At 39.8% G+C, this 144,179-nt stretch overlaps 1 protein-coding gene across 1 annotated transcript; it reads right to left on the minus strand.

Moving 5' to 3' along the window:
• Positions 1 to 17,682: 17,682 nt before the first annotated feature.
• Positions 17,683 to 113,830, minus strand: LOC126213020 (zinc finger protein 83-like). Its single transcript, XM_049940579.1, has 7 exons — positions 113,818 to 113,830; positions 112,199 to 112,287; positions 95,345 to 95,407; positions 86,523 to 86,615; positions 85,517 to 85,597; positions 50,275 to 50,312; positions 17,683 to 20,061 (listed from the first exon to the last, which is right to left on the minus strand). The coding sequence occupies exons 2-7, from the start codon at positions 112,268 to 112,270 to the stop codon at positions 18,162 to 18,164; spliced, it is 2,247 nt and encodes a 748-aa protein (XP_049796536.1). The 5' UTR covers positions 112,271 to 112,287; positions 113,818 to 113,830; the 3' UTR covers positions 17,683 to 18,161.
• Between the last annotated feature and the right edge of the window lie 30,349 nt (positions 113,831 to 144,179).

Raw genomic sequence — 144,179 nt, forward strand, 5'->3', positions numbered from 1 at the left:
ATATACTAGCAGAGCTGCATTTTGCAGGTATTCTGTCAAGCCTCAGGGAAGGATTCCGACTAAGAGAAAACCTTCCCTTCAAAAGTATGTATGTGGTTTTATGAACAGCTGTAGTCAGTTTGTTGCTCTTGCACCAACGCTGCAACTGAGCAAGCCCATCGCTCGCTTTTGCCTTAAGTCTCGCCCTGGAGTCTGCAGACACACCTACTAGGATGTCACCTGCGTATGCGACAACACTTTCAGTAGCATCTGCCCCAGATGTAACAGGGTTCAATACTAAGATCCCAAACCAGTGGACCACTTACGTAATTTTGAGGACAGTCCTTGGTAATCTTTTTAATTACTTTTCTCTGAAGCCCTGGCATACGATTTAGCAGAGCACTATTCCGACAAATAAGAAGTCAGCTACTACAGAGACCATTTATCCACGTTAAGGCACAAGCTGAATGAAGATTTTGAAGATTTTGTTGATCAAATACGAGCTGTGTCAGGCGGCACATATATGTTAGGGTGGGATGTCACATGTAATGACATGTTAATTGAGCTAGCTAGAACCAGAAGAATTGACGTCTTCATATGTGGAATAGATCTGCAGATATGTAGTGAAGTAAAGGTGGCCTCACATACTTCATTGCATGAGGCAGTAAGACTGACACATTTTTGCAGCCGGCCGGAGTGGCCGAGCGGTTCTAGGCGCTACAGTCTGGGACCGCGCGACCGCTACGGTCGCAGGTTCGAATCCTGCCTCGGCCATGGATGTGTGTGATGTCCTTAGGTTAGTGAGGTTTAAGTAGTTCTAAGTTCTAGGAGACTGATGACCTCAGAAGTTAAGTCCCATAGTGCTCAGAGCCATTTGAACATTTTTGCAAGAAGGCTGCAAGGTTCATCTCTACTCTGTCGCAAAGCAATAAGCTGCGCCACGCTTTTGTAAACGACACGAATTCCAAACGCTGATACACACGTATGGGTATCAGGCCCCACCACCCATCCTCCACGTAATGTGGGTAATGTATCCAGACCAAGACAGAAGTGTAAATGAGGTGACTTACATAATTTTAAAGGACAATATGAGAGGAAGAGTTGCCAAAGTGTCAGTAGATACAGGGGCTCAAATTAGAGCATTATTTGTTTCTCTTAATGATAAGAGTGCACGTAAATCGTTTCGCTGTAACATTAGTGGATTAAGAGAAGAAGTAGTACTGCCCACAGGAAAATGTTTTGTAAACCTGCACATGGATGGTAAGAATTATGGTTTTTATAGGTAAGTTGGCAGAAGACGCAGAAGGGATTTCAGTGTCATTCTACAGAAGGATATCCTACATCAATACTGGGTGGTGGTAGATTATGGGACGCATATTGTTAGATTCAGTGAGGCAACTATTTCGGCGAAATTCGCGACCCTCAATCAGTAGGAATTTGTGGAATGAGGCCTCTCCCACAACCAACTGAACCACATACATGGGCATTTGAAACTTACACAACTGGTAACAACCAGCGGTGGCACATGACCGACTTCACAATCCAAATATTGCCTAGATCAGACTTTCTCGTTGATACACTCGGTCTAAACAACGTTCTCTACAGGTTCTTGATTCGTGTGAGAAGAAGTACAAATAAAATAGAGACACTGGTAAAGAAGTTTTGTGCTCCAGTATTTATTGATGATATTCGGTAAGAAGATATAGAGATTACACCTGGAACAATACTTGATAGTACTCAGGAAGTTGGAGAGGAAGAATTTCAGAGTGAAAATAAGTTAAAGTGTAAGAGCAAGAAGCAGCTGACAGAAGGAGAATTTGCACAGTACCGAACTTACTTAAAAATCAGGCCTATGAGAAGTTAGCACATTTGCCAGTGTAAGTGAATATGCTTGGTTGTTCGAGCAACAGCAGTATATGTCAGTCACTGACGTTGTACAACACGAAATTCAAACTTAAAACATTAGGCCAATTGCTTAGAAACTGGACAGGCTTGGAACTGGACAGATTCCTATTTTATCTACAATTTGTTCAGGATGTTACACAACAACAGCTGGCTGCAGGGATAGATCATTCCTCTGTGAACGAGTGCTTGGTCCCTATCTTTGTGTTACCAAAAAAAGGCAATCAGTAGAGAGAAAGCCTATCGCCTATGCATTAACGTACAAGCAGTAAACAAGGTAACTGCCACTGATACCTACCCTCTACCCCATATCGACGAAACATTGGAGAGATTGGGAAACTGTAGGTATTTTATTACATTTTACATGTATTCTAATTACCACCAAATTCTGATTGCACCAGAATACCTAAAAAAACCATTTGTGGTTCCATGGGGGTTGTGTTTACACATGCCTTTCAGCCTTAGAAGTGCGCCTGTCACTTTCCAAAGATTCCATAACTTGTTAATAAGATGATTGAAGCCTACAACATCTTTTGTGTATTTGAATGACATGATAGTTTCAAGGAGTACTGAGGAACATTTGGTGAGATTGAGGTACGTTTTATCAAGGTTACAGCATACACATTTGAATTTAAAAGTTTTTTTCCTGCACAATCAAAGGTTAAGTACCAGGGACATATTATCAGTTAAGATGAGGTTAAGACAGATCCACAGCTAACCAAAGCAGTTGAGACTCTTCCAGGCCCACTAACGCTAAGGAAATGCCACTTTTCTTGCCTCCATTAATTATTATCGTCTTTGGTAAAGGATTTTGCTAAGACAGCCAAACGATTAACTAAGTTGTTAAAGTAAGGTGCAGTGCTTCAGCGGACAGAAGGATATGAATAGGCTATGAGGAAACTTAAATATGATTTGACAGGTTCACATTATTAATATACTGATTCTGAAAAGCTTTTTAGCCTTTGATCAGACACCTCGAATATGCTATAAGTGCTGTTCTTTGTCAGGAATAATTGCTAGCACTTAAATTCGGAGTCAACTATTGCAGATGTTATTTCTGCAGAAGAAAATTCGCTGTGGTCTCTGATTATACTGCTCTTTTATAGAGGCACAGTTTAAAGGACCCCAGTAGTCATTTGACTCGTTGGGCATTAAAACTATCAAAATAGGATTATGACACATGCCACAAACCAGGCTGTTCATACCTGAATGTTGATGCACTGGGCCATAAGGTCAAAATGATTCATACTGACAATGTTTTAATAGAAGAATTGAGAGATGTACAATGTAACTGGTACAATTATCTTCAACATTTTGTCCCAGTTGATTATATGGCATGCCACATAAATTCCCCTGAGCAACAGAGTCATAATTGCAGAAAGAGTTGCAAGCATGTATAATAGCTCAGTATCATGACAGTTTGCAGGCATGTCATAATGGACAAAAAGCCATGAATGCCAGAATAGACACACAGTATTGATGAGAAGGTAGACAGACTGGTGTTCAGAAGTATATACAAAACTACTTGCCTTGTGGTCAGAGTTCAGTCCCACAATGGACTTAAATTGCCTTGCAAACACTTATAGACGCTAGAAACCCATTTCAGAATGTTGCCTTAGACAGTGTCAGACCGTTCCCACAGACCACACAGAATTATTAATATATCCTATCTACCACTGATCTAGATATCTAAGTTTGGTACAAGTTGCAGGCATGACTATAGGAACAGTAATGACTGCCTTTGTAAATACTTAATTTTTATCATTCGGAGGCCCTGATGATATTTTGACTGAACGGAGGACTAATTTAATGTACACCCTGTTTCTACAAGTGTACAAATTACTATGAACCCAAAAATAGAGAAACACTCCTTATCATCCAAAAGCTAATAGCCACCTCCAATGTGTTCATCAAACAGCAGTTAGGATTTTGTCTTACTACATAAACCAATCAATGACTGGGACAGGTAGGTCGCCTATGTAAATTCTGCATAAAATAGTCATATACATGAATCAACTAGGTATACATCCTATGAGGAAGTATATGGATGGCCTATGAGCTCCCCATTTGAACGTGATAAACACCCATCTGCCATGTATCTGGCAGAAGTTGTCACCTAAAGGCTATCTGGAAGCAGATAAAGCAAAATAAATATAAGCTACCCCAAAACAAGATGAACGAAGTAACAAAGGGACTGTGCTTTCTCAGTGTAAACTTGGGGACTTACTTTTGAGTTGTAACCCCATGATTAAGAAAGGGAAGACTAAGAAATTCATGTCTCAATACGAAATGCCTTATTCCATCACACTAGTGACTTCTGTTTATGCAGATATTCATTTTCTGACCATACAATGGTAGTATATTCTGACTGGTTACAGCTGTACCGTGGTCAAGCTCTGCCACCCTCTGCAGTGTCACTTACTTCAGTTCAAAATGATTTATGACAAGGCACAGGTACTATCATGCAGAAATGCAGGAAAAAAAGGACAAGTTGCTGTCAGCTCATCCTCTGTAAGCCTTGAGAAATAAGCACCCTTATGCCTTGAGGTCATGGGATTGAGGTATCGTTTCTTCGAACGAGTTTTATGTGGTATTTTATTCTGTGTAGGAGTGATTTCACTATGGGACGAAATTTATTTTATTGGTGCTGTTGTGAGTAATAATTCTGTCATTCAGTCAGTCATTTTGACCGGCTAGTGCAAACGAATTGTGCTAGACTATAGAACCAGTCTCCAGTTGAGGCTAGTTGGCCATCTTTCTTTTGGAGTTTTTTATGCAAGATGCTGCCAAAATTGCTTTCTAAAGTAAGAGTGTGCCTTGCTGTATTATAAGTTACTGTATATTTACAGTAAAGTAACGAGAGAAGTGATAACGTAAATGATTAAAGTGTGACCAGAAGTAATTGCTTATACAGTGGACACAAGTTTAGAGAGATCAGTAGTTTTATACTAATCAAGTACCAGTAAAAGAGAATGTGAGGGGCTACAATTCAACATCATCAAGAGATTACTATGTTACTCAGTAAAGCTGTAAACCTTCCTATATGTGAGAACCGTACTGTGGTGATACATGAAATAACTGTTAGTTTTACATTATGTCCACTAGAGACTTTACATAATGTGAAATGGACTTTTTACGAACGCATTTACACTATTGAAAACGAGGTTTACTCAGCACTACATTGTTATAAGATAAGAATTACAGTTTTGAGGTAGAACGATGTTTTACTTAACCAACTCATAAGCAGCACTGAAGTGAAATAGATAATTGGAGACGTTAAGTAACAAAGTCTCTTTCCAGTAGCTAATATTGATCGAATGGTTTCTTTACAGCAATACATATTTATCTTTTGCCAAGTTTCATACGAAAAACACATACAACAAATTTTCACTTATTATCAGATGTCATGCTATTTCCACTTTACTATCAAAATTTACTTTAGAATTCACAGTTATATTGTCCACAATAGGCAAGTAAACTTCTTAATTTAATACATGAAGAGACAAGAAATAAGTGCATTCATTTATATAACAGTTAAGAACCAAATCTGCAACAACCAGGCGACCTCTATATCAAGTGCTTTGAGTTAATACTAAAGACTAATTCATGCAATGAGTACCCTACAGAGATCATGTACTTACACTCGCCTAAAATCTGCAAACCACAGCTATGAAATTACCCAAGACTCTCATAGTATACACTAGTGGGAAGTTATAATGTATAAGACGGTATTATCTAAAAGTTGTGTTAGCGTTTTGTAAACAAAGAATAACTCACACTGCAAGATATTACTAGCAGTCAGGTCAACACATGCATATAGAGCAGCATAAGTTACTGTTTGGCGGGACTTTTGCACGTCAGATGATCTATATTCTTTGTATGTGAAGGATAACACAACAAAAATAAGTCCTGGCCTTCGTAATTTGTGGTAGAATATATAGTACCTCATGTGGATTGATCTGGTGAAACAAGCGATTTATGGTTACGAATTTTGCCATATGCCATTATAGGAAATGTATTACGCCTTTAAAAACTATACTTGCCTCGATCCTCCACCTAATTTACAATATACTTCAGACGTGAAATCCTGAACATCACAGTTATGTGCATTGTCAGAAGACACTGCTACATGTCGAGACCATAGATCCAGCATGACAAAAATATAGGGTATCAAGGGTAGGTCAGGAGAACGAAAACATAGATAAGTTGAATTATTTACTACTTCTGTATCACAAATGACTCAACTTCATTACCAAACAATGATACCTGAGAGGCACTAAAAACACAGAAGGTGTCAAATGTAGTTTCACAGCAATGGTTTGTGAAAGGTAATGTGTAATTATGTCCCATTCTATATGAAGTTAAAGAGACAAACAATTTTCAAACAACAGTAGCATCTTCACTGTCATATGGAGGAATAAGAATTACATACGGTTCTGCAAAGAAGGGTAATTGCAGTGATTGTTGTAATTACACAGTGATGGACTAACTGCTCTTGTCACTGTGACAATTACCCTAAAAACAGGCATGCCATTCAAAATGTTTCAAATGGCTCTGAGCACTATGGGAGCATCTGAGGTCATCAGTCCCCTCCCCTAGAAATGCTGTGGACATCAGTCCCCTAACTATCCTAAGGACATCACACACAGCCATGCCCGAGGCAAGATTCGAACCTGCGACCATAGTAGTCGCGCGGTTCCATACTGAAGCGTCTAGAACCGCTCGGTCACAGCGGCTCGCTGTTCTACATTACTCGTCGCCATTGCGCAAAAGCGGACCTCAGATATTATCTACATCCTCCATTGAATAAAATGTGGCTTCAGCAGTACAAAATCACATTTATCAAGCAGTTCCTGGTTGATGCACCTGGCACCACACCAATTTCAGCCTTGCTCACACCTTCAAGAAGAAATATGAATACTGAAGCCTTTTTCCATTGTGGCCGCCACCAATGTTATCAGTTACACTCATTAATTAAATACTCACCAACCCACAAATTTGTGCATCTGTCCCTCTAGTGATGTGTTTTACCTGCCAGTTAGGCTCTGCTATTTTGATGACGTGAATGCGAACGCATCTGATGCCCACTATTCCGTTTATGGGAAGATATAGAATGCGTCATGCAATCTGTTCAAATTCTCTGTGCTTCCCCATCTGTCACCAACTAAGAGAGCAGTGGATATGCATACATTACTGATACAGGTTACTTTTGCGACCCTTTCATATCCACTGATATGTTCCATATTATGCATTCACATGTAGTACACTATAAGTAACTATACAATTGGATACACCCCAGCGCCTTACACACCTAGAAAGTTAATGTACTACTTGTCAGTACTGCATCACTGAGAAAAACGTTAAATGCTTCGACTCTTTTAACTCATTTACTTACCTCGCGTATCTACAGGCGTTTCTGCTCATTTCACATTCCTTTACCATATTTGGTTTTGACATACTTTTATAGCAGCAGAATAAAATTCTATGGCTTCAAGACACAAATCTTGTATGGCAGCAGCACACACTTTTCGAATCCTACCACTCGTAAGTTCATTACACCTTGATAGGCTAATGAGATGACGAAAAACGTCTGATTCATCTAGAAACAAGCTCCTGCCATTCCTTTTGCTTCCCTTTATGATTAAGTTGCAGTAACTGTAGTGCATGATGTCACCTCTTTTCCTGTTAATGTATTTCTATTTTCCAGTTCATATTGTTATGTTCTGCGATCTGTTTTTATCACCTAATTTAATTAGGACTGGCATGAACCAGTTAGGTCCCTCAACAGTCACAAGACTACAGTCCTAGCCATCATGAGTTTGGACAGTTAATCATGGTTCCTTCCTAGTTCACCTCCCACTCTCATTGCACCACCCATTATGTTTTAATGCATTAGAATTATAAATGTAACCAATACTCTCAATTTTAATTTCGTTACAGATAACTGAAGCTGGTTTGGCCATTTTCCTAACAGCTAAGCCCTCTATTCTTTCTCATAGCTCACCAAGGAAGTTATCACTACTGGTTATGTCTACTGGCTCCCATTTTGACATCCTTGTCCTAAATCTAACATCTCCATATTCATGCCAGTTTACATAATGGACACTTCTAAAATGTGGTTTCATTCTCATTAATTTTCAGAAAAGTGGTGATAGAAACTCATTTATTTTCTGAACAAAGTATAGAATTAGCACACTACAGTAAATCATACACATTAGCCAACTGTTGACCTAATTCTGCAACATGCCAGGCTATAACGTCTTCTGTTCTTTCTAAAAGCATGCCAAAAACAACTGGCTGTGAATTCAGTCCCCTCAACATTCAGCCCTGCTCAACATAGATCATCAGTATTTTTTCAAAAGAATAATGATCTTTTAAACTTTTGCAAAGTTTCAAGACAACTAGCACCTGTGAACACTCTATAAATACTGCTGATCAATCATCTTGGTACCCTTGGTACCCTGTTGGTATTGTCTCTACATGAGTGCTATCTCTTGCAGCATGCAAGCAGAAACGACCAGACAATGTGTACTACCATCTCTGTCTTTTCACAGATTTAATTCTCCTTCACTGCATTACAAACACTGTTCATCCTGTGAACAAACAGTCACAGTACCACTCCACAATGCTATGCAAGTTTGGTTTAATAGAACTGCATCTGTGTTGAAAACAAATTTGGTACCCCTGATCAGACTGATGATGATCGCTGTGATAAAGCTCCCCAGCGAGCTTCATTCTTTGTTATGCAGTATCATGAAATCCTAGTATCCTGGCATGTGCAGCTCAATCACATTGAAGACAACTTTTGGTTACCAACTGACAAATCCATAATATAGCCGCTGTGCTGATACTGAAATACTAAGAACTTAAAAACGCGATCCAGCGTGACTTAATAACTGGACACAGGGAACTGTCCAAACTGACTGCTACTTTGGAAGGGACCAAAGCCTTACAGATCTTGTTGTATAACACCCATGCAACACTTGCATGTTAACACTGTGCACACTACCATTTAGCCAAGACTGCAACAGAGCCTCAGCCCTAACTTAGTGCAAGCTGAAACCTTCCAGCAAACCATAACTAATAATTCATTTCATGCATCAGTACACATGCAAATGATCTACTCCATCTAGGAATCAACCTTGCTGTATTATTGCACTGCTGCTATTGTACAACTGTCATGATCTACAGATATTTTAAATGTGCAGATATCCCTGCCAATAACTTGCACCAGTGGCAAATTTGAGTGTTATCACCTTCTCTTTCTCTGTCGCCTAACGGTGGACTTTTATTCAATGTTCTTATTATGATGTATCACACCCACCATTAGGTTATTTGCTCATTTAACTTACACACAGAATAGTTTTTAAATTTTTCTTCTAATTTTCCTGAAACACCTTTTGTGCTGGCACCCAATCGACAGCCTGCCTACACTATCAAAAAAATCAAAGACTCACCTTCTGCAAACTATTGATGAATACTAGCTTGGGCAATTGCAAGTTACCATTGACCACGGCATTGCACACATCACTGAGTGGAGTAAGCTGGAATTCCTACATAGAGTGGTTGCCCCAGTGTCATGTATCTTCCAGTCACTGTAGTTGTCCTCAGAATGGTTATATGGATCATATGTAATCCACGATATTGTGAACTATTCAGATCACCAAAACCAGTGGTGCACAAGCAGCAGCTGTTAGCTAATTTTATACTTAAGTGGATTTTGGATCCTGGCGCAATTCAGTCACGACTCTCGTTTATGACTAAGCATTAGGAGATGGGATGCTAATATGTATTAGATTGTTTCCATTGTATAAGTTTGTCATTTTGCGTATTTTGCAACATGGGAGAGCATTAAATTCAACTTAGTTAAGGACCAAACCAATGATATAGGATTTAATAACCAATATCAATTAAGTTAGTTAGTTACGTGTTCCATTGATCAATAGCACGGAAAAACCATTATGATGTGGAACGTGTCAAATGCACAAGAAATGTGCACAGGAAACAAGTTGTTTTTTTTATTTACATTATAGTGTTATACCTAAATATTTCTATTATCTATCCAATTCCCTTAAATGGCACAAAATGCATATATTATATCTCCAGATTTATTTACTCATATTGAAGAATTCACCTATGGTATGGAAGGAGTTGTTAAGGAGTTATGATTTCAATTTGTTTTGAAACTGTTACTGCTGTTTGTCAGACATTTTATTTCATCTGGTAATTTATCGAGAAGTTTTATAGCAGCATATTTTACCCCTTTCTGTGCCAAAAATAGGCTAAGTAAAGGATAGTGTAGGTCTTTCTTTTTCTGGTATTGTAATCATGAATGTCACTGTTGATTTTAAACTTGTCCATGTTGTAGAGAAAAAATTTCATTACTGAGTAAATGTACTGTGAAGCAGTTGTAAGAATTCCTAACCTTTTAAACAGATGCCTACAAGATGTGTGACTATGAACCCCGAACATTATTTTAACTACTTTCTTTTGAGCAATGAATACCTTTTGCCTAAGTGTTGAGTTGCCCCAGAATATTATTCTGTATGAGATCAGAGAGTGGAAGTATGCAACGTATGTTAGCTTACTAATTTCTACATCCTCAAAATTGGCAATTATTCTGATTGCAAAAGTTGCTGAACCTAGTCGCTTTAGGAGATCCAAAACATGAATTTTCCAATTATGATTATCATCTATATGTACACCCAAAAACTTAGTATGCTCTACCCTGGCTACAGACTTCTTTTGATGTGCTATGTTTATTGAAGGAATTATACTTTTTGCAGCAGAAAATTGGATGTACCGTATATTTTCATAGTTCAGAGGAAACCCATTCACAGAAAACCAATTAATAACTTTTCAAAGGACCTAATTTGTATGATTTTCTATTGGGCTTTCCTTTACTGGATTAATAATTATGCTTGTATCACCAGCAAACAGTGTCAGTTCAACATCTTGTTTCACATAAAAAAGGAGGTCATTCACATATATCAAGAACAGGAGGAGACCCATGATCAAACCTTGTGGAACACTTAATGTAATTTCACTCCAGTTAGATGAGGTGGCAAACTCCTTCTAATCACTAGAAGCATACAAAGAGGCTTTTTGCTTCCTGTTCTGTAGATATGACTTAAACCACTCATATGCTTTTCGATTTATACCATAGAATTGTGATTTCTCTAACAATGTCATGGTTCACACAATCAAATGCTTTGGATAAGTCACAGAATATTCCTACTGGTGACATTTCACTATTTAAACACTCTATTATGTAGACAGTGAAATTGCATATTGCTGTCTCAGTGGAACAGCATTTCTGAAATTTAAACTGTGATTTACTAATTATCCCATTACTGTTGAGATGGCTAACCACTCTTGAGTACATTACTTTCTCAAAGATTTTTGAAAATGCTGTAAGCTAGGATACTGGCCTGTAATTATTGACATCTGTGGTTTCCGCCTTTTTGTAAGAGAGGCCTGACAATGGATATATTTTAACCTGTCTGGAAAAATTCCCTGAGTCAGTGATGCATTACATATGTGACTCACAATATCAGCTGTAATTGCTCCAAATTGTTTTGGTGTCATCTACTCCAACAGAACATTTATTTTTCAAAGATTTAATAATTTTCCTTATTTCACAAGAGGTTGTTAGATGAAACCTAATCTGACTAAAATTTTTCAAAACTGACTCAACATGTGCTGCCTGGCTTTTTCTTTTGAACTATTCTCACCAATTTTTTCTCTTACACTTAAGAAGTGATTGTTAAATACATTGGCTACCTGTGTAATGTTGGTTAAGATGGTCTCATTCTCTTTAACAGTAATACTACCTACCCCAGTGGTTAGTTTTCCTGCCTCCCTTCTAACAACATTCCATATTGATTTGATTTTATTGCTGGAGTTGTTAATTTGTTCTCTAACATATATATTTCTTGATTTCCTTACAACTTTTCTCAGTGTGTTACAATAATTTTTATAGTGTAAAACTACTACTTGCTCTCACATACAGTTTTCTTTTTCTTTATGAAGACACATTAATACCTACAATAATCCAAGGTTTCTTTGAAAAGATTGTGGTGTTACATTTAGTAATTTTCTTTGGAAAACAATGTTCAAAAAGGGATATAAATTTATTAGGAAATATGTTGCATTTATCATTAGCATTTGGCTCATTATATATATCTTCCCAGTTTACATTTCCTAAACTTTCTCTGAAGTGATCTATAGATTCCGGGTTGAGCACTTTTACTTAATGGTTTCTGAAGTGTACACCCTGTTATGTTTTGTAAGTTAATCAGTTGTGCATCATGGTCAGATAATCCATTTATCACAGGGAAAGCATGTGTTTGTTCTACATCCTCTTGCTGTACAAACACATTATCTATTAGAGTATTACTGTCCTGAGCTATACGTGTAGGGACACTGATCACTGATTCTAAGTTATATGTTGTTAACAACACTTCTAGTTCACTTTTCCTATCAGAATTGCTTAGAAAGTTAACAATGAAATCACCCCAGATTAGTAACTTCTTTTTGTCTGACAGACAGCATAATAGGGAGTCAAACTTTTTTTATGAATAGCTCCCAATCTCCTAGTGGAAACCTGTACACTGTTGCTAATATCAACATTATCTAGCTGAAGTTCACATGCACAAACCTCAAAGTGCTGATCAACACAAAATTTGCTCACTTCAACAGTTCTGTATTTATACCCTTGTTTTATGAAAATGGCAACTTACTAGATCTAGAAGTGTAAGATGCTAAATGATACCCATTTATACTGATATTTTCCATCCCCACAGTTACATGGTGCTCAGACAGACAAAGTATATCAATCTCATTCTTATTTTCGAGATCATCTAAATACATTATCAGCTCATCTACTTTTTTTTATTCCTCTGATATTTTGGTGAAGTAAGTTGATATCGTCCTTAGCTTTATCCTGATTTGCTGTGCATGAAGTTTCTTTTCTTCTATTTTCCTTGGTTGTTGTCTGTCTGGAAATTGACTTTAACCTAAAAAAAAAACCTGTCTGCCTTGGCCCCAATAACCACAGGGATCACCCCTTGTGTGACTGTGGCCTCCCTTACAGTATCTGCTAATAGAGAAGCTAACTTATCTTCCCCCTTCCTAATAAGGTGCACGCCATATGTAGTGTGGACCCACCTACCAATAGCATCAACTGGACCAACACTCATGTGAGACTTTGCTGGTGTCTCGAGCATCCTGTTCAGTTCAGTGTTAACACGCTATACCCATGGCTGATCATGGCGCTGAAAGACCTCCAAAAACCCAACATCTGTGCGCCCAGTTTCTGCTCCTATTTTATCCAGGTCACTCCTAATACTATACCCTGGATTCATAGCCAGGCTGCTTATTGCTCCCCCAACTATAATTGCCTGATTTTCCTTCTCAAAGTCCTTGTGTAGCTGACATAAGTTTTCTGTCGCCTGGCTAAGGCTAGCACTTGGTTTCACAAAACTTGTGACCTGGTACTCTGTCCCTAATTTCTCCTGAAGCTGTTGGCCCACACCCCTCCCATGACTGCTACCTATAAGCAGAATTTTTCTTTTCCTATTCTGGTTTGATCCTGATCTGTCTTTTTCTTTAAGCTAATATTCTGCTTCAACCTACATTCAACTAAATCTGAATGAGGCCCTTCCTCCACTACTTCAGATAGCAAGCCAAACTGATTTCCTAACAGAATTTTATAAGTTTTATCAATTGCTTCCCTTTCTGCCCTTTGTTTGCTACCTTTTACCATCGCCCAGAGTCCTTTTCCTCCCTTAGCTTACATAATTCCAAATTCGCGATTTCTAATTCAGCCTTAAGGTCACAAATCTTTGCAGCCTGTTCCGCGATTTTTCTGTCCTTTCTATGTAACCTACACTGACATGGAAGAGCCTCATTATCTATCCTTGTTTCCTCTCCGCTACACTCTCCCCAATGAAACCACAACCTACAGTCTATACAGAACACCCCCTCTTTCAAATTTCTACAGCAACCACCACACTTGTCACACATGGTTTGATAGTAAAACGTAACACAAAAGCAGAAAATAACTTCAACAGCAGAATAGTTTAACCTGTCCTAGTATGTAACTAAACACTAATGTAAACAAACTTATAAACTTGGCTCAGAAACTTTTAATCAACCACACAAATTGTGGATGAGACACGAATTAATTTAACTTTGAAGAGCCAAGTCTAGTCAAAAACAAATATCTACACTCGTACGAAATTTACGTCAAAATATGTAAACAAAAACGCAACTGCCGGCCTTTACAAAATATTTCCTTTTCGATGTAATTACGTTTAGAAAAGCAAAACCTTCAATACATAGATTAGATAAGAAGTAAATGCATCAGTCTAAAATGAATTATTAACTAAACTAGCTCTTATTTCAATATTAATCGCTTAACTTAATGAGAGCTTCATACACGCACATATGCCTGGCTACAGGGCTGTCAACCTAAGTACATTAAATAAGATTTAATACAACAATGAAAGTGTTACAGTTGTCTTAATGAGATTAGTTTATTATGGATATATAATCAGTTTGTTATGTATCCTTCAATAACTTTGTAATTTTAACTTTTATACTACAAACTGCAGAGATTATAGGAAAAGTAATAAATCTAATTAATATTACTGAGCTAGACCTGCTTTTATATGGAAATAACCAGATAGCCTTCGATGATGCACCCATTTGATGCAGTGTTACAGCCTTTCATGATCTGCAAGGCTAGACCTTCACAACTGGTAACAACATTTGCTGGCCCCAATGTTGTCATTCTGAACCACAATACTCCATCATTGCCCACTGGCATCACCATTGCAAAAGCTTAGAGACTGCCCAGCTGATGCATCTTGGCAGCCCTCATGCTGTCCCTGCTGGCTCAGTACATGGTCAGCACACCTGTTGCCTCGGCACCACCACACCACTGTATCAGTGCATCATTTCAGTTGGCTGTGTATATTTCTACAATAGCCAAAATTATTTCTACACTAGCCAAAATTGGCCAATTCGAACTCTAAATTAATGTACTATTATTTGTCACTTCTTAAATACTTTGAGTTTTCTATTCCTGTCCACTTTTTTTACTACATTTTGAAAATTGTTTCCCCTATTAGAACGTTGCATCCCTTAGCAAGAGCCACCGGTCCAAAGGAGCATTTTCCAACATCAAACTACTACTTTTGTAATTTTGAAATAATTAGCCTGCTGCTATGGAGGGGGAGTGAAGTGTGTGTGGTAGATTGATAGACCGAGTGGGGAACACTTTATGAAATACGTTTCACTTCAGAGCTGTGGCTAGTCAGGGGCTAGTTCTGTATCTGTTACCGCTGTATATACCTTGTTCACATTCATACAATTCTGACAGTGAGAATACTGATGGGGAGACATTTCCGAGAAGCATTCTTAGTGAGGAAAAACCTAGAAAACAATACAGCAACCAATCAGACCGCTGTTAATGGTCACATGGGGCCATAGAGCATAGCCGGGATCAATTTGGCTCAGTATTGGCAGCCAGCTTTCAGTCTGATCAGAGGTGTGCTTCTATCCCACTCTCCAGCACTATGCCCCTTAGTCTGTTAGTGGCCTTAGAAGCAAAGTTCTGATGTAAATACTAGTCAGTTGTTTTAAAGTACTCCTCATTGTTGTTTTTTCTTAAACAATGTGCTTGACTACCCTTACTCTTGGATCAACAACCTATGACGGACTTGTCCTTGACAATTCTTATACGACAGTTTATTATGTAGTGATTAGCTTAGGTTATTATTTTAATAGGTGCAGTTACACTCTTTAATTTATGGGTATGTACCGTGTTTATGTAGACTCAGTTCTTTGGGTGGTTTTTCCACACAACCACTGAATATGTTTATTTTCTGCTTACATCTTGTGTACCAGAGAAACACCATATGACCCATCCTTAGCTGATGCCTATAGATATTCAGTCCATATTGTGTACCTTTTTTAACATGTTACTACAAATTTTACAGTTTCTTAGAGATTCATAATATGTATAGTCGCCACACTTTGTAGTACATTTTCAGATTCATCAGAATATAAGGCTATTGTCCAGAAACCCGGTTTTTCTTTCCTTTTATTGGAAAATAATATTTAATACAAATGTATGTGGATGTTGGCTATTATGAATAACCCATACAGCAGTTGTGGATGTCCTATCATGAGAAAGATGAAATACAATGTAATCATATCATTACAAAGTGTCACAGCTAAAGTGTAGCAACACAGAACAGTGCCAATCACTTAATTATAACTATCTCCCATTGTTACACATATGATGAAACATACTAAACCACTTTCAACAATAACAAATAGGTAGGAAATCAAAATTAAAAACAATTGTTCTGAAATTAAAACTGAAGCTTAAGTGCAATTTTCCAAAAACCTCATGTATATTTACACAAGTTCAGAAAAATTCCCACAATGGAAACATCTTTGAATATATCACAAGAAATATTTAGTGCTCACGTTCTGAGCTCTCCCAAGTGTTGTTCTTGTGTATACAAATAACTGGAATCAAATCATAACACCTAATGCTTGTTTACCTATTTCATTTTTTTGTAGAACTTACGCAGTATTAAATGCTGAAGAAATAATTAAGAGCTTTGGTGGATAACATTAACCTATATCATCTATGAATCATGTACAGAGCTTTGTGAAACAAAAATTTTTCACAAAAAATATAGCTATTGTGCACTAGTGCAAATGGCAACCAAGCATGATGAATTTCTTAGATTACACATTTCCGCATCTGACCCATTTACATGAAGATGCACTGATGGGCAAAAATGTCATGAACACTGTTCATGAGGAGAATGAACGCCACGTTGTATGCACATGATGCGGTAAACAGATTACAAGTGTATAAGCAGACCAGAAGTTTACAAAGAATTGTTCTATCAATAAGATGGGCTGCGAACACGTAAATTTAATGATGTAAGTGACTTTAGCAAAGGGCAAATTACAGTGGCATTGCAGTTGGGAACTAGCACCTCAAAAGTGGTGATGCTGGTACAATGGATCTATGCTACTGTTGTGAACATCTGTGGAAAGTGGCTGAAAGGTGATAAATCCATAACCTTATGAAAAGAAGTAATACATCTGTACTTCATCACAAATCTAGGAGGTAAGAAGCTTGCCTGCTCTGTAGAGCTGGACATGTGGCAATATATGCCATATCTAATTACATAAAACAATGCTGGAGCAGTCATACACGTGTTTGAACCCACAGTTCAATGTACATTGTTGAATGTGTGGCTCTGGAACATATGGTCACTGTATGTTTCCATACCGATAATTGTCCATGTCACATGTGCAGAACGACTTCACATTGGTCTGAGTAGCATGGTAACTAACACTGATGTCTTGACCATACCATTTAGCTGATCTGAACGTGTGGAATACAAGTGGTGCAACATACACCCAGAAACATGTAAATGATGTGTCGAGTCCATATCATGTAGAATTGTCAAAGTACTGTATTCCAAAGGTGGACAAGCATGCTATTAAGCAGGTTCCTGTATTTGTTGTTATGTTTACTATTCCAGGATTAGTACTAACAGAACATAAATGTACACACTATTAATGACACACCAAATTTCTTGAGAAAACATCTGAGTAAAATAATTTTTATAATCATGTTTCTCCAGTATTGAGTTTACTAGCCGGAATGAAGCAAGTGCCATGAATATATTTTTACTGTCACTGTTTCTAAAATACAGAGTTACAAGCACTACATGATGACTTTGTTTGAAATAATAAGCAGCAAGTCATGACATTTCCTTGGCTTTATACTGAATATTGCAAGATACTTATGATTACTGACAAATGTAAGGATTTATCACAAATCACAATCTTCTTGTCGCAAGATCGATAGGAAAAAGGAGCAGTGCTAATGACAAAAACACATTTGATTCATGTTTCTGGAGTATTTGGTAATACCATTTCTTGACATCTGAAGCTACAGATATGAATTTTTTTGTCACATTATCTGTTAGCACTCTATAGTACACATCATTGCAAGTTTTTTCACAATTCTACGAGATTTTAATGTTATTTCACAGAAAGTACAATTTATTGTCCCCTGGTACATACATTATTTTATAGGCCTTGAGGGTACCAACCACGAAAACCTACTTGTGTAAACTAACACATACTTACAGTTTCTTTCTGATGTGAAGTAATGCATGTGTCTTGAGAGTGTCCAAGTAAGTGAAACTTCTGTCACAGATACCACATTTGTGAGGTCAACTTCCAGTGTGTTCAAATGCATGTGTCTTGAGATCACCTGATGTAGCAAAAGATTTCCTACAGATCTCACATTTGTGAGGTTTCTTTCCAGTGTGAATTAACCTGTGTTTCTTAAGATTGCCTATGATAGTAAAAGATTTCCCACAAATCTCACATTTATGAGGTTTGATTCCAGTGTGAATTAGTGTGTGTATTTTGAGATACTTTGACATGGCAAAACATTTCCCACAAAACTGACATTTATGAGGTTTGATTCCAGTGTGAATGAATGTGTGTACCTTGAGATCTCTTGACATGGCAAAACATTTCCCACAAATCTCACATTTGTGAGGTTTCTTTCCAGTGTGAATTAACCTGTGTTTCTTAAGATTGCCTATGATAGTAAAAGATTTCCCACAAATCTCACATTTATGAGGTTTGATTCCAGTGTGAATTAGTGTGTGTATTTTGAGATAGCTTGACATGGCAAAACATTTCCCACAAAACTGACATTTATGAGGTTTGATTCCAGTGTGAATGAATGTGTGTATCTTGAGATCGCTTGACATGGCAAAACATTTCCCACAAATCTCACATTTGTGAGGTTTCTTTCCAGTGTGAAAGAATACATGTCTGTTGAGTTCGTCTTTCATAGCAAAAGATTTCCCACACATCTCACATTTGTGAGGTTTCTTTCCAGTGTGAATTAATACATGTCTGTTAAGATGGCTTAATGTAGTAAAATATTTCCTACAAATCTCACATTTGTGAGTTTTCTTTCTAGTGTGAAATAATGTATGTGTCTTGAGATGGTGTGCCCTAGCAAAAGATTTCCCACAAATCTCACATTTGTGCCGTTTCTTTCCAGTGTGAATTAATACGTGATTTCTGAGATGTCCTGACATAGTGAAAGATTTCCCACAAATCTCACATTTGTGTGGTTTCTTTCCAGTGTGAATTAAACTGTGATTCTTGAGAACGCCTGCCCCAGCAAAAGATTTCCCACAAATCTCACATTTGTGAAGTTTCTTTCCAGTGTGAAGCAATGTGTGTGTTTTGAGATGGTTTGCCCTAGCAAAAGATTCCCCACACATCACACATTTGTGAGGTTTCTGTCGAGTGTGAATTAATGTGTGAGCCTTTAGATAACGTGACTGGGCAAACCATTTGTCACAAATATCACATTTGTGAAGTCTTTTCCCAGTATGAATGTAAACATGTGTCTTGAGATCACATGACCTAGCAAACAATTTGCCACAAATACCACATCTGTGAGTTCTGTTTGCAGTAAGTAGATCAGCCTGGGCACTGACATTAACAGCTATAGACAAAGTTCCATAATTACTTGTTTTGTCTCTATCATTTGTCATATGTGTGTTACACATGTCATTAGAGGGCTTCTTTGAATCTTTCCAAGTTTCCTTACATGAAGACTGCTCATTGTGTTCTGTGACAGAAACTTCTCCCTCGCTATCCAACAAGTTAGTTGTTTCATGCTCATCACTATGTCCATATTTTTCATGACTGTCAGCAGTTAAAACTTGACAATTCTCACTCATTCTCATATGCTTTTTCAAGCCAACATTACTGTGAAATACCTCACCACACCACTTACAAACATACGAAGGTGGTTGCGTTCCATCAATGTGCATAAACACATGCATTATGAGTCTGTATTTTGAAGAAAAGCTCTGTTGGCAGAAATTACAGCTATATACATGTAATTCCTTTTCCCTCGTACTACAGTCATATTGGGTGGCAACTGTGCATTCCTTATCAATAGTCACATCTTCTGCATTGGTACTGAACCCATGTGTTGACTTCTCCATGTCTATCACCAACTCATCCTGGACCAGTCTATGGTGACAAGTTTCTTCACATGATATGCTACAACTTCCACCAGTAGTCTGAGTAAATCTGAAGAGTGAGGAGGATAATGTTAAATATTGAGATTTACAACAAAGAAACAATATTTGAGTGACCATAAATCTAGTACTATAGGCCAGAAGTCCTAAAAGTGCATAAGAATTTACATATTCAGTAACTGTTACTGATTTAAAATTATAATATTCCACCAGAAGCAAAGAACTGATGAGGTAAAAGTGGTTTAAAACGAAAATAACCAGAGGAAATTCAATAATGATTATTCTGAGTCACTGCCGATTTGATCTGAAATCTTTAGATGAGAACTAAAATACTTCACTTTCACATGTTACAATCTTTTTAAAATACAGTGCTACAAGTCAATAGTCTACAACAATCTATTAAATGTATCAAAAATGTATCAGTTACATGTTTTAATTCAAAATTTTTAAGTTCAAGGTATTACAGATTTATTTAAGAGAAATAATTTGTAAATGTTCTCTTCCATTATGTAAGCTCTGTAAGTGCATTCTCTTTGTTTCGCCAACATTTTCACCTCTAGAAATGGTATATTTATTTCACTTGGTAAACAATTTATTTTGTTTCATTCCAAATAAATCAATTAATAGTGCAAGCATCAATATTTTCATTAGTTATCTACAATGGATGAAGATCAGCTGGACAATGACTGTTCATGAACAAGAATCAATGTGACATCAATCAAGGGAATAAATTTGCATACTGATGAATAAATGTGAATGACACACTTGCAGATGGGTTTAAACTAAAACTGTTTTTGGCACTGAAACTTGTATGAAGCCTTTCACAAATGGAAATACTGTCTGAACAGATGGAAATGGTTGCAAAGTTTATAGTACACTTGGAGTGAGCCTTTTTGAAAATTTTTACATCTTCCCAACATCTGGACTCCTGGCATTGCAGAACACCGTTGACTGAAGGACACACACATAAATGGTCACATCATCACCCATTAAATACTGAAGGGTAACACTACATACTGAGTGGCAGTGATAACAGCTGATGCATGAGCTACACCTGTAGTATCTGGGTTTCATTATTATACCTGCAGTTAAACCCTTTCCCACAGAACAGAACTGTAATGCTTTTCAGGTCCCCAGTATGTACATCACTCGGATATGAAACATTACAAACTACTGAAGGTGTGCAGGCTCCAGAGTTTTCTTTTGTTCTGACTGTACCTTTTCACTTTTTTGCACTGTGATGAGTATATAGTTTTGTTTTGGCATGGTATCTGGTAAATTTCGAGTGTTTTTGAACAGTTAATTGGATCACACGATTTTTTAAATGTAACTGGTGTGTCACATTCTAGAAGTTGACAACTGAATCACTAAATATTGTAACTTTTATAACTCAATAATTTACAACTTGTATTTTCATACATATGTACTTAAGTAACTGAACACTAATAATGATAAAACAAATCAGAAAAATATGCAAATAAGGTTTCAAACAAATATCTTTCTGTTTCTCAAAGTACTAGAAATAAAATTTACAATTAAAATTTTACAACATGCCAGTCAACCGTAAACAAACCAGAATAAGAAACAGAATTTCTGGAAAGCTTTAGCAATAAATAAATTTTGATGTTAATTATTTATCAATTGTTTGAGAGACCACCATATGAGCATTGTGTAGATACTGGGTGCTTGTGTCATATCCCTAATCTTTACTGCACAACATTTCGTGTGGCAGGTACATTGATAAACTATTCATCTACATCTACACAATTACTCTGCTATTCACAGTGCCTCGCAGATGGTTCAATGAATCACTTTCGAACTCACTCTCTACAATTCCACTCTCGAACGGCGTGCAGGAAAAACGAGCACTTAAATTTTTCTGTACGAGCCCTGATTTCTCTTATTTTATCGTGATGATCATTTCTCCCTATGTAAGTGGGTGCCAACAGAATGTTTTCACAATCGGAGGAGAAAACTGGCGATTCAAATTTCATGAGATCCTGTCGCAACGAAAAACGCCTTTGTTTTCATGACTGCCACTCCAATTCATATACCATGTCTCTGACACTATGTCCCCTACTTCGCGATAATACAAAACGAGCTGCCCTTCTTTGTACTTTTGTCAGTGTCATCCGTCAGTCCCATCTGACACAGATCCCACACCACACAGCAATACTCCAGAAAAGTGTGGACAAGCGTGGTGTAAGCAGTCTCTTTAGTAGACCTGTTGCACCTTCTAAGTGTTCTGCCAATGAATTGGAGTCTTTGGTCTGCTCTGATGTTGTTGTTGTGGTCTGCAGTCCTGAGACTGGTTTGATGCAGCTCTCCATGCTACTCTATCCTGTGCAAGCTTCTTCATCTCCCAGTACCTACTGCAACCTACATCCTTCTGCATCTGTTTGGTGTATTCATCTCTTGGTCTTATTCTACGATTTTTACCCTCCACACTGCCCTCCAATGCTAAATTTGTGATCCCTTGATGCCTCAAAACATGTTCTACCAACCGATCCCTTCTTCTGGTCAAGTTGTGCCACTAACTCCTCTTCTCCCCAATCCTATTCAGTACCTCCTCATTAGTTATGTGATCTACCCATCTAATCTTCAGCATTGTTCTGTAGCACCACATTTCGAAAGCTTCTCTTCTCTTTTTGTCCAAACTATTTATTCTCCATACAAATACTTTCAGAAACGACCTCCTGACACTTAAATCTGTACTCGATGTTAACAAATTTCTCTTCTTCAGAAACGCATTCCTTGCCATTGCCAGTCTACATTTTATATCCTATCTACTTCGTCCATTGTCAGTTATTTTTCTCCCCAAATAGCAAAACTCATCTACTACTTTAAGTGTCTCATTTCCTAATCTAATTCCCTCAGCATCACCCGACTACATTCCATTATCCTCGTTTTGCTTTTGTTGATGTTCATCTTATATCCTCCTTTCAAAACACTGTACATTCTGTTCAGCTGCTCTTTCAAGTCCTTTGGTGTATCCAACATAATTACAATGTCATCACGAACCTCAAAGTTTTTATTTCTTCTCCATGGATTTTAATACCTACTCCGAATTTTTCCTTTTGTTTCCTTTACTGCTCGCTCAATATACAGATTAAATAACATCGAGGAGAGGCTACAACCCTGTCTCACTCCCTTCCCGACCACCGCTTACCTTTCATGCCCCTCTACTCTTAATTGCCATCTGTTATCTGTACAAAATGTAAATAGCCTTCAACTCCCTGTATTTTACCCCTGCCACCTTTAGAATTTGAAAGAGAGTATTCCAGTCAAAATTGTCAAAAGCTTTCTCTAAGTCTACAAATGCTAGAAACATAGGTTTGCCTTTCCTTAATGTTTCTTCTAAGATAAGTCGTAGAGTCAGTATTCCTCACATGTTCCAATATTTCTACGGAATCCAAACTGATCTTCCCAGAAGCCGGCCTGTAACAGTTTTTCCAGTCGTCTATAAAGAATTCACGTTAGTATTTTGCAGCTGTGACATATTAAACTGATACTTCGGTAATTTTCACTTCTGTCAACACCTACTTTCTTCAGGTTTGCAATTATCATATTCTTCTTGAAGTCGAGGGTATGTCGCCTGTCTCATAGATCTTGCGCACCAGATGGTAGAGTTTTGTCAGGACTGGCTCTTCCAAAGCCTTCAGTAGTTCTAATGGAATGTTGTCCACTCCCGGGGCCTTGTTTCGACTCAGGTCTTTCAGTGCTCTGTCAAACTCTTTATGCAGTATCATATCTCCCATTTCATCTTCATCTAAATCCTCTTCCATTTCCATAATATTTTCCTCAAGCAAATCGCACTAGTAGAGACCCTCTATACAGGGTGTTACAAAAAGGTACAGCCAAATTTTCAGGAAACATTCCTCACACACAAATAAAGAAAAGATGTTATGTGGGCATGTGTCCGGAAACGCTTAATTTCCTTGTTAGAGCTCATTTTAGTTTCGTCAGTATGTACTGTAATTCCTCGATCCACTGCCAGTTGGCCCAATTGAAGAAAGGTAATGTTGACTTCGGTGCTTGTGTTGACATGCGACTCATTGCTCTACAGTACTATCATCACGCACATCAGTACGTAGCATCAACAGGTTAGTGTTCATCACGAATGTAGTTTTGCAGTCAGTGCAATGTTTACAAATGCGGAGTTGGGAGATGCCCAATTGATGCATGGATTAGCACGGGGCAATAGCAGTGGTGCAGTGTGTTTGTATTGAGACAGATTTCCAGAACATAGGTGTCCCGACAGGAAGACGTTCGAAGCAATTGATCGGCGTCTTAGGGAGCATGGAACATTCCAGCCTATGACTTGCGACTGGGAAAGACCTAGAACGACGAGGACACCTGCAATGGACGAGGCAATTCTTCGTGCAGTTGACGATAACCCTAATGTCAGCACCAGAGAAGTTGCTGCTGTACAAGGTAACGATGACCACGTCACTGTACGGAGAGTGCTACGGGAGAACCAGTTGTTTCCGCACCGTGTACAGCGTGTGCAGGCACTGTCAGCAGCTGATTGGCCTCCACGGGTACACTTCTGTGAATGGTTCATCCAACAATGTGTCAATCCTCATTTCAGTGCAAATGTTCTCTTCATTTTTACGTGATCAAATTGTAAATTTTCACAATCAACATGTGTGGCCTGACGAAAATCCGCACGCAATTGTGCAATCACGTCATCAACACAGGTTTCCGTGAACGTTTGGGCAGGCATTGTTGGTGATGTCTTGATTGGGCCCCATGTTCTTCCACCTACGCTCAATGGAGCACGTTATCATGATTTCATACGAAATACTCTACCTGTGCTGCTAGAACATGTGCTTTTACAAGTACGACACAACATGTGGTTCATGCATGATGGAGCTCCTGCACATTTCAGTCGAAGTGTTCGTACGCTTCTCAACAACAGATTCGGTGACCGATGGATTGGTAGAGGCAGACCAATTCCATGGCCTCCACGCTCTCCTGACCTCAACCCTCTTGACTTTCATTTATGGGGGCATTTGAAAGCTCTTGTCTACGCAACCCCGGTACCAAATGTAGACTCTTCATGCTCGTATTGTGGACGGCTGTGATACAATACGCCATTCTCCAGGGCTGCATCAGTGCATCAGGGATTCCATGCGAGGGAGGGTGGATGCATGTATCCTCGCTAATGGAGGACATTTTGAAAATTTCCTGTAACAAAGTGTTTGAACTCACGCTAGTACGTTCTGTTGCTGTGTGTTTCCATTCCATGATTAATGTGATTTGAAGAGAAGTAATAAAATGACCTCTAACATAGAAAGTAAGCATTTCCGGACACATGCCCACATAACATATTTTCTTTCTTTGTTTGTCAGGAATGTTTCCTGAAACTTGGCCGTACCTTTTTGTAACACCCTGTATACTCCTTCCACCTTTCTGCTTTTCCTTCTTTGCTTAGGGCTGGGTTTCCATCTGAGCTCTTGATATTCATACAAGTGGCTCTCTTTCCTCCAAAGGTCTCTCTAATTTTCCTGTAGGCAGTATCTACCTTACCCCTAGTGAGATAAGCCTTTACAGCCTTACATTTGTCCTCTAGCCATCCCTGCTTGGCCATTTTGCACTTCCTGTCGATCTCATTTTTGAGACGTTTGTATTCCTTTTTGCCTGCTTCCTTTCCTGCATTTTAATATTTTCTCCTTTCATCAATTAAATTCAATATTTCTTCTGTTACCCAGGGATTTCTACTAGCCCTCGTCTTTTTACCTACTTGATCCTCAGCTGCCTTCACTATTTCATTCCTCAAAGCTACCTATTCTTCTTCTACTGTATTTCTTTCCCCCATTCGTGACAATTGTTCCATTATGCTCTCCCTGAAACTCTGTATGACCTCTCAGTTAGTCTGTTTATCCAGATCCCATCTCCTTAAATTCCCATTGCAGTTTCTTCAGTTTTAATATACAGTTCATAACCAATAGACTGTGGTTACAGTCCACATCTGCCCCTGGAAATGTCTTACAATTTAAAACCTGGTTCATAAGTCTCTGTCTTACCATTATATAATCTATCTGATTCATTTTAGTATCTCCAGGATTCTTCCATGTGTACAACCTACTTTTATGATTCTTTAACTAAGTGTTAGCTATGATTAAGTTATGCTCTGTGCAAAGTTCTACCAGATGGCTTCCTCTTTCATTTTTTACCCCCATCCATATTCACCTACTATGTTTCCTTCTGTCCCTTTTTCTCTACCCACAATATTATCTATGTGATCGTTAGAATTTAGGTTATTTGTAATCCCTAAGAATTTAGTTGAATTTACAGCCTTCAGTTTTGTGTGACTTATCGCGTAATTGTAATTTAGCACACTTCTTTTAAGACTCATCTGAATAACTTCATACTTTCCCTTATTCAGGGTCAGATGCCACTTTCTGAACCATACAGATATCTTATGTAAATCATTTTGCAAGTCGTTTCTATCATCTGATAACTTTAGAAGACGGTAAATGACAGCATCATCTGCAAACAATTTAAGACAGCTACCCAGATTGTCTCTGATGTTAATATAGATCAGGAACAATAGCAGGGCCTATAACACTTCCTTGGGGAACGCCGGATATTACTTGTTTTACTCGATGACTTTCCGTCTATTAGTACGAACTGTGACCTTTATGACATGAAATCACGAATCCAGTCGCACAACTGAGGCGATATTCTGAAGGCACACAGTTTGGTTAGAAGACGCCTGTGAGGAACAGTATCGAAAGCCTTCTGTAAATCTAAAAATATGGAATCAATTTGACATTCCTTGTCGATAACACTTATTACTTCACGAGTATAAAGAGTCAGTTGTGTCTCACAAGAACGATATTTTCTGAAACCATGCTGACTATATGTCGATAAATCGTTTTCTTCGAGGTACTTCATAATGTTTGAATACAGTATATGTTCCAAAACCCAACTGCAAATTGACGTTAGTGATATAGGTCTGTAATTTAGCGGGTTACTCCTACTTCCCTTTTTGGGTATTTGTGTGACTTGTGCAATTTTTCAGTCTTTAGGTACGGATCTTTCGGTGAGCGAGTTGTCGTATATAATTGCTAAATATGGAGCTATTTTATCAGCATACTCTGAGAGAAACCTGACTGGTATACAATCTGGACCGGAGGCTTTGCCATTATTAAGTGATTTAAGCTGCTTTGTTACTCCGAGGATATCTAATTCTATGTTTCTCATCTTGGCAGTTGTTCTTGATTGGAATTCAGGAATATTTACTTCATCTTCTTTGGTGAAGGTGTTTCGGAAAACCGTGTTTAATAAATCTGCTTTAGTGGCACTATCTTCAGTGACTTCACCGTTGTTATCTCGCAGTCAAGGTATTGCGTGTTGCCACTGGTGTGCCTTATGTATGACCAGAATGTCTTTCAGTTTTCTGCCAGATTTCGAGACAGAATTTCGTTGTGGACATTATCGAAAGCATCTCGCATTGAAGTATGCGCCATATTTCGAACTTCTGTACAACTTTGCCAATCTTGAGGATTTTGCGCTCTTTTAAATTTGGCATGCTTTTTTCGTTGCTTCTGCAACAACGATCTGACCCACCTAGTGTACCATGGGGGATGAGTGCCATCACTTATTAATTTATGTGGTATTTATCTCTCAATTGCTGTCGATACTATCTCTTTGAAAACATACCACAACTTTTCTACACTTACATGATCAGATCGGAAGGAGTGAAAACTGTCTCTTAAGAGGGCGTTAAGAGCATTTTTATCAGCTTTTTTAAATAGATATACTTTGCGTTTCTTTTTGATGGTTGCAGTGATGATGGAAGCGCACATGTATTTTATCAACACATATACTACAGCCTGGACAATAACACTGCTGATGGTTTACACCACATTTGTTAAAAAGTTTGGCATGATAGCTGTTACCTCTATTTTATTCCTTCCTTTGTTCTCTCAATTTTTCAACGAAAGGGCTGTCATTATGAACAAAAACAGTTTCTCACATTCGATTTATCTACGCCAGCACCCTTCTACCCAAGAACTAGTTGGGTTGGGGGATCAATGGGAATTTGCAACCTTTACTCAGTCTTTTGGCCGACGCTGGTTGCAAAGTGCCATTACATATACAGGCTAGTATCACGATGGGGTCACCATTCCCAAAGTCCCTCCCCCCCCCCCTGTTCTGGGACATAATTAGTGAATTAGTGTACCCCAACTGTTTGCATCCAGTGTAATCCATGGGAAAATGGGAATGTCTGCAAGCTGTGTAACTAAGGTGGAATGTGGGGACAAGCCTGCTATTCACCTAGCAGGCTGTAGAAAACCACCTAAAAACCACATCCAGGCTGGCCGGCACACTGGCCCTTCGTCGTTATCTGCCAGGTAGATTCGATCCGGGGTCAGCACGCCTACTGGAATCCAGGAAGCAGTGTGTTAGTGCTCTCGGCTACCCTGGTGGGTCGTTTCTTACATCACCGTGAAACTATTACATCTGGTTCCACCTACTAAGGAAAGATACTCGATGCACTTGATGCCAGGGTTGGAGACTGTTGTGAATACAAGCAAGACTATTAAATCTTATCTCAGAAACATTAATATCATGCAAAGAAGGTATGTTCTTTTGAACATTTTTATATTATCAAGATTTTGTTTCATCACTGTTGAATCTCATCTAAAATATCTTCAGGGAAAAGTACACCTGATTTCTAGCTCAATGTCTCGATTCCTGACCAACGCATTACCACTTAGTCACAGGACAGGAATCTGCAAAGCAATGTTATATTGTCTAGCATAAACATTGCTTGGATTGTGCATGCCTCCATTTGAGTTTCCCCTACAATAAAAGCAGGAGTCATGGTGATATGAGTATGTCTTCTGTTCTCATTTCCACCACGACCACTACTACTACCAAGCCATTTTCTGAATTTGTATCACCAATTTCCATCATGTAATCTTGATGAATATTAGTGTCATCACAACTTCATAAATCATTTACCCAAATATACGTTGAAGTACAGTTCTCTTACTCTCAGAAATCATGTGGGTCGCTCAACTGCACAGTCATCAGTCCCAATTTTTACACAGTGTTTTTTTTTACACAGTCCAATGTAGCCACTGTCACGAATGATGATGACGATGATGATCAAATGATGAGGACAATGCAAACACCCAGTCATTAGGCAGAGAAGGTCCCCAACCCAGCCAGGAATCGAACCCAGGACCCCATGATCCAGAAGCAGCAATGTTAGCTACTAGATCACGAGCTGTGAACAGAACTCATGGAGAATAAGAAGTCTGATCAGACTGGTTTGAATGGTTAGGGAGACATGGGGCACACTGCATATTGTAAAAGACACTGACAGAGGTCACTACAATTATTACACTGTAATAACAATAAACACAATCTGTTGACAAAAACCCCTGCTGAGTGGCAATCATAGAACGAGTGTGGTATCTGCTAGACGTCATAGCAACTTTATTATGAATTTACCGAGGGTAAAATCGTCTGAAAAGCACCCTGTTTTCATAACAAGAAATCTATCCGAGGGGTTTTAACTGATTTTAATTAAACTGAGAGTGTTCGGGGTGCTGCAGTGTGGGCTCTATACTTTGCAGGATGCTGTAACATTGTAGGATGTATATTAACTGGTGTCCTCACAGAGCATGCTGAAAAAGAATTTTTCACTTTCCGCCACCAGGTGAAAATATGGCGCTATAAGCAGTGAGAATGAGCTATCAGGCAGGAAAAAGAGAAGAACGATCAGACCAATGATAATGGTGGTTCTGGTACATTTGTTAGGATATGATCAGAAGTCACATATTCAAAATGGTCTACTGACTCTGCAACATGATGTATCCATGACATGACATAGTTAATAGTTGTCTATATCATATACAGTGTAATCAGATTGACTGTCATCATATGATAGCTTATTGATCAGGGGTATCTGGATACATCCCCAATAAATCTTTCACATATCCCAACATCCACATGTCACATGAATTTATATCAGAGGATCTCGAAGGCCACATATCTTGAAACTGCCTAGATATGATGCAGATGATACTGAAATTTACATGAAACCAATGGTTCACTCGACAAATGACATACCATCAAAATAATGGTACATGTATTTTCATGAAATGTTGGAATCACGTAGCATAACAAGGTCCTTATAAAGTTCAGATGTGACTGTACTCCTAAGAGGTGCATGACGTGTCATTATCTTCGAGGAACACTGGCTGAAAATGAAGGGGGCTTGTGAAATCACACCACACTATCACATAAACTGGGTGCATTGGATGTTCCTGCACAAGATTTAGGAGGAAATCCCCCATATGTGACAGTTCTGTGCATTCACAGCCCCGTGCAGAGTAAAATATGCCTTGTCCATCCAAAGAATATTCCCCAGCCAAAAGTCGCTCATTTCCATGCATGCCAAAAATGAAGGCAAAATGAAAGCATTGTAGCCTATCTTGGGGCTTCTTTAGCAGCACATTCAGAGCCTTATAGATATACTAGTGTAAAATGTGTCACCAAATCTTTTTAACTGTTGACTGGGGGGAGGCACAGTCAGAGGTAGTGTGTGTGTGGGGGGGGGGGGGGAGGGAGAGAGAGAGGGGAGAGAGAGTGAGAGAGGGGGGAGAGAGATCCTGTGAGAATGCTAGCACTTACTGCAGAATTTGAGGCATCTGCTGCATGATCAGCTGTAGCTAAAAGCAACTTCAACAACCGCTATGGCAATCTGCTGCACCACCCAATTCACTTATTTCTTCAAATTCCTTTATTGTATTCTTCAACACATTTATTTACATGGGGTCTCTTCACAGCCATTTATTTCAATGATATTCCTGCAATGCAGTGCTGCTGTTCTGATAAAACAGCTGTACCACTTGTGCACGGCGTTTCTTCTCAACAGGCACTTCATTTCATTTCATATGGAAGACATACCTTCTTAACTGGGTGTATATACAAACAAGACAAATTTTCCAGATTTCCCAGCCAGAAACGCGCTTCCTAAGGTGAAAAACTTTTTATTGGGTGGAAGTTCATTTTTCCATGTTAAAAGATGGTATCGTTTCCACAGGAGCTGTAAACCTTATCAATCCATTGAATGGTTATGGATTTATAAGCCTGTATAGAGCTTTCTGGCAGTTTAGGAATCTCAACCTACCTGGAGATACGGGCGGGGGAGATACATGGGAGACAGAGAGAGGAAGGGAGAGTTAGAGATAAAACAGGAAAGGAACTAGTGCCTGAGGTGCACAGGATGGAAAGGGTATATGGGAGGGGAGGGGGGGGGAGAGGGATGAGAGGACCCTTGTGCCTCCTCCCTGTGCTTCTGCTACTTTTACATGTATCAGCTCCTATTCCAAGTGCCCTCGGCTCAGCATGCACAGGACCAAGATTTCAGTACAGTTCAAATGCATGTCATATTCACTGTTATGTGCATAAGCATCCAGCCATGAACACCTCCACTCCCATGGCCAGAGCTCCATCAACTATCATGCAGCTTTGCCCTGTGCACCTCACATCTCTGAGCCCATTATGCCGTATGACGTCACTGCAATTAACATGTATGAAGTGTTGCATATGTTCGAATTGTTTAAAATGCCTGTCCATACAAGAAACGTTTAAAAACTGGTCTACCTGTAACTCTCATTATGTTTTGTTACTATTTTATCAGTAGGAGGTTCTACTTTCTTTTTGAAACATCTATGCACAGCACTCTCTCAGCATTTGCATCTTGACAATGACTGATTAAGACATCGAGTGTACATATTAAAAACAAACAAGAAATCTCACTGCTAAGCATTCGATTTTCTATACTCAGTTAATTTACTTTTTGTCCATGGCACACTGTAACGGGAGTGCTGATGATTTAGATATTGACGCAATTTGCTATTGTTGCTATGGTATTCCAGAAAATGTAATGAGAACAGTGTTGGTAAATATGTGAAGAGCAAGTGGCTCTGAGACAATTATCAGCCACACCACCTAAATGTCCTAAGCCCACGAGCATATATATATATATATATATATATATATATATATATATATATATATATATATATATATATATATATATGATGACGATGATGCCTGATGATCTATATCTACATGATAACTCTGCAATTCACGATTAGGGGCGTGGCAGATGGGCATAGAACCATAATTTTTAATTTACTTCTCTACCATTCCACTCTTATTGCGTGCAGGGTTACATCTTTTCATGTGAGCTCTAATTTCTCGTACTTTTCTATGATGATAATTTCTCCCTACATAGATGGACGCCAAAAAAATATTATCAAACTCTGACGACAAAATTCGTGTTTGAAATTTCACGAAAATCTCTGGCTCTAGGGAAAAACGCCTTTGTTCTAATTACCGCCATCCAGTTCATGTATCGTATCCATAGCACTCTCTCCCTGATTTCGTGATAATACAAAAGGAGCTGTTATCCTTTAAATTGCTTTGATGTCCCACACCACACTGCAATACTCCACAAGAGGACAGACAAGCACAGTGTAAGCAGTTTCTTTAGTAGACCTGTTACATTTTCCAAGTGGTCTGCCAAAAAATCAATCTTTGGTTTGCTTTCTCCAGAGCATTATCTATATGAATGTTATGATTTAATTTACTCATAAGTGTAATCCCTACTATTTAGTTGAGTTCACAGCTTTTAGGTTTGTATGATTTATCGTGGTAGCGAAATTTAGCACATTCCTTTCAATACTCATTTGGTTTACTTCATACTTTCCATTATTTACAGTCAGATGTCATTTTTCACATCATACAGATATCTTTATCACTTCACAATTCGTTTTGATCATCTGATGACTTCACAATAAGGTAAATGACAGCATAATCTGCAAACAATCAAAGAGAGCTGCTCAGATTGTCTCTTAAATCGTGTACATAGATCAGGTACAAGAGAGGGTCTATAACACTTACTTGGGAAACGTCAGATATTACTTCGATGACTTTCTGTCACATATTACGAACTGTTACCTTCCTGGTACAAAATCACGAATAAGTGCAAACAACTAGGATGATACTCCAGGGGCACACAACGTAATCGGAAATCACTTGTGAGGAACAGTGTCGAAAGCTTTCTGTTAAACAAAAAATATGGAATCAATGTAATATCCATCTGCCCAAATCAGTCATTACTTTGCGAGAATAAAGAGCTTGTTGTGTTTCACAAGAATTATGTTCTCCAAATATGTGTTATTTGTCCATAAATGATATCTTGAACGTAATTCACAATGTTCAAAAGATTATATTTTCCAAAATCCTACTGCAAAGTGGCGTTAGTGGTATGGGTGGGCATTTCATCGGATTACTCCCATTTCCTTTCTTGGGTTCCGGTCTAATTTGTGCTACTTTCCTGTCTTTGGGTACTGATCTTTCTGCAGTTGAAGAGTTGCATATGACTGCTAAGTATGGAGCTATTGTATCAGCATATTCTGAAAAGAACCTGGGTGGTGTACAGTCTGACCCAGAGGCATTGCCTTTCTTAAGTGTTAAGCTACTCCACCACGTTTAGGATACCCACTTCTAAGTTACTCAAGTAGGCAGTTATTCTTGATTAGAATTCTGGAATACTTCGCTTTTCCTGTGAAGGAATTGATAAAATTCGTCTTCAGTAACTCGCTTTAGTAGCACTGTCGTCAATAACTTTACCATTGTTATCACGCAGTGAAGGTATTAATGCACCTTGTCAATTGTATACTTAACATACAACCAGAATTTCTTTGGGTTTTCTGCTAGATTTCGACACAGAGTGTCGTTCTGGAAACTATTAAAAGCCTCTCTCATTGAAGTTTGCACTAAATTTCGAGCTTCTGTAAAACTTCGCCAATCCTGTGGATTTTGCATTCATTTAAATTTGGCATGTGTATTTCATTGCTTCTCCAACACTGGTCTGACCTGTTTTGTGTCAGTACCACTTATTAATTTATTTGATATGTATCTCTCAGTTATTACTTATTTTAGTTCAAACCACATCTGGACTATGTTTAGAAAGACTTATCTGAAGGAGTGGAAACTGTCTCTTTGGGATGTGTCAAGTGAATTTTTATCTGCTTTTTCTGGGGTATGTATTATGCGTTTATTTTGGTGAGTTTTGATGTTGCAGTATTCACTCTTGTGAACTTTTCATGGCTCAACAACATTGTTGTCACTAATCCCTGTACCTGATATGCTCCCTGTTTGGCCATGGTTATTAAGATGTCAAAGATGTTTTCTCAACCATTTACACTTTCAGTGCGTTTCTGAACTCACTGTGCAAAATAATTTTCAGACACACCATTCAGTTCGGTTTTGGACGACATTTTATGCCTTCCACTGACATTGTATTTTCGCCAATATATCGAGGGTAGACTAAAGTCCCCACCAACTATAATTCTACGAGTGGCATACCTATTTCAAATGACAAGTTTTCTTTTAACTTTTCAGCATGTTTCATCCAAATCAGAGCATTGGTGAAGGGAACTTATTAATTTATTTCAGTTAGTAGGTGTAAGCTCCACCCGTAATAATCATACTGTGTAGGCTTTCACAGTCAGCGTCCCCATTAGTTAAAACTTATGGCCTTAGAGGCCGTGGTCAATCTGTAAAACTACTACTTCCTGACGTTTCTTTGGCAACTGCGGGCAGCAGTGTGTCAATGCCTGGCAGCCAGGCTCTGGAGGTCCCAACATTGCCTGTCCATGATTTATTTGGCTCTGAGCACTACGGGACTTAACATCTCAGGTCATCAGTCCCCTAGAACTTAGAACTACGTAAACCTAACTAACCTAAGGACATCACACACATCCATGCCCTAGGCAGGATTCGAACCTGCGATCGTAGCGGTCGCGCGGTTCCAGACTGAAGCGCCTAGAACCGCTCGGCCACCAGCGGCCGGCCATGACTTATTTCCAGTATTACAATGAGTTTCACGAACAAACAGAAGGCGTGGCCACGGGCAGCCCTCTGAGTCCAGCTGTTGCTAATCTTTTCATGGAATTTTTTGAACAGTAAGCGCTGCAGTCGGGCTGAAAAAGTCCTTGAAAGTGGTGTCGGTACGTGGATGGGACTTTTGTGATATGGAATCACAGTAGAGAGGAACTGTACGGTTTCTTGGTGTATCTGAATAGTATTAATCCAAAGATACAATTTACTATGGAGAAACAGAGAAATGGCAACTAAATTTTTTGGACATATTAGCAATTAAACAGGCAATGGGATTCTAGGGCATAAGGTGTATAGAATAGAAACACATCGACTATTACCTCCATAAGCATTCGAACCATCATCCCAGGCAGAAGAGATGTGACATTAAAACATTGGTGGACAGAGCTAGTAAGTTTATTTTCAAGTTGATCTAAATAATTTACGAATGGCTGTTAAGAAAAATGGATACGCCGACAACGACATCGAGCGAGCACTTCATCCCAGAAGAAAAGTATGTGACAACATGCAGCAACAACTGTCAGCTGGAAAAGTTTTTCTTCTATTTATTCACAATATTACGGACTGTATTGGGAAAGGTTTGGCCAACCGAACACAAAAGGAACTGTCGACTGGGATATACCGACAAATCAGCTGTAGCAAAACATGTTTTTAAGGAAGGTGATCATGAAATAAAATTTAGTGAGACATGCGTGTTAGCCAGAACATCGATTATTATGCACGTATGTATAGGAAAGCTATAGAAATTATGGACCACCACAATGATTTCAACACAAAAGAGGACGGCTTAAAGTTAGACAGGATATTGTGGTCGACTTTGTTCCAACGATGTGACGATCGATTACATTCATTCAAGAATAATGATGTTTGTCAAAGACAGATTTATAGTCGGCCCCACGTGACATATGTTGGTGCCCTCTATGCACACTATATAAACGGGAAATCCATGGCCTGGCAGCCATTGTTTACTCACCTCCGAAGAGTAGGCAACGAAACGTCAGGAAGAGGTAGTTTTACAGATAGACCATGACATCTGAGGTCAGAACTTTTCATTGATCGCTACCCTTACTACCTCACAGGAGCTATCTACTTAAATTTCACTACAAGGTAAACTACTTCAAATGGTTCAAATGGCTCTGAGAACTATGGGACTCAACTGCTGTGGTCATTTGTCCCCTAGAACTTAGAACTACTTAAACCTAACTAACCTAAGGACGTCACACAAATCCATGCCCGAGGCAGGATTCGAACCTGCGACCGTAGCAGTCACACGGTTCCGGACTGCGCGCCTAGAACCGCGAGACCACCGCGGCCGGCTCGTAAACTACTTCGAACAGCAATGAACACTACATCACCAAATGTATTTCATCTATTCTTTGCGAGCATGCTTAGGTCGCTTCAAAAATTTCAGCTGAACTTATTTAAATACCTATAACGATTTGAGATTCGGTGCTTCCTATTAGAGCTTTCAGCCCTCGATCTTTTCTAATGCAACTACGACAATTTACAGCTACGATACTTACTGTGTTGTGTCTACCCTCTTTCTGTGTTCTACTTGCAGCTTTTGAAACTGAAGCACTTTCTGCACTTACCTGAGACCCTCTAATTAAAAAAAAAAAAAAGCCCAGTCCCCTCTACACATCCGCATACTCGTGGAACTGCTTCCTTTGTGTAGTTGACTCCTGAGCCATTTAGCTGAATCCGTAAATCCACCATCTTCTGACGCTAGTTGGGGAATCTGCAACCTACACAGCTGCAGAACTGTCTGGGACTCTGATTCAGACATTCACTCCACTCTGTATAAAAGAACCACCTTCAGTTCTGCCCATGATGCTTCAGATGGTGAGCTCTGCCTTCGTCTCGCATACAAGACTGGCAGTCTTTACTAGCCAGTCGCCTGAAACCTGAGAGAACCTCTTCCAATCCAATGTGGCACATATTGTCAGCACCAACGTGAGCCACCACCTACTGCTTGCTATTCCTGCCTTTTATGGCATTTGGAAGCATCCATTTCTCATCTGTAAAAACTCCTCCCAGTATGCACATTGAATTCCTTCCCCTCCTATACAGTCGTTTCCCTAAATGGTGCCATTACACACCTAACACCGGAGCATCCAATCACCAGTAATACTACCCTCTGTCCTGTCTTGCACACTGAGAGGCTTTCTCTGGAACATGGCAAGCGACTTCATCTGGCTCATGGATTTCATCAGCCATAGACAGAAATCAAATTGTTCATCAGACAAACTGAGCAGGCTCTCCGATCAGCAACATGGAAATTCTTTCACTGCCACCCACACGCTAGAATGACTTCCCACTCTACCAGAAGTGAGAGGTTCAAATGGCTCTGGTGTATGGTCATCAGTCCCCTAGAACTTAGAACTACTTAAACCTAACTAAACTAAGGGCAGCACACAACACCCAGTCAGCACGAGGCAGAGAAAATCACTGACCCCACTGGGAATCGAACCCGGGCGTGGGAAGCGAGAATGCTACCGCACGACCACGAGCTGCGGACCAAGTGAGAGGTCAATCTCAGTATGGGCAGTACTCAATGTGAGTGCAGCAGTGGACCAATAGGTGGACAACACTACCTGGAGCTGTGAGCGAAGAATCACCAACTTCATTCACATCTGAACATAGCAATTACTATACCTGTCCATACCAGAGTTGGCATGGTAAATAAACAGACATATACTAAGTATAAGAGTTGAAGGTAAGGAACACAGACAATATTTAAAATAAGTCGCTTCTTATTAAAACATGTCAGCTCATAGTACTCTGATGTACTACTGCTGCTACTATGAGAGCTACCACTGGATTGGGCGATCTAAGTGCTGCAAGTAACACAAAAAAAAGGAGTGATGCAATTCAGCCAGTGGTTCTATGGACCACACAGTTTATAAAGCTTATAGATGTGCCTGATAAATACACACAAAATACGGGATTTGAAGCTAAATAACAACAATAAAAATAATAATACCATTACTACTATAATAGTAGTAGATGTCGCGAAAATATACTTACAGCAACTGATAAATAATTCGCTCACTTGTGACAAACATCAAAGGATAAGGATGTCAAGTCGTGCATCAAAAGTCCCCATTGTGAGCCAATTTAAGTATTAATGCTGACGAACAGAGGAAATGAGCAAATAAGCTTCTAACGAACACTATCTGCTTTACTTGCAGGAAAGGTGAAGTCGTTGCAGCAGCAGGCATCTGGTGTCAACATAATGCTGTTCAATCAAACCTACTGTTTGAATACCAGTGGGTGTAAGCATGTTACTGTCAGTGTAATACCGAATAGGGAGTTCTAGTAAGTGGAATTTCTTGAAAACCATCGATTTAGTGATGACAAAGTAATATTCGCCTTGCAACAATGACAATGCAATGTCTCAAAGCAGATGTCAGCCTTGTTCCACATAAAAGTTTGTTCTCCCCTGATGTTACAGGTGATCATACCATCTCTGTAGGGGATAGAGCTGGTACAGTTAAAATATTTAACAACAGAGGGAGCACAGATCTACAGGAGTTGATTTTTAACATTTTAATGAAATGCGGTACAGGATGAGCTAGAGTGCTGGCAAACATGGCAGTCACATATTCTCCAAGTAATTTACTGTCGATAGCTTGCCAAAATCTCCACTCATTGGAAACTACCATAGCTCGACTCCATGATGCATTCTGTGCATTGATGGAAGTGGAAATGTATGATTCGTCATTACCGGATGTGGGCACTGGATTACGATCTTATTTAAGTTTGTTTATATACCAAGCTGTAAGTAGGAGTTTATAAAACCCCTCCATTTCAATGTAAATAAACAGTTACCACCATGACTAAGTGGACGAAACAGTCTCACCCCAAGGGTCTTTAAATGACTGGTCCTGCAATGATGAAGGTAGAAACCAGAAGAACGAGACGAATGGACCATTACTTCCTGATATTAGAGGTGCTTTGGTTATTGGGGTTTCATGCTGCGGAAAATAATTACTTTTTACACTGTTGACATATCCTGTGGGAGTCCGCTTAGAGCATGTATATATATTTTTCAAAAATTCTGTTTCAATCAAAATATTAGCTACTTCAGGAGATTTTGCATGGAGTTAAGGTACTAACATACTAAACTGCCAACAAAAGCAGCGATATTCCACCCCCTGAAAACGTAAAACCAAACAGCATATTCATTTGGGCAACATCTTCGTGGAAAATCAGGATATCCGCCGACATTTCTGCTTTGCTCGCCACATGGAAGTGAATATAATTTATTTGAGTGAGACATACTTAGGCATACCAAAGCTGTTGGTCTGGGATGCACCAACCTTATAACAATCGAACAGGACAATCTGAATTCAAAGTATATTTTCCAAGTACATGTAGTAACTGACATGGCACTCAATGAATTCGTTATGTGTGAGGATTGCTGTAGTAACTCTCAGTATAGCGTGCTGGTTACAGATGAAACTACTAAATTGAATGAGAGTCAAAATTTCAAAACGATTCTTCAAAACGCACCTGTGTCAGTATATTGTACACTATGTACAAATTTACACGTGTTGCACATTCATTCAGAGGATGCAAGGCACGTGCGTTTGACAAAAAAAATGGAGGTAATCAACACTAAATTAATGGAACTGAATGTCTTATCAAGGGAGGTGCTACGAATTGTGAGGTGTTGAATGCTCAAATTCAGCAACATGACCTGTGTGTCAACGAGAAAATTGAAGGAGTCAATGTAAAACTAACGCATATGTGGAACAAGAATGTGATAGCTAAGGCACTTCACGCCCATCACCACCGACTGTCTCAGAATATACGTAAGTTGTAAACTGTCTCAAAAATGGCTTAGTATGCGGCAGCATGTTGTCAAAGAAGTGTAATGTTAAAAACTGGGGTGTGGAAGACAATTTGACAGAAGTTACTTTCGTGAAAGTTAGGTCAACTGCAACGAGACCAGTGTCCCTCAGCAACATTTAAGCCAGTAACTGAGAGGCTGAAAGAGCTGTCATGGACTATGGATGAAACCAGAAACAGGAGGAGGAGGAGGAGGAGGAGGAGGAGGAGGAGTGCTGAGTTAAGAAAGAACATATGGGGTCATCAGGGCAAAAGCATATTTGTTAGGTAAGCACTCAAAATGTTTAACCAAGAAGGCAATAAGAATTGGGAACAAGGAATTTGAAAGATTGCATAGGCTGTTACAGTTAATAATTTTGAAAATGTCGACTGTTAAAAATATACCCTGAAACTATAGAAACATGTGGTCCAATATCACACATGACCAACGCATGTAAAACCCCAAAAGGATGAATGGAAGTCTCATAGAGTGACAAATACAGGATTTTAACTGAACCAGCAGTAGCAGCTCCACATAGTGCAGGTAAAAATAGTCTAAGTTCAGCCTGAAAGACTAAACAGTCTACTTTTAGAATATATAAATTATGGTAACTAAATGGAATCATAGATCGATTACGACTGTTTACAGCTTTAGCTGGTGAAGAGAATGCAGATCACTTGAACAAAATATTATCGATCTTACCTGGGTTACGAAAATTATGCATCGTCGAGTAAGTGTGGAGAGAGTTGTTCATGAGCTTTACAGACCTGCATGCAGAATATATCTGATAATACGAGGAATGGATTATGCATGGCAGGCTGATCTCTCGGATATGCAAAACTACTTACAATCAAATAATGACGTCAAGTACGTTCTCACAGTCACAGACACATTCCAATTTCGCTTGGGCCTTACCTTTGGATGTAAAGACAGGGAAGGAGGTTTGAGAGGTTTCTGAACAGTTGTTGCAGACAAGACTACATCGACTGTCCATCAACCTTGAAGACATACGATCGAAGTGAATTTTACGATAGACATTTCAAAGCAGAATTCGAATTAAGTGGGATAAATCACTACTCAACATTCTCATATTTGGAAAGTAGTATTGCCAAATGGTTGAACTGGACCATCAAAAATAGAATGTGGAAGCAATTTAATCTTCAACGTATGTGCAAGTGACTGAACATACAGCCAAAAATCATTGACGAGTATAATCGCATCATTCACCACAGAATTAAGAGCAAACCTATTGAAGTCACAAACGAATTACTGGAAAGCTTTGAACCCATTATGTTCCTCATAGAGCAGGTCATATGATGTCAAAGGAACAGGGCATTGATGAAATGGCTTAGTTTCTCATCAAAGCTCAATAGCTGAGTGAACACCCACAATTTGCTATGTAATTCGAAAAGCAAAGCTGAAACCATGCAGTAGTGTGACATGAGTGCTACGAAACGTATCAACAAAGTTGGAGGTGGTATTCTCGAGAATCTGCCATCAGAAGTGCATATCTCTGGATACAATTTCTGTGGAGCTGGAACAAAACTAAAATAGCACCTAGCTTATGGTGATAAGGGCTTCAGTGCATTGGACAATGTATACAAAGTGCACATCATCGCCTACACTACACGCAAAGATCACCGTATTGCAGAGCAAATATTAATTGATAAGGCTACACAGGCATGTCAAGGAACGGATATTCATGCAGGACAAACTATTTCTGAATATGTGGTTGATAAGGCAATGTTTGCTCGAACTTACATTGGGTACTGGACTAACCTTTAAGCATTACTGAATTCAGTTCACTGTATACTAAAGAAGAAGAAAAACCTATGGGATGTTTAAAAAATTGGTGACAGCTGCAAAAGGTGCCTTTAGGCAGAAAGAAGGAAGGAAATGATGTGTTAAAACGCCCAGGTTCCTACAAATACCAAAGACATCTGGTGGAATAATTCTGTTTCTGATACCTCCATTTGCTGGGCTGTCAGCTACCGGTTTCATTAGCTAGGACAGCTGATATAATTCAAGCAGTACAGAACGCCTGAAAAAGCGAAAAGTAATTACAAGCAACTAAAAGGCATAATACGACCATGGAGGCCATTGTTATAGGTAAAGGCACATATTTACAATACAGGAAATAGCTTTGGTTGTACATAAAAAAAGGCCCACCGCAATGATACTGGAAAAAAGAATTAATAACACAGGTCTGGTTAAACTCGTCAGCAAACTTAAAATCACGAGATTTTACAGCGTGTTTATAAATGATACATTGCCTGAGACAATGTGGAAATCCAAGAAACAAGGAACTGTCAATTTAGATGTTGTCTGGGGTATGGAGCTCTTGGTGATTTAAGGCCACCTGAAGAACTGTGTTGTCACTTCACCAATAGGAACCAGCTGATGTACAATGTTCGACGCTACCATGACTTCAATTCATACTTCTGAGAATATTCTGCATGATACTTTTCCTGAAAATTGCATAAAAACAAGCAGTATGCAAGTCTCCATGTCACTCTAATCCTAATTGGTTTAAATTGAAAGCAAACTACTTTCCTCCAATATATGAGCAGGGGGTAGCGATGTACAGCATTGACTGGCTGGAAACACACGAAAGCATAGCTAACGTCACTGAATTAATAATAAATTGCATCTAGAGAATTGGGAAGTTGTGTCAATACCTCTGGGCACTTGCAACATTGACAATTCGTATGTATACTTGAAACGTTTTGTTAAGGGATTTAAGGTATGAGGTGCAGGCAAACGTTAATATGTTTAAATCTAAGATAGAAACAAAACACATTGCGGACTTCAGTAACAAATATTTAACAGGATGGCTGCTACGTTTCTCAGAGGGACAAGTGATGGTGCATAATACTGATAAAATTTGAGTTATCAACTGGTGAACCAACTGCAAGTCAGTACAATTCGTGTAGAGTGTAATACTGCAACGAATTTTGTACCTTGACGACAGATTAGTGCATACTATTTATGCATTTTTTCCTACAGTGTGTCCTGCGTATAAAAGTGAAGAAAATGAAGTCCACAATGAACATGGGTTGCTACATGAAGCCAAGGTGGCGAAGGGTTCACACCCATCAGGAATGTGGCAGGTACTGTGAAGTTAAGCTGCAAAGCAGAAGCCAAAAGTGAACTCCAGGAGGTAACTGAGATGAATGGCATGACCCATACTAGAAGGCAAGGGAGTCATGGAATAAGAGGGAATAGGATGAGTGGTCAGGCGTCAAAGAGAAACGGCATGCCTATCCACTGAGGAGGACATCATGCCAGTATGACTAGTTCTTCAGCATCTTCTGCATAGACTCTCAACCAGGCTCGCGTAAAAGCCGCCAGTGGTGAAACATATTCCATGATGGTGGAGTGTGTTAAGACAGCAAATGATGAACAGAAGTGCATAGGAATGAAGTAAACACCAACAGTCTAGTTATGAATGGACATGGGATTTTTAAAAAATGGAGGAGGGTGGTCTGATCCGCTCCCCTGGAAGTACCACTTAGGAGATGTAGGACATTGAGGAACTGGGTCCCATGTACAGCCAGGTAAGAATACATGGGAGGACCAAGTAAGTTTCCTATCAGACATGAGCTACAGGAATTTTCTAGTTTCAATGAATGGAAGAACGAAAGGTGCAAGATGTAAAGATGGTGTAAGAAACTCATTACGCCGCCAAATATTCATACAAAAGGTTTTGGCAGTGGAAAAGTGAAAGCCACTGCCCATGCTTCACGAGAAAAGAAGATAGGAACGACGCTAAAGACGCCACACGAGGAGACACGTTTGTGTGGAACTGTAATAGATTGTAAAATCCTTGGCGGAAAGGGAGCTGAGACGCCTGTTGGCTGATATTCCATAATATGGTTATTGGGGATAGCAAAGACAATGATACCCTGGACGAGCATTCAGGCAACCCGTTTTCGTGGGTAAATGTGTGTGACAAGTCAAACCATATAAACCTGGAGAAAACTTTGACTTTCAAAACTTCCTCTAGTAAATGGGGCAGACAGCCTCTAAAGCCCCACATGTACGGACTACAAAGGATACCAGCCCTCTAGCAGATGTATCAGGACGACGGTTCAAAATGTGGAGAGCACATCTCTGCAAGCGAATCACATCACTGCATGCCTCAGTCCACCAGGGACCAGGACACACTACAGTGAACTTGAAGTGCACGGTATGGAACATTCTTCAGCGATAAGGATAACATTTGGAAGATACTTTACTTGGTCATCCCAGCTGTGTAAAGGTCGTGAGGGAAGGGTAAAGCCTCCAGTTGGCCTTAGGATGTCAAAGTTAGCGTAAGGAGGGCTATGTGTGAAGCGTTCAGTGAATTCGAAAGTAAAATTCTATGTACCGATTTGACATAAAACCCTAGGAAGTTCTGGTCTTACGTTAAATCAGTAAGTGGATCGAAAAAGCATATCCTGACACTCTGGGATGATGATGGCATTGAAACAGAGGATGACACACGTAAAGCTGAAATACTAAACACCTTTGTCCAAAGCTGTTTCACAGAGGAAGACCACACTGCAGTTCCTTCTCTAAATCCTCGCACGAACGAAAATATGGCTGACATCGAAATAAGTGTCCAAGGAATAGAAAAGCAACTGGAATCACTCAACAGAGGAAAGTCCACTGGACCTGACGGGATACCAATTCGATTCTACACAGAGTACGCGAAAGAACTTGCCCCCCTTCTAACAGCCGTGTACCGCAAGTCTCTAGAGGAACGGAGGGTTCCAAATGATTGGAAAAGAGCACAGGTAGTCCCAGTCTTCAAGAAGGGTCGTCGAGCAGATGCGCAAAACTATAGACCTATATCTCTGACGTCGATCTGTTGTAGAATTTTAGAACATGTTTTTTGCTCGCGTATCATGTCATTTCTGGAAACCCAGAATCTACTCTGTAGGAATCAACATGGATTCCGGAAACAGCGATCGTGTGAGACCCAACTCGCTTTATTTGTTCATGAGACCCAGAAAATATTAGATACAGGCTCCCAGGTAGATGCCATTTTCCTTGACTTCCGGAAGGCGTTTGATACAATTCCGCATTGTCGCCTGATAATCTAAGAGCCTGCGGAATATCAGACCAGCTGTGTGGCTGGATTGAAGACTTTTTAACAAACAGAACACAGCATGTTGTTCTCAATGGAGAGACGTCTACAGACAAAGTAGCATCTGACGTGCCACAGGGGAGTGTTATGGGACCATTGCCTTTCACAATATATATAAATGACCTAGTAGTGTCGAAAGTTCCATGCAGCTTTTTGCGGATGATGCTGTAGTATACAGAGAAGTTGCAGCATTAGAAAATTGCAGCGAAATGCAGGAAGATCTGCAGCAGATAGGCACATGGTGCAGAAAGTGGCAACTGACCCCTAACATAGACACATGTAATGTATTGCGAATACATAGAAAGAAGGCTCCTTTATTGTATGATTATATGATAGTGGAACAAACACTGGTAGCAGTCGCTTCTGTAAAATGTCTGAGAGTATGTGTACGGAACGATTTGAAGTGGAATGATCATATAAAATTAATTGTTGGTAAGGCGGGTGCCAGGTTGAGATTCATTGGGAGAGTCCTTAGAAAATGTAGTCGATCTACAAAGGAGGTGGCTTACAAAACACTCGTTCGACCTATACTCGAGTATTGCTCATCAGTGTGGGATCCGTACCAGGTCAGGTTGACAGAGGAGATAGAGAACATCCAAAGAAGAGTGGCGCGTTTCGTCACAGGGTTATATGGTAAGCGTGATAGCGTTACGGAGATGTTTAGCAAAATCAAGTGGCAGACTCTGCAAGAGAGGCGCTCTGCATCACGGTGTAGCTTGCTGTCCAGGTTTCGAGAGGGTGCGTTTCTGGATGAGCTATCGAATATATTATTGCTTCCCCCTACTTATATCTCCCGAGGAGATCACGAATGTAAAATTAGAGAGATTCGAGTGCGCACGGAGGCTTTCCGGCAGTACTTCCTGCAAACCATACACGACTGGAACAGGAAAGGGAGGTAATGACAGTGGCACGTAAAGTGCCCACCACCACACACTGTTGGGTAGCTTGCGGAGTATAATGTAGATGTACAAATTTGCCAATTGGATTTGCACTCAGGTGGGGTAGGAGTCGGCGCATGGATAGCACACAGGAAGTGATCACTTGAGTATGTGTCAGAGGGAATGGGTCATTCCAGGTTGATACGGCGCACGCCACTATCCTGTGATCTTGTTTAGAGCGCGCGCTATAATCGATTATAGTTCGCTGTTCTAGTGGGGGTGGCGCTCCGGTGGTGATTTGCTATTACGTCGCTGGCGTGTGTTCGTGGTGGCTGGCAGAAAGTGAGAGGGTAGTCGGTTTCTGGTTATTGCACGGAACGTGAAGTTCGCTCTGCCTGATCTGCTGGTGACTAGCGCTAAGGTGGTTGTACCTCGCAATATGAGCAGAGTGGTCTGGGGTGGATCAACTCGCCGCTGTGCTGGCCATGCGGTGGTGATTAATTGAGTCGGTGTACTTGTTCTGCCTGCCTGTCCGATGTGGAGATCTGGTGGGGTCCTGTGATATTCTGACCCGGAGACAACTAGTTGCTAAATTTTGGAGTCATCTGTCAGGTTAGGGTGTGAGCTCGGTAGGCTCGTCAGATTTTCCGCTGGAAGCTCCAGCTGCGGTTTCTGAACTTCATTCTGATGTGGGACGGCGTTATTGGAAGTTTATGCTGTGGGTGTGTGGCACATTACTATATTCATTGGTACTAATTTATTTGCTCAACTGGAGTATCTTTTGTTTATACCGCTGAGTGGGTCGTTACCCACCCGGTCTGCTCAGCGTAGCCTTTGGTGGTGCCTGTATGTTCCTTTTTGAAGGAATTCATGTAGGTGGATCCTGTTACCTGCCCGGAGTTGCGTTCATGTATTGACTATTCATGTGCGCTTGGCTTTTATTGTTTTGTTTATGAAGATTTGTGTGTGTTGGCTTCTGGCACCTGTTAAGAGCGCCTGAGTTAACGGCGCTGTGGTTATCATGTGCTGTCGGGATGTTATATTGTTATTTGATTTTTGAATTTTATCTTGTGTTGATGTTATCTATCGTGTGTTACAGAACATAACCAAGGTGCGTAAGTGATGGGCAGTTGTGGGAGGCATGTCGGGGAGCTCTCAGCATTTATTTCGGGGACCGTTTCTAGTGGGAAGGCTCTGAAGTGTGAGAGCTCGGCCATCTGTGATTGTGTTGGGAGTTGCCCTTGCCCTTTGGTTGTATCAAATTATTATTTTGTTATTATATTTATTGGTTGTGTGTTGCGCTTCTTTTATTTTATGGTGCCAAGTGCCATTATCTTTCTCAAAGTTCTTTTATACAAATGATTTTAAATTGTAATGCCAAGTTAACTTACTATTGGATCTTGGTCTGTGGTGTAAAATCTTTTAAAGCACCATTGTAATTTGTTCTTGCAGAATAAATTTCTCTTATTTTATGGTGCCAAGTTGCCATTATTATTAATGTATTTTAGTTTATTGCTGCTCTTAATGTTTTCCGATTTTATGGTGCCAACTGTCATCATTCTTAAAGGTTTTTGTAAATGATCTTAAGTTGTATTGCCAAGTTAACTTATTATTGGATTTTGTCTCTTGGCTAAACTCTAAAAGCTGTTTGGGGATTATTGGGTGGAAATCCTTGGATAGTTGTCCTATAAGAACACACATTCCAAAGATGACAGGCGAGCTGGACAGTGCAGAACGAGAAGTCCAAATGGTAAGAAATGTGCATGGAATCTGAAAGGAACGTGGGTGCTCTAGTGGTAAGAGATGATTCAGAAGGTCAGCTAAGAGGGAACCTCTTGGACAGGTTCTCTAAGAGCCCCAAAGCAGATGGTGGGCAATGAAGATGCCAAGCAGCAAAAAGGAGTGAGGGAGCTGACCAATGAGCTAGAGTAAGCCCGGCTTGGTAACAGCAAATGATGGAGAGGTGTAGATGTTGCAAAGAGAAAAGGTGAAATGAGGAAGGGCAAAGCTGACTGCAACAGCTAGCAGTCGCATGTTAAATGAGATGGATGGCCAGCATGGCTCCCACATGAGGTGGAATGCTGTCCTTGGAGGTAAAGGTCACAGAGGACCAGAAAGAAACATAAAAGGTCAAATGGGTTGTGAGGATAATTTTTTTCCTTGGAAGCAGAAAACAAGCGGACACTGCAATTCCAAGAGCAGCTTTAAGCCCTCCTGGGATCTAATGCCATGAATTTTCCATTGGAGAAGTCATAATGGGGATTGGGGAAGAGGGAACAAATGAAGATTAGTCACCTTGGTGGCTGCTGAGTGCCAGCCTTCAAAAATCCACTGTTACAGGGGGAAGAGGCTGGAGAATCCTGTTCCATGAGATCAACAAACATATTGGCACTCTCCCTGGGTCAGTCTGAATTCCACGGCAGAAAATCGGTAGGCAGTGGGCACCAGCAAAATGGAGGTCAGCCAGGTAAGGGTACATATGCCAACACCACTGAAGTGGATCTCCAAGTCAGGGAAGGAGAAGACCATTTGTTTTTGTTATAGTTCTTAGAACTTTCTAGTTGACAGATGAAGAGTATGTTTTCAGCTGTAGAAAGTCTTTGCAGGAGTATTGCTTTTGTCCTTTCAGCCTGACAGTTGTGTAGCACATGATTTCGCCACCAAATGTAAAGATCTGATTCCTTGTTGCGTAGCTGTAGTAGGAGACAGGCATGCTATTGTGACCTGTGTGATTTCACTACTGCAACACTGACTTGAAGTTGGAAGTCTTGGTGGGCATATCCTCCGTTACGGACGGCATAGCAAAAATGGTACTGTAAATGCCAGATGGTAAAATGCACGGATTTTGACTAACTAACAATTGCAAGTGACAGGGTGGGGTTTGGTGGCCTTCAATCAGATCTCCTGGATGCTTGCTCATTAAGACACTTGGGACATTCACGGGATTACAATTGATACAGCAGAGAGAAGGCGAACAGCTGCCCTCGTGAGCATCTCTGCCAAAAGTAACAAAGTTGGCCATGTTTTGACTGGATACACGTTTTATTATAATGTTGACACTTGTACGAACGCATCTGGTTTGGAATGTATGGTTGGACTGTGATTACTTCACAGCCTCCCTTAATCTTTGAGGCAAAAACTACTCGAGCAAATGATAGAAAATGAGTGCATGTGGGTTTGCAGCTCATGGTCGTGCAGTAGCGTTCTCGCTTCCCGCGCCCGGGTTCGATTCCCGGCGGGGTCAGGGATTTTCTCTGCCTCGTGATGACTGGGTGTTGTGTGCTGCCCTTAGGTTAGTTAGGTTTAAGTAGTTCTAAGTTCTAGGGGACTGATGACCATAGATGTTAAGTCCCATAGTGCTCAGAGACATTTGAACCATTTTTGAGTGCATGTGGGCATTAAGTTTGCATCCATCTTTTTCCTAAATGAGAAAAATTTCACAGTCTCCAACTGCAACACCTTCCAGAATAAGGCATGCATTAACTGTAGCAAAGAAATGACCCTCCTCAGTATGTGATACCATGAGGAACCAAGGTGCATTTGGGAGGGCCTTCAAATCTATAGCCTCATTCTGTTTATGTTTATGTTTAGTAGACACACGCTAAGATGGTGATTGATACATTGCAAAAGAATCCCCCATGATTGCCAACATCTCCAATGGCATGCTTTTTCCAACTGGGAACCCCCTCAGAGGGGGACTCACCCACCGTAAATGATTGTTCGCACCTCAGGTCACACCCCCCAAACTCCTGACAGAGGGACCAATTGGCATTTGGGAAGGTAACAGCTCAGGCACTCACCCTTCTGGGCCTGACCTGTATCAAAGGGTACATGAGAACCCTACCCGTTGACCTGGAGCTGCCAATTATGCATTACCTTGTCACCTGTAATGTGTCTAACGAATGGGACAGCCTTCAGGAACACACCAGGATGAAGGAGAAACAAAGAGAATGAGGATTCACCAGTTATGTCTTCACAGCCTTATCGAAAGTGGCACCAGCTACCTATATTTCTTCTTGATGGTGGCCTGTAAACCACTACAAGCTTGTGCGTTACCTGAGCACCGCTGTGGCACCGAATTGAGAGAGGTGTTCAACACTATATTCATTAATCTGAAAGGCTGGGAATCAGCTCCAATTTTTGGATATATAGCCATTCACCCTTTCTTCTAACTTGTTCCACTGCAGTATGATATTAGCTTGTGCCCATCAAGATAAATCTGTTGAATTTAAGTGATTTAATGTGACATTCTGCATTAAACAAAATACAGCTGCTGATATGCCACCTGAACTTTTATTTTCCTGTATGGATATCAGACATTTGCTCTATTTATCTAGGAATAGTCACATAATGGTTGTTGCAAAGAATAGTATTAATGAATCATTACAGTAGAGCATTTTATAACTTAAGTACTCTCACAATTAATAAACAAAAATTTATATTTCTGAAAAAGTTCTGCAGTGAATTATGAAAACTTACCTTGCACTATCAGATGCACATCTTGTTGAGGTTTCCACCTGAAATATTTGAAGAAATGGCCAGTGATTTACAACTGATGGGACAGTAAATACATAGAATTCTATTAACGTCCACCAACATGTGATTGGTCCACAAAATGCTGTAAGTTAGGCTTGAAAATATCATTAAAGAGGACATGATAAACTGTTGCAGTTAATGGAACAGAATGTTAGTAAGAATTCATTCTCCATTTTCTCACTGTCTTCAGTACTGTAAATAACTACGCAAGCCAGTAATTTGGTTGTAGCCATACTTCCTACTAGACACTTCACAAAGGAAAGTGACCAATAACATCTTTAATCTGTTATGCATTTACACTTTGTGTAAAATTTTCTTTCACTTTTTTTCCGTTATGAAAACTGCCATGCAATGACAGAAGAATCCATCATCGTAAGTGACACATTTGGACCTTTGTGCTCTGGGCAGCCCAGACCAACTTGCAGAGGTGAGGAGTGACTCCTAAACCCAACCTTAAGTTCACACCCAGAACTACATACAGGGTTGGACCATTAAATATACAAACATTAATAAATATTGGCAACCTCCAAATAGTTTCACACATTGTAAATGGACAAGTTAAAATTGGCATTACAAAATATCACATTCACAGATGAAGAAATACCACAATCAGAGAACTGTAGATTCTTCACAGAGAACACAGGGAAGAAATTCGCGAAACTACTACAGAACTAGGCTCTGCATTCATAAATGGCAATTATGTTGCAAACGGTACCAAATTTTTTGGGAGGACAACGGTTCAATCCCACACCCGACCATCCGGATTTAGGTTTTCCATTATTTCCCTAAATCACTCCAGGCAAATGCCGGGATGGTTCCTTTGAAAGGGCATGGCCGACTTCCTTCCCCATGCTTTCCTAATCCGATTAGACCAATGACCTCACTGTTTTGCCTCTTCCCCCAAACAATCCAAAATCCAAATTTTTCATTACCTCCAGAAGTCTCTCTCCCTGTAATAATTCAATATTTGGGTGAGAGGTACACAATAATTAATGCACATGCACCAATAGATCAGGATAACAATGCAGAAGATAAAACAGTCCTCAGAACAATGTTGAGAAGCATCTGATGAAGTTCCAGAGGAAAACATACAGATTTTATTAAACTTTTATCCTCAGACTGGCACAGAATGGAGATGAGAACATTATCTGCCCAAACTGCTATTAAATGAATTTATTCAAAACTGGAATTTTGACTGTTATGCCATTCTCAAGTGACAGCTTACTATGAACTAAGTCAGTATTATTAAATGTCATGCCTAGTGCTTGGGGAGTGGATATTAAGATGTGCAGTATGACATGACTTTGATAGAAATTAGTACATGAAGTACTACCAATTTCTAGGCATACAGATTACAAAGACTCCCATCTTGTAAAGAAAATGGAATTTGTAAACATGGTTAACACAAAAGTATTACCTCAAAAGTATTACCTCAAAAGGAATTATAAAGGATTCAGACATCACACTGAGCTACCACATGAGAATTGCACAACTGCCAAATTAATTTTGAATAAGTACATTCCATATCAGCCCTGGTAGAAAATGTTTTCATTTATGAATGTCTGCCTGACTAGATGTAAGAAAAAAGGAAAACTGCAAAGAAAAAGACATTTAGCATACACCACTAAAAAGATACGAGGACATCAATAATATGATTTGAGAATATCAGACAGCTTGTGTGCCAGTAACAAAGCACAATTCCAAAAAGATGATGAATTCTGGAGTCAGACATAGATATCTGTTGAAATTGACCATTACCACTGAATAATAAAAGTAAGATTCCTGGCCTAGAATAACTGATAACCATGTTCACATAAGATTCAATGAAATTCCATGAAAAGTTCAAGGAGACAACAGCAGAATTCTAAAATACAAGATATATCAGAGATGGCTTAGGACAGGATGGCCCTGTGAAGGCCAAATTGATAGAGGACTAAAGGAGCAAAATACTATTGGAATACATCTGTAACATTTTAGAAGGCTTATGACTATCAAGCAAGACTGCTTTATTTCAAAATTGTTAAAGAATCTGAAATACAGAAGACAACACGGGTCTTCTTAAAAGAACTACAGCCTCATTAGAGATAAGAACAGACTTTAGCAAAGGCAATGTACTAACTCCATTCTTCTTTCAGACTATACTAGAAAAGTGAATATTGAACAGATGGAGCAGTTGTCAGAATCTACTACCAGAAGTTGAATACTACTTGGTTAGAAAATTGATAATGTCAAAATTGTTTGTTCAACTTTTGTAGATAATTTAGCAATGCTGACAATGTAGAGAAACCACAGAACAGAAAGAAAGAAAAACAGTAGGAAAAGCATGACTACTCGTCTCCTCTGATAAGCTGCAGTGAAGCAAGACGGGTAGCATCTTCATACACTCCTCTTGGGAATCCCAGTGCGGAACAGAGGTGGTAAGCCATCCTGTAATATCATAAACATAAAATAGCCTCGCCAATACTTGCCACCTAAAATGCAAACAAAAGTCATATGGACATGTACACTGCCACCTTTCCTTATCTTCTTTTAACTTGTGTACAAGCCTGCTACATCCCTATCAAATACGAAGTGTGGGAGGGTCAGGGGAAGACAAATTTAAGGATCTATGAGAAGTCATGTAGCCAAATGGTGGGGAAAATGGAACCACAAGAGGAAGACTATAAAAGATGGACTCTGCATTTCAATTAACAGAAGATGTTTATAGTAAAAATTCATTCTCCAAAATTGCAGAACCTCCAACTTGCAAGGTAGTCATTTGGCCAAAATACACATCTGTATCACACAGAATACACATCTGTATCACAATTACTAATTTTAGAATCAACAGAAGATAGTGAAAATTACGAAAAAGAAAAGATATTAGGAAACAGAATACCACCACAAACATTTAAATTCAGAAACAATACAGAAGTATAGATAACTATGTAGGAAAATAACTAGAGACAAAATTTGGCACACAAGGTTAATGAGTCTTAGCATACTGAGAAGAAAAACTGTGTAGCAGTACTAAAACCATTAAAAAATCTCAATGCTTTACAAGAGTGCACAAAGACCTACAAGAAACTTGTATAAATTACCAAGATATTTAAAACCAAACCTAATACAGAAACAGGATTGAGTTGGTAAATTCTCCACAGCATAACAGTTCCAAAAAGACAAGATAGAAACCGAACGTCAGGTGCGTGGAAAGAAAAATGTGTACAGAAGAAGGAGTAGCATAAATAAATGTAAAACCTTAGCTGGCCTGTAATTGATCAGGAAAAAAAATTGTTCCATATTTGTAGTACCTTCTCAGTAAAGCATAGCGATCGTATATGTACTGCAAACAAGTTGCAGCAAGCAGCTCAAAGAGTCTCTGCAAATATGCAAATAACAGTATTTGGAGTGTTTTGCTAGGCTACAGCAGTGATCAGAAATATTTTGCAGTGGTGTTGTTATGCTGTCAGTACTGCTAGCATGCAGTCACAAAAGAGCAATGCATTCAAGTGTCACTCCATCAAGAGCTGCACACTGCTGTGGTTACATATCTAGTGAACAAATAAGATCATACAACAACAATATACGTATGTATTCCTTTAGCTCGAAAGTTTGTAGCTTGCCTGGATGGTATGGTATCCAGTAACTACTATGACTGAGGTATTCACTCAGTGATTGCTTACTTGCAGGGAACTAGAAGTATAGCAAAACAGAACACTCGCTTGATGTGAGACAAGCTGTTTTGCATGTCTTCAAGATTGGGAGTACTTCTAGGGACTATGGCATATCACAACCACAAACAAGTGTGCACAGTCAATAGCAAAAACATGAAACAACAGTAACCAATAAGCCAAGGTCGGGTCATCCCTGAAGAGAGAGGAGGAAGGACAGAATGATTTGTACGCAATCAGCTGGTGTTCCAAGAGAAACATCTCAACAAAGCTTGTGAATCTCTGTAACATGTTCGTTGCGATGGTGCATTTCTTCTGCCAATTGAATCCAATGTTACTAGATAGCAATAGATTTCCTGCAGCATTGAATATATGGCCATTTTTAAGGCAACTGGGAATTTTGACTGGAACACTGGACTCGTTATATTAAATTTGAGTGTAACACACCTCAATTTTGGAGGCAACTTTTTGAAGAAACAAATGAATTTTATAAACTACAATATATGGTATCAAGTCTTTGTAAGCACCACTGGAAATTAATTTGAACAAATAATGAAGGTAACTGAAAATCTGTCATGCATTCAAACTTTCAAATATTATACGTGAGATAGTAATGTGAATCTACCATCAAATGCACAGGAATGATCGACACTGAACATTTCCCATTTAACATTGAAAAATGAAAATCTATACATTTAATATTTTGCTCTGGTGAACTATGTTCCTTCTAAGTCAAGAGAAATGCCCATAACCTACTATCCATTGGGGTTAGTTTCCTGTGAGAAAAGGTCGACAACTGTGAGGCAGTATTTAAATTCACATTCATGTAACTTTTGCACTTGAATCTTTAAGCAATTTTAGGACTTTCCCAAGGTCAGTGCTATGATGGCAAGTAGAATTTTTGTCACACATTTAAACATAATCATAAACTCATTGACAAACAAAAGATGAATGCGGCCAAAATTAGTGAGGGACAGCAATAAACAAAGGATGCAACAAATCAAATATTCTAACTCTGCTGACTGATCTCTCAAAAAATCCGTTGCATAGCCAACTGCTAATTTGTCACTTTCCAGCTATAAAAAATTATTCACAAATATTATATAGAAAAACACTAAAATTGAATTCAACAGTACTATTTCAAACTGTACAGCCCAACTTCAGGAGTTAAATAAAGCCCTGTATAGTTTTTCATTAATTAATTTTATAAACACTGATTACAATAATGCTAAATAGTACTACATGTAATCCAAAACTGCCACAAGCATAAACAATACATCAAACTGTACAGTGAATACATAATTTGCCTGGAACTCAACTGGATCCAGGATATCTACAATTTGATTAGAACTACTCAATTAATTTGACCAGAGCTAAATGTACTCCACAATTCCATACACCAAAAGACAGCAAGCATATTTTACATTACACCCTTATCCTTATCAAATGTGTATTAGATACTTTTCTGACAAATTAACTATTATACAGTGTGATCAAGATGTGTCAAGTTCAGTTGGTTGTAATTCAAACTTGGTAAGTGCTACGTAGTAACCTAAAGCACCATGTAAATGAGCAGGAAATTACAATCTCACCTGATATGACACGTTTGTTTGTATAGAAATATTTCCTTGTATTTAATTACTGTAACAGTTGCATATGATGGCAATTTATCATGTTTTCACTGATAATTAATGTAATATTTATCTCAGAATGTTTCGTAAGGTTCTAAAGTGACCAGCATGGGAAGGTGCTTATCTCAAGCCAGGCTTCACAAAATCCTCACCAGAGTACCAACTAATCCAGGAGGTTAATTGAGGAAGGACAATGGGGAAAATACAGAGACAGCACATGAAACACTGGAACTGCTCCTCAAAACTCATTTTCCTCAATATGCTCTGGTGGATAACATAGAGCAGAATGCGACCCCTGAAAGACAATGGTTCTCAGGCACTCAAAGAGAGGACTGGGAATCAGCCAAGGAGTGTGTCAATTTCAGTAAAATCCAATGGGCAGTGGCAACATTCCAATCGGTCAAGTCACCTGGTCCAGATGGAATGTTTCCAGCTCTCTTAAAACAAATAGGAGACAATCTTATAAGAGTCCTCTGCATGTTATTCAGGGTTAGCCTAGCAGTGGGAGTCATTCCCAATGCCTGGAGGGCAGTGAAGGTTGTCTTTATTCCAAAGCCAGGGAGAATTGATCATACGAAGGCCAAGGATATGAGACCAATCAGTCGAGTTAATGTACATGCTGGGGAGAGGAGGCTAACTAGGGCTCCTCTACATTCAAACTAACACACACAACCAGGTAAATCAAGTGAGACAGCTCTCCAACTATTTGTTGGGAGGGTGGAGAAAGCACTTTCTATTCAAGAAACAGCCCTCTGCATCTTCCTGGGTGTCAAGGGGGCTTTTAGTAACACAACCTTTGATTCTATGGTTAGGTCAACAGAGGTGCATGACCTAGTGGCCACTATATGTAGGTGGACTAGGGCCATGCTTAGTGGAAGGAGGGTAGAGGTCACATGATGAATGAAAAAATAGTAATTAACACCACTAGAGGTTGTCCACAAGGAGTGTTGTCCACTTTATTGTGGAATCTACTGGAGAACGAACTCATTGGGGAACTAAATTACAGACAATGCTTTTGCCACGGATACGCAGATGACCTTGTCATAGTAATACCCGGCAAATTTGCTGACACAGTTAGGAATATGGCACAAGGTGCACTGGACATTGTGCAAGACTGGTACATTACATAGGACCTAAACGTTAATCCTAACAAAACTGTTGTGGTACTAATCACGAAGAAGCACATCTAAAGCTTTTCGATGAGACTATCTGTGAAGGGGATAGTGAAATATCTAGAAATAATCTTAGATGAGAAACTAACATGAACCCTTCACATTAAGAGCATCTGCTCCAAGGCAAATTGTACTCTAGTGAGTACCAGAAGGCCTTGTGGCAAAAACTGGGGCCTAAGATCCTGATGTATGCACTGGACACACACAACAGTGGTTAAACTTAGGATCTCCTATGGGGCCGTAGTGTCGTGGAAGAATGTACAACAGCAGGCTGCAGCTAAGGAGCTTGCTAAGGTGCACAAACTGGCCTGCTTTGCCACAACAGGCAGAATTAGTAGCACACCAACCACTGGGATGTACGTCATGCTGGACATGCCTCCACTACATCTTTGGGTTAAGATGAAGGCAGCAGCTGGTGCATACACACTCAAAACTGGTAAAAACTGGATCACATTGGGATATCCAGACTCACACACTAAAATAGTGAGGCATATATAGGAATGGCTTGAGAAATGCCGCCTGACTACATAACAACTCCCAACTGCTTCAACAAGCCTTACAATACAATAATTGGAAGCAGGGAGCAGTGGGAAAACAGTTTGACACCATGCAGAGGACACTGTCTGGTTCACTGATGGGTCAAAATCAGACCAAGGCGCTGGGGGCGGGGTGCACAGGGTTCAGCCAAAACTCGAGGGCATCATCTCTCTAGGAAAACTGGCCTTGGTATTCCAAGCTGAAATTACTGCAATCAAAGCGTGTGTGGAGGAGAATATATATAGGTGCTACAAGGACCATAGCATCTACACATCTATTCAGACAGCAAGGTAGCCCTGAAATTATTGGGAGCTCCTGCAGCACAATACATTATTATTGCAGAATGTCACAGGGCTTTGGTGGAGTTACGGGATTCAATAGCAGAAACTTAATATGGGTCCTTGGTCACTCAGGGATCAGTGGCAATAAAGAAGCTGACAGATTGGCCAAGATGGGGGCAAAGACTCCATTCAGTGGACCAGTACCTGTTCTGATAATCACCAATGCTATGATCAAACGAACTATGGAACTGGCTTAGAAGAAGCACATAGAATACTAGACCAAGGTCTATAAGCAAAAACATGGTAAGGTAACGATGCCAAAGTTGCACTTTAAAAGATGCTCTGTAACCCTGGGCTTGAAGAGGAAAGAGATTAAACTCATGTTTGGACTGATGACCAGTCATGTGAATTTTTAAAAAAACACCTACATACAATGGGTATAATGGAAGAAGACCATAAATGTAGCATCTGTGATGAGAGTGAAGAAACTGCATCACACCTAATCTTCCAATGCATGACATTGGAGAGCAAAGAGACAGAATTTTCAATGCAACTAGAAGTGAAGAAATTGTGTCTAACAAATAATGGGTAGAGAGACTCCTTGCACTATCTAAGGGCACTGGTTGGCTTTACTAGATATACAGTGAGCAATACTGCACAATAAACTGTTTCGGTGCCAGGTTAGACCAAAGCTGTCTTAGCTTCTCTGCCAAAATCAAATTAAATCCATCATCCTTAGTGAATTTGTGTTCAGGTATTTTTGACAAATTAACTATTATGCAGTGTGATCAAGATGGGTCCAGTTCAATTGGTTGTACTTCGAATTTGGTATGTGCTACATAGTACCTTAAAGCACTATGTAAATGAGCGGGAAATCATGATCTCGTCTGATATGACAAACTCGTTTCTATAGTAATATTTCCTTGTATTGACTTATTTTAACAGTTGCATATGATGGCTGTTTATCATGTTTTCACTGATATTTAATGTTAATATTTATCTTAGAATGTTTGGTAAGCTTCCAAAGTGACCAGTATGGGAAGGTGTTTATTTCAAGTTGATTAGTTTCAATAAGAACAATGTACTTTCAATCACTTATTTTAATTAAGTTTTGTAAGATGTTTTGAAAATGACTAGTATGGTATGGTTTCTTGAGGTTTTAAATAAACAGTTCTGCTGTGCCTCATAGTCTTTGGTAATGTATGTGTGTTTCTCACATAGTCTGGGCCGGTGAACTGTTACTGTTAAGTCTGCATAGGTTTTGACAGTAATTGAACCGAAGTCTCTGGGCAGCCAACCAGTTGTGTCATTTCAGCTCTCTAAAATTGTATGGATGATAAGATTTTGAGCAATACATGAGGATTTAGGCATTTTCTCATTACATTAAATTGTTGTATGTTTTTGTGACTGACGAACTATCACTTTGCGCAACTGATAGATCTGTATTGTACTGAACTTTGATTGACACTGACACAGCATCACTGATGATTACACCCAGCTGGACTTAGTTCCGATTTCACATTAGCTTATGTAACTGGGGAATCTGTCAAATATTCACAATTATTCACATAATTCAACTGCATTATCTTCAATCTGAAGTGTTCACCCTTGCTATGTGATCCTATATAATTCAATTTAATGATTTTAAGGATGGCCATTTCTATTTTTGTGTCTTACATTGACAGTACACCATTCAACTTAACTTTGTCACTGTGTTTACATTTCCTTATTTAGTTGTCACTGCATTTAAATTCGTTTAAACAACTTGTTTAAGTATACATTAACTATTACAATATATGCCTAACTTCATACTTTTAGATGTTGCTTGACTGACAGGCAGCTGGTGGTTTTAACAGGGTAGATACTCAGTGGTAGATGGCCTTGACCCATGCAAGGGACTGTAGAGAGACATTCTGAAATCAGCTCTGTTCACTACCCTGAAACTCAGTACATCATAGGACCAATTTCAAAGCATTAACATTACACATCTTGATTGAATTTTCACAGTAAGCAATCAGCACACAGTGTCAGTAGCTGGACTGAAATCACTATCAGTTGCCCTATTGGCATACAAACTGAAGATAACAGACACAAGGCCAAATATTCAATTTTCTCTTTCAAATCTATTTCATTTTGGAATATCATAATGGAGTTCCTCCATTCAGTACCGGCATAAACATCATAATGACAGATTCTGAGATGATCAATTTTTGTTGATTTTATACTGTGTACTCACTTAATAGAGAAAAGGCACCCAGGCAATATGAGATGGCAGTACAATACCACTCATATTACACTAAACTTGTTCCTTCTCTAACAGCAGCATATCAAACATCTCTGAGCCCATGGAAGTTTCCTAGTGGCTGGAAGAAGGTACCAATCAATCATATTCTCAATTAGTGTCACCTGATAGATGCACATAATCATAGCAAAATGAAGCATGTGCATGAGTAACGCTGTATGGTATATTTCCAAGTTTTTAGGAAATCGACAAAAACTGTTAATAAAAATGTAATAGCAGATATTTATTGTTTGCAGATGCAGACTGTTGAAAATCGTTGGTTGTGCTTTTTAAAATTGCACTAAGGATAGGTTTTAGAAAATACATAACTATTAAAATGGAAAAACAGTGTATAGCAACTGATATACAGCATTGCTGTATATCACACTCTACTAGAACTATAAGGTTGCCTAGAGTCTCAAAGTTTTAAATAAAAAAATTATATCATGATACAAACTAATATTTATAGAAAACTGATTGCTTTGGTCTTAAATAAGTAATAGAACATGAGTTTGTTATGAACTTGAGCCCAAAGCTGGCACATTACACTCAGTTGGCACACTGAATGTTTTCATAAAATGCCTGGATTTTGATTCCCCGTATTTCGTCACATCCAATAGATTGCCTTTCTTCTCCTTACAAGTTTCAGTACCCATTGTAGAGCAACCAAAAACCAAAATGCAACAGAATTTCTTTTACTTCGTGTTCAAAAACATGTTTCACAATACAATGTCTTTCACATGGATGAAACTGCTTATGCCTTGAGGATCATCACTGCATCACTTCAACCAGAGCACAGCAGTAATTTTCAAAGTAGGTGGCATTTTGAGAACCAGCTCAACAGATCCAATGCCCTTGTCTTCCATCATCTCCTGTATGGTCAACTTCGACAGTTCTACAGTGGCCTAAGCAAAGACATGCTCCATTCTAAAGAAGCCATAACTTTTTACACTGTCTTTCCTCAATCACTGCGAAGTTCCGGTCACAAGGCAGGAAACTATCACTCTAACATAAAAACTTTTTATGTATTTCTACACAGTTCTTGCAGTTGACCAGATAGAAATAAAGTGCTAAAATTCTCCAGTTATCGTTCTGCCCAACATGGTGGTCAGACCATATAATTAGTTTGTGTCCCATACCTTTTTCAAGCATCACAAATTTAATCAGACAGGAAACTATTTTGGCTGAACCACACCTTGCACCAGATCCATCCCCTAAATTTACCGTGTTAGTTAAGTACCAAAGTCATGAACCATGAAATTATATGACGGCAACTGTCTCTGGCAGAATACCATGGAATGTGCCAATTTATGACGAAGTACCACGTGTTGTACGTCCACGCATGTAACATATATATTGTTCCTTTGTAGCCATTTCTGTGTTATTTTTTAGCAGTTTGTATGCTCAGTCTGCTTTTGCATAACAACTGACTAAGTTCTATGTTGTGCATTTGTATCTCATCTGAAGCTGTGATCATAAAGTATCATTAATTTCTGCACAGATTGAGATTGTGGTACAGACATTCTTTCGAAGATTTATTCTTACTTCGAGAAACTCAAACTGAGTTCTTGAATCAGGGACCTGTCATCATTTGATATGACATGTGGCCTACACAAATATTTTCCTCAACCATCTTCAGGAGTGGTCACTCCACTTTCCAGGTTATGTTGAAGAGAGAGTTTTCATTGCTGGGTGATGCAAAATATGTCAAGCAATGTTTTTTGACACACTTCTTTTGACTGGACTTCATATTTGAAAGCAGCTTGTTTCAATGAAGTACTGTCTGTCTTACCTTCCTTTCGTCTGCCTGGCACACCTATTTACGTAGAGTTTATTGAGTAAATTGCCTTTTCATTGTGCATCAAGGCATGGTATTCTCTGTACAGCCTTAACTTAATTTACATATTTATGTCCTAGAATCCTTCTTTTGAACACACTACTGTGTTGCACACACGGTCCTGAATCATGCTGTCAATACTACTATCCAATATTCAACTGAATTATCATACTCCACATTCTCTTTCAATAATATAGCAGTGTGTTTTCTACCTTTTCATCACTGATAAAGACAGAACTGCAGTTAGTTTTATTCATGGTCTTAGAATTGTGGGACAAATTTCAATGTTGGATCAACAACAATGGAAAATCCGGGAAGGAAAATAACGATATTATAAAGAGCAAACTTGATTGGTTGGTTGGTTTTGAGTATAAAGGGACCAAACTACAGGGTCATCAGACCCTTTTTTCCCTGACGGAAGCAAGGCTCAAGGTACAAAAACACTCAGCAGCACACCTAAAAAGAAAATGAATGGAATGAACAAAAAATGGGGAAAACATACGCTACAAAGAAAAGCAGAAGAAGGTATTAAAACCATAGAGCATATAGTCTGGGCTGGCTGATCACAATAATAAATGAGGATGAGCCAGCCACTCTGCAACACATTAAAACGTCCATCCCAAAAAGACAAGGCGAGAAGAGCACATGTAGGGAAAAGATGACAACGAAGACAAACAAATGCAAAGAAAGTGCGACAGAGTTACAATGGAGGGAGGGTGGCGACCTCAGAGAGAAGGCTAAATGCCCACCCTTGGATTGTATGACGAAACCCCCTCACAAATAAAACCTAAAATTAAATCTGCGGTTTGAAACATTGTTACCCAACACCGAAGGTGGGATTCTAGGAAGGTTAAAAGTCTGCCGTAGAGTGGTTAAAAGTCAGCAGTCCAGCAAGATGTGGATGACAGTCATATGTGAGCCACAGTGACACCGACGTGGGTCCTCACGACAGAGGAAGTAGCTATGTGTTAGCCATGTATGGCCGGCATTTGTTTGGTTTGGTTTGTTTTGGAGGAGGAGACCAGACAGCAAGGTCATCAGTCTCATAGGATTAGGGAAGGAAGTCGGCCGTGCCCTTTCAAAGGGACTATCCCGGCATTTGCCTGGAGCGATTTAGGGCATGTATGGCCAATGTGGAGCCAGCAGAGAACCACAGAGTCCCTGCGACAGGCTTGCATGGAGCCTTTTACACATTTGTAGTCTCCTTAAGGGCGCAGAGTTTGTTGTGCATACTGAGATTATGCCATTCGGTCTCCCAAACCTGAAAAACCTTGTGGTGTAATAATGATCACAGGTCAGTTACAGGGATGCCGACCTCCATAAGTGGTTTCCGTTTAGCCCGTTTGGCCAGCCTGTCGGAAAGTTCACTTCCTGGGGTTCCAATGTGGCCTGGGGTCCACACAAACAACACGGAATGACTGGACCGTTCCAGGGCATAGATGGATTCTTGGATGGTCGCTACCAATCGATGGTGCAGGTAGCTTGTAGGCTGCTGAAGGAGTCACTACAGAGAAGAAACGACTTGCTTAGGCACATTGGATGTGCTCAAGAGCACGAGAAATGGCTGCCAGCCTTGCAGTCCAAACACTGCAGCCGTCTGACAAGGAGTGCTGTTCTGTATGTTCTCCATGAACATATGCAAAGACAATGTGACCATCACCCATGGAGCAGTCAGAGTAAACCACTTCACGGTCCCGGTACTTGTCAAGAATCGAGAGGAAGTGACAGCCGAGAGCTGCAGAGTTAACTCATCCATTAGCACCCTGTGAATGGTCCAGGCAAAGCTTCAGCTTCAGTGTACACCGTGGAGGTGTACATGAATGGATCTTGAGCATAGGTGGCAAAAGCAAGGACTCCACCTCAGACAGACAAGATCAGTTGCGAACTGCAGTCATAAGCCCTGACCTGGGCCTCCGATGCAGGAGATGAAATACCGTGTATGGGATAAGGAGATGGTAATGTGGATGCTCTGGAGAACTATGAATGTGTGCAACATACCTGGCGAGCAGTTGTGCATGTCTAACCTTCAACGGAGGGACTCCGACCTGGTCACTGGACTCGTCCTGAAACCTCCTGTTGCCAGTCATCTGGGTAGAGTAAACATATCGCTGAGGGTGCCACCAAACAATAAACCAGTTTCCCATAGTCAAAACGAGATTGAACAAGGGCTCTATAGAGCTGCAGCAGCTTAGTGCGATCTGCACCCCAGTTGGTGTTGCTCAGGCACCACAGGGCATTGAAGTGCTGCCAGCAGTTCCACTTCAGCTGACCAAGATGAGAAAGCCACGTCAATCACGTGTTGAAATCCAGTCGTAAGAATTGATGTGTCTCCATTACAGTGAGTGGATCATCCTTAAGGTAAGTTCTGGCTCCGGATGAATGGTACGACACTGACAGAAGGGCGTTACACACAACTTCGCAGCTGAAAACTAGAACCTGTGGGCTAAACCCCATGACTGCACCTTGTGAATGGTTCCCTGTAGGCACTGCTCAGCAACACCAGTACTGGAGGAGCTGCATGAAATACATAAGTCTTCTGCATACAGAGAAGGTGAGACCGATGGCCTGACAGTTGCTGCAAGACAGTTAATGGCCACTAAAAATAGAGATACACTCAATACAGAGCCCTGCAGGACCCCATTCTCCTGAATGTGGGGCAAACTACGGGAGGCCCCAACTTGGACACGGACAGTACAGAGCGATAGGAGATTTTGCATAAAAATCTGGCATGGGCTCTGGAGACCCCACTCATATAATGTGGCAATGATATGATTTCGCCAGGTCGTGTCTTAAGCTTTTCATAAATCAAAAAAGACGGCAACCAGGTGTTAGCATCTGGAAAAGGCTGTTCAGACGGCAGACTCAAGGGAAACTAGATTATCAATGGTAGAGTGACCCTGGCGGAAACTGCCCGGCATGGAGCCAGTAGGCCACATGACTCCAGGACCCAACACAACTGTCGACTTACCATACATTCTAACAGCTTAAAAAGAACGTTGGTGATGCTGATGGGTCAATAGCTATCCACATCAAGTGGGTTTTTACCGGGTTTGAGCACTGGAATAATGGTGCTCTCCCACCATTGTGATGGAAAGACGCCATCGCACCAGATCCAGTTGAAGATGATAATGAGATGGTGCGTTTAGTCAAACAATAGATGTTTGATCATCTGACTGTGAATCTAATCTGGCCTAGGAGCTGTGTCAGGGCAATGTGCAAGTGCGCTGAGGAACTCCCACTCTGAAAATGGAACATTATAGGGTTCAATGTGACATTCAGTGAACTAGAGTGCTTTCCTTTCCATCTGCCATTTGAGGGTGCAGAGGCTCAACAGTAGTGCTCAGCAATTGCCTTTGTGTCGGTAGATAACACACAATTGATGTTAGTGCCAGTAGCACTTGTCGTGGTCTGGTACGCATATACATGACCGATCTTTTTCCAGACTTAGGAAGGTGATGTATGGCACCAATGGTCGAGACGTACCTCTCCCAACATGCCTGTTTCCGTCTTTTTATAAGCTGGAGAATGCGAGCATGAGCCCTTCCAAAGCTATTAACTATGCTAGGGAAGAGTGTCACTTACGTCACTGTAGAGCTTGTCGATGCTCTTTAATGGCCTCAACGATTTCTGGCGACCACCAAGGTTTTCGCTGGAGCACTATAAAGAACAAGGGATCGTTAATTCTGTCACAGAAACGATCGTTCTAGTGACCTGCTCAACTACCACATTGATGGTACCATGTGATGGAGTTTCAATGGTGACAGCAGAGGTGAAAGCTTCCAGTCTGCATTGTTTAAAGACCATCTTGGTAGACATCTGGGGGGGAATGGTTCTGGGGGAGTGACAGGAAGATGGGGAAGTGGCCACTACCACACAAGGCATCATGGGCTCTCCAGTGGACAGATGGGAGAAGTCCTGGGATGCAGAGGGATAAAGCAATGGCCGAGTAAGTGCCATGAGCCACACTGAAACGTGTGGGGGCCCCTAGTATTTAAGAGGCAGAGGTCGAGTTTCGACATCTCTAACTTGACCAGTAAGCATAGTGCCACCCCACAAGGGGTTATGGACGATAAAATCTCCCATAAGTAGGAAAGATTTAGGGAGTTGATGAATCAGTGTAGCCAATGCTTTCAGGGGTACTGCACGATCCGGATGATGATATATGTTGCAGGTAGTTATTTCCTGCTTTGTCCTTATCCTGACAGCCACAGTTTCAAGAGTGGTTTGAAGGGGCACAGGTTAACTACATACTGAGTTCAGGCCATAGACAAGAACTCCACCTGACGCAGTATTATAGTTGCTACAGTTCTTGTAATATCCCCTATAGCTATGAAGGTCAGGGGTCCGCATTGCCAGGAACCAGATTTCCTGGAGGGCAATGCAGAAAGCAGGTGTAAACCTAAACAGTTGCTGTAGCTCAGCCAGGTGGTGGAAAAAGCCGCTGCTGTTCCACTGGAGGATGAGGTTATTGTGAGGCTGGGAAGGCATGAAGCATGCAAGGAGGCAGGTTACACTTCAGCGTCACCTGCTGCCACCGATTGAGTATTTGTATCCATTCCTATTGTGGATGAGGCATCAAGTGAGATCCAGGTGCTCAGTAGATGCTGAGATTTCCACCTCATCCACAGGTATAGATCTAGTAGCTAGTAGTGGTGTTGAGGCCACCTGAGGTTTCTTTTTCTTAGCAGACTTCTTTTTTTTTTTTGTTTGCCCTCTCACTTCTCTTTAGGGGTTTGCTGGGAGGACTTCTCTGAAGTAGCTTCAGGCATGGAGGAAGACCGTGCAGCTCTTTGACCAGCAGCTTTTGGCTCCTTTAGCCACTGGCGAGCGTCCGCTGTAGCATTAGTGGAGACCTTGGGAGAGAGAATCCCAAGCGACTGCTTCCACACGAGATGAGCCAGAGGAGGCTGTTGCTTCTCTGGCTGGTGGGTGGGGACTGATGTCCCCTGCATTTGGGGAGGAGGGGGGGGGGGGGCTTGCTCCTAAACTAGGTACTTGTGATGGCGATGGTAATGTAGCTGCAGCATATGTTGACGTCAACCATATGGGTTGTAATCGTTCAAATTTACATTCAGCCTCTTGGTAAGTCAATCTGTCCAGGGTCTTGTACTTCATGATTTTCCGCTCCTTTTGGAGTACTGTGCAGTCTGGCAAGCCGGGGGAGTGCTGCTTCCCGTAGTTGATACAAGTGAGAAGGGGCACACAGGGAGTATCTGGATGCAGTGGACATCCACAGTCCACATGTGGCATTGGAAGTGCAGCGAGAAGACATGTGCCCTAATTTCCAGCACATAGAGCACCGCATATGGGGAGGAACATTTGGTTTAACATCACAGTGGTAAATCGTCACGTTGACCTTCTCAGGCAATGAATCATCCTCAAAGGCCAAGATGAAAGCACCAGTAGTGACCCTGTTGTCTTTGGGTCCCCTGTAAATGCGCCAGATGAAAAAAACACCCTACCATTCTACATTGGCACAGAGCTTGTCAGACTGAAAGAGGAGGTCACAATGCAAAATAATCCCCTGGACATGTTGAGGATTTTATGGGGAGTGACAGAAACAGGATTATCGCCCAGACGGTCACAAGTGAGTAATGCCTGGGATTGGGCTGGAGATGCTGTCTGAATCGAGACTGCACTGCTTCTCATCTTGGACAGTGCTGCCACTTCCTCAAACTTATCCTCAAGATATTAAAAAACTGAGGCTTCATGGGTAGAAAGAGTCCCTGTCCATTCTGCTACAGACTAAATACCGAGGCGAATATGGCTATCTTCTTTCTGTAGCCCTATGTTTCTCCCATGGTGTAGCAAGGGAGGGAAAAGATTTAGGATCATATCTGTCAGCTTTGTACTCGATCTTGCCTTCTTGGAGACAGCTGGTGTCTTACAGTCACCAGTAAGGGATGACTTAGTCCGCTTCATTGTGGGTCATCTGCCCTGATGCCACCCATTCCGATCATGGGCTCTCCCCACGGGTGCCACCCAGCGACAGCAAAGGCCACATGGCATGCTGGCCATTGCCAGGAGTCCTGATGCCCCAGGAAGACAGGCATCTACTCCTTGGCATACATGGGGAGTCTACAGCTCAGGCATCAGCAGTGCGATCCCTGTGTTGTCAGGGGACTACCACCAAATGGGTACATGATTGCCCTACCACAATGTACTGGCTACCGTGCTGGATATTGGTTGCAGAGAAATCCAAACTGCCATGAGGGTGAAAGAGTACAGGAGAAAATGGAAGAAGATGACATACCCTGCAAAGTGTGCTCATCCAAATAGTTGAATTGCAGGTGGAGATGCAAAGCCGAGACAATAGGCTCAGGACATCCCATCTAGGGGAACTATGGATAACTCATGCACCATGTAAGGCATCCTTCCCCATATGGCCCGCACTTCTGTAGAATTTGGAAAGTGGCAGGTCAAACCATAAAATGGGACCTGAAGTTATAGGGTCGAAGAGTGAGAGACTCCTTTAAGTCACGTCTTATGACAGGCAGGGATACCTTAAGCCTATTCTAACCACCAGACCTGCAGGGGGAAGCAAAGTTGACATTTGTCATATTGCAGAGATGCTAAGTTGCAGATAGGAACAACAAAAAGAGTGTGACAAATAAAACTTTTGGCCCATAAGCCTTTCGTCAAAATTAGATGACACACACACACACACACACACACACACACACACACACACACACACACACACACACACACACACACACACACACGACTGCAGTCTCGGCAACTTTAGCCACACTGTGAGCAGCAGCACCACTGCATGATGAGAGTGGTGACTGGGCAGGGGTAACGAGGAGGCTGGAGTGGGGAGGGATAGTTGGGTAGGGGTGACTTACAGTGCAGTGCTGATGGGGAGCATGCAAGGATGAGGTGGAAAGAGGGTAGGGCAGCTACTTGCTGTCAGGCAATTAGACAGTGGGCAGGGGAGAGGTGGGAGGGGGGGAACCAGCAAAGGAGAGAAGTAAAAAGACTGGGTGCAATGGTGGAATGATGAGGGCTGCATGGTGCTGGAATGGAACAGGAGGTTGAATGGGTGAAGACAATGACTATTGAAGGTTTAGGGCAAGAGGGTTACGTGAATGTAGGGGAAGTTCTCCCTGCACAATTCAGAAAAGCTGGTGTTGGTGTGAAGGATCCATATGGCACAGACTTTGAAGCAGTCACTGAAACAAAGGATGTCATGAATAGCAGCATTCTCAGCAACCAGGTGGTCCACTTTTTTCGCTGGCCATTCATGCAGACAGATGGCTTGTCGGGTGTCATGCCCACATAGAATGCAGCACAGTGGTTGCAGCTTAGCTTGTAGATCACATGACTAGTTTCACAGATAGCCCTGTCTTGGGATAGGTGATGTTTGTGATGGTGGTGGGAGTATGTATGGGACAGGTCTTGCATCTATTTAGTCTATTACAGGGGTATGAGCCATGAGGTACGAGGTTGGAAGCAGGGGTTGTGTAGGGATGGGTGAGTAGATTGTGTAGGTTTGGTGGATGGTGGAATACCACTGTGGGGGGTGTGGGAAGGATAGTGGGCAGAACATTTCTCGCTTCAGGGCAAGACGAGGGGTAGTCAAAACCCTGGTGGAGAATATAATTCAGTTGCTCCAGTCCCGGGTGGTACTGAGTTACATGGGGAATGATCCTGTATGGCCATACAATGTGAAACTGGAAAGATAAAGCATGATATATTTATTTTTGTACAAGGCTGGGAGGATAATTACGATCAGTGAGGGTCCTCAGTATATTTTACAGACTATAAGATGCTGCAGGCTATAGGGTACACATTCATACTTAAGCACTTTTTAAAAAGTAACATTTTTACAATTTGTAATTTTAGATTGCAAAGCCAGGCTAACAACAATTCTGTGTATAGAACCGCACTGACCTAAAGGCCCCTGAATATCAAAATTGAACTTCTCCTTCATAACGACTGTCTTCTTCATATAAGAGATGGTCTTCACTGCCCACCAGAGCATTACCTATGCAGTACTTCTTGAAAGATTTGACCAAAATGTCTTCTCTTACAGTAGCCAACAACTTTTTTCCCGTGACACACTGGTGTGATTGTAGGTCCTTTCAATGCTCTCTCTGGTGTAAGTCCTTGTTGGGTTTCGTCTGTAGCATGTCAACTGAATTTGGTCAGAAAATATGCCAGAGCAGAAGTGAGCTGCAACAGTGCCAGCTGCAGGTGGGTGGGAGTATTACATGCTGCAAAGCAATACACAACCAACTGGTGTTGTGAAGCTAAGTCAGTTGGGCGTGATATAGCAACAGCCAACGCTGGAGTGCTTTAGCGGAAGTAATATTCTGGATATAAGATTAGTTTAGGCCATTTTGCATTCAGTCCTCAATTGGCACATGTAGTCTTACTCATTTTTTCAGTTCTTCCTTACTGGCAAGCCAATCACGAATGGCTCTTTCTGTTGGAGGAGGACCAAAATGCCACTCAGCTGCTCTGTTTCCATATTGGTCTGCATATGCTATGCACCTGCCACCAGTCATGTTTAAAGTATTTGCCTGAAGCCCTCAATGAACATAGTCTGGAACAAATAAACAATCAGCTATTTGTGTACTAAATGATTCTTGTCTCAATATCAGAGCGAACAACACCCACAAGCCTGTGACACCCAGAGTGACATCCTAGAATGTACTCTGGGGTCTGCCGTTTGACCACTACACATGGTAGCCTGCTGTGAGGCACGAGGGAGCTGGCTGCTCACTGGAGGAAGTTTACGGCCATCATCAGCTGCATCGCTGTCGCAGCCAGAGTGACTGCTGACAGCAACACTGAGTTACCCCATATTCAGCCTTGCTCCTTGACCTGTCAGCAATGACAGATGTCTACTATTTAACTTAAGAGGCAACTGGAAGCCTCTACCAAGCTGTTCCTGATTTACTGCAGCTGAGGGCTGGAAAAAAGAAAGTAATTAAACATATCTACTGTCGCCCTGACACCTCATTTCACCCTCCACATGTGACAATCCAAGGCTCATGCAACACTGATGTCAGAACTTTGCCATCACTTCTTAGAGCAATGTTTGAACCTACACCCTATGTTACAGTGAATTAAAGAAAAAGAAAATCCTCATATTTTGGTCATAGAAAAGCCATCTGACAGTCGTAAATTTTATAATGTAGATTTTATTGCGAATAGAGAACCAGTGGATTTTTCTACTCTTAGAGGTAATGGAAGGAATGACTAGTTAGTGACTGTTAGATGTGCACAGTGTAACCTCAAGGGTCATAAGTGCAATGTATGAAATCACTTCTAGGAAAATGTTACACATGTCATCATTTGGGCCATATGGCTAGGCAGTGCTGGGAGACAATATGGCTCATAATTACATGTAAGAATTAAGTTAATGTATTTTGTCTTCTTGTCTTGTGAATGTTAGTTCTCAAAATGAGTGTTGTCAAGGACAAAGCTTGAATAGAACCAGAGACACAAGGTGTACCACAATCAGAAGTAGTATGCATATTGTTCGAGAAGGTAACAGAATTACCAGCAGAAAATAAGGAACTTTGTGGGTTGACAGGATCATGATTATTCAACACAGTGTAAATTTGTCAGACAAAAGTTTAATTGGTCCTTGTCCTGGTAAAACAACCAACAATGAGCATGTCTTCACCTTCAATATCTGCCTCAGATGCATGGTTGGTCTAATGAAGTGTTATTGACTGTTACAAAACTGATACTAACAAAGGAAGTAAAAACATATTTAGGGTATACAGGAGCTGTGAAGGGGGCCACAATATTCAAAGAATTTAAAGAAGGGTTAATTCTAAGATATATGGATCAAAATAGTGCCAGACACTATAGGGAACAATTCGCAGTAATAACTAAGAGAAATAAAGAAACTGTGGAAGAATTTGCAGATAGGATAACGAAAATCAATGGACATACCTGTGCATTGGGGCAGGATGCTGAAGTTAATGACATTATTTTGCAAGAAGCATAGCACAGGGTCTTCAAAGCTTTTTTAAGAGGGCTGCATGCAGAAATGTCAGAATGTGTGTGGACAGGGTGTCTGACAGATTTGCGCACAGCAGTGCGGTACTACTGGAATACAGGGCAAATGGACACTGTTTGCAGCTAATATAAAACATTTCAAGTTTGGACAAACAGGCCATGCAAGGACGAAGTGTTGCCAGCCTCAGGGTGATGTGAATAAAGAAAGAAGAAGTAACAGTTTTAAAAGTAGAGGAGCAGGTAGAAATAAGGTATTGAATAGCTGGGACCCCTGGGCCACCTATGGTCTTCCCAGTAAGACTAGATACAAAATTGTATGCAGATGTGGATGCCATAAGATCTGTATGGGATAAGAAGAATAGGAACAAAAATGATTCCATGATATCATTGGACACAGGGGAGAATGTTTCAGTCACCAGTAGTGATCTGGTGAAATGTACGCAATTGGACCCACCACAGTACAGACTGCATGGAGTGGGAATAAAGACATCATCACACCATTGGGACTGTGGACACAGGCATCCACCTGAATACGACTTAATTTAAACAATGATTAGAGATTGTGTCACATTCAATTGAGGGGTACCACATGATTCTGGATTAGATTTCCTTATCAGCATTGTGCCATACTCAACTTCCAGCTACATAGGGTGGAACATGGCAGAAAAATGCTTCAGTTAGGTTAAGTCATGGTAGAGAGGTGGCAAGAAGAGTCTATTGCGAAAGATGAACCAATTAAACCATGAAAACTATACTAAGACTCGATTCGCATGATTATGTATCTAAGGGTACTGGGAAATTTCTTTGGGTCAGTGTTGAGTCCAGCTTGCCGGCAGCAATTTTGTGTGTGATGTAACCATTAGAAGAGAATTAAGTATTAGATCAGGTGGGTTGTTTATTTAACAGACATATCATGCCCATACCTATTTCTACGTACCATTTCAGCACAGAGGGCACATGATTAACACACCAGTTGTTAATCACCAATATGAATATCTTGGAGGAAGAAGAATGGAACATATGGGGTGTCAGCCACAGAGAATTGCCAGACATCACTGAAACTGTATGAGGAGCAAAAGTGAAGCATCTAGAGGGAAGCAAGAGCAAACAGATGACAAAACTACTTTTGGAATTCAATGGTTTATTTTTTCCAAAAGGACCATTATCAGGTACGCATATTACACAACACTGCATACCAATATGAAATGAGTCATCAGTCTACCACAAACCATACACAAGAGCTAGCAACTTTCACCCAATTTTGAAGTTGTAAATCGATCAACAGCTGAAAGATGGAATACTTGAAGAATGTGATGTCGACAGTGGGCAGGAATATTTGTGCCAAAAATATAGGTTTGGTTTGATTACAGACACCTAAATGAGAAAACCATAATGGATGCCTACCGTTTCCCAAACATCACAGAAACTATGGATCATTTAGAGCTATCCTAATATTTTTCAACAATGGATTTGCAGAGTGAGTATCACCAGAGAGAGCCTGTATCACAGGACTGACACAAAACAGCATTTCTGGAACCATGGGGACACTACCAAATCAGAAGGATGCCATCCTCATTAAAAAATGCACCTGTATAACATTTCAGACATTGTTGGACACAATTCTCAGAAGTTTGAAATCATGCAAATGCTGTGTATCTTGATGCAATAATTGTCTATGGAAGTGACAGCAGACAGTATATGCAGTGCTTAAGGGAAGTATTCCTAAGGTTAAAAGCAGTGAAGTTAACAGTGAGTACGAAAAAGTGTGACTTTTTCATGGAATAGATAGCATACCTAGGACATATCAAAAGATGGATGTAACACAGACCAAGATTAGAGCTGTACGGGAATTTCCCGTACCACAATCTGTAAAAGAGTTACAGTCACTCTGGACTTGTCAACTATTACCACCAGTGCATAAAAGAATGTGTGGATACTGCCAAAAGGTTGACAATTGTTAGAAGAAGGGTACTAAATTTGTGTGGTCAGAACAGTGCCAGCATGCTTTTGAGGAGCTAAAAGAAGTTTAAACATTGAGTCCAATTGTAGCATATCCAGATTTTAATACAGAATTTGTTTTATTATGTGATGCATAAATTCATGCACCAGCCTGTCTCTTATCAGAAGAGGTAGAATGTGTAGAACATCCAGTAGCTTACGCTCAAGGCAACTGAATTCTGAAGAATGAAATTATTCCACAATGGAGAATGGGAAGTTAACCTTATTTATGGACTTTCATACTTCAAATTTTATCTGTACAGTAAAACATTTAGAGTAATAACAGATCATACGGAATTAAAATAGTTGTTGGGGTTAAAGAATCCTTCCCAACAGGTTGACATGATGGGCAGCAAGGCTAAGCGAATTTGATTTTGAACTTATTCATAAAACTGAGAAGAAGCATGGGAATGCAGATAGCTGAAGTAGAGAACCAGCAGTATTACATATTACTCAGAATATCGAAGAACTACAAATTCAAGTAGAAGTCTTAGAGAGGGAAGTAGATATTAAAATGTTTGCAGTCCGTAGAAGATAGTGTTCCAGCTAGGGGTAAATTTGTTGCAAGAAGGGAAGTATTTAAAGGGTCTAAGGAAAGTACAGAAGGAACTATCGCCGAAGTTGAGGTTGGTTTCAGAATCTGAGCACAAAGGCTTGCCCTTTAATTTGGAGTAGCAACAGCATCATTGAGAACTGATGGAAGAAAAGTTTCTATTTCCATTTCTGTAACAGTAGCAGGGAAACAAGAACATCATGAGTGCTACATAATTCATGCATAACTCGTCACAAGGGGAACACTGAAGAAATTTGTAAGAGTAAAAACTCAGCGACTGTCATTAACTGCAAAAGATGAAGGAAGATATGTAGAAATGGACGAAGCAAAGTTACAAAAATGCCACCGAGAGAAAATCATAGTCTGTCTGCGTATGGTAATATGAGTGGGGCAGGATTCCTATGCAGTGAAATTGATAATGGGAGAAAGGAGGAAAGAGAATACAATTAAAAAGTGGTCCAGCCATAATTGTACTTTCAGCATGTCGAGGCACATGGGCTTTGTCAAGATGGTAGTAGCAGCTAGTTGTTACAAGAAGTGGAGGGGTACATCAGCAACGAGGGTAGAATGAAAGGTGAATTCTTTCTTATTAAATGGAACAGCGTCCAAAGTAATGGGGCCTACTTTCTGCCTGTCCACCATGATTGCAGGGATAACTCACTTGAGCATTTCCCAGCCACATTTGTACTGGCCAGAAGAGCCCATGGAAGTGCCACCTGCCGCAAACCACCCAGCTTAAATCAAACTCTAGGGCAAGAACTAATGTAATCTGTAAACACACTTCTGAACCGGCAGGAGGGACCAATCTCCCTGGAAACGTTATTGCAACATGTAAATTTATATTGTGAAAATCAGCACCAGAATGAGACAACACTCACCATTGTCATACCAACCACTGCAGCGGCACTTGTTCTGCTGAGCCTGATGTTCTTCTGGTACACACAAGACAAAGAACATGACCGAGTTCGGACCCAGCCATAGTTCAGGTTCCACTGTGTTGGATAACCCAAGCATAAAAGCAGCAGAATGCACAGTGATATAGTGTGAAGAATAATCGATTTATTTTCGCTTTTAAGTGAGACATAGAGTGTCGGAAAAAATTGTGCAAGAAGCACAGTAATGAAATTAGTACCATGGTGTCTGAGTCACGGTGCAGGGCAAGAGGCCCTATGGAAATTTATAAGATTCAGTGAAAGGGTTAAGGTAACTAATTGTTAGAACGATACATAAGTGGTGAAATAAGGCCGGAAATACTTGTCGCCAGTAACTCTGGTTTAATGGGTAGTATAGTTTGGTCAATCTGAGAGACAGAGTCTTGACAAAAAGGTCAATGTAGCGTATTGACCATGATTGGTCAAAATATATGCTAGAGCAGAACAGCCAGCTGCACATAAGTGACGGTGTTATGCATTGAAAAGCAAAACATGGCCAACTTGCTTTGCAAAGCAGAGCCAGCAGGGGCATAGTATAGCAACAGCCAATGCTGCAACATGCTAGTGGAAAGCCGGAAGTTTTTCATCACTTGCCACCAGATTAGTATTTACAATACATGCCTTAAACACTAAACAACATAATCTGAAGTGTAGAAGTACTAAGCAGTTCGTATGATACTTGTCCCACTATCACAGCCAACACCACACACCTGTGACACCCACAATGACATCCTGGAATGCAGCATGGAGTCCACCATTCAAACACAAGACAGGGCAGGCTGCCCTTAGTCACAAACAAGCTGCCTGCTCACTCTTGACATTGCCTTCTGTGAAGATGTGTCAGAGGTAGACATACAGCAGGTCTCCAACAATAAAGGCCACTCTGCTAAAGCCATCTGCACACAGTTTACCTTGACACAACACGTCCAGCGGATGCTGCAGGCTTATATGCCAGCTACCGTGCAGTACAAAGGCAGTCTGTTGTGACCTTACAACCAAATAACAGTCCTCTCTTCAGAAGCCACATGTGGTCGACCCTGCCCTGGACTTTGGGATGCAGTTTCAGTCTCTATGAACTGTCGTTACATCCAAGAAACAACAGCACAATTCACACCAAGCCATCAGGCCACATCAATTTTTGACTGTCCTGCTTCCTTTCTTTCTATGGCCCTCCAATGCCAAGTCTAGTAGGCATTTTCTCTGTGTCAAACTGCACTGTCTGTAGCTGTGTACACGGTGATTGTGAATGTAAGGTTACCCAACAAACACTACCTCGTTTCATACGTCCCCTGACATCATTGGCAAAGTTGTCAGTTGTTCGGAATGCCATCTTCCATGCAGAACATGATCATACGGACATCTGGTTACAGTTTGTAGGATTGTATTGTGAATGAAACACAAGATGGGGAAGTAGTAGTTTGTTGCTTTAATTCTGGATATAAGATTAGTTTAGGCCATTTTGCATTCAGTCCTCAATTGGCACATGTAGTCTTACTCATTTTTTCAGTTCTTCCTTACTGGCAAGCCAATCACGAATGGCTCTTTCTGTTGGAGGAAGACCAAAATGCCACTCAGCTGCTCTGTTTCCATATTGGTCTGCATATGCTATTATCTTCAATTTATAGCCCACATCATATGAAACCCCTATTTTTTCATTAATAAACTACTAAAGAAAATTCTCTTCTGTTATCAATAATACAAATCACTTTCAGTTCAAGTTCACTGGCACTGTAGACTGCTGTGATACATCATAGGCTTGACAGTGTTCTAGGTTTGTGATGGCGGGGCAGGAGGGGGACTGTGTTAACAAGCTTGTTAAGCTCTACAGCTCATGTTCATTGCATCGGTGCACTGCTGCTGCCAGTTGAATCATGTTGCCAGATAGTTATAGGTTTCCCACAGCATTGAATATATGGCCTTCTTTAAGCCTGGCAGGAATTTTAAATCAAACACTGGACATTTTAAAATTAATTTTGAGTATAAGACACACCTGAATGATGTAAGAATTTTTTTTAAGAAAAAAGTGTGTCATAGTCCATAAAACATTGTATGGTTTTATTCTGTATAAAATATAAAGTCAAATTGGTGATGTTTCCTTGTGAGTGACACACTTTAGGTCTCAGTGACCTGCCCTTCTTTCCTAACCTTCCTGTATCTGTTACTAACTCTTTCCAGATGAAGGAAATAATAATTCCAAAAGCTAGGGAAGTTCCTTGTACCTTTGTGTGCATGTATTGTCAGTACTAGCTATTTAAACTCCTGAAGGTAAGTGAAGACCAGCCATTTTGTCTGACAAATTTGTAGTTTTGAGCCAATCCAAAATGTGAAAACGAGAGTAAAATATAATTTTCTGAACCTTATCTGTGTTTTTGCATCAAGGTTTATCTGTAGTATCTATTTTCCTGTCTGAAGAGCAAAAATGTAAATAATTTTCCCACATCTATTTTTTGAAAGTTAGAAGTAGAGGTTACAATGATATAAAGAATCTTTGTCTTCACATTACATACCTGATGTAATGATCAGTATGACACTTCCTGTGTGCTGATTTGAACTGCGTAGACCATGTTACAAAATACATTTTGTTTGATTACAGTGTTACAGGCATTTTAAGTTTAAATTCATCATGGTTGCTGCCAGATATGGAACTAAAAATACTGATTAAGTTGTGATATCCAAAGAAGAATTTAACATCAAGGATTCTTACTACACAGAAGGTAGGTCAGGAAGAATGTTTAAATTTTTTGTTAGGTAACTTTAACCTAAACAATTTAAAAAAGATGTGCTGTAAAGCAAAGAATTTATGGTGGAATTATTTTGTGGATGAAACAATAAAAGTTTCATTTACTGAATAATTTACATAGTAATACATCTGTATATGAAGGCTGGAGCATTGTTACACATTATTATTACTAGCTTTCTGTTAAAGATAATGGATAGTAAATTTGAGAGAGAGAGAGAGAGAGAGAGAGAGAGAGAGAGATTTTGCAAAACTGTAAGCAAATCAATTACAATTGGTTCAGTGTAGAGAAAAAGACAAGCAAATATCACAAGACTCCAGAAGAAAGGGAAGAGAACAATTTCGCAAATGTCGAGATTTAAAATAAAGGTAAAGAGGAAAAAGAGTTGTGAAGAGTATGTACAAGTAATGTAAATGCACAACCACTCATGTCACTGGAGTGTAACCATCAGAACCCTATTTACGTTCATACTAATCCCCATAAACTTTAGGAAAAGCAGTGAAAAGATTGAAATAACTACATCCAGAGAGCCCAACATGGAAATAAGCAGTAACAAACAAATTAATTGTTCCAGTGGAACAATTTCCATAATGTTTAAGCACACATTACCAACACGAAATGGATAACAAGGTTTGAGAAAAAAAGAAGCAAACAGTTGAATTTTTTTACAACAGAGATGACAATATGTCAAGCACCAGACAGATTATTTAAAGATCAGAATACAAAGATGCACAGAGTTTTGCAAAAAACACTACATGGTATTTTCAGCTCAGGGAGCTTATAAGCAATTTTAGGCAGATACAGAAATGGGACAAATAAAAAATACTTTCATTTATTACACATTTTGTTTGTTTTGAATACACCTCAATGCATGTATGAAGGTATCATGCCAACTCTTATTATCTGGTGAATGCACTGAAAAGAGCATTTTTTTATGAGGTAAGGAGTTACTGGAACATGTAGTCTACCGATAATTCATGTGTACTACGAACTCGTGTATAAAGTGTAAAAACTGTAACTCCTAAACTTCACTCCACATTAAAGAATGAAGTCGACTGACAAACAAGTAAAATGGAAAAAAATGGATTGATGTTGACAGGCAACAAAAATATGCAGAAGTTAATGGTAGCATCACTGACATAGTGTCAGAAATTTATAAGGAAATTTTATATTTAATATTTCACTGCTTCATAGAAAACTCACAATCTGCTGAATTGGGGATATGTGCAAAATGGAGTTCTCAAATCTGGAGATCTACAGACTGACTTTGTAGATAGTGTGTCTATGATTAACGAAGACCAAAGTCAAAGTGCTCATTCATAACATGAATAAGTACAGGCTTTGCAGGTTGTGCCTGGATGCTGCAGGAACATTTTATCATGCCATCATCACTAATGAGATCTAACACATGAAACAGTTTCTGTTGCTGTGTTCTCATATAAATAATACCTGATGTAAATAAGAAGATCTCACATATAAAAAAAAAAAATTGACAATTCGTTGAGATGGCTGTACTACTTCAATATTTGAAAAAAAAAAAAAAAGAAAAAGAAGAAGAAGAATAAGAAGAAGAAGAAGAAGAAGAAAAGAAAAGGTACACATTATACAGTTTGTGTTCAAAAGTATTTAAAGTGGAATTGGACTATTATTCTTTGCTGCGTGACATGGTAAAGTCGTCATGGATGCTATTTGTGGTACAATGAGGAGAGGAGTGTGGTACCAGATGAAACACAGAAAATGGTATGCTGGGTGAGCTGCAGATTTTTGTAAATGGCACAAACTCAGATTCAAGTAAAAACCATATTTTATGGTACTGGAAGATGGTTTCTGGACAACTGAGTGAGCGTAACTCGCATTCAGGTCAAACGTTTTTGCTCATATTAAAAACTATTATTATTTTTTACCTTAAGCTATCATAATATTGTTGTCACAACAACCCTGAAGCTTGAAAAAACCAAACATCTTCTCGTAACTCAGGATGCAACCCATCAAAGATGTGCTTGGTATTCAGAGGTGGAAAATGATTCTTGCGGGGATCAAATGCTGCAAACGAAGACATAATAGCAACAGATGCTGTCATGAATGTGCATATTGATCTGATAAATCCTGGACTGTTTGTCATTGTAGAAATTTTAAATGAGAGAGGTATAAAACAATTTCGAAGGCATCTCTGAAAAATGCAGAACCTATAGTAATGTTTTTAAAACCCATTCCAAAGGCTACAATTTTTTCACAAAATACAAAAATGACAGCACTTTTTGTTAGAACTGAACAAATTTGAACATTAATAAATTAACCAATGATCATTTAAAAAGCATCAGATATTCCTTATGTCTTTAGAATTGGGACCTATGACTGTGTTGCAAGATGAATATATATATATATATATATATATATATATATATATTTAAAAAAGAAGAAAATGTAATATAATGAAAACCCGAAAGACTCGTGTATTTGAATCTTATGATTTATTTATAGTTTTAATTTTTTGAGTATCAAAAATTGCATTATGAATAATGCTATTTGTGTGAGCTGTGTATAGAATCTATGGTGTCCCAAATGCAATTAGTTTTTTACTTTTATCTTCAAGATTTCAAGTTTTAGATTCAATTATTGCATGCCTAATTTAACATATTCCTTATGTATTTGGATTTTAAAGGAAGGGTGCAATTCAAATAATTTCTGATTTAAACATAATTTTAAGAAATTATTTCAGAAGCTATCTTTAATTCCACACGGCCAATTGTGTGAACCCATTATCAATCATTTAGAAAAGGAACTGTTACTATAACAATGAATGAAACTCACTTTTCAAACATGTGATTGCCCAAGAGAAAACTTGGAATCGCTCTTTCCTCAGCTGAATTGTACTTTCGATTCAACTAACATTTAATGAGTAACTATACTCTTGTATTCCATTAAGAAATATTTGTATCTCTATCCACTGCAACTACCAGGCCTACTGATCATACAACAAAATCAAATTATTTCCAACATCAATTGGTGGATATTTAGTAGTTCAGTCATTTCTACAATGAAGTAAACAAATTTAGTTGATAACCTACAAAATATTTCAATGCACCCTATGGGTTGTTCATTAAAATTATTTTAACCGATACATCACAACAAGAGTAATTAGCTTTTATGTTGGTTAACTGTCACAACACAGCTGACCCAAACACTACTCCTCAAATATTATGAGAATCAATAGTGGACAGATTACATTAACCTCTCAACAGAGCCACATCATTTTACAACAACAAATTAAGAATGTTCTGACATTTACTCAGCCATAACCTTACTTGTAGATCAGAATTGTTTTGAGAAAATATTAAATTCTTTATAAACTTGACAACTAAAGACAATATGATTCATCATTCAAGATTTAACACACATCCATTGAGTTAACCGTGTTGCAAAAGATATGTACAATACCAATCCATGTTTGCAACATCTGTATTCAAACACTGGGCTTAACAGACCACGTTTTGTTTTGAACATTATACATACTGGTTAGACAGTGATGAAAGGAAACACAGTTTACCAATAAAATGAAAAAAGGTAAGGCATATGTACCCAGTTCCAGCAATTATTTGGTTGGTATATGGTTCATGGCATATTTACCTAACTGTAATATATAACAGATACAAATAAGAGACTTAAATAATCAACAAAATGTTCTCCTTCACTATTTACAGCAGTCCCCCAATGCTGGGATGACTTTTTCATTCTGTAACTGTACAAGTCACATAGAAGTGGAGAAAACTTATTGGCATCACATTAAAGCCTTATCCTTCCTTTACTCAGGGAAACTACAAGTGTTGTCATTTTAAATGAATTACACTTACAAGAACTGAATCTTAGCTTAGCAACAATAAACTGGGTCATAGTGATAAATGATACCTTGGGAGGAAAACTGAATACAGAATGGGGAAACAATACATATGATGTCCCACAGGACTGACCTACATAAATGTTGTGCTAAAGCCATTGGAGATGCTTTCAAAATCTGCAATGCTTGCTGATAATTAGTACACTGATAATGGCCAAACACATTCATACTAGAAACAGCCAGGAGAATAATGGAACATACTTGCAACTGGTTTACAGGCAACAGCACAAAAATTCAACCTTTATACTTACAAAAACATACATCATGCAATTCCAAACAAATTCAAATGACTTACTGATACAAGTAGATATCAATGACAGACACTGGATGAGGTTCCAAGAGTTAAGTTCTTAGGCATTCAGATCGATAATAAATTAAGGAGGCACCAGCATGAGAATGAGATAACCAAAAAGCTCATCTCTCTCTGCCCTGCAATTAATGAATGTTCCTCCAGAGTGTCTACATGCAGAAATGCTTCCCAGCACGCTTTCTCTCAGTCCTAGCCTATAGGATAATCTTATAGGACATGGCAGCAATGAACAAATTAGTATTTATCCTATACAAGCTTGTAGTAGGAATGTGATGTGAACACTTTGCATCTACATGTCACTATGGAACTCCCTATTGCCTTTCACAAATAACATTAATATTTTATTTATTTCTATTTGGCTTTCCCAGAAGATAATTCCAAAAACAAGTGAAAACTCCAAAAGATGCCATTGAAATTGCCTGTAGGTGAGAAATGCTGAGGGGATCAACTTGACAATTTTACCAATTTGTGGATCCCATTTCAATTGAAACCCAAGCAGACACCAAGGAATTGGATGCAGTATGTTTCATTTAGTGTGTGACCAGTAGTGTCTACTACTTCTAGTAGCAGGCCATTTCTGATTGCTTTTCCATCTTATAAAATGAGTCTTCAAAGGATGACTTGAACTGGTAGCTTCAACATTAATAAGGCTAAAGTGCTGTGCAATATGGGGCAGGAAGTTTGTTGTTGGTAGTGATCAGGAGTTATTACTAAATGTAAGTAATGTGATGAACAGTTTGATGAGATTATCACTGAACTGAATCTGAAGAGGAGCAAATTCTGTAACAAATTGAAGAAAGTTGATAATATTAGAAAACACATAGATGGTCAAAAAACCGAAGAGATGGGAAATTATCAGAAATATAATTTTTCATACGGATGGTATACCACTGCATTGGAACCAGCATTGACCAGCTAAAGGGTCTGCAGACCTGACCATGAAATTTGCTTCATCTCACATTATGGTATCTTTTTTATTGGTGGGTGTCAGTGAGAGGCTCCACCTATGTGTACCAATAACACTGGATGAACTATGATGCTACTTGGGAACAGCATTGAGTTTCCTAAACTGACATGCTTGAAAATGCATGGATCAAGTCTATTGTCTGGATGCTCAAATGTGTAGAAAAGGATTTTGATATTTGTGATCAGTAAATGACGAATCTGGTCCTAAACATAGCTGTGAAAAGTATCTTAATGTTGTATGTGCACACACACACAAAATGTGAGCAACGTGAAAATCATATGGTTCCTTTGGAAATAAAGGCTTTGCAGGCATGTATAGAAATAAAAATCTGACCCCAATTCTGTACCTTTGTAATAAATAAAGTTATAGTCTTGTGAAATCTGATGATTTTAAACATCCTTGAGGAATTGCTTATACAGGTATAACTTCTTTCAGTGAAATATGATGATCTTAATTTGTCTTGATGGGTTGCACCTATTATTGAATGTTTCACAATGTTTTTCAGAAAATTAAATTTGCTTTCAACACTGTAATCTCTGCCCTGGCTAGAGATATGGTGTGAATGTTATTCATTTATTCATTCTTTAATTTACACATTGCATTCCATAACTGAAGACGTGGATGCATGTGGGGTGAGCCACACTGCATATCTTAAGGCAGAAGCTCCCACAGGGATTTATCTCTGTGAAGTGTAGTGACAACCAGCTGTTTGTGACTAGTGCTAATCTACTTGCACGGCTAATTAAGGGAACTAGTAATAGATTATTTTGTATGTATGTAAATGTACATTTACTACTATGAAACATATTGTTGCTCCTACTACACTGGTCAGCTACTTATTTTACCTAGAATTTCCACATACATCTATACTCCGCTATCCACTTAATGGCACATCGCAAAGGGTACCCCATAACCCTGCTGGTGATTTCCGTTCCCATTCCACTCACAAATATGAGTGAAAAAGACTGTATATGTGCCTCTCAATCAGCCCTGACTTCTCAAATTTCACCTTCATAGTCCTTATGTGCTGTGTAAGTTTGAAACAACAAAATCGTTCACCAGTCAGCTTCAAATGGCAGTTCTCTAAATTTGCTCAATAGTGTCTCTAGAAAGAACATCACCTTCCCTCTGGGAATTCTCATTTGAGTTTCTGAAGGATCTCCGTTACACTTGTGTGTTGTTTGAACCTACCAGTAACAGATGTAGCAGCTTGGCACGGAACTGCTTCTCCAACAAAGTATTAATTTGCTATCTTGCTAACTTGCTCTAGCTTCTCATGCAATTATCTAATAAAATTCCCAATTCCACAATTACTACAGAATCTTGCTGGCCATGTGCCAGTATCAAAATGGTCAGCCCTGTTTTTCTGCATCATTATCAGCTCTTGCATTTTATGCTCCCGAGACCACAAAGGTTGCATGTCCACTCTAGCTGACAGAGCTAAGATATTTACTGCACAGCTGCATGTACTACTCAGCATCACTGTTATGTTCACACATCATATTCGTAGATCTCTCAGGTGTCTATCACTGTTTAATCTAAGTTATTTATTTTCAAAGTAACAAGTGGGGTACATCAGTGATTTCAGTGCCAACCACATGACATGGTATTCCAGACCACACAATCAGCAACACACTGTTCTTCACACTTGCTATGGGAACAGCACTCCATGCAGCGGACACTATCCCTGAACCTCTGGCCCTGGTGCCATGGAGACATCTTGTTGGACCTGTGATCTCTTGGGCTGCATATGAAGGCCAGTATGGCCTTTTGTATTTTCATGGTAAGTGGTCACCAACTACAATCCAGCCACTTTGACAACTACAGCTATGCCCTAGGACACCCTACAGAAAATTTTATAAGTAATACAACAGGTACCACAGAAGCTGCCACAATATGTACAGATTGTGGCCAACATATCGGGGCTGATCTAGAACCCACAAATTTCATCTCTGTTTTTCAAATCCCAAAAAAATTTTAGGGCAAACTCAAGAATAACTATGATTCACACAAAAGATAAGAACAACCAGTGTTCTTTTGAATTCTATTTATCAGAAGTTGTTGAAAATAGGAATATTTCTCACATCACCTACACTATTAGAACTCACACTTCATCTAAATGTGAATTTCGCGACCATCACAGACAACCATTATACAATGTAGTTGATAACAACAAGGGCTACTGAGAACAGGATTATACCAGCCACTAATCCCCTTCCACTTCTATTTAAAACAGTCAGAATGTAAGAGGTGATATGAAAGTCAAGTGCAGGAGTACAAGAATACTCTACAATTACGAACAGCAACAAATTCCAGAGAACTGACAATCTGTGACAATTCCACTGCAATGCATCTTTTACTCTACACACTTAACAAAAGACTTGAATACATGCAATACATCAGAGATGTAAATACTTACAGTATTCTCAGTTATATTTAATTCAGGATCCTCCTTGATAAAATCAGTGGACAAAGATATTCCCAATGGATCTTCAACCGACTGAAAGAAGAACACAATCTGTGAATTATAACTGCTTGCTATCTTCTGTGTGTATATGACAGCTCTCAATATTCTTTTCTCATTAGTATCATCCAACTTTGCAGAGATTCTTATCAATTGGGAAGAGAGAGTGACAGAATGCATCCAAATCAGTTCTATTGCCCCTGATTTTGCTATCAGCCATTGTGTAGTACTTATTTGGCATACTTTCACTTTCTATTTCTGTCACATAATCCACTCCGATTTCAGAGGCACTATGGCCTACTCTATTGGATGGTTGTACTCCCATATACAAATCTCATATACGTGTGTGGCAACATTTCAAAATTAAACTCAGATAATATAAAGATGCAAATAATCTTCCAACAGTAAACCCATAAACAAGAGGAATTTTTGGCCATTAATCAAATGAATGTGGCATTCCACACATTATCATCAAAATTACCCAAATTTAATGTTATTTACACAGCTTCTTGCCATATCACCATGTATTTTCAGTGCCTGCTCTTTAGGGAACAATGCAAATTTATGTCATGTGTACTGGAGGAAAATCATAAGGAATTCCACAGCAGGATTTCAGTAATGATGTAAATACTACAGTGAATAGTGACTGGGAACTCTAGAATATACATCCATCACATGTCATAGTTCCACATATGTTACATCACTGTGACACAGAGATGTAACAAGATTAACAATTACTTCCAAGAGGAAGTCTTCCTTGTTCCGTTTACACCAACTATGTACTTAAGGCATTCATTACATAGAATCACAATAAAAAATTAATGAAAGAGTAATGGTTCATAAAGATATGCTTGTTACAAGTGCTGTTAAAATACTATTGGTAATACCCTACAAATAACACATCTAACTAGAGTTTCTTACTACACTTCCTGCACAATACAGTGCTTGTGTGAAAACTTACATTATGCTCAGATCCAGCAGCATGGTGTTTCAGATCGGGGTCTTGCTTTACGCAAACACTAGGGTCGCCAGCCTTTAATGGGTCTTCAAGAAACTGAAAAAAATCAAGAAAGTGACGTATCAGGGCATCTGTCTCTTGTTCCTACATGGCACTGTCATACAGGAGGAGAGAGGGGGGCGAGACAGGGTGGTTGGTGGTGGTGCGTGGGGGCGGGGCAGGGAGACAGGGCGCGGGGGCAGGGAGACAGGGCGTGGGGGCAGGGAGACAGGGCGCGGGGGCAGGGAGACAGGGCGCGGGGGCAGGGAGACAGGGCGCGGGGGCAGGGAGACAGGGCGCGGGGGAGAGAGGGTGGGGGTAGAGAAGGGGAAGAAAAGGGGAGTTTCTTATCAATCTATTTACACTAAGTGACATGCACATAACATATCCAGTCAGCAAAATCTTACAAGACCATATCTTGGGCGTTGGGCAATGGCAAAAGCAAAATTAGTTTCGACGTTCATCATAATGCAATCATAATGATGATGCTATGACATATAAGAAAGTAACTTTTTATTCCAACACTGGACCATGTTAAGACTGGCATGAGAGAGCATTTTGTTGAAGAAAATATTTATCATTTTAAATTCAACATCCTTTTCCCATCACAATTACTGGAACATGCTGCTAATGATCTTGCGCACAAACTAAATCAGTGCTTAACCGAACTACTTTATTTTCAAGAAGACTCACACTTTGTGATTAAAAAGAGACTAATGGGACAGTCTCTTCAATACAAGCAATGAGCATAAATGCCCTTAATGATTGTGTTTTTGTTATGCAAGCATTATCTCTCTATCCTATATCTGACCATCCTACTTTGCACACGCTGTACAAAATATTTGTCTACCTGCATCTATTGCAGCAGTAGAAAGAAGTTTTTCAACACTGCAGTGTACAATGACATGGCTGAGGTCAACAGTGAAGGAGGATTGACTTAATGGCTTAGCTCTGTTGGACACTCACCCTGACATTGCTTGTCGTGCTGACAATGTAATTAACCAATTTGTCAGGAAGAGTAGGTGCATAGAATTCATCATTTAAAGTACAGAACCACAACTCTAACTTTTTTATATCATGTATATGTGTATAATCAGTTTAAATAAAACTTTCTTACACTTTCCATATGACTTCGTTAGCTTTTATTACAGTAAAAGTAAAGGTAGCTCAAGATATCTTTAGTGAGCCCTCCTTGAGGTTTTTCTGTATCTGCCACTGTCTCATATGAGATATGGTGTAAGTTCTATTGGCCAGCTGTGAACTGAGGCTCGTGAGCAACAATAAAATCTGTTGGTTGGGCTCAGAGGACATCCTAGGCTCACTTTTTGGCTGTTGGCTGAAGAGGCAATGAACATTTGTAAGTGAGGCAAGAGAACAACTTTTAATTTGTAGAGTCAAGCTGTGGATGAACTACTATCACCTAATTTTGAGCAGAGTTTAAGACTCAGATCAGACCTTTCATTAGTTTTGTGACCTCCACTACATATTCTCTGGAAAATGGTAGAGTCCCTATGTAGCAACAATGAGTAAGTTTCAGAGATGTAATCTCACATTTACAAAACTGTAATGCATGGATTCGTGCAGTCTATTACAGAGTTGTATTTTGTTTGTTTTGAATGGCCAGCAACTGCTTGTCTCAGAGCCTCAAACTGCAGTATGTGACACCAGCAGAGCACAGTAGGGGATGCATAATTACCTACTGAAAGGTAAGCATATTTCATTCAAACCAGTAGAACATACAAGGTATCGGTAGTCAATCACTTAATGCTCCCTGTATGCACTGTTGCCCCTTTCAGATGCATTGATGAAGCTGCACAATGAGTGAGTGTTGACCATAATGGCACAGTGAGAGGAGGAATATCACACTGGCTGAATGTTTGTCCCCATTGTTGTGGGTTGATCCCAGCAAGCAAAATTATACCATATTGTGACAATTGTTTTTACCAAGAAATGATCACAAACAGGGAATGCTGATATTACACATTCATGTCCACAACGATGGACAAATGATTGCAGTAAGGAAAACGTTCAGATTGTTGGAACAGGATGTGACGATACATCCACATATCCGAAAGACTGGACACCACATATATAATTAAGGTGATGTCATCCAATGATCCTTTCAGTGTAGATGCACACCACACTAACTCTTACAGGAACCAGTGAGACACCATGTGTAAGGAGGATCATGAGCAAGTGCACTGCATCAGTGGTGAGTAAGTTCAGAATTTGGGTCTGACAGGAAGCATGCTAGAGTAGACCATGCAGATGTGATGACCACTGTGTCCAGATGGCATAGTCGTCACTGCAACTGCCCAGTCCAAATGAGACTTGGGTTCAATTCCTGGTCCAGCACAAATTTTCAATCATCCCCATTGATGTAAATTAATGCCCACAGACAACTAATGTCTCTACTTCCTTTGTCCCTGAGTCATTGTGGCTGCAGGATCAAAATGCTGTCTGTCCCCTTGGACATGTCCTAAAGAACAGACAACACTAGCATATTTGACACGTTGAGATTAGATATGAATAAAAATTTATTTTGCAGTGATAGTGATTCCTTCCATTTATGTTTAACCAAAAATATGTAACTTTACCTCGGGCTAACTTTCATGACCTCCTTTAGTCAACAATCCCTGCTCCTTGAATGAAGCATTATTGAGCAGCCAAAATCTGCCTGAAATAACACCCATAGCACTCAAAATCAATTAGCATGTATGCATTAGGTTACCGTTACTTGAAACAAAGGTGAATCCCGTACATTACTTGACTGCTAACAATACCCTGATTTAATCAGGGTTGTTTCAGAATCAAGTTACACATGAAGGGCTTATTTCAATAGTGGTACAAGTCCATTTTTGTTCATCTTGAGATACAGAGTCCTAAAGTTAAATGAATGCTGAAAAATCTGCAGTTGGGATACCACAAATATATTCAAGCATATGGCTTCTTGCTAGACATGAACCTTTCTTTCTCTTTGTTTGGATAATTAATTTAGAAGCATTATAGCAGAAAAGTGGAGGTAATGGACTTGTACCACTATTGAAATAAGCCCTTCATATGTATCTCTCTCTCTCTCTCTCTCTCTCTCTCTCTCTCTCTCTCTCTCGTTTTATGATTACATTCCTTCCATGCTTTTGTAGTAAAGAGGTGCAATCCCATATTTTAGTAACTTTAAAATGTATTCATGGTCTGCTGCACAGATCTTAATTCTTTTGAATGAAAAGCTACACTGTGCAATAATGCATTAGCCTCCACTGGTGAAACATCAGAACAATAGAAAGCTACATACATAGCTTTCCTGTGTGTTTTACTGTTAATTCTTGAATAGTAGTACTGGAATGGATATAATGTGTGCACACTGTGTGCAGATGGAGGAGCTGGCCTCAGTTCACCAACAGCTGAAGATGCGTTTTGCCATATTCAGCAGCATTCAGGCTGCTGCCTATTGTAGTAGTGGGGGCCGAGAATCTGGCTCATCACATAGGATGCCTAAGGTGCCACCTATTTTGCCCACTGGCTCTGTTGTCAAGACACCTTGTGGTGTACCCAATGTGGCTGAGTTGTCCTCACCAAATGGTGAGGGATGGGTCGTAACAGTTTGAGGCAGAGAGTGATGTGGAGGCTGCCTCACCCATTGACCCTGTGAGTGGACTGGGAGGTGTTCATTCATCAGGGTCCAGACAGGCCCAAGTGGAGAGAAGTTTTCTAGTTAATCAGGACCTCCAACGTCAAACTTATTATGGAGCTCCTTAGGGAAATGGCATCCAGGACTGGAAATGAATCCTATGTGTACTGAATATGTCTGCCATGGAGCCTCATCTGAGATTTGGAAAATGTCCTGCCTGTGGCTACGAAACACACAGGGTGTGGCTGTCTACAAGTTGTGGCTGATGTTGGTGCCAATGATACCCATCGTTTGGGTTCTGAGGCCACCTTCAGTTTATATTGAAAGGTAGCACAAATGGCGAAGAGCCCTTGTGTCACACATGAGTGCATGCAGCACACACAGTTTGTATCAGCATTCCCAGAATTGATTCAAGTCCTTTGGTTTGGCATGAGTGGCGGGTCTCAACCAAAGGCTTCATTGATTCTCTGACTGCCCAAACTGCAGACTGCTGGAAATGCATTATGAGGTGGAGAATTGTAGAAATACTTGATGAGTCAGTGGTGCACTACACAAAGCAAGCATTTTTTAGGCTAGGCAGTTGTTTGAGGTCCTCTGATGAATGCACGCTAGTCAGACTGCATACAAAGTAAAGACCATACTACCATCAACATGTTAACAGTAAATTCTTGATGTATTTGTAGTTCCTGAATGTAATGCCCTCCAAGAAAGTTGTCATGTTCAAAATACGCTTGGACCAAAGCTGGCTAAAACATTGAGCAGAAACCCTTGAAATATTTAGCAAGCCATGGAATGTACACCGAAAAGACAGATGACACACCTGTGGGATGGTAGCATCAGAAGAGTGGAGGGGAGACGAAGGGCAAGAATGAATATGGGTGAAACTTGTGCAATAAATGAAAGCGCATGCTATTGGTGGTAACCCCCAAACAGTAGTGAAAGTTGGATTCTCAGACTCAATAATATTCTTATATTGCCAACATATATAACTATACTTAAAATACTTTTTGTCACAAATAAGTAGGCAGTTATGCAAACATTCATTTTCATTCCATATGTTTTGTGGATTAGCTATGACTGTTGGACACCATCACAAGAGAAGGTACTTGTATAGTTTACAATGTGGTAAAGGCAGGTACATCACACCTATCCATTTGTACAATTCAGTTCTAACGTATCTTACTGTTTTCACGTAATTTAAGGCATAAAGTAATGACTAACTGCATAGCAGAAGTACTAAGTAATTGAAAGGCACATCAACTTTGCTAGCTTTCCCACAGATACTGCTTCAGAACTATGGTCTCATTTTACAGGCTGACTACATTGTGGCAGCACTATGGAGAAGCAGAGTAAACAGTTTCACATGACCAGTAATTATGGGATCCATTTCCATTCTTGCAGATGAATTGATTTTTTTTTCAAGAGCCATCATACAGGATCACAAAATCATTCAAGAAGATTTTTGCACCAACTAGGTATGTCTGTAGTTTTGCACGTATTTCCTGTGACTTTTCTTACAAACTGGAATGACCTTTGCCTGTTTCTATACATGTGCAAACCACTGTTCCATAAATGAACAATTCAGATGGCAGAAAGGTGTCAGTTCAGCACCATTTTTTGTGTAACTGAATCTGCTAACTACACTTTATGGTCATGTGACCTCTGGTGTGTTCATCATCTACTTTTGGAGTGCATTCCATATGGAATTATAAGGATTATAGCTCTGGACTTTACTGCTAAATGCTTCTGCCTTATTCTAGTACTTGGTGGCTCAATGGGTAATAGTGACACTACAAATCCAAAGGTCCTTGATCATTGAACAGCAGGTACTTTGTAACTAGTTGGGTAAATCAGTTCAGATGTGGAAAGAGGGTAACAGCACATGGTAGTCAGTAGGACTGTGTGTAGTGGAGAACTCCGGTGTTTAAAACCTCCAGGCTGATGACAGCTTTACCTCTAGTTTATATTTATGTTTAGCTTTCTGTCATGTATTCTCTTCATGACACAAGCAGATGACTGATCCTTGGCTCTGTCACATATGCCAGTTAACAACTTATTAGCCTTACAAATGGGCTTTCCAAATGTATAAAGCTTGAGAATGCATTTCACATGGAATCTGCAGCTTGATTATCTTCTTTCTGGCTGCTGTGCATGTACGTTTGCATTAAAACTGTGCAAACCACCAAACGGTGCATCGTGGATGGCATCTATTACCACAGCAACAACAATTACTACTACTAGGCACTTCTATGGTGTTCTATATGTAGTGTCCCTTACAAATGAACCACAGTTTTCCAAATACAAAAAAGTTGATCATTCCCCATCCTACTCCCATCCTTATGTGCTTGTTCTACTTCATATCACTTTGCAATGTTATGGTTCAAATGGCTCTGAGCACTATGGGACTTAACTTCTGAGGTCATCAGTCCCCTAGAACTTAGAACTACTTAAACCTAACTAACCCAAGGACATCACACATATCCATGCCCAAGGCAGGATTCGAACCTGCAACTGTAGCGGTTGCACGGTTCCAGACTGTAGCGCCTAGAACCGCTCGGCCATTCCGGCCGGCCCCTGCAATGTTATACCTAAACATTTTATTGACCAGACTGTCAATCTGTAGAGTACTGATGTTGTATTCTAACATTATGGGATTGTTTTTCCTACTCATCTGCAGTTACTTGAATATTTCTGCATCTGCCATTCATCACACCACATAAAAAGTTTGTCCAAGTCATTTTGTATCCTCGTAGTCACTTAGTGATGATCCTTCCGCACAAACAATGCCATTAGCAAACAGGCACAGAATGCTGTTCATCAGATCATTTCATATATAAATATGGCACCATTCTCTGTGGCACTATTGATGATACTCTTGTCTCTGAAAAAACAGTTGCTGTTGAGATCAAAGTACTGGCCTCTGTTACTTGAGAGGTCTTTGCATCATTCATATATCGGGGAACCTATTCCATATGCTCATACCTCTATTTACAGTATGGAGTGGTGCACTGTTCAAATGCTTTCTGGAAATATAGGAATGTGGAATCTAGCCTGTTGCCCATCATCCATGGTTCACAGTATGTAATTTGATAGAAGATCAAGATGAGTATTGCACAAAATCAATGCTGATTTGTGGATAAAAACTTTTCTGTCTTAAAGAAATTAATTATATTTGAACTGAGGATACGTTCGGGAACTCTGGAGCAAATAATCGTTATGATATTGTTCTGTAATTTTGCAGGTACATTCTTTTACCATTCCTATATACAGAAGCCACCTGAACTTTTTCCCAGCTGCCTGAGTCTTTGCACTAGGCGAGAGATTTCAAATAAATGCAAGCTAAGTATGAGGAAAATGCTGTAGAGTACTCTCTGGACAAATGATTTGTGATTCTGTTTGGACATGGCAACTATTATGTTTTCTACTCTTCCAGTTGCTTCTCTACTCCAGGGATCCTATTACTATGTTCCTAATACAGGAGTCTGTGTGACAGTAAAACAACAATATGTTGGTATGATCCTCCTGCACAAACTTGATAACTAAATACAGAGAGAGGTTAGTGACCACCTTCTGCTTTCCTCCAAAGCCACACCAGACTGGTCAATGACTGCCTGGATAGAAGTATTTGACCAGAAATGTCTCATGTTCTCTGTAAAATCTGTTGCTCATGTATGATGGTGGTAGTTGTATGCTTCACGCATAGATCTTTTTACAGACAGAAAAATTTCCATTAGCACTTGCCAGTCACCAGTGTGCATACTTTTTTGAACTGAGTGTACAACAGTCTGCTTCCTCAGTGTTTTCCGAATTCTGACATTAAACCACAGTGGGTCTTTCCTGTCTGTTGCTCACCACATACTTATTCAGCATGTGATTTACAGTCCATTTAGTGTTTGTCCATCTTCCTCTATGTAAATCATATTGGAAGTAAATGACATTCTCATTGTTTAAATGGGATGTTAACAACTACTTACCCACTCTTTCTAGCAAATCTATTCACCTAGCCCTCTTAAAGGATTCATTAACTTCATTTACCATCCAGAATGAGATTTTCACTCTGCAGCAGAGTGTGCACTGATAAAACTTCCTGGCAGATTAAAACTGTGTGCCGGACCGAGACTCGAACTCAGGACCTTTGCCTTTCGCGGGCAAATGCTCTACCATCTGAACTACCCAAGCACCACTCACGCCCTGTCCTCACAGCTTTACTTCTGCCAGTACTTTGTCTCCTACCTTCCAAGCTTTACAGAACCTCTCCTGCGAACCTTGCAGAAGTAAAGCTGCGAGGACGGGACGTGAGTCGTGCTTGGGTAGCTCAGATGGTAGAGCACTTGCCCGTGAAAGGCAAAGGTCCCGAGTTCAAGTGTCAGTCCGGCACCCAGTTTTAATCTGCCAGGAAGTTTCATTTACCACTGCTGCTGTGCTGGCATCATGATCACTAGCCCCTCTCTGTACTAATACCATCTGTAAGGACGAGCCTGTTTATAGTTGCAGTATTTCAACTATTTCAATGTTGTGTGGGCTGTTAAACTAGCAGCTTACAACAGCTTTCAGAAAACTGTTCTAAGGTACTTCACAAGACTGCCTGTCCATACCACTTGCAATGTATGCACAGACATCTTAGTCTCTACTCAGTAGGTTAGGATCACCTACTTTTTCTGCACTACTTTGTGTAGATTTTTCTTGAATGATTCTGTAACTGTCACAGCAGTATCACATGGCGAATAAAAACATCCAATGCTGGAGTTCACATACACGGAACCATTAAGGGAACTACTCATTAAAACAGGAACTCACAGCTTGAGTCTTGGGACTTGGTACCAATTTTCATATAACTTCATCAATGCTATCTCATTTAATTTTTATTTGTACTTATAATGTAAAGAAGCAATTCTACAAACTCACAAGCTAAACTACTTCACCTGCTCAAAGATAATGTTTAAATCCATATGAGTAAAGTGTAACAAAATATTCTATTTTACCGGTTTCCTCGCTTCCAACCTGGAGCATACTGTAATACTGTAACCCTTGTTATCTTTACCCTAAAGTAAAAACAGGACTGCTAAAGTGAATACACACACAATTGATTACCATCTCATTATTTTCACCACAGCTCAACAAGATTACTTCCATGTAGTCATATAAATTCTAAAATTACCTCTTTATTCACACCCTCCTCCAACTCTTCTTTTACATTCATGCTGCATGCATAATCTTGGGCCTGTGGCAAAAATAACAAACTGTAATAAGTACTTTTAAGCAGTCACAGTCCTCCCATATTATATAAAATGTATCACATAGATAAACCCCAACCATCACACTACTTTATAACTAAATAGTAGTTATTGTTAAATGTTCTCTTTAGAGTTCAAAATTCTGAGTGACGAGTTCACTATGGTATACTTCAATGGGAGGCAGCAAAAAATTGTAAGACTGATTAATGACAACGCCTTTGACAATTCATTATGATCTTTCATTTCAGCCTTCTCCCTATGCTATTGTTTTCAATCACATTTTCTAGCTTCATTATCTACATATGCGTATAATGGTAGTGTAATGAAGTAAAATAACACAGCTACTACCTGAAACAATGACTTCAATGTTGTTCATAAAGTCAATGTTGTTCATATCAAATTACAATACAGTTTACACCAACTGTGTGGGGGAGCAGAAACTGGACTGTCAAGTGCCACATCAACCATACTACTTTTATGATCAGAATAATAAAATATCTAGAACAGTTACACTGTTGCACTGAATGCTTATTTATGATAAAATTATTGAACGCACACACCCTACGTTGGCACACTACTTAATACTATTCTAACTTCATGAATTCCTTTTGGTGGGACAAGCACGTTTCCAACAGAACAAAAAGAGAGAGTAGGCTACAGGCTACACCAGTCCTATTCTGTGGATCTGAACTATGGGTTTTACTTGCTGATCTCAAAACAAGACTGGAAAGATTATTTATGGAACAGTACCAGCATATCAAGACTGAAACACCCATAATGTCAAAGGAAGTGCTGGAATGAGAACAAATGAAACAGTGATAGCATAGGAAGAAAATCATTAAACTGATATTGGGATCTGTTGAGGATGTTGGATAATTAGCAGCCAAAGAATAATTTTTTATTGGAAATCATCGTACTGATAGAAACAAAGTAGACCACTTAACTTTCAGAAAGTGTATATCGACAAAATAATGAAGCAAAATGGTGTACGCAAAGAAGATGCCTTGAAGAGAGATGCTGGGCAAAAGATAGAAAGAATACAGCAACATCTTATTAATTGATCTTTGTTTTAATTAACTGCCTACAATAATAATAATATACTAGTACAAATAATGATCATTACGATTTTTATTATTATTACTATCTGAGGCATGATGGGCTACCTCTTTGAATTCCCATCCTGCACTTGGTGATGTCACTTCTTTGGCTTGGAGCTCGGGGCGCCATGGGGCACAATAAGAGCCATGCAGGGTACATCGACAGTATTTGCCATTCAGCCACAATTGACAGAATGGAGTGACTAATAGCCCTTCAAAAGTTCTGTCAAGTTAATAATTGCAGGCACAGGTGTTAATGAAAGACAGTACATTGGTGTGGTCTTGGCTATCTGTATTTGCTATTTGATCTTCTCTGTGGAAGTCACATTATGCAACAAGCTTTCTCATCTGAAAAACTGCCCGATTTCAGTTGTGTTGCATGACTTAATACCTTGTGGCATTGCCTTGGAAGGGGTTAGGGTAGTGTCTAGCAACTAGACAAGCTTGTTATTGTTATTCAATTCCCCATGTTCAGCAGTGGATTCGATGATTTGGTAATCCTGAATACTGTTTTAAGTGTGACCATGTTTAGCCTTAGACAGAGTTTTTGATGAGAATCATCTGATGAGTCCATTGATCTACCCAACTATCGTGGCCGTGCAGTTGTATTAAGTGAGAATGACAGTGGAATTTAGATGCTCCTTAGTCTGCTCCAGTTTTCTACTGTTGTGGCACACTTTGATTGTTTTGGACTTGGACTTAGGGCATGCTTATCATGCTGTGGCTGTTAACATTGCCTCTGTATATCAGCCTCAGGGAATTCACCACTGCCAGCTACTGATAGGCTGCCTTCACTCAAGTTACGTAAATCACTATTCGAAATTTGTACTAAAATTTTGTACATTTTGATTTTTGGGGGTTTGTTGGGTCGAGTGCCTTTCTTGTACATACTGTCGAGCACTGTTAGAATGGTCACATGCTGATCATCTCTATGTGAATCACACGTCACATTCAGATGTCATCCAGACTTGTGAAAACATAGCCTGTTGGTAAGTAACAGGCACATTTGACGCTTAGAGACTGGAACAAGCAAAAGTGTGTAAAACCATCAAGTGTTACTGAGCTCTGAATGTTTTTTGTGTTCGTTCACTGGCCATTTGTGAGGTAGAGAGTGAAAGAAATTTATTCCGTCTCAGGGTGAGTTACTGCTTACCAGATTTAATTGTTCAAGTGTTTGTTATTTTAAAGTTGTCATGAAGTGAGCTTTTCTCACCTGTTATTTATTTACTGCTACAATTAGGTTCTGACTGCTAATTACTGGATTTCCTTTTTAAAGGGTGTTCTTGAGCTGCTATGCTTGCACATTCACATACTGAATCACTTAGGGATTTTCTACAGTACGCCTTCATAGAATTTTCACTGTGTCTGAAGCCAGTTATATCGATCTGTGCACACTCATTCTCTTGTTAATTACTTACCTGCTCACTGGTGCAAGATTTAAAGAGACTTGCTCTGTCTGTCTGCCTGAAGGTAGCTCTAGAAATCAGTGCACCTGTTTACTTTATTAAATTATCTAGATGCACTTGGAGGTGTATTTTAAGAATTTCCTTTTTCTCGGGGTCCCGAGGCAGCTATGAATTGCTCTGTCTTCCAGTATAGCTATTCAGTTTTAACCTTTGAGATGAGTTATGCTTCTATGTTGTCTTAAAGAGCCATCTGTTTCCAGATAATTACACTCCTGGAAATTGAAATAAGAACACCGCGAATTCATTGTCCCAGGAAGGGGAAACTTTATTGACACATTCCTGGGGTCAGATACATCACACGATCACACTGACAGAACCACAGGCACATAGACACAGGCAACAGAGCATGCACAATGTCGGCACTAGTACAGTGTATATCCACCTTTCGCAGCAATCCAGGCTGCTATTCTCCCATGGAGACGATCGTAGAGATGCTGGATGTAGTCCTGTAGAACGGCTTGCCATGCCATTTCCACCTGGCGCCTCAGTTGGACCAGCGTTCGTGCTGGACGTGCAGACCGCGTGAGACGACGCTTCATCCAGTCCCAAACATGCTCAATGGGGGACAGATCCAGAGATCTTGCTGGCCAGGGTAGTTGACTTACACCTTTTAGAGCACGTTGGGTGGCACGGGATACATGCGGACGTGCATTGTCCTGATGGAACAGCAAGTTCCCTTGCTGGTCTAGGAATGGTAGAACGATGGGTTCGATGACGGTTTGGATGTACCGTGCACTATTCAGTGTCCCCTCGACGATCACCAGTGGTGTACGGCCAGTGTAGGAGATCGCTCCCCACACCATGATGCCGGGTGTTGGCCCTGTGTGCCTCGGTCGTATGCAGTCCTGATTGTGGCGCTCACCTGCACGGCGCCAAACACGCATACGACCATCATTGGCACCAAGGCAGAAGCGACTCTCATCGCTGAAGACGACACGTCTCCATTCGTCCCTCCATTCACGCCTGTCGCGACACCACTGGAGGCGGGCTGCACGATGTTGGGGGCGTGAGCGGAAGACGGCCTAACGGTGTGCGGGACCGTAGCCCAGCTTCATGGAGACGGTTGCGAATGGTCCTCGCCGATACCCCAGGAGCAACAGTGTCCCTAATTTGCTGGGAAGTGGCGGTGCGGTCCCCTACGGCACTGCGTAGGATCCTACGGTCTTGGCGTGCATCCGTGCGTCGCTGCGGTCCGGTCCCAGGTCGACAGGCACGTGCACCTTCCGCCGACCACTGGCGACATCATTGATGTACTGTGGAGACCTCACGCCCCACGTGTTGAGCAATTCGGCGGTACGTCCACCCGGCCTCCCGCATGCCCACTATACGCCCTCGCTCAAAGTCCGTCAACTGCACATACGGTTCACGTCCACGCTGTCGCGGCATGCTACCAGTGTTAAAGACTGCGATGGAGCTCCGTATGCCACGGCAAACTGGCTGACACTGACGGCGGCGGTGCACAAATGCTGCGCAGCTAGCGCCATTCGACGGCCAACACTGCGGTTCCTGGTGTGTCCGCTGTGCCGTGCGTGTGATCATTGCTTGTACAGCCCTCTCGCAGTGTCCGGAGCAAGTATGGTGGGTCTGACACACCGGTGTCAATGTGTTCTTTTTTCCATTTCCAGGAGTGTATTTGTTCATATGTTGAAGCATTTTCTCATTTGCGGTTTGTGAAGATGGAAATTTTGAATCTAAAAGCTAAGGACTGGTGGCAGACAAAGATTTAGTCGTTAACTATTGCCTTATTTAAATTGTCACTAAACTAAAGTGTGTAATGTCTTAAATTTGAAAGTTCGGAGTGGTGTTTGTAATCCTGCTAATGTATCTGACTTTAGTTATTTTTGTTAAACAAAAACATTTTAATAAACAATGGAGACTCATGTGAGCCCCAATCCATCCAGTCCTTCCACTTAATTTCCCCTTTTCCTGCTGGATGTTTGGTTGGTAACAGAGTATGGTTATTTTCCTGGAAGTAAAGGGGGAAGGTGTCATACTGTCATTTACCATGAGGTGTGTGTTTGCAAGTATCCACTGCGGAACATGGGGTCCCACAACTGTCCCAGTTTGTCCTCATTGAAAAATCAACAGTTTATCTACGAATTAAAAGTTTGTCAGCTTCCATGTAAGGGCGGGTGCCCAACTTGTGGACGACCCCTTGGTCATTAGTACCAAGTGCACCATGGAGGTATATGTTGCACTAGCTGCCTGAGCTCTGGCCATGACAATCTTGTCAGAATGTAGTGTGTTTAGAAAGTAGTCAGCCCCATCATAAGCAAATACATATAATTCAGGCACAATTGATCCATTGGGATAATCACTTGTGTGCGGTATTGCACAATGTAATCTCGATTCTGAGCAGATTACATTAGCTCTGCAGTTACACGGACAGCTGCCTTTATTTAGACAAATTAGGAGCAATAGGTGGTGAACAAGATTCTCCCACCGACATATAACTGCTGGAAGTAGTAGGAATGCTACGGACACCTTTAAAGACCTCAGGAGATTTCATTTGGGAAATTACCATACCAAATAATGTGATTGCTGCAAGCTATAACGGAACTTACAATGTAGAATTTAAAGACAGGTAAAATCCATCATATGGATCATGGTCAAATGTTTTCAATCGAATTTTACATGAAAGTGCAACATCAAGGGAGTTGTAAAAATCAGTTATTGGCCTGAAATTGTCACCTCGTATTAAGAGGCTACTCAGGCATAAACATTTTTGGCTATTGCAGTTTCCTCATGAACCTTTTCCTAGGTTCATAGATGAATGCATATGACCATTCCATACCTGGAATTGCAAGTCACAGAGATACAAATACTCAATAATATATTACAGAAAATGCGACCACAGGACTGTTCATGGATTACCTTCACTAATAAATGCACATCTTTTACTGAATTAGAGACTTTGGTGTCCGCTATTGAAGTCTGAGTTTCGCAGACCAGCAGTGATGGGGATTGAGATTCCAAGCAATTTAAAAGGGGACCACCCATAAGGAAAAAGTGTAGGATGTGTTTCCAGTGTAACAAAGAGGGGCATTTTGTATGGCGATGTCTCGTTACATGGAAGGAGAATCAAACAGCTGACATCACACAGAATGGAAGAGGCACGGTAATGTTCTACTGCCTAAGGGCTGGATCTGTGCCAAGTCCGAGGTACGCCCTCCTCAACTCTGGTAGTTCAGTTTCTCGTTTAGATTATCTGTGGCATTTGAAGTTCCGCCATACCTGTGAATTGCCTTGTTTGCATCCGTCCTCCCAATGTTGAGCTCTCACTGGGCACATGTTGCCTCTGGTTGGCTAAACTGAGTATTGGAAAATTTTCTTGGTCTGTGAAGTGGATAGTAACTAAAAATCTTTCAGTGAACTTAATTTTGCAGTGTGTTTTTGTAAGTGGTAGTGGGTTTGTGCTAGTTTGTCAAGGCAGGGTTGTTTATTTTAAATTTAACCCAGCTGAAACATTCACATTGTGCTCCTGTCACGTTGCCACAGGAATTCATAGTGTGTTACCGCAATGTTTGCCATTTCAGCTCAGTCACCTTCATCCAGTACAGGTGATGCTGGTACTGGAAGTTTTTGATCGGTTACCACAGATCTTAACTAACAGACTGGACATCACTGATAAAATCCAGTACAAGATTAGCCTTACAGATGACATTCCAGAGAGGTTTTCTCCATCAAGGATGATATGTATATGTACTTTGATTAATAATGTGTTGTTCAATGCGGTCATCAGGCCCTGAACTTCAGCCTATGCTTCTACCATATTCTCAGTATCTATGGGCAGCAGTGGGGTGTTTCATCCTGTTGTGGGTTATTGTGCAGTTAATGAGAACGTAGTTTTGGAATCTGTGCCACTTCCCAATCTGCATAATTCTTTTACTTGGTTCAGTCAGGCTCAGTATTTTGCTGTCCTGGATCTCAATCTCACATATTATCAGATCATGTTAACAGAGGATTCCAAGTATATTACTGCCTGCTGTACAGATTGGAACCTCCACAATTTTAACAGGGTGCCCTTTGGTTTTTCAATGGGAGTTACCATTACGTCTTGCCTTCTAGATTGTGTTTTTGGTGATTTCACATTCAAGTGTCTCTCTAATTACCTAGACGGCATGATTGTTTACAGTTCTAGTCTGTCTGAAAACCTGCAACATCTTGAGGCAGTTCTGGTTTACCAGAGGGAGGTGGGACTTACTGTAAAACCATCTAAAATGACACTGGCACATAGGTTTCATCCTTGGGACATCTTAGTTTCACTGATTGGATTGAAATTGACCAGGAGCATACTAGTGATTTGCGAAAATTCCAAGCTCCTAGAAATAAGAAAGCTGTGGCACGGTTCATAGGCATGACAAATTTTTTTCGAAAGTCTGTGCCCAATTTTATTAAATTAGTGGGGTGCCTTAACGATTTAAGAAATTTCATATGGGATGAAAGTCATCCAGAATCTTCTGAAGCCATTAAGGTGGTACTTAGTAACCCACTAGTATTAGCCATACCCAATTTTGAGCTCATGTTCTTCTTGCAGATGGACACCTAATTCTTCTGGAGTAGAAAGTGGTAGCTGTCCTCCTGCAGGAACAGAATGGCAGGGGAGGCGTTGCGTGTTGATGTTCAATAGCAATGCACCTTGGGAACTTTCACCTGCAGATATGAAATATTCTATGTATGAATGGGAAGACTTGGCGGTTCTGCTTGCCCTTAAGAAATTCAGATTTTATTTTGAACACAAGGAATTTTGTTTAGAGACTGACAATGAAGCTCTTAGTTAGGTTTTGGCTCATTATTTCCATACTACCCTCTTAGGCATTTATAAAACTGTTGTCAAGATCAGACGACACATCACCTGGTCCTCCCTGTATAAGCAAGCCTGGAGGTTGGTGGGGTCAAGATCACTCAACATGTCACCTGGTCCTCCCTGAATAAGGCTGTCCAGAGGTTGGTGGAGGAGTGTGAGAGCCGTAAGGGAGCTGAGCCCAACTTGAATTCCCTCAAGTGGCTTTTAGAGTCTACCCATTAGGAATGCCTGATGGATTAACTTTGTATGGATTATATAGGTCCACTTCATCAAGTGTGTGTGTGTGTATTAGGCACCTACTAGTTATCATGGATGACTTTTCTCGTTTTTTTTGACACATGCCGAGCAGAGAAATGACCATCCTGGCAGCTGGCCAGCATTTGTTATAAATTTTTTCTGTTTCCAGGCCACCGAGGATGCTTGATAGCTTTTGTTTCCCAGCTATTTGTGAGGTTCTGCTTTGACAATGGAATTAAAGATGTGACCACAAATCCTTTTACCAGCATACTTCGCTGACCAGGTGAACTGCAAGTTGAAGGCTGTGCTTATCTTCCACAACAAGGCTCAGACAACGTGGCTCAATTTTGTCTTTAACACTGCACAACCCAAGTCCCTGGAGGCTGCTCCAGCATCCCTTATGTTAGCACATCCAGTCAATTTTCCTCTTGTCAACCTGTAGTCAATCAATGATTTGCTTCAAGAACAAGTCACCCTAGCAGTAACACAGCACAACTGGAGCCAGGCTAGACCTAATACCAAAATTGCCTGTCACAGGTTATCCATCTGTTACAGTCAGGGGCTAAACGGTTCATTGGAAAGGCTGGGGACACAGTGTTAGTCCGAAACCCTAATATTGCTGAAAAGGGGGAGTTAGGGTTCGATAGCAAGCTAGCTCCTCAGTTGTTGGGACCCTGTTAGATTGTCAGGGTGGTGAGCTCAGCAAACCTCCTGGTTCTGAATTTATAGATGAGTAAAGCCTCACACATGCACATTATTCATATCAAGGAGAGGGATATGTAAAGGGCTCCTTAATGGTGGGGAAGGGGGATTTTGGTTTGGTGGAGGAGGCTGAACCACAGTGGGCTCCCTCTTCGAATTTGAGCCCCATGTGCCTGGCAGATGTCACTTCTCACAGCTCAGAGCTCGTGGCACCAGTGGGCATTGTGGAGCAACAATGGGTGTAGAGGAACAGCAGTGGATCTCACGGGCAGTTGGTGTCTTGAAGCTGGACTGTAGGGTGAACCACGCAGGGCTCGTGGGCAGCTGTACTGTTTAGCCGAACTTTATGTGGCAGTATCATTATACCATCACAATCATTACAATAAAACAATCTTTTTTCAATAATGGTAACTGCCATAGGCTGATCAGCCCAAGATTATCATCACTCATCTAAAAGCTGGTATGTACACCTCTGGCACAGACAACAGTAGGGAGACATAGTGGCACGGAAGCAATGAGGCCTTCATAGATCACTGGAGGAAGTTGGAACCATATTTATACAATCAGGCCACCTCATTCCCATAAATTCTGGAAGGGGGGATGATCTCTGATGTTATGTTAAATCACATCCCAGATCTATTCGACCAGGTTCAGGGCTGGCGAGTTGGGTGGCCAACACATCAATTGGAACTCACCACTGTGTTCCTGAAACCACTCTATCACACTCATGGCCTTGTGAAATGGTGCATTGTTTTCATGAAAAATGCCACACTCAATGCAAATACTTTCAGAAAAGACTTCCTGACACTTAAATGTACACTCAATGGGAAACATGATCATCATGAAGGAGTGGACCTAACATGAACCATGGACCGTGGCACTTGTAGGGAGGCTTGCGTGCCTCAGCGATACAGATAGTCTTTCCGTACGTGCAACCCCAACGGAGGGGTATCTGTTGTGGGGCCAGACAAACATGTGGTCCCTTAAGAGGAGCAGCAGTCTTTTCAGTAGTTGCAGGGGCGACAGTCAGGATGAATGACTGATCTGGTCTTGTAACATTAACCAAAACAGCCTTGCTGTGCTGGTACTGTAAACGGATGAAAGCAAGGGAAAACTATAGCTGTAATTTTTCACGAGGGGATACAACTTTACTGTTCATTAAATGATGATGGTGTCCTCTTGGGTAAAATATTCCGGAAGTCAAATAGTCCCCCATTCAGATCTCCAGGATGACATCATTATCAGGAGACAGAAAACTTATGTTCTACAAATTGGAACATGGAATGTCAGACCCTTTAATCAGGCAGGTAGGTTAGAAAATTTAAAAAGGGACATGGATAGCGTAAAGATAAATATGGTGGGAATTGGTTAAGTTTGATGGCATGAGGAATAAGACTTCTGGTCAGATGAATACAGGATTATAAATCATATAGGGGTAATGGAGGAGTAGGTTTAAAAATGAATAAGAAACAGGATTGCGGGTAAGCTACCTTGAACAGCACAGTGAATGCAGTATTGTAGCCAAGATAGACACAAAGCCCACTTTTACCACAGTAGTACAAGTTCATATGCCAACTAGGTCCCCAGATGATGAAGAGATTAAAGAAATGTATGATGAGATAAAAGAAATTATTCAGATAACGAAGGGAGACGAAAATTTAATAGACATAGGGGATTGGAATTCAATAGTAGGAAAAGGAAGAGAAGGAAAAGTAGGAGGTGAATATGGAATGTGGGTAAGGAATGAAAGAGGAAGCCGTCTGGTAGAAGTTTGCACAGAGCACAACTTCATCATACACTATGCTCAAAAGCATCGGGCCACCCCCAAAAACTTACGTTTTCATATTTGGTGCATTGTGTTGCCACCTACTCCATATCAGAGACCTCAGTAGTCATTATACATCGTGAGAGAGCAAAATGGGGCACTCCGCGGAGTTCATTGACTTTGAATGTGGTCAGGTGATAGGGTTTCATTGGTTTCACATGTCTGTATGCGAGTTTTCCACACTCCTGAACATTCCTACGTCCACTGTTTCTGATGAGATAGTGAAGTGGAAGCATGAAGGGACACATGCAGGACAAAAGCATACAGGCCAATCTTGTCTGCTGACTGAAAGATACCGCCGACATTTGGAGAAGTTTGTAATGTGTAATAGGCAGATATTTATCCAGACCTGAAAGAACTGGCAGAGGATCAAGTAGCCGAGGCTAGTAGAAATCCTTGGGTAACAGAGGAGATACTGAATTTAATAGATGAATGGTGAAATATAAAATTGCAGTAAATGAAGTAGGCTGAAAGGAATAAAAAATCTCAAAAATGAGATCGACAGGAAGTGAAAAATGGCTCAGCAGGGGTGGTAACAGGACAAATTTAAGGATGTAGAGGCATATATGACTAGGCGTAAGACAGACACTGCCTACTGGAATACTGAAGAGACCTATAGAGGGTCTATACAAGGGCGATGCACTTGCAGGCAATATTTTGAAAATGGAAGAGAACGTAGATGAGGATGAAATGGGAGATACGATACTGTGTGAAGAATTTGACAGTGCTGCAAGACATAAGTTGAAACAAGGCCCTGGGAGAAGACAACATCCATTAAAACTACTGATAGCCTTGGGACAGCCAGCCTTGAAAAAACTCTGCCATCTGGTCAGAAAAATGTATGAGACAGGCAAAATACCCCCAGACTTCAAGAAGAATATAATAATTGCAATCCCAAAGAAAGCAAAAGTTGACAGGCATGAAAATTACCGATCTATCAGTTTAATAAGTCATGGCTGTAGAATACTAACATGAATTCTTTACAGTCGAATGGAAAAACTGGTAGGTGCTGACCTCAGGGAAGATTAGTTTCAATTCCGTAGAAACGTTGGAACACGAGGCAATACCGACCCTATGATTTATCTTAGATGATAGATGAAGGAAAGGCAAACCTACATTTCTAGTATTTGTAAACTTAAAGAAGCTTTTGACAATGTTGACTGGCATACTCTCTTTCAATTCTGAAGGTGGCAGTCGTCAAATGCAGAGAGTGAAAGGCTATTTACAATTTGTACAGAAACCAGATGGCAGTTATAAAAGGGGAGGAGCGAAAGGGAAGCAGTGGTTGGGAAGGGAGTGAGACAGGGTTTTAGTCTATCCCTGGTGTCGCTCAGTCTGCATATTGAGCAAGCAATAAAGGGAACAAATGAAAAATTTTGAGTAGGAATTAATATCCAGGGAGGAGAAATAAAAACTTTGAGGTTAGCCAATGACATTGTAATTCTGTCAGAGACAGTAAAGGGCCTGGAAGATCAGTTGAACAGAATGGACAGCGCATTCAAAGAGGGATATAAGACGAACATCAACAAAAGCAAAACAAGGATAATGGAATGTAGTCTAATTAAATTGGGTGGAGATGACAGAAGTACATTATGAAATAAGACAATTAAGGTAGTAGGTAAGTCTTGCTATTTGGGGAGCAAAATAACTGACGAAGGTTGAAGTAGAGAGAATATAAAATGTAGTCTGGCAATGCCAAGGACAGCATTTCTGAAGAAGAGAAATTTGTTCAGATTGAGTATACATTTAATTGTCAGGAAGTCTTTTCTGAAAGTATTTGCATTGAGTCTATCCACGTATGGAAGTGAAACATGGACGACAAATAGTTTAGACGAGAAGAGAACAGAAGCTTTCGAAATGTGGTGCTACAGAAGAATGCTGAAGATTAGATGGGTAGATTATGTGACTAATGAGGACACACTGAATAGAATTGGGGAGAAGAGGAATTTGTGGCACAACTTAACTATAAGGTGGCGTACAAAATGTGTTACCAATTGTTTCTTTTACAATTTACGCCACACATTAGATACTCCGCTGGTATCTCTACAGCAGTACCATGAGTTACGAAATGACATGTAATTCACGATACCGCCACTAGGAGACTAGTAACCAGCAATGGCTGACAATGGAAGACTGACGACACAGCAACGATTGGCAATTGTGTTACTTTTTCATGAAACGAAAAGCCTTGTTGTGACTCAGAGGCATTTTCGACAACAGTTTAACACACGATGGGTCCCTTGCAAGAAGACCATTCACGGATTGTACGACAAATTTGTACAGGAAGGAACAGTATTGGATCCGAAGTGACCTCGGCCTAAGCCTGTTTGTTCGCCGGAGAATATTTAAGCAGTACGAGTTGCTGTACAGAGAAGTCCCGCGAAATTGTGTAGAAAGGCAACAGTGCAACTGGGAATATTCAGTCACTCCATTCAATGCATTCTTAAAAGTGGCCTCCACATGTACCCATACAAGATGACCTGTACACAGAAGCTCACTGAAGAACACAAGCAGCAGAGACTACTGTTTGCTCAGTGGGTGGAGGATAGGGAAGAAACTCTCAACAACATTCGGTTTTCAGATGAGGCGCATTTTAATTTAGATGGTGTGGTTAACAAACAAAATGTACACTTTTGGGCCACTGAAAACCCATAAGTGCTTCATGAACGACATTATGCTCCAAGGATTACAGCGTGGGCAGCAATTTCCAGTCACTGACTTACTGGACCCTTTTTCTTTGAAGAAACTGAACAGCGAACGTTATTTGAGCATGCTTCGCAATAGATTCATTCCACAGCTTCTTGCTACTGCCTTGCCCTTCAACACACAGTGATTCATGCAAGATGGAGCAAGGCCACATACTGCAAACACTGTGTTGGAGTTTTTACATGAGCATTTCGACATGCGGATCATTTCACTCAGGTTTCCAGGTAGCTTCGATGACGGACAAAATTGGCCCCCAATAGTCCAGACCTCAATCCATGTGACTTTTCTTTGGGGGCACCTAAAGGAAAAAAATTTTCTGAAATGTCCACGTGATTTAATGGAGCTTAGAAGACTTATTCTTTAAGCTTTCAGTGAAATTAGGGAAAACATGTGCCGTAGGGTACTCACTAACTTCAGCTTTCCTTTGAAGAAAGTTAGGAAACGAAATGGTGGGCATATTGAGCATGTACTGAGTTAGAACAAATCTCCATGGACGGCTCTTCATTATAGTGCATGTTCCTTTCAGATTGTATTGACAATAAAGTTTATATTCAAAAACAAAATGGTAACACATTTTGTGCGCCACCCTATAGAAGAAGGGACTGGTTGGTAGGACAGGTTCTGAGCCATCAAGGGATCATCGATTTAGTATTGGAGGGAAGGGTGGAGGGTGAAAATCAGAGGGAGACCAAGACATGAATACACTAAACAGATTCAGGAAGATGTGGGTTGCAGTAGTTACTCGGGGATGAAGAAGCTTGCACAGGATAGAGTAGCATGGAGAGCTGCATCAATCCAGTCTTGCCACTGAAGAGCACAACAACAACAGAAGGGGTGGATGTGCTTTGCAACCAGTTTACAATACTTCTTTTGTGACACAGTGCCTCACACGAGCTCCACTGGACCCATGGGTGCCCACGTGGTTCTTTCCCAGAGTATAATGGAGGCCCCAACAGTACAGGAGTCAAGAGGCTGTTTCCCTTGTGGGTGACGGAAATGAACCCTCCCAAAGGCACGATGAAGGTATCAGGATTCATCAGACCACGCAGTGCTCGGCCACTGTGCCAACATCCAGCGCCAATAGTTACATACCTATTTCAGTTGTTGTCGATGTCATGGCATGGGTCATCAGCGGCACAGACTCATCATTAGGAGTGTTTGGAGCATTGTGCATTCAGACACAATTTTACTCTGCCCAGCATTAATGTCTGATGTTAGTTACACCACAGTTTGTTGCCTGTCTTGTTTTACAAGTCTGCCTAGCCTATGATGTCTACCATCTGTGATGAGGAGTACTTGCCCAACCCCATAACGTCTGGCCATGGTCTCACCTTTGTTTTGCCATGTGTTGAAGACAACTGCCATAGTACTACTTCAACACCCGGCATGCTGTGCAGCTTCCAAAACGCTCATACCAAGCCTTCAGGCCATCAAAATCTGCTCTTGGTCAAACTCAGATTGTGCGCATTTCCTATTTTACAACAAGACAAGATGCTCACTGATACTCCATGCAACCTGTGTGTGTCTGACAAGAAGACAAGGTGAGATGCTATTGCCTGGATGAGTTTATACTGATAGTAGATCAGTGATCATAATGTTTTGGCAGCTGTGTATATGGATTTAGTATTATGACTTCCAAGTGGATGCTGGGCAATGTCAAGGGAACCATTCTGCAACATTTGAGGCAATTGTAAAATGCATCAATTTATTACATGGGTGTGCCAGAAAATGATGCCTCCAAAATTTTGATTCTGTTCTTAATATCAGTTGTCATGCATATGGCACTGTTGATGTTACCACTTTGCTGACACAGTATGCAGCACCCTCCTGATGAACAGTTCTGAACTGCAGGGTGTAACGTGTGTGTGTGTGTGTGTGTGTATTATTTAACTGTGTCAGCACGTGAGAAAACCCTCAGACAACAGAGCATCAATTCAAATAGTTCATCCACATGTGGAGCACCCTCTCCTTCAGCATGACAATGCCAGACCATATACAACTTTTTTTTTTTTTGCACCTGCAACAGTCTGACGCCTTTAATTCATTATTATTGATCATCCTCCACACTGACCCGGTTTGAGCCAATGAATTTTCAACTGTTTGCAAAACTTAAAGAACACCTTCAGGGACTTAACTTTGATAGTGATGAATTAGTGTGAGCGTAGGTGAGGCTTTGGGTCTGCCAATGAAGTCAAGCATTCTACAGTGACGACACCAACAACCTGATGTCTCACTGGGAGAAAGGTGTTAAGTGCCATGGTGACTATGTTTGAAATAAATATACAAGCAGGAAGATTAAATATGTTAAATATTAAGTTTGTTTTAATTAAAATGCTTCAATAATTTCCAAATAGAAATTTTGTGCCATTACTTTCCAGCATGTGCTCATGCCCAAAATATACACCAATTAAAAATTAACATTTAATTAATTTGGCAAAGAAGGTGGCTTTCAACTGATACAATGTTAAGGTCATAGGGAAGTTCAGTTCATCAACTAATACAGCACACAGAGTATGAGAAGACTTCTTGTAGGTAAAAAGTTACATTATGGGCACCATTTGGATGTTTTGGTTAACATTAGGCTGTGCTGCTGATCAATTTGTTACCATATCCTTTACTTGGCTTTCACATTTCTAGACTTTGTCAGCTCACAGCCACACTGCCACTTTTGAACATAGGCTAAGCCTTGAGATGCACTATGAATCAGACTCCCACTACAACTAATGTTACAAGGGGGGAGTGGGTCTAGAACCACATTTTAACCTTGTAGCCTTTGAATAGTTCTCCAGTTTAGGTCCAAAGTCAATGGATCTTCAAACTGCTTTTCATTTACATGATGTGTGTTTTGCATACATATCATCCTGAATGCCAAACCATCATTACATCAGGGGTCAAAGCCAAAGCCTGAACTGTGTTGGGTCTAACCACTCTTTTACTGTATTTAATAAAATTTAGTATATTTATTTTCCTATCATTTCCTCACAGTGATTGTTTAGGATTACTGTTGTGATAATGCTTGTCAAATAAATTGCAAGCTGTTCACATAGTTTGTATAATCTATAATGAAGTACTCACATATATTCAAATGCAAATGCTGCATTAATGCTATGCCAGTACTTTTGCAGTTGCACTCAAGATGGATGTTGAAACAGATTTTTTCAGCACAGATAGTTCACAAGTAGTTTGCGTGATTGTGTCAGGATAAAAATACTAGTGGCACCAAGTGAATTTGTTTGCTGCTGATAGGTGAATACCCTACAACCGGTTGCACTACATCAGATTTCAAGTGACATGTATATGTAAGATTATTTACACCAGTAACTGTAACATTGTGACAGTTTCACAAACAATATGCGTAACAATGTGCAGCAAATGCAGAAAGTGGTTATGAACAAACCTATCAATACTTGATGTGTAGCCCCATGGCTTCATCAAAACTTTGCTGCCAACATACAGATTCATTCTGCTGTGTAACAATTTATGCTTCCATGTGATATTTGTCTGAAATTTAACTTTACTGCTGAGAGTTCTACTTACATATGGTTCAAATATTCAAAGTAAACAAAATGTACTTCTCAGATCAGTGACCATCCGAATGTCACTTCAAAATTTTGTCATTCAAAAGAAGTGTATCAGAGCAGAATATACCCACTTTATGGCAACCAGTTTATCAGTATAATTGGGTTGTGCATTAAAAAAGTTTTCCATGTTTACTAAACATTAAATTGAAACTCTTGCTCAATTCTATGTGAGGTTTAATACAAGGCTTATTTCAATGCACTGTGCAAAATGTCATGTTTAAGACAGTCAGTTCATCAGTTTAGTAAACCAAATTATTCATGTTTCTAGCTGTACGACATCAATTGTATGTATTCACGCATCACACTGCACACAGAAATTAATGAAACCCTGTTAAGAAATACAAGTAAGCCACTTACTATGAAGTGTAACTCAGTTTGTACTTCATCAGTTTCCTCTTTTTTTATCCACTTAGTTGGATCCTGGTCCATCGCTTCAGTTCTACAGTCTGAAAAGAAAAAGCAATCAGATAAGAAAAGTTTCTGGCCCACTCAGTTTCCGTTTTTACCATGAGGTATAGCTCAAAGGCAGTATTTTCACTCATATATTGCATGCAGTAAACGGGTGATTACACAGGAAACAGATTCAAAGTGGCTGAGGAAAAGTGTGTTCATTGATATAAACTCATTCACATTTTGCAGGTCATGAAGAGTGAGAACAATCTTAAAATAACATGCAATGGAAACTGAGCATTTAAAGTTGCTACTGCTTCTTTGTAACACTGGCTCATGGATACCATCCTGTTGTGACAATTATGGAAGATGTGTAATTTCGTGTGCATGCATTAACTTCAGCATTACAAACAATCACAGCAGTCAATTGATTGCAGCGATATTACTTAATAACATCAAATATTTCATTCTATACTTGGTTCATTGTGTTAATTTCAGTGTGATAGAGACATGAAGAAAATCCGGACATACGGATTGTTTATCAGTGAATATGCATTTTCAACATACGCATTACCTTGAAACTTACTTCATCTGTATTCATTCACGGATGTATGCTCAATTTACAGGAAGCGGCATCATTTTAGAATCTTTACCTGCTATTAAAGGAAACCAATACCTGCACTGTAGACTGCACATTGCAATGTGGAAGTTCTCATTCTTGATTACCATCAAGATTAAACATTGGTTAGCATTTTCTAACAAAACTGATTTACTGAAACGACTTCATACTAACTGTAAATATGATGAATGATCTATTGAGTTCTGATGACATGTAATGCTTTCTGTTAGACAGATTATAGTTAATCTGTACCTAGTATCTTGCCAGTTCGTAAATGTTACAGTACTCTTATACAGAACTCCATTAAAACCCACACACTACAACAAACTGGTATTTACATATCGTTACACGAATACTAACGACACGAATAATCAAAGCACATTGAACACTAACAAAATGCAACAGGATTGCAGCATTTCCTTTCATGCGAACATACTCAAACCATGAAATGAAATGAAATGTGGGCACTTTAAAAAATGCTTACGTTAGCCCTAAAATCTGGAGCCGCTATATGTCTACATCACATCACAGAAAATTATCATCACAATCATTATTACTGCTAAGTAAGTCAAAATAACCGTACTAACATGGACAACCTCTGAATTTCACTGTCCGCCTTTTCTCGTTAGCCACGAAGTATATGAGGAGATTACTTCGTAGACAAACTGCTCCTGACAGCACGTCACACACTCAGCCGTTTCTTTTACGAAGATACACGTAGCGATTTTACCGGTCAGGCCAAAAACAAGCACAAACAACTCAGGTATTTAGTTGTTATGAACATAACCTGAAAAATTACAACATTCACACACCGTCACCAAGCACAGTATAGGTGATGTGATCACAAATACAGAATAAAATCTCATCCTTATGTACCCATTAAAAATTAAAACATAAAAAAGACAGCATCCTCAAACAGCAGGGTCATCACAAGATATTCGGGAAATACAGAAGCGTCCGATCTTACCCGTCGGCTTTGACCCATGACGTCACAAATACCGCGGAAACGACCATAAACAACAATTCCAATATGGCGGATATAAAAACATCGAATACGTATTGTAAACACTGAAATACACAAGTTTCACAAAAAGCCTAATGACTGTAACGGGACAGGCGTGGGAAATTGGGGGTTTTTGGGTGGGGAGAAACTAAATATGTCGTTATGCGGTGGGGGGAGTCTGCAGTGCCCCCCCAACCCCCACAGGCTTCATTGGTGTCAAATCAATATTTTCGAATCATAGGCGGCCGCTGCCGCGGCCGCATTCCAAAAAAAAAACTCCCAACCTAACCTCAAGTGGGCTACGCTACAGATCAATATGTTCATCAAATTGCTTCATATTACGTATACATGTTCTTTAAACAAGAGTACATCAAACCATGTATTAGGTTTTCCGCGCCGTAATGACGTCACACACCACACACGCTTACGTCACGGGTCAAAGCCGACGAGTAAGATCGGACCTTTCTGTTGACCCGATATTCGCGAAGTATTACGCTCATCAAACTCAACTGTTACTTTGATAGAAATTAAGTACCATGTTAATTTACTTCCGAAACACATTTCTTCACTTATTCTTGTTTGCAGTTTATAAACGCTTATAAATTACCTGGAGAATGTCACACACAAATTTCCACAACACCACGAAGTTGCTGCTCACTACACACTACACAGTACAGTGAGTACACGAAGGGTGACAGTATCGCAGAACCAGCAGATGCATTCAAAACCAGCGTGAATCTTGTCGCTCGTGTTACCAACAGCAGAATTTTACGTCTTTTTCAGTGAGTGTTACGAGATATGTAATTAATAGTTTTTTCTGTATTTTCTATAGTATTTGCGTGCATTAGTGTGAAATAGACTTGATAAATTGAAGGTTTCAGTTTTTATTTGCGTCTGAATAGGAAAAGCGAAGGACAGCTTCGCGTGTACGCAGACGTTTGTTTACATTCTTAAATTGTTAAATGCGCGGAATCATCAATTAAGTAGTGCACAATACACAGTATTTACGTTTATTAGTGTCATTTACACTCGATACATTGAAGATAGCAGTTTATATACATTTTATTAGGTCGTTTTTCGCGTGTACGTGAACGTTTGTTTACATTATAAATACGAGGGTTAATCAGTTTAAGTTAGTGTTGGATGCTCAGTATTCACGCTTATTAGTGTCATTTAGGCTCGTTACATTGAAGGTAGCAGTTTTTATACGTTTTCTTAGGAAAAGTGATACTGACGGTGAACTCTAACGCCACTTGCATACGTTTGACTAGCGCAATCTGCGAGCGTTAACAGTTAAGTAGACGTAAAATACGTGGTAAATTAGTGTTACACTAAAATGTCTGAGTAAATCAATGTTACAATAAAACTTCTGAGCCCTTCTTACATACGGTTTAATTAGCAGAAAGCTAATACTCTGCTCGCCGTCTGCTTATTTTCCTTAGTTTTCGTGTACTGTGAGCCTATGGGTTCCTATAAAGTAGAGCTCGTATTTGTGCTTTTCATTCTGAACTCTTATTGTTAGCTAAAGGTTTTGTTTTGTACCTGCATCTGTCAGTGTACAATACTCAGTATTTACGTTTATTTGTGTCATTTCGACTCAATACATTGAATGTAGCCGTTTTTATAGTTTTATTAGGTCATTTTCGCGTGTATGTAAGCGTTTGTTTACACTGTAAATGCGAGGGATAACAAGTAGGTGTAGTTTACCGCTGGTTACTGTTTTAACATTTATAAATAACATTCACTAGATAGCCCCTAGCAGTATACTGTAGGTCACTGTTTTTTCCTGTAGTATCCACTTGATAGCCCCTAGCAGCAAAATAAGCACCAGATCTAGCTTCTACCATAAATTTTTATTGTTTTTCATTGTTGAGTGTCCTTTCTGCCACCTAATGTGTAGTTGTTAACCTTGTGTGGCAGTAGGTTTCCTTAAGTTTCTTATAGTAAATCACATATTAGCTAGATGGATAGGGACTGTGTCTGTTGTGTGCGGATGCAGGAGGAGTTAGCCACAGTCCAAATGCAGCTGGAAGCTTTGTTGGCGACAGTCAACTGGCTCCAGAGTGCCACCTTGAGGTGCGGTGGGAATGGGGTGCCTGGGGCAGCCTTTGCTGTACTAGATGTGCGGGGAGGGGGGCGGGTGAGAGATGTCACAGCTCTCTGTCACTGAGCCGACCTACACTAGTAACAGAAAACTGTTTATTTGCTGCCATTAATCATCAATGAGGAAAGAAGTCAACAAAGCTAACTCAAAAACTTCATAAAAAGACTGAAAGCATTACATGGAAAAATATCCTAAATGTAAAACCAAAATGACCTCCCAACACTGAAAAGATAGTCAACAAAAATGTAATAAAGGAGAAATTTTTAAAAAGAAAATCTGAAACTAAATATAATGTGTTATTTCTTATTAATGTGCTCTATTTGTATGTATACAGTCAATTGAATAAAGTTGAAAAAAGGTTCAAGTCATGACTGTGATACAAATTTTAATTAATTTCTTCAGCTTCTATCATTATTAAAGATAAAGCTGAGACTCGTACACCTCAAGGAAACTTTAAAACCATCAGTTCATGAAATGAAAGAAAATGATCTGTTTTATGCCCAATTGTGCAATAAAATCTTCAAAGAAATGTAAATCAGAGTGTATGAAATATCTTTATTGATTTATGAATATTTCAATACCATAAACAGAGGATCATTTATAATTTTTGTCTGTCTGATGCAGTGTATGCGGTACTTTCACTCCTGTGCACTTCACACGTGTAAAACAGACATCAAGGGACTCCAAACCTCCTGTTTGTGTATTAGTCAGTACAGTATAACATGAAGAATGACAGAGAGCTTGGATCATTCCCTGGCTGATTGCTGTGTCCTCAGGATAAGTCTTAAATGCATGATTAAGTGGACTAAAATGATTTTTTTTCTAGTCAAATTTGTCACCACCCTTTCTTCCTCGGACAGACTATCAATTACATCTTGTAGACACAAGACTACATGTTACACTTGTTGAGGTACATGACTTCAAGACTGTCATGGTCAGAATCTGTGGAGGAGCTACCACTTGTATCAACATCGAATAATTCATCCCCACTGTCATGCTTCATATCTTCATAATTTCTTCCTCAATAGAATGGAACAACAACAACATATTCAATAGAAGGGCTGAAGATAAAAACATTTGGATCAACAGAGGCGTCCGATCCCACCCGTCGGCTTTGATCTGTGACGTAAGGATGTTGTGGTGTGTGACGTCATGACGGTGCGGAGTTTAGTTTATGAGTGTGTTGTGTTTGTAGCTGTCGTCTTGTTGCAGTTGGAGGTGTCCTCAAGTGGCATGTGTATTGTCCGCATATTATGTGGTGTATTGGGTTCATTTGGTTATCACTGCTTGAAGTGTGCATTTATCGGTCATGACTGTTATAGAACAGAAATTGGTTTCAGTGAGTTAAGAATTAAGTTTGTGTTGTGTTTATTTTATTGTGGTGTCATTTGCTGTTTGTCGAGTGGTAAGTCGTTTAATTTAATTTGGGATTCTTTTGTTTGGTATGGATATGTCTTCTAAGTTTAATTGGGTTAAGGTTGAGGGAGAGGGGGGGCTGGTTTGTTTTGGATGTGTTTTTGTTTGTTTGTTTGGCGGAGTTGGGGGGATTGGGGTTGCTGACCTAGTATGTAGCACTGGAACTTTTTTGTGGTAAGTAGCCATTTTTTTGGATCTATTGTTTGCATGTTATGATGATTGGGGGTTGACAGCAGCGTCCGATCCCACGCGTCGGCTTTGACCCGTGACATAAGGGTGTTGTCGTGTGTGACGTCATGACGGCGCGGAGTTTGGTTTGAGTGTGGCTGTCTCCAGTTCTGTTTTATATTACTTTATTTACTTTTCTGATCTGTTCGTTCTATCTCGTGAGATTTTTTTTTTTAATTTAAAAACACTTATTACTTATTTTAATTATCTGTTTCCTCCAATTTCTGTTTTAGTTTATTATATTCATCTTTCTGATCAGTTCGTTCTATCCCGTGAGATTTTTTTTTTAAAAAGACAAAACACACTAATCAGCTACTGAAGCATCTTTATCTTCTATGGGTTGCAGGGGTTACGACCCCTGGGGAGGTGGGTAGGTATTCATGCATGGCTGTCTTCACTTACACGTTGTAGCTACGCAAGGCGTCCATTTCCCACACTTGTCCCGTTAGTGTCATTAGGCTTCTTGTGGAAAGTGTGTGTGTTTGTTTTTGTTTCCGCCATATTTGTGACGTCTTGGGTTAAAGCAGACGGGCGGGATCGGACACTTCTGTAATCCCAAACATTTTTATTCTAATCTTGATGAACAGTAAGATGAAGTAAAATTGGATGCAGTGAAATAATATCGTAGTAGACACAGTACTACTACCAACTTAGTAGCCAGAACTGTGAGAAACTGCTAAAAAATAGATTCAAAGCTCTATTGTGCACTTAAATACATGAACAATACACAGCTGCCTGCGAAGTTGCACATTTATACTTGTCATTAGTGGTCAGGGGGCAGCAGGATGGCTTAAGTTAACTCATCAATAGCGCTCAAGGAAAACCCACAAGCTGTGCTTAAACTCGTCAAAAGTACCTGGTGACCGGCAGAACATGAAGACAGTACTCAACAACAACAGTTAAAGGACTAAGGACAGATGAGACAGTGGTTGGCCAAGAAATTTATTTGGAGGGTAGGCCCTGAAATTGTCATTTTGTATATAGCTCAGTTTGTCAGTTTCATACTGCATCATGCCCAAAAACAAATGTGTCAATTCATAGTAGTGAATCATATTAAAAAAAAACTGTGTTAATAAAAACCAAGTTAAGGAAAAACTGTAGTGTCCTACATTTTCAGACCGAGCATCACAAGAAGTAAACCAAGTATGGCTTATCCCTGGACAATAAGAATAACAATAAAGATGATGATGATGATGATGATGTAGTATTCCACATTAATATTAAAGGAAATAATTTTCAACAGACAAAACATCATGCTGCGTTAACTGAAGCCTGTGTCATTCGAAGGAATTAATTAATTCATTGTACATGTGCTATGCCAATCAACGATATCAATTCATTTTGAAATGTGAATTGACTACCTAGTATCTGTTAATGAGCAACTTTGGTGGCAACCACTGAACAATGCAACTAGCTGATAGTAATAATTTGAATCTAAGCTTGCTTGCTAAAGAGACTTGATTTTGTAGCCCCAAATACAGACTCACATAAGGGCCAAGAGTGGACAATATCAACAAATATTGACTGCAATATCAGACAGTTCTGTGTCGCCTTGCTTTCATGTAGTGAAGAATTCTGCCTCGGCATAGAAGAAGGACATTACAATTTCGCCGACCTTGGAAGTGCCAGTAGGTAGCAGTAGGAAGTTTGACAGCCAGAAACCACACTTTTGAGAGTAGGTGTTCGCTGATGAGACTTGTGTTCTGGAATAAGTTCATCAATCTGTTTCCGTTTGATCTTGCAATTTCTCTTATTTTGTGTAGAGCTGATTGCCAGTTTTTGGCTGCCATTTTCACTGGCATTTGTGTGTCTCAAGTACCATGTGCTCCCTTTGTTAAGTTTGTGGTTTCTGATAAATACGAGTAGAGTTTTATGTGGATTTATTTTGGCCCTTGCCACTTTTTCAACATTTTGGAGGGCTCTTGTATTCTTGGAAAGTCTGTCTTGTCTTTATGAAGGATCCTATGTTGTCAGTGTAAGCTTTACATTTCACTGTAGTGCTGGGCAACTTGATTCCGGTGATGGTGTTGGTTTTCCGCTGCAGGGGATCCAGGGCCATTGCAAATAATGCCACTGAGAGTGGGCAGCCTTGTCTCACCGACCTCTGAACATCCATCAGTTTTGTGTTACGGCCATTTATTTATGGCCTGGAGGTGGTGCTCTTAAGTATATTCATTATTATTGAGATGAAAGAGTATCCAGGCATAGTTTTTTCTAGAATCTTGTAAAGATAGCCGTGGTTCACTCCAGAGTGAAGGCCTTATCAAAGTCCATCGGCACAATTGCAGCGTCGAATTTGTTTACTGCTGTAATGCCCATGACTTCTCTATATTCGGCTAAAGCCTCATAGGTGGCCCTTCTGGGCATGGCACGTCTCGTGAGGGTGTATCATTTTCTTCATCAGCACTTTTAATTTGTCTGCCATGCATTGTGCTGCTATATTGTAGTCAGTGTGATATGTCTGTAATCCTCTATTTTTCACAATGCTGCTTTCTTCAGCATTAAGATAGTGTGTTACTTTTTGAAATCTTCTGGTATTTTCTGACCACCAATCACATCATTTATGACTGGTGAAGATGTCCCTGACGATACCCCAGTACATATGGTAGAATTAAATGGAAATCCCATGTATCCTGGCGATTTTCCAGCTGTGCTGGATTTAACGGTGGTATGGACATCATCTTTTTCCATACTTCTTTCCAGGTTCAATTTGTCTTTGTCTGTCAGAATGACATGCAAGATCTATAGGAGAACATTTGGATGAGGTATTTATGTACCTGCTCCAGGATTTCTGGTGTTGCTGTTGTGTTGTGTGCACCAGGAAGTACTTCTGTTGAAGAGTCTCGATTTAAGATAAAACATGCTGTACCCTGTTTACATAGAAAACATCAACCCAGTCACATATGTTGTCTGATACCCATATCACCATACTTTTGATAATAAACATTGGTGCAGTATTAAGTCGAATTGTTTTTATAAATCAGGAAATATTCCATCTACCTTATTCCCTCAATCTTTGTCTTTGAGGATGGTATGTGGAGTAAAACAAATAAATAAATACAAAAAAAGGTAGGGGGGTGTTGTGTGATGCAGGTTTTCAGAATTCGTGCTTGTTGGTTTGGAGGAGGTCATTCTGCTTGAAATAACTGTAAATATTTGTAGAGCTGTTATACCTCAACAGCATCTGAGTGTTGGTCCATAGGTTCAAGCGATTGCCACAGTATATCTCTTTTTTATTTTTAAAACCAGTTTTAATATAATATTTGAGTTTCCTTTAATACATGTAGCATTTTTAATTTTCTTATTTGCTATAAAGGCTACACTTGTATTTACTTCCACTCTTTTCATCTGTAATAAAACATACGGCATGATTTTAATTCCATTTGGTCTGGATTTTTTCAACGCTTCTGATAACCTTTCTACATATTATTTGGTCTTAATTAACTCCTCTTGCAACTCCACTAACCTAGATCGTGATCCCAGATTTCTGCAGTTTATTGTCACTGTTTAAGAAGTTGTAGAGACATTTGTGTTTCTAAGGCCCAAGTGATCAAATGCAGAAGTAGCTGTATGTGCCCTGTGGTCTGAGGCTATTGCCCGAGTTTCCTAAGTACAATTTTATATATTCACTATTACCCATTCTGTATAAGAGTATAACTCTTGATTCTTTAGATACTTTGGAAAGTTGAGGCGAAATTGACGTAAGATAGCACTTATACTGTGCATGCTTTTAGTGATGACATAGCATCACGCTCAAATCTTAACGACTTTTTTTCCATTTATGGACTTCTTTTTTACTTTCTGCTCTGTTGTGGTTAATATAAAATTAGTACCAGACCTAAAATTTTGACAGAGTTAAGTCTCTTCTTGGAAAGTTTTGTGTTGAAATTTCAATGCAAGCGAGAAAAATTTTATTTTCTACCAGTTATAAATTTTCTCTAGATTATTTATTAATGTACCATAAGCCTTGTTATAATGTTGTATTTTTTATCTTATCTTGTGTCCTGTCTTACATTTGTAACTTATTTTACATATATACTCCTCTACTTCATTGTGTGCAGTAGTCTGTTACATAATATCCTACTTATTGATAGTAGTAGTTCCTTTTACCCTATTAATAATTGTTTCACGTCTCCATTCATTTGTTATTTCAAAATAACTTCTTTCTTTTATAATCTCATTTTAAGGGTTTCAGAGTCTTACATGCTTACAGATTTGTTTTGTTACATTACTGATTAACAGAAAATTACTTCTGAAATGTTCACTTTTGTATACAGAATGATTCATATTTTGTGTACATGGTTTGAGTTACACTAAAACAAACAGAGTAGTGTCAGAAATTTGACCCCATGTTACTTCTAGAGTAATTGACGAAAGGTAGATGAAATATCTCATGTATAAAATTTACTCTGTGAGCTATTGATTGATACTGTTTTTGGAGATAGCAATATTGAGTAGATCAAAATATGGAGTGACATATGTACCAGGCACATCAATGTTGCCCCTAATGCATTGTGTGCGTGCTGTGGTGCCAGTGATGAAAATGAAGTAGCGAGGCATGTCATTATTGAGAAATAGCATCTCATATGAAATGGCAGTCAATTAGATACATTGTCATGATGGTTTTTCAGTCTAGTAGGCAACCTGATAAGAAAACTATGAATAATTATGCTGGAAAAATCAAAATGGTTATTATACAGGGTGTTACAAAAAGGTACAGCCAAAGTTTCAGGAAATATTCCTCACACACAAAGGAAGAAAATATGTTATGTCTGGAAACACTTAATTTCCATGTTAGAGCTCATTTTATTACTTCTCTTCAAATCACATTAATCATGGAATGGAAACACACAGCACAAGAACATACCAGCGTGACTTCAAACACTTTGTTACAGGAAATGTTCAAAATGTTCTCCATTAGCAAGGATACATGCATCAACCCTCCGTCGCATGGAATCCCTGATGCGCTGATGCAGCCCTGGAGAGTGGCGTATTCTATCACAGCCATCCACAATACGAGCACGAAGAGTCTCTACATTTGGTACCGGGGTAGCGTAGGCAAGAGCTTTCAAATGCCCCCGTAAATGTAAGTCAAGAGGGTTGAGGTCAGGAGAGCGTGGAGGCCATGGAATTGGTCCGCCTCTACCAATGCATCGGTCACCGAATCTGTTGTTGAGAAGCGTACGAACACTTCGACTGAAATGTGCAGGAGCTCCATCGTGCATGAACTACATGTTGTGTCATACTTGTAAAGGCACATGTTCTAGCAGCACAGGTAGAATATCCCGTATGAAATCATGGCGGTGAATTGAGGAAGTACAGTACATACTGACGAAACTAAAATGAGCTCTAACATGGAAATTAAGCGATTCAGGACACATGTCCACATAACATCTTTTCTTTATTTGTGTGTGAGGAATGTTTCCTGAAAGTTTGGCCGTACCTTTTCGTAACACCCTGTATAACCTGCTCTCCTATTATAAGGCCTTAGTATCATGATTATGGTGATAGTTTTCTGCTTCATACAAAAGGTGAAAAGGAAGGGATTAAAAGGAAAAAAGATAAAAACGAGTCATTCCATGTCAGATAAACACAGAAAAGTACAATTTTCAACCTGACCTATTTCAATATTCATGAAATTTGGTGTGTTTATTGCTTATGACAAGAGAATGAAAAATAACAAATTACAGAATTTTAGCACAAGTAAGACAGGAGTAATGGCCACTTGAAGCTCTAAAAATGTGCTGATAATTCAACAAGTACTGCTGACAAAAACAGCTGAAATTTCCATTCTAATAAAGACACAAGAGTGAACCAGGTAATTTTGGAAAGGTCTTGAAACAAGCTTTTCAGTGATATGTGAGATTGCCATAGTTGAAGAATGTACACAATTAACGTCAGTGACCTTGACCTTTGACCTTTAATATTGAAATACATGCCACCTATGAAACTGATGAAACAATATATTTTCTTCTTCATGTTACACTGTACAACAGTAAAAAGTCAAGTTGGGGTGATAATGGGTTTATGAGGTATAAATTAATACATACAGGAATGTGTTGTTCATGCAAAATAAATTGTGTTCAGAGTCTGACAATATGACACAAAGCACTGAAAAACATGTTTATTGTTAAAAAGGTGGTGGTCTAACAATGCACTGGAAGGTAACAATGTAGGCGGGCCATTAACAACCTAACAAGTATTGGATGGTAGCGTGCCTGCAACGTGTACACAGATAGTTGCTGCAATAGGTCTTGTGTGTTGAAATTATACAAATCCACCTGGAGATGAAGTTTGAGATGATCATGTATTGCTGTAACCCATTCAGGGAAGATGGACACAGCTGATGTAAGAAAAATCTATGTAAAGTGCAAATGCGGATGATTAGTGTCATAATGACAGATTACAAAATATGTGGTAAATGTAGAAAAAAATTAACTCAGGGACAAGGGTGGGTGGCCGACCCAGCTACATTGAAACATGTGGAAACCACGAACATTTATTGCTCCTCAGATGAATCACACATCTGCAGCCCCAAAAGTTGCTTTAGATGCATTAAATGATAGTTTGTTATCTCTTGGCAAATCCCCAGTGAAAAAGAACAGACTGGAAAAGAAAACATATGTGCAGAAAAACATTGAGCAAGTTCTGAGTTATTGCAAAGTAAATACACACCTAGTGTGGAAAAAATGCAGATTATGAAACAAATGTTGAATCTGATATGGTAAAGCAATTGAAAGAGAAATTCAGTACCAGCACCGCAGACAGTGAGAAGATGCAGATGCTGACACATCTTCTGAAAAGTTGGAGCTTTCGAAGGATTGAAAATGAATTTGGATCCTCTAACTATTTAGTGAGAAAAGCAAAACAAATGTGGTATCTTAGAGAATCCCAAGCCAAGACCTACATGTGTCTTGAGTGAACAATTGTGAATGGTGTCTTATTCTACAACAGACATAATAAGCCACTATTTGCCTGGGAAAAAGGATTTTGTTTCTGTTAATGAGCAGGGTTTCAGGGTTCATACACAAAAATGACTAGTGTTGGGAAACCTGCATTAACTGTATCAGGCATTCAAAGATGAAAACCCAGGACTGAAGATAGGACTATTGAAATTCTGCCACTTGTGACCCAAGAACTGTGTTTTGGCTGGTGCAGGCAGAGTACCATAGCTGGTAGATGTGCAGACAATGGGGCAAGTGTTGGGAGATCAGTGGTGGTGGGGCTCTGGGCAGGCACTGTAGGGTAAATACTGAGTGCTGGAGGGCAAGTGCTATTCTAAACTGAAGCCTACACTCACATATTTTGTAAATATTAAGAGAGGCCCCTCATGCACACATTTGCGTGGTGCCTATTCAAAAAGATTTGTCACCTCTTCTGTGGTTAGTATCCAAAAAGAATTCCACCGAAAATACAACGATTAATTTTCTCCTTGTTTGTTAACCATTTGTAACTTTCAGAGAAGTGTCATGAATGGGGAATTTTGAGGAAAACCTACACATTTCTCTTGTTGCCATGTTAAAATGTGCTTCTTTTGCCAAAACTCATCAGAGTTTACACAGTCTAACCTCACTAACGTGTTGTGCAGACGCAGTTGTGAGAGAATCCTTACACAGTGGTTCATTTAATTTATCAAGAGAGGAACAGGTGAAAACTAAGGTGAGCAGTTTATGAAAAAAACACATCCACAGTATGAAATAAACATGTAATGAGCTCATTTATGTTGTTCTAAAGCCCATACCATTTCTTGCTTCACCAGCTGTTGATGGCTCTTAAAAATAACATTCCTTCACTGGAAATGTCTGTAGTTAGTGGAACAATGTGGTAGATAATGAAGAATTACATAATAACCGTATGGCAAAATACTCTCCTGTTTGTGTGCTGTCGTTTGTCAAACTCTCATTTTGATATCTCAAACCATTTATGAAATATGTGGAATGTTCTGGATATATCACCTTAGCTTTATTGCTGGCACTGTGTGACCACAAATGAGTATGCTACGTCAGATCAATTTTCTCGAGATTGGTGACAATTACAGACCTCCACAAAGTTTAAAGAAAAATTCAATATGTTAGCTAAATTTCAATGCACAGCAACATATTATGTAACATGCACCGATCACAAAGTCATAGCGACACCAATTTTTCATTGCAAACTTTTTAGAATTTCGTGCTGTGTCTTACTTCCACGTAAATATCACAACAATTATGACCAGTAATGAAATGTTGGGCACCTCATAATGAACCTGACATATAAAGCTGCAAGTAAAGCAAAAATTATTTTTTTAGCAAATAGTTTCTGTAAAATCATTTTAAAAAAATTGCAGGGCATGTGCCTCGATTATATCATCACCGACCAGCTGAAAGATCGACGTAGATTGAAAGTTATTCCAGTAACTGACTGCTAAGAGCTTGACCTAAGGCTTGTATAAATACTGAAACAAATATATTTAGCCCAAATGGTAATACTTTAAACTGAAAGTTTATTCCATCATATAAAAATGCTGAGTATGGTTTTGAATTGTCATTTAATCTCATCTGCCAATTGCCAAATCCATCAAACTAAAGTACTTCGCTTCCTCAAAATGTATTAATATTTCATTGATATACACTGATATATCTCCCTCAGTCTCTATATGTCTATGGAAAGTACATGCATGTAGCATGAGGTGAACCCTGTCTGTAACCTTTCGTACTATCAGTAAAGGATTGTTGAAGGCACTTATGCTACATTCTATATCATTATCTGTCATCTTATTAATATCTTCTTGTACTTCAGGTTTTAAATGTATCAATACTGGTTAGGATTTGCAGAAAAATAGTCCTTTATTCTTACATTTAAAATTACATGTATGATTGCCTATGACCCCTAGTTTGTTGGAAACATTTTCTCATTGGTACATAAAACATGGTACAATGCTTTCTTTTACATATTAGTTAATAAATCAGACTCGTATACAATTTTTATGAATGTAAGTGACGTTTATTGTAGCTGATTAACATTTTCTTTCTCCACTACTTTTGTATTATTTACTAAACGGATGTGATTTAGCCTCACATATGTAGTACTTGCTAAGGTGGTGATGTAAACTGTATTCTGTCATGGTGATTGTCCACATTGCACTTCATTGATGATGCATGGAAATCTAAAATCGCTTTGTACTTCTTCAATCAATCTGCTCCATATAACACCTGAATATTTATATTAAGTCCACTAATAAAATTCATGGAAATGTAAATGGTCCAATTTTGATAGTTGCTCCTGTTTCCCTTTTAATTAATTTACTCTTTATACCTTTCTCTCTGATAATATATACTCCAGTTAATGGTAGTATTGGGAAAAAATCTTTCTCTGTACTTAAAGATATTAATTCTTGGGTCAGTCCATATCAAGTGGTCCAGCGTTGGTAGCTTGACCATCTCAGAAGAAACTGATATTCAGTTGGTGAATTCCCTCATGTTTGGTGGACTCTAAATTTTTTTAAATTTGTTATCATGTAGAAAGAGCAGTCATTTTGTTTCGGGCTGCAACCATTCTTTTGCATTTAGAAGCATCATGTTTTTTTTTAAATTATACAGTAAGCAGTTGCCCCAGACCTTTCAAATAAGCATGTAATTCAACATACACTGGATTATAAATTAAAACCATGGTCATCTAACTAAATGTATTTCTTAATATATTTTTAACGGGTCAGATTTATTGGTTGCAAATTAAAAAAAAAAACTAAATTTTTGAACAGTATTTCTCCAAAGAAGGAGTAATTTGTTGGTCTTAATATTTTTGGTGCTATACTACATAGTGTAGTTACTTTTAATGGAGTGTCAATTGTGAGAAGCTTACACTTAAAAAAGTTCACTATCTAAAAAAAAAAATTGAATTTGTTCATTCTCTGGCCAGCAGTATCTTTGTTGGGGGACCATTTAAAAATCTGAAAATTACACACTTAATAGACCTTTATGATGTAGAACTTCAGTATAAATTTCAACCTTGGGACTCAATGGGAAGATACTAAAAAAAAATTACCAGTATGAGTTGGAAAGACTTTTCACATTGTCGGCAGTATCTGGACTAATAGATAAAGTATATCAGTTACATAATTTAAGCATATCTATGATCACTTTTTTTAAAAAATGAGCCAGCTAATTGCATTGATCTTGTTTTCACCTTATTTGTTTTTACTACATTGTTCATTGAACAACAGATAAGTTTCCTCACTCAGTTTGGGCATTATGTTAAAAGTTCGGCCAGTCGCAGTTGTAAATTCGAGGGGAGACATGTTCTTCAGTACATTTTTAACAGGTGTCCAGGCAAGATCCTTTTCAACTTTAATAAACACGACCCTTTGTCCTGGTAGGTGTAAAATGAAACATGCACATATTGGTTTTTACAATAGTATTAACAACTTCACCAATCCATCATTGTTCACCATAAAACCATGCCACTGTGTCCTTACTTTTTAATTGTCAATGGTACATCTTTTCCACACTGGGGAAGTTCACTATCAGGGAATGTTGATGTGATCTTACACTTCAGCAAGTTGTTTGGCTGAAGTATGAAACAGTGAAAAGATCAGGTGCCTTTAATCTTCTGACAAGTTTTGAATCTTTCCTCCAAGATATTGGTGTAGAGTTCTTGTATTTCCTCACATTTTAAAAACATTGCTAAATCTTTTACCTCTGCTTTACGTAATTTAAACATTTCTTGAGGTGTCAAGATTTGGTTCTCTTAGGTCTACAGAAGACTAGATTTTATGACAGCTTGTTTTGTTGCACCGCCGACTCAATCACATGCATTTTTCCTGAAGCATAATGCAAAAATGTGCCGTTCTGCATCAAATCCATGTCCTTCTCCTGCATAGGAGATGTTAATAATTCTTTTGTTTTGTTTTTATATTGACTTGCAGCACAGTCAGAGAAGTAGATCAGTTTGTTTATGGAAGTTCTGTCCTGTTTTATCTAGGTTGTTAATTGCAGTTGAAAAGCATGCACTGCTGTAGCATTGTGCTCAGGGTAGTCACTTATGACACAAAAACTGTGATTTTATTTTGACCTTTATAATAGAACACAAATAGATGAATTGTGGGTTCTTTGTTTATCCAGTTGTACTCTTGTACTTCATCTCGAACAATAAAGGAATTGTTTTCTGAAAAGTCGGCAAGAACTAAGCACTCAGCTGCCAAGGTTTGCTTTTTGTCTCTCAGATATTTGTCCTGAACTTTGGCAATAAAATGGTGTAATTCAGGTTTTCAAGGTTTGCTGGTTAACACTCCAAAAAACTCTTTGTGTGGTTTTGTAATTTTCGCCATTTCCATTCTGTCTTTATCACCCATTGTTTGTATTGTATATTTTCAGGCATCAAATCATCTTCTGATGCTTCACACGCGTCAAGGAAAGCTTGTTTGCCTGGACAGTCTTGACATTTTCCCATGATCATACAATTGTAACAGTTAATAGCCGGCCGCGGTGGTCTCGCGGTTCTAGGCGCGCAGTCCGGAACCGTGAGACTGCTACGGTCACAGGTTCGAATCCTGCCTCGGGCATGGATGTGTGTGATGTCCTTAGGTTAGTTAGGTTTAAGTAGTTCTAAGTTCTAGGGGACTGATGACCACAGCAGTTGAGTCCCATAGTGCTCAGAGCCATTTGAACCATTTGAACAGTTAATATTGCAAATGAGAACTTCCAAAATGGTCAACTCTCTAAGATTAGCGCCATCTGTCATGAACTTTGCATTCTGATGATACAAACAAATTCAAACATTATGGTTATTAGATATTGACTCTAATTAGTCCTCTGTGAGATTATAAAGTTGACCTTTTAATCAAATACGCAGTACACCATATTGCCAGGAACACACATTTTTAGAGACCATTGATTCAACGGTGTACATAATGAAGATCAAGGAGAAAACATAAACTACTATACATATAACACATCAAAGAGTAAAATATGAATGTTCCCAACACCCCCACAAGTTCTCGAGATGTCAATTCGTGAACTCTGAAAGTTTACCTTTAGGCAGTGCCTTTGTCAAAAAATCAGCTTTCTGCTTATCGGTACTTACAGGTTTCAACTGAATTTTCCTGTTTTAATTAAATGACGAGTGTAGTGGTGCCTCACGTCAATGTGTTTTGTTCGAGCGTGATGCACACCATTGTGACTCAGTGCAATGGCACCTCTATTGTCACAGCATACACTTAACTGGTTTTTCGCTATGCGAAACACACAATTCACGAAGCAATCCTTGAAGTTATACCGATTATTTCGCTGCTGCTGATAGAGCCATATACTCAGCTTCTGTAGTTGATAGAGCGACGGTTTGTTGTCGTTTTGAAGTCCAGGAAACTGCTGTCGCATCACACAAACCTTCAGTTTCTGTTGTTCCACTTTTTTGGAAAGTTATTCCTACATTGACTGTGCCTTTAATGTATCGCATAATTCGTTTGATCACTTCCCAGTGGATTTTCCAATAATTAGAATTGAATGTACTTAGAACCCCCACAGCATATGCAATGTCCAGTCTTGTGCTTTGATCTAAATACAGTAGCGATACTACGGCTTGCTGATAAGGAATGCGATATAACACAAGGTTATCCTCATCTGTCACTTTAGTTTCACATTTTTGCAGCTTTGAGCCAGGTTCAAATGGATATGCAACCGGATTACAATGTTCCATACCAAATTTCTTGAATATGTTTGCTGCGTATTTGCTTTGATCAATACTAATCGTCCCGTGTTTCCTGTTACATTTTATTCTCATGCCAAGACACCAACTAAGATCACCAAGATCTCTCATCTTAAACTGATTCATTAGTCCTTTCTTCAAGTCTTTCTTCCACCTATTATTTCTATTGGAGAAAATGATCAAGTAGTTCACATAAACAGCTATAATGAGTATAATTTCTTTCTCAATTCTGAAGTAAATGCAAGAATCGTATTCTGACTTCTTTAGGTTCATTTAATGTAATGTCACATTTAATTTCATATTCCAAATGCTTGACGCCTGTTTTAGACCAAAAATTGCCTTCGTCAGCTTGCAAACCTTCATCTCCTTCCCGTTCTTCACGTAGCCTTCAGGTTGACGAATATGAACTTGTTCATCGAGATCACCATATAGGAACGCAGTTCGAACATCCATATGTTCAATGTCCAGATCAAATTCAGCTGATAAAGCTAACAGGATGCGAAGTGAAGAATGACGAACAACAGGCGAGAACGTTTCATCAAAGTCTATTCCTTGTATTTGGGAATAAACTTTCGCTACAAAACGAGCCTTATAACGTTCAAATTCGCCATTTGACGTTTCTTTCACCTTGAACACCCATTTCGAATTAATTTCCTTCCTGCCTGGTGGTAAATCAGTCAAAGTCCATGTTTCATTTTCAAGTAAAGATTTATATTCATTATCTAAGGCTTCCTTCCATTTTTCACAGTCACCACAATTCATTGCTTCTTCATACGAATTTGGTTCAGAAATACAAGGAAGACAAGCAAAATCATCATTAAAATATTTAGTATTTGGTTTTCTTTCAAGTGATGATTTTCTAATTTCTGGTTGGATTTCTGGCTGTGCAACTTCCATGCGACTATGTACGTTGTTATTTACTGTTTTCTCATTGTCACTTTGTGTTAATTCAAGATAAACTTCATTTCTGTCAACTTCAGCAGATTGTGTCAGTTCAGTTGCCCCTTCAGTAATTTACTATTATTCAAGCTTCAATAAATATCAGAATACTCGGAATAAATTCGTTTAGGTAAGGACCCTACTGAGGTAAATGAAATTTCCAGAATGAGATTTTCACTCTGCAGTGGAGTGTGCGCTGATATGGAACTTCCTGGCAGATTAAAACTGTGTGCGCCGGGCGAGACTCGAACTCGGGACCTTTGCCTTTCGCGGGCAAGTGCTCTACCATCTGAGCTACCGAAGCACGACTCATGCCCAGCCCCCACAGCTTTACTTCTGCCAGTATCTCGCCTCCTACCTTCCAAACTTTACAGAAGCTCTTCTGCGAACCTTGCAGAACTAGCACTCCTGAAAGAAAGGATACTGCGGAGACATGGCTTAGCCACAGCCTGGGAGATGTTTCCAGAATGAGATTTTCACTCTGCAGCAGAGCGTGTGCTGATATGAAACTTCCTGGCAGATTAAAACTGTGTGCACCGAGCGAGACTCGAACTCGGGACCTTTGCCTTTCGTGGGAAAGTGCTCTACCATCTGAGCTACCGAAGCACGACTCACGCCCGGCCCCCACAGCTTTACTTTTGCCAGTATCTGCACACAGTTTTAATCTGCCAGGAAGTTTCATATCAGCGCACACTCTGCTGCAGAGTGAAAATCTCATTCTGGAAACATCCCCCAGGCTGTGGCTAAGCCATGTCTCCGCAGTATCCTTTCTTTCAGGAGTGCTAGTTCTGCAAGGTTTGCAGAAGAGTTTCTGTAAAGTTTGGAAGGTAGGAGACGAGATACTGGCAGAAGTAAAGCTGTGGGGGCCGGGTGTGAGTCATGCTTCAGTAGCTCAGATGGTAGAGCACTTGCCCGCGAAAGGCAAAGATCCCGAGTTCGAGTCTCGGTCGGTGCACACAGTTTTAATCTGCCAGGAAGTTTCGTAAATGAAATTGGAAAATTATGGTTAGACACAAAGGTACATTTAACACTTATATTCAACTGATTGAAGAAGGATGGTTCATACTGTGATACACTTCTAAATCAAGTACTTTGCCTGTTACTGATGTCGAAGGTGGCATGAGGCGGTGCTGCATAATAACATTGCACAGGTACGGCTCTTGATGTACATAGCTCTATCTTCCTCTTGGTGGCGACGATAAAATAGCAAATATCTGAGCTATTAATTTATTGCTGTACTGCACCATCATGTAGAACATGTCTGAGCATGTTCACCACTTGCAGGGGAGCTACCGACTGTGTGTGTCACTTGCACGCCAATTCTCACTCGCGCGCCCCACCACCTTTCCCATTCCACCACAGAATGGAGTTCCGTTCTACCTATGATCCCTACACATTTTCATTTTACACTTCTGCTTACAAAAACCCTAAGTATGAACCATCTACAATTGCATGACAGCACATACATACAAAATTGACATAATAAATTACAGTTGTACTTGAAATATTACATAATTATTTACAAAATATGTTTTAATACATTTATTCCACCTACATCAAAGAGGTTATTTTTAACAGATAAACTACACTTAACAAAAGCTTACTCTTGTTATAGTATTTGCTTAATTTCTCAAAATTATTACGGAACAAAAAATTTAAAATATACAGATTAATGGCAGTATTATATTTACAATAGCATTACAACTGCCACAGCGTATTTTGGTAATTTGCCGATAGTCGGTGCTAGTCACAAGCATGGTGAGTTGAGGTATGTTGTAGTTTGACAAATGGGAAAGTGAACAGGCATAAATATCGAATATGGGATACAAAGCATCCACACAAATTCATTGAATTTGAGCATGATTCCCCAAAGGTAAATATTTTTTGTGCCTTGTCACGTCGAAAACTGTACAGGCCATTCTTCTTTGTCGAAAGCACTGTCATTGGGTATTCCTACCTGTACATGTTTCAGCAGAATGGGGCTCCACCCCATTTCCATCTTGAAGTTTGTGGGTACCTGAACACGGAGCTGCTGCATTGGTGGATTGGCCGTGCTACAAAAGGGGACAGCTGTTTCATGAAATAGCCTTCCTGATCACCAGACCTCACTCCATGTGAGTCTTTTCTGTGGGAACACATTAAAGATCTGGTGTATGTACCACCTCTACCACGTGATACAGCAGAGGTCCGGGAGAGAATACGGGAAGCGACTGCCACAGTCGACGATGCCATGCTAGGATGGGTATCGCAAGGTATCAGTTACCATACTGACATGTGCTGGGTCTCTCATGGTTCGCATATCAAATGTTTGTAAAAAACAAAAACTTTCACAGTCTCTCTTCAAAGGGCAATATGTATGACACCTGTACAATGTTTAGTTCTTTTGCAATAAATAATTATTGAAAGTGTTCCCGGACTTTATGTACACCCTGTATGTGACAACCAGGAACTGAAAGAAGGTTTAATTACTCCAGCTTTTAGTAAATCTGAGGTATTTTTGTCTACTGCAGGCTGCAAGTGATAGGATATGCAATAAGGTTTCCAGGCTATTGGCTTGGTATCATGTGTAGGAATCTTGTGGTACATTAAGAAGTTTGACAGAAGTTGTTTCTTTTCTTCAGATGAAGTTGCAAAGTCAGCTAGAATGGGGTACAGTTGACAGTGAGTATATCTAAAAAACAAAACATTTATTTGCATGCCTGTATTGATGAGGAAGGTAGAAGTTCTGCTGTTCATTTATCTTGCAAACTTACGTTTACCACTTGAGCAATTCCTATCTCTCTTACCGGACTGGCTTTGCAGAAGGGGAGCAAGGAGCAGTGGCAGAACTGCTCCCATTTACATTTCGCGTATTCACATTCCTTCGAGCACCTCGTTGACCTACTTGGTTAGCTGACCAGTGCTGTAGAGATGGACAGTTTTCTCTCCCCTTGTCTGATTTTTCTAAAACAAGCACATGCTGGTGTCAAACACTAAGGAGCCGTGTAACTTTTTGTCATTTGCAACGAGTGCAGCACGCTTTGGCAACAAATGCACATCAAGTGGGCTTTATTCCGGTGGATGATTAGACGAACTGTTGCACCTCCTTTGTGAGTTGTATAGCCTATCTTAGTGTACTCGGTGTACTTCACCTTGTCACGTACCTGTGGGGTCAGTCCTGCGAATGAGTGAATCTGCACAGCAAGTTTCTGATTTCCTGAGTGGTATCTCATTCCTTTCATTACTTTCTGTTAGTACATATGTACGACAAGACACAACTCTTATTCGGTCAGAAAATCACTCGAAATCCTCTCCAGAATTTTGTTATTTGATGGAAAGATTGTCCTTATAGTAGCTGACGGTATTTATCTCTGTACATATCTTCAACGCATTCTGCAAGGATGTTAAATGCCTTAGTATTTATGAGCCCTTCCTTGAATCTACATAAGCGTGAGCCACTCCTTGCAACTTTGTGCTGGTACTCCTATGAACTTTTCGTCAGTCGATGGGGACAGTTTCCCTGTATCCATTACATTTTGTACTACTGTGTCAACGTTTACACCTAGTTTAGAACCACCTATGGGAACACAGAAATAGGGAAGTTAGGCTAGCTCCAGGCACAGTACTGTTTCGCAGCATCACATTTACTAATGCCTCACTAAGGTGCCTTTGCAGATCATCATTTTTCACACGGAGTTGCTCCACCCGTGTTTGCAATATGTTGGATCCATCTCTAGTTGCCTCTGTGACGTGGTTGAGGGACACACACACACACACACACACACACACACACACACACAAAATTTGATCACAGACCTCGATGATGTCAGTGGCATCATTGGTCCAGAGGCATTTCCCCCTACAAGTGAAGCTTGCACATTTAATATGTAGTAATTGGATAGATAAAAAAATCCAGTCACCAAGTGATGGCAGGAGAAAGGTTTTACTTATGCAAGCTTTTGAAGCCAGTGGCCCCTCCTTCCAGCATAAAGATTGAACGGGTAGGGAGAGGGGTGAAGGGAAGGGAACTTGAGATGTCTAGGGAAAGGGATGGGGTTCTGAAAAGTCACCCAGAATGCAAGGTCAAGGGAGACTTAACAGATGGGATGATAAGGAAAGACGCCAACTGTTGCTTGGTGAATGGATTTTTTAGCTATACAATTACAGTATATTGTCAGAAATCGATTATCTTGATTGTTACAATTAAATTGTTCATTAACAATAGATTGGGCAGCAATGCAGTGGCGATGCCCGGTGTCGAGGTGGCATCGGGACATCATAATCATGATGTGGCCTCGTGCAACCACGATAGAGGAGGCAGACGAGGTTGAATTTCCTTACCTAATGGCAGTGATGGCAGCATGGTATTAGGCATGGGTAGACTGTGGTGGGCAGCTTGGGCTGACTGTGCTAAGCACTTGTCTGTTGCACCGCAGCATGGAGCCGGACTGTCCTGCACGATGGTTTCTTACATCTGTTCACGGCTTAGTAATTTGTATGGGGCACCTCAAAGCTGAAAGTGGGTCAAATTTGGCATCTCACTTCAGATGCCAGTTCTTACACCCACTTGGGGGTGTAGTCAGGATTGGATAGTGATGTGGACTTGTAATTAATATACGTACTCATGTTGGGAAAAGGAAACCGTATCAGTTTATTTGCTCATAGGGATTACATTGTGAGAATTGTCAGGAGGACAACAGAAGGTAGTTCCAGAATCATCCTGGAGCAGAAGGGAAAATGCCAAGGTAAAGAAACTGAGCCATTTAGTGTTTGCTGTAGGTGGCGGTTTGGAGGAACATAAGAGAGAGATGTTATTCAGCTCTGATAGCAGTCAGTGTCTAAAGTCAAGTGATCCTGTGGCATGATTTGGTTGGTAGGTAGGTCTTTACAGTGATGATTTATCCTAGTCCATCATGAACTGGCCCATTGTTGTATCAGCAGCAAGGCGACAGAGTGAATGGGAGCCCATTTGTAAAATGAAGTAATAGTAATTTCTTGCTTACGGAGACTGGAGTAGCACCTTGCAAACAAACTACTTTCCAATAACAGTTTTAGCCACGGATGTGACCTTTCCTGAGCCTTTTACACAACTATTGTGTAAAAATGGCTGTTTGTGAGACTTTAATATGGTGCATCATTTAAACTATATATTTTCAAATTACAAAAGTATAAATATGAAAAACACTGAATGTGACACTTAAGTTTTGTGAATATGTAAATTAACATGGCATCCGGTATCCTTTAACATAACGTAGATCGCAGCCTAGTTAAGCGATACATGTTATTTGTCCATAAAAATATGTCTGATCTCTTCCTCGTGATCAGATAAAGATGTTCATTTAAAAATATTATTTAGCTAGTTAGTATATAAAGAACTCCCCACTGTGTGTACTTCGTGGTGTAATATTTGCAGAAATGACAAAAGAATTGTCGGCTTAGGACATCATCAAAGTGTGACTGATATGGAACATCTTCTCCTGCTACGAAGGGGTTATTTACTTATTGGGGTTGTGGCTCAGCAGTGTTTTCGAAGGCAGAGAGGAAGAGGCCCTGTCTGCAATATCAACACCCAGAATAAGCTTAACAAGGCTGAGGAGCAATGTCACTCTCTTCTGTGGTGTTATGAGATTCAATTTGAAAATGTTGTTCTCGTTAATGAGATCTGTTTACTCAATGTATATGAATGTCACATAAGAGTAACAAAATACAACAGTGTTGTTTAAAAGGCAGTTATGTTATTTTGTGGCTGTCTTACAGCCCTCAATCCTCTGCAAATGGAAACAAAGTCACATGACAAGACATGGTGGCAGTGCATAGCAGGTCCTTAACATGGAGGAACTACAAGAAGGTAACTGACTTGAGGTAAATGTTTATGAGTAGCATCAGGGTGACAGATCATTGAAATGTAATGTGTCTTCTCAGCTCAGTACAGCCATCCCTCTCTTTTTCACTGTTAAATTTCACTACCAACAATTCGTGCTTAACCACAAGCTTCATTCACAAAGTAGTAAAAATAATATGGAATAACTATTGAAATAAATGTGAGGGTTACCCAAAAAGTGAGGCACTACATTTTTTTTTCCTTCAGTAATTATTTATTGAAAACAATGATAAATACACAAAAGAAAGAATGTTGTTTATTCTACATTCCCTATACTTCCACACAATTGCTGCCATGTTCTACGCCCTTCCTCCATCGAGACACAAGGGTGTGTGTACCCTGTCAGTGCCACTCCTTGTTCTGGTATTGAAGCCATTTCTCCACTGTAAGAATCACATCTTTGTCATCCTCAAAATGCCATCTACAAATGTGATGCTTTAATGAGACAAGCAAATGGAAGTTGGAGGTGCGCTAGGTCAGGGCTGTAGGATGGATGAGATAATACTGTCCAACCCCGTTTCTGGTTCTGAAGTCCTCAAACTTGTGTTATCATATAGAATCAGTCAATCACCTGGGTTATTATGGTGACAAAATCATTGGAAGCCCTTTTTGGGTTTGGTTAATGTGTTCACATCTGCTTCAGAAATATTGGTACTGTGTCTTGGCGTCACATCAAAGAGCGAGAAGATTTAGTTTCCTCATGAGATAGTGCGTAACCCATTGTGCACAGACTTCTGAGTAATTAAGACTATGGACAATTGCATCCACACTTTCCTTCCTGAGTGACAGCTTCATTGCCAAGTGCCAAGTTGTTCTGCATTGGTCTTTGTGAATGAGCACATCAGCAAGATGTGCCTGGTCAAGTTTGAAAGCCACGAATGGCCTCCCTGAATGAAGCAAATCTTGGAGCTCTGCCGAACCAATGTCTCGTAATGGCCTCACTCTCTTTGCCCAGTGACTAACAGAACTTCTGTCTATTGCAGATGCTCCATAAACAGGATGCAAACAACTGGGAATATTCTCGAAGGTCCTATTCTTTACTGTGAGAAGTTCAATGACGACACGCTGCTTGTAGCTTACATCATATAGAGGACACCATTTCAAAACATTGCTACAGGTATGCTACCTGTGAGAATAAATGGGAAATTTGTGTGCAATTTGGAAACTTCAAATAATGTATATCTTAACTGTCACATTCATACAATTTTTGCTGATTGAGAAAAAATGTGGTACATTATTTTCCGGGCAATCTTCGTACTTTCAGTTAGCATGACGCCCTCTGTTCGCTGCTGTGTACGGTGGCGAGAACCTGACCAATTGGGTGCAAATTTGATTTACGTGCTAGCTAAAGTGCTATGTGCTATATTTCATGTTGTGTTTGTGTCCTGCAAAAAAAATCCAATTTAACTGATGCTCCACTTTACAGATCTCACCAAACTGTCTCATTGTTGGTACAGTTTGTTACGCAAAAATATTGAGAACTCTGATGTCAGTGGATGAAACAGTACCTATATTCCAAGTTACAATTGAAGACTGTTTCATTATTATGAGAAATACAAATTTTTGATGCTAAAACCAGCCAGCTTTTGTTAAATATGAATGGAACGAATGCTTCAGGGCGAGGTGAAGAAAACAGAGAAAGGCACTATGTTGCACCTTCATATTAGGCTAACAACTCTTATGGTGGCAGTCTGTATATTTAGTCTTATTCACAGTCCTGGGCTCTTATTTCTAGTGTGATGATGATGAATTATGTTCGTGCTGACACAGCAAATAGTTTATGTGTGCATAGGATGGCAGGTCTCAGTTGTGAAATATTCTGAAGGGGTAGCAATACCTTTATAATTTGATGAGAAGCAACTTCCCATGCAAGCAGGATATGTGGACATTGTCAGATGTCTGGTGTTGTGCTGAAGACATTTGGTCCTCACAAGGGGAAGGTCTTGGAATGGCCAACCAATTTGACTCATATTTGGCAGGGTGCTTGTATAAACCTAAAACAGAGGACTGAGATATTGTGGCTCAAGAAGCTCCCCCATCCTTATATTTGAGGAAACCACTCCTAAAGTTCATGACATGCAATTGATTCAAATTTGACGAAATCAATAGGTAATTGAAAATTGGGTGTTTTCATCATGTGGGGGGGGGGGGGGATGCTGCATATGCCCATTTCGTAGAATCGAAGAAAGAAATTGAGTATGCCTATGGTAAACACTGTTCAAAAGAACTGCCACTGATGTAGCGATCAAGGCATGTGGCTGAGGAGAAGAGAACATATGTTTAATTTCCAAATGCATTCTGCAGTTTTTTCATTAGTATTTTTGCTGTATTGAATCTAGTAGGAATAGGAAAGTCAAAAGGTAATCAGTGAAAAATAATAACAAGGTAGGGAAATAAATTTCTTTAATGACTTCGATTAGAAAGAATTATAATTTTAGTCCTGGTTGCCCTACAAAGGCTCTTTCACTCACTGTTACATGCCTTCACTTATCTTTGAACATCTACATGGGTGGTACTTGTCATATAAACATTTGAAGCAAATATGCTTGTGGCACCAAGAACATGTAATGAAAGCAGCTTTCGCACAACTACATCATTCATTCTGAAAGTTTGGTAGAAACTGACTTGGCTTACATTTAAAAATAGTTCGTTTTTGGTAATTACACTGAAGTGCCAAGGAAACTGGTATAGGCATGTGTATTAAAATACAGAGAGATGTAAACAGACAGAATATGGCACTGCGGTCATCAATGCCTGCATAAGATAACAAGTGTCTGCCACAGTTGTTAGCTCGGTTACTGCTGCTGCAATGGCAGATTATCAAGACTTAAATGAGTTGGAACATGTTGCTATAGTCGGTGCATGAGCGATGGGACACAGTATCTCTGAGGTAGTGATGAAGCGAGGTTTTTCCATTTGACCATTCCACAAGTGTACCTTGAATATGAGGAATCTGTTAAAACATCAGATCTCTGACATCGCTGTGGCTGGAAAAAATTTCTGCAAGAAAATGACCAATGACGACTGCAGAGAATTGTTCAATGTGACAGAAGTGCAACCTTTCCTCAGATTGCCATACATTTCAGTACTGAGCTATCAACAAGTATCAGCATGCAAATCATTCAATGATACATCATCAATATGGACTTTTGGAGCTGAGGCCCACTCGTGTACCCTTGATGACTGCATGACACAAAGCTTTATGCCTCGTGTGGATCCGTCAACACCGACATTGGACTGTTGATGACTGGAAACATGTTGCCTGGTCGGATGAGTCTCATTTCAAATTGTATCAAGTGTATAGATGTGTATGGGTATGGAACTGACCTCATGAGTCCATGGACACTGCTTGTCAGCAGGGGATTTGTTCAAGCTGGTGGAGGCTCTGTAATGGTGTGGGATGTGTGCAGTTGGACTGATACAGGACCCATGATACATTTATATATGACTCTGATAGGTAACACTTATGTAACTATCCTTTCTAGATTACCTGTATCCATTCACGGCCATTGTGCATTCTGAAGAACTTGGGCAATTCCAGCAGGACAATGTGACATCCCACACATTCTGAATTGCTACAGAGTGGCTCCAGAAACACTCTTCTGAGTTTAAACACTTCACTGGTCACCAAACTCACCAGACATGAACATTATTGAGTGTATCTGGGATGCCTTGCAATGTGCTGTTCAGATGATGTCTCCACATCCTTGTGTTCTTACTGATTTATGGACAGCCCTGCAGGATTCATGGTGTCAGTTCCCTCTAGCACTATTTCAGACATCAGTCAAATCCATGCCATGTCATGTTGCAGCACTTCTGCGTGCTTGTGGGTCCCTACATGATATTAGGCAGGTGTACCAGTTTCTTTGGATCTCCGGTGTAATTCTAATGCACACCACGCATGCAACATCACCTAAAATATTGGTGCTGAAAATTGATCATGAATTATACTATGAATTGTTGTGGAATGTGGATAGTTGTGAAATTCCTGCTGGATTTCCGGATGTACATTGCAGTTTTTAAACCTCCAAATAAAGTTCTGTACCACGGCTCATTGTAAACTAGCATAGCATATTCAGCTGTCTGTGGTCCCTCGTGACATTTGTTTTCATATGAGGCTTCAAATTTTAATTTTTCACCAATCCAAGTTGTTTGAGAAATTTATTTACCTCCTTGTTATTATTCCTTAATAACTGCCATATTAACCCTCCTATTGTTACTAATTTCAATAAGGAAAAGAAAGATGACAAAAAATCCAGCAGAATGCATTTCAGAATTGAACACAGGTTCTCTGCTCCCCAGCCAGATGCCTTGATTGTTGCATCAGCAGTACTTTCATTGAATAGCATTTACTTTACGGGTACATAAATGGCAGTTGTAATAGTTTCTTTCGCAAATCCCTAGGAAAAAAGTTTGCTTCTGGATACCACCTATGATGATTAAAAGTGTTCCATTTTCAATTGTATATCGATCTGGTCAGCTTTGAATCAAATTCACATCATGAACTGTAGGGATGGTGTTCTCAAAACTGATCTTCATTTTATGTTGTATAGAAGCAGGCTTCCAAATATGAGCTGAATTGATTAACTGCATTTGTGGCCTTCTCCTTGCTCATGTTAAAAATTTACACTTTAGGCTGCTATTTTTGCATTGTTGTGAAGTACTGATCAACTGGTGGTAAAAGATTTCAAAGAAACCATTGAAGCTATAATAGTGCTTTAATTTGAAAACCTTTTGACAGTGTATGGTTTCTCTGATTGATTACATTTAATGGGTTTCATATAAATGATTTCCTTTTTCTTCTGTGATGCCATATGTAATGTAGTTAAGAGGTATATTTTCGTTTTCATAGTGCTGGAACAGTGATATAAGCCATTTGATACTTCAAAAATAAGCTATTGGAAAGTAATACCAAACTCCTCAAAAATACCATCAAAATTGGCAGAAAGTAATACCAGAGTTGACAGAAAACAGCAACAAATAGGCAAAAATAACTCTGAAATTGGCCATAAAATAAAATGGATTTTTCGTGTCTCTGTTTACTGTTTGTTAGACAGACAGACAGACAGACATTATTTCCACAACATAATACTTATTTCTTTGAGATTGTGTTCTTAGCAATTGTATACCATTATTTACACCTGATTCTCTTATCTTGAATGTGCTGCCATACAGTGTATGTTCAAGTACAGCGTGTACATAAAATCGAGGAACACTTTCAATTATTTATTGCACAAGAACTAAACATTGTACAGATGCCATACATCCTGCATTTCGAAGAGAAACTTTTTGAAAGTTTATTTTTTTCTACAAACATTTGATATGCGAACCGTGAGTGATCAGGTAGATGACAATACGGTAATCGAACTCTTGCCTTACCCATCCCAGCATGGCATCGTCGACTGTGGCAGTCACTTCCCGTATTCACTCCCGGAGCTCTGCTACATCATATGGTAGAGGTAGTACATACACAAAAGAGTCACACAGAGTGAGATCTGGTGATCGGGAGGGCCATTTCATGAAACAGATTTCCCCTTCTGTAGCATTGCCGAGCCATCGATGTGACAGCTCCGTGTTCAGGTACCCACGAACTTCACGATGAAAATGGGGTGGAGCCCCATCCTGCTGAAAGATGAACAGAGTGCAATCTCATTTGAGGTATCAGCCATTGCTGCAACATGTGCAAGTAGGAATTTTCAGTGACAGTGCTCTTGGCGAAGAAGAATGGCCCATACAATTTTTGACGTGACAAGACACAAAAAACATTTACCTTTGCAGTACAGATTCAGATTCTTTGTTCACCATTGACCACCTGAGGTAGAATAGGCAATTTAAATGGATATCATATAACATTTTCCTTGAATAGTACCTTAAAGCTAAATGAGCTTTGCAAATATTGCCCATAGATCATAACATACACCATAACATAAGATAAATACATTCAGTGACATCACATAATGAAATCCTTAAAAATTAATGTTGTTTGATTTTATATTCATAAATTCTGTTACATTGTAAAAAGGATTGATTAGTAACCAATTTAGTAGCTTGCTCTTGAAGCTACTGATGTGATCCGACCGAGAAGAAAATGGAAGTTTATTAAATATTTTTAGACTATTGATTCGATGGGAATTCCCTGTTCTTGTCAGCCTGTGCCTAGGTATGTCTAATTTTGTTTTGCCTCTGGTATTATGGTGGTGCATGTTTTCCCCCATTTCAAAATCTGCTATATTGTTTTTTGCATACAATTCTGAGGCGTATATGTAAAGATTAATAACGGTTAATATTTTCAGCTGAATGAACAGTGGTCGGCAGTGCTCTGATCTACCAGAATTGCTCATTGGCCTTACCACTTTCTTCTGAATTTTTAGAACTTCAGTGATGTGAAGAGAGAGTCCCCATATCAGCAGTCCATACTCTATCTGTGACTGAAAGAGTAAAAAAAAATAAACTCTTAAATATTCTTTTGTCACCAGGCTCCTCAGTTTCCACATTAAATATGTAACTCGAGAAAATTGTGTGCAGGTACGGTTGATGTGTGTTTCCCACGTTAACTTAAAGTCTACATGAATTCCTAGAATTTTAACTGCTTTCTCCTATACCTCTTTTGACAATCCCAGTATAATCTGTTGGTTTTTATAAGGATTGCAAAGCAGTGTATTTGGTGAGAACCAATTTAGTCCTGCTTCCATGCCATCTTGCATCATATCTTGCAGAACTGATATGTTCTCGTGCTGAGCAAGCAAGGTTGCTGCATCAGCATAACCAAATAACAAAAGTGGGGAGACAATGAGGTAAATAATTGACTGAAGTTATAAAAAGGAAGGGCCTAAGGACAGAACCTGTCTTAACTTCTAGCAATTGTGAGTCTGTGTTTCTGACATAGGCAAACTGCTTCCAATTTTTAGGTATGATTCAATTACTGCCAATGCAGAATCTTGTATGCCATAGAATTTGAGTTTAGCAATTAAGATATCATGAGAAATCCAGTCTAATGCCTTACTTAAATCACATAAAAGAAGTGAGGCTTTATTTTTATTCTCAAAGGTTGTTATTACTTCATTCACAATTGAAAGAACAGCAGTGGTGATATTTTTT

The sequence above is a fragment of the Schistocerca nitens genome, chromosome 11 (genome assembly GCF_023898315.1).
Source record: "Schistocerca nitens isolate TAMUIC-IGC-003100 chromosome 11, iqSchNite1.1, whole genome shotgun sequence".
In the NCBI taxonomy this organism is placed as follows: domain Eukaryota; kingdom Metazoa; phylum Arthropoda; class Insecta; order Orthoptera; family Acrididae; genus Schistocerca; species Schistocerca nitens.

Excerpts from the sequence above, each read along its gene's own strand:
- LOC126213020 (XM_049940579.1), bottom strand. The coding sequence starts at position 112,270 with ATGGACCAGGATCCAACTAAGTGGATAAAAAAAGAGGAAACTGATGAA. Across the intron at positions 86,616-95,344 it reads AGGAGGGTGTGAATAAAGAG|TTTCTTGAAGACCCATTAAA; the intron begins GTAATTTTAGAA and ends GATTTTTTTCAG. Across the intron at positions 85,598-86,522 it reads CTGCTGGATCTGAGCATAAT|TCGGTTGAAGATCCATTGGG; the intron begins GTAAGTTTTCAC and ends TTCTTCTTTCAG.